General features: G+C 41.7%; 6 non-coding genes across 6 annotated transcripts; 2 read left to right on the top strand and 4 right to left on the bottom strand.

Annotated features, from left to right (window-relative positions):
- Positions 1 to 2415: 2415 nt before the first annotated feature.
- On the bottom strand, positions 2416 to 2522 carry LOC120252144. Its single transcript, XR_005533690.1, has one exon. It is a non-coding gene; the product is annotated as a small nucleolar RNA R71 (small nucleolar RNA).
- Positions 2523 to 26221: 23699 nt separating this feature from the next.
- Positions 26222 to 26328, bottom strand: LOC120252245. The gene has a single exon (XR_005533791.1). It is a non-coding gene; the product is annotated as a small nucleolar RNA R71 (small nucleolar RNA).
- Positions 26329 to 47104: 20776 nt separating this feature from the next.
- LOC120252180 lies at positions 47105 to 47211 on the top strand. Its single transcript, XR_005533723.1, has one exon. It is a non-coding gene; the product is annotated as a small nucleolar RNA R71 (small nucleolar RNA).
- Positions 47212 to 50926: 3715 nt separating this feature from the next.
- LOC120252430 lies at positions 50927 to 51033 on the top strand. Its single transcript, XR_005533960.1, has one exon. It is a non-coding gene; the product is annotated as a small nucleolar RNA R71 (small nucleolar RNA).
- A 13198-nt stretch (positions 51034 to 64231) lies between these two features.
- On the bottom strand, positions 64232 to 64338 carry LOC120252297. The gene has a single exon (XR_005533838.1). It is a non-coding gene; the product is annotated as a small nucleolar RNA R71 (small nucleolar RNA).
- A 61285-nt stretch (positions 64339 to 125623) lies between these two features.
- LOC120252263 lies at positions 125624 to 125730 on the bottom strand. Its single transcript, XR_005533807.1, has one exon. It is a non-coding gene; the product is annotated as a small nucleolar RNA R71 (small nucleolar RNA).
- Positions 125731 to 144179: the final 18449 nt, after the last annotated feature.

Genomic DNA, 144179 nt, shown 5'->3' with positions numbered 1-144179 from the left:
CGATTTCTCCTCTGGGACATGTATAGAGTTAGTCATGGTTAACCTTAGATTTGGGACTATGCAATTAAGGATTTCCATGACTCACTATTGCATTAATTAGGAAGCATAATAGAGGTTTCCATGACTCACTAGGCGGAACAATATCCGAGTACCCCATCTTTATCGATTGCCTTACCTTCTCCTTTACTTGTGCTCTCTTTCTTGTTGCTTTTACTCTTGAGAATTGAATCTTGTCACACTTATCACTATTCATCTTCCACATTAGTTAAGAAACAATTGAAGTGTCTTTATTCCCTACTCTCTGTGGATACGATACCCACTCATCTGAGATTATTACTTCGACACCCGTGCACTTGCTGTGTACACGCATATTCGGACGTGTCAAGTTTTTGGCGCCATTACCGGGGAGTAGGCGTTTAGAGATACTTTGCACTTTGTTTATCTTAGCTATTAATTTATTCATTCTATTTCATATTTCCTTATTCTATCATCATTCTGATTTTGTTTCCTTTCTTTTGGTGCAGCTCCAGGTTATGACCCGAGGGAACTGATTGATTGCCCGCAAGTGTACGGGATCGCTAAGTAATACCTTGTGAGTGACACAGGGGTCATAGTATTCCACGGGGCCAAGGATGTATTATTACTCACTCTTCATCTATTATCTAGCATATGACTCTTAGTAGGAAGAACAAATAAAATAAAATAAACTAAACTAAGCTAATCCAATGGTCGGGTAACTAACACACATAAATAAATAAACAAGGGAGTGCCAAGCAAGAGAAGGTGTTGTGTGGACAAAGAATCCCACTAGGATTGTCATTAAGTCCCAAACTTGGATGGTTAAAAGTGTATTAACGGCATTTAAGACCTAGAGATCTCATAAATAGGTTAACCCCAAGTTCTTGGCAGTTAACCGCTAATCCCATACGAGTGTTAATCGGAATCTCTTCCGGATTAACCCACCTACGATTGCAATGAGTTTAAGGAAATCTCTAATAGGAGTAGACCTACTATTCTTTGGCTTAAACCTAGCACTGGAGGGCAACCAATACCCAATCTCTCGGCATGTCGGCATAAGAAATTCCTTTCAACCTTCCCTAGATCTAGTATACGTGAGTAGGTCACATCTACACATACAACTCATAGTAGAATTACGGATCTCTCCATACATGTAATTCTAGACATGAAAGCATGAAAGATTCAATCTCAAACAACCATCAAATTCAATGAAGAACAACATCCCAAGTTCATACACAAGAATACACCCTAGGGTTCATCCACATCCAAACACCAAAATAAGTTAATCCCTCATGACAAGGGATACTTATACAACATACAAGGAAAGAAAGACAATAAAGAAGCAAGAAAACTCCCTCTACGGTCTTGATCTCCTTGGATCGATGAAGCCTTGAATGGTGATGCATTGGTGGCTTAAAACTTCACTCCAACTCCTTCTCCTATGCTCCTCTCCCTCTTGGTGATGATGTGTGCTCGTTTCCCACAAGGATCATCACCGAAAGATGGCCGGAAGGCCTCAAGGATGTGTGGTTGCGGTTGCCCAAGAGGCCAAGAAGAAGTCTCCCAAAAGTCCTCCAAAAGTCCCTCATATACCCCCGACAATCACTCTCCAAAAATGGGCTCAATGAGGACCTCATTGAGGTGGTATACTGGCTCAATGAGGACCTCATTGAGCCCCTCATTGACACTGTTTGGGGCAGGCAAACTCCACAAATGCTCTAGGAATAGTATCCATACTGGCTCAATGAGCACCTCATTGAGCCAGTATGCATTGAAACAAACATCTTCTTTTATAGCTACAATGATCATCACTGGCTCCATATCGGGCAGCATTAAGGCCGTATGCCATGATTCAATTCCTGACTTGAAACTCTCCAGGTGCTACAGTGGCAGCTACAGTGACCTTGGTATTGTGTTGATGCTACAGTGCCACTTAGAAAAAAAGGGAAAAAATCTGTGCATGAACAGTCTAATCTAGCTGATTTGGAAGTTGAAGAATCTGAAAACATGGGAAAACAGAATGAGAAGTAGCAGACATTATACAAATATGCTAGACCTTCAGTATTGGGGATATAATCGAGCATTGTGCGTCCCCCGATTACAGCTCAGAACTTCGAGCTGAAGCCGGTGTTCGTCCACATGTTGCAGTAATCCACGGAGTTCAATTATTTGGCCAATGAGGATCCAAAGAGTCATATAGAGAACTTTCTCGAGGTGTGTGATATGCTGAAGATAAATGGGGTAACGGATGATGCCATCAAGTTGAGGGCCTTCCCATTTTCCTCGAAAGGGAGAGCGAAGCAGTGGCTACACTCATTACCTAAAGCATCAATTACCACATGGGAGGAGATGGTAGAAGCTTTTCTTGGCCGTTATTTCCCTCCCGGAAAATTTGCAAAGCTTAGGAATATGATCTCATCCTTTGTGCAATTGGAATTGGAGTCTCTATTTGAGACATGGGAAAGGTTCAAGGAGCTCCTGAGAAAGTGCCCGCAACACGGATTCCCGGAGTGGATGATTGTTCAGACCTTTTACAACGGTCTGAATCCGAGTACAAGATAACTCTTGGATGCTGCAATAGGAGGTATCTTTGGTAGTAAGACCCCCTGTGAGGCCAGTCAATTAATTGAAGAAATGGGGTTAAACCGCTACCAATGGATGCCAAGGAGAAGAAAAAGATGGCTGGTCTCCATGAGATAGATGCAGTGACTTCGTTGGCGGCTCAAGTGGAATCATTGAGTAAGATGTTAGATCTTCTTACTTCGAACAGAGTAGCAGCCGTGATTACTTGCACCGGGTGTAGTGGAGGACATGCTCCCTCCGATTGCCCAATATTTATTAGTGATGCATCTTCGATTGAGAACGTCGATTTTGTAGGTAATAGCATGAGAACTCAATGGAACCCATACAACAACAACTACAATACGGGTTGGAAGAATCATTCCAATTTCTCGTGGAGCAAACAAGGTCCACAAAAGGCCATGGGTCACCGGGTTTCCAACAACAAGGCCCAAATGTGGAAAACAAAGTTTCAGGTTTGGAAACCTCAATGACCGATTTGGAAAAGGCCTTAACTAGGATTGTGCAATCGTCAAATACAAGGTTTGAATCAGTTGAGGCTACACTTCGCAACCATACCTTCTCCTTACATAATCTTGAAAATCAAGTGGGTCAGATTGTGAAGTCCTTATCGGAAAGGCCACATGGAAGTTTACCGAGCAATACTGAGACCAACCCTAGAGAGCATGTGAAGGCGATCACTTTGAGAAGTGGTTGAGAGGTCGATGCTAGGCTTCTAGGTGAGAAGCCAAATGAACACGCACCCGAGGTTATAGTGGTTGAAGAGGGAACACGCAAAGAGAAGGAGGTGGCACCTCCACCTTTCAAGCCAAGGATCCCTTATCCCCCTAGATTGAATAATGACAAAGGGGATGAACAGTACAAGAAGTTCATGAGTTTGTTCAAGCAACTCCACATCAATATTCCTTTTGTTGAGGCATTGGCCCAAATGCCTAAGTATGCCAAATTCTTGAAGGACTTGTTGACCAACAAGAGGAAGTTAGAGGAGAGTGCTTCAGTGATCTTAGATGCATCTTGGGTTACCTCCCATTTAGCGCTTGTTTTACGTCACTAAGCTTGACGTACCTATTCCTTATGTTATGGAGGCTTAAAAAGAGTGTGTTCCTCCCAACTAGACATTGCATAGCTACTTCCTTTAAACCAAAAATCTAGTTGTTGGTGTGGAATATTCATTGGAGAGTACAACCATCTTACTTTTGCCCTCCAAGGAAAAAATTTGGGTTGGGAATTGTCCAAGCTTAGCATAGGTGGGTCATTGGAAGGGTTCAATCTCCTATCCACATCTTCCTCCCTTCCCAAAATATCTTTCTTGCATTGTATGAGTTGATTAATCCCAAAGAGAGATGTTTGTTCCATTACCTTAGGGTTTACTTCTTCTTGTGTATTTTCAAATTGAAAGGAACATGACACTAGCAAATCCCCTTGAAATTTTTCTCGCTCACAAGCACAATCTTTATTCACACAATTCAAATTTTCAAAATGGTGTTCATCATCTTTCTTTTCATTTTCCGCACCAATGTACTTAATTTGCCCAACTTCTTCATTGTTGTTCATGGCCTCATCATGTCCGGAAGACACTTGCCTTGTTCAAATCCTTCTTTTTACTTAGCAAGCATGTCCAAGATCTCTCTGACACGACCAAATATGCGTGTAAACCGCAAGTGCATGGGTGTCAAAGTAATAAATCCCGGGTGAGTTGGTATCATATCCATAGGGAATAGTGAATAGAAACACAACGATTGCTATCTAACTATAATGAGAATAAATCGATGGTATGATGAATAAGATTGATATAAAAAGAGATAAAAGAAATATGAATGAGAGGCACAATAAAATTGAGAAGAAATGCAATCGATAGAAGTGGGGTACTCGGACAATGCTCCCCCTAGGGTTAAATATTTCAAGTGCAAAACCACCTATTATGCTTACTAACTGATGCTTAATGAGTCGTGGAAATCCTAAAACACACGGTCCCAAACCTAAGGTCAACCGTGACTAACTCTACACTATGTCCCAGCAGAGAAATCACTCAGTCTCAACACCTCACATTTTGTAAAGTTGCATGGAGATCTAGGAATTCCATGTGATAGACCATATTCCTATGTGTAGATCTAACCCTTTGGTCCAGATGAAAGACCCCTAGTCACAATTAAGGCAAGATACTAAAGTCACTTCAACCCTTCACTCTGTTGCTCGCGCAACTAAGCCCCAGCGGAGTTCATCCTTTAGCACTTCACTCTATTATGACCACAAATAACTTTAGGAAATGAAGGTAGGATTAATCACACCGGAGGGGAAAGTACACGATCCACTTTTGGCTTCTTTTCTTAATACTTAGCTTCACAACCCTACATGCGCAAAAGAACACAAATGCACATGTATTAGTGCTTAAACCTAATAAAACTAATGCTCATCATAAGGAAATATGACAAGGTCCCCTTGCGTATATCCCGCAAGTGCACGGGTTTGTCGAAGTAATAATCCCGGGTGAGCGGGTATCAAATCCACAGGGAGTAAGGAATAAAAATACTTAATCCAATTCTTAGCTATGTGAAAGATCAATAATGATGAGTGTGACAGTGATTCAATTCTCCACAATAAAATCAACAAATAAGAGAGCAAAAGTAAAGAAGGGGATAAGGCAATCGATAAAGATGGGGCACCCGGATAATGCTCCGCCTAGGATAATTGTTTCAAGTGCAAGAACCCTCTATTATGCTTCCTAATCAATGCAATGGTGAGTCGTGGAAATCCTTAATTACATAATCCCAAATCTAAGGTCAACTATGCCTAACTCTATACATGTCCCGGAGGAGAAATCGAACAATCTCAACACCTCGCACTCGTATAGAGTTGCAATGAGCTCTAGGGATTCCAAGTGATAAATCTCTTCCTAATTATAGACCTAACCCTTTGGTCCAGGTGGAAGGTCCCTAACCCCAATTGAGGCCCTAGATACTAAGATCACCTCAACGCTTCACTCCGTTGCACGCGCAACTAAGCCCCAGCGGAAGTTCATCCCTTAGACTATTCACTCGATTATGACCGTAAAGAACTCGAGGAACGGAGGTAGAATCTATCACGTCGGAGGGGAAAGGGGACGCTCCTATACCTCTCGACTCACCCTCTCAACCCTCTCCAACCTAGCTTTGTCTAACACTCGTGGTGTGTCACTCACTCATAAGGTTACCAACAAGAACTCTCAACCCTAGTGTCACTCTAGGGGAAATGTTCATACAATCAAGCATTCAAGGTTGGAACTCACAATAAACATTAATTTATTGAAAGCATAATAAAGAGATTCAAAGAAACGAATACATCCTAGGGTTCACAAATACCCGAGTACCCACTAGGGGTTTAGCTCTCCATGGAGCTAAGTACAATCAAAGAAATAGAATGTAAAAGTAATAAATCCATAAAGAAACCCCCTCGATAGTCATGTCGATGATCTTGTGGAAAGTCCTCTACTCGTCGTCAAAGGATTCCCTCGTCCGGTATAGGATGCGCCTCGACAGAAGCACCCCTACCAACCTTCTTCCTGAGGAATGACGATGTCGGAGCCATAGAACCTCCCCAAAACCTTGGCCAATACCGCTCAAAACCCTAGCCGAAGCCCTCTCTCAAGTTGGGGAAAAGATGTAGCAAAGAATACTAAAATCGGTGCTGATTCGGCTTTAAATAGGGCTGGAATCGGGCGACTACACGGGCGTGGATGCTTCACGCGCCCGTGTGGATACTCTGAACTCCTGTTTTCTCGGCCGGCTGTGAACATTGCTGCTACAGTATTTTCTAATGTGTTGCTACAGTACTCTGCTACAGTACCAAACTTTCATCAGAGTAATGCAAACGGGCACACGTTCACGTCCTGGATCACTTGCTTCTTCAATGATAGGCAAGTTGGTGGAGCTCTTGTTCTACGTGCATAAGTCGGAATGCTCGAGTGTGACTGCCTTTGTGCCCCTCCAAATGGATGTGCCAACTAGAATACGAGGAGGTTGGCACACACTCTAGCATCTCACACCTGACCTATGTCTTCGCGTTTGAACCTTAGCATGATTTCCTTCAAAATCAGTGCATTGTGCTCTACATTGGCTTCTTTCCTTCATACTCGGCCTCACAACCCTGCCTGCACGAAAGTAACATAAAAACACACATATTAGTGTAAAAACCTGAGAAAAGTAATGCTCAACATAAGGAATGAATGCTTCGCATTCATATCGCACAAGCACTTATCAAAACAACACTTCGCATTGGTAACACACAAGCACTTATCAAACTCCCCCACATTTAATCCTTTGCTTATCCTCAAGCAAAAATAAACATTGAAGCATAGAAGAAGGAAAAATTGAAAGTGCTTGGCCTTAGGTTCACCAAAGCATGCAAGGAGAGCATTATACAACAAAGGGAACTTTCAACAATAAATACGAAAAATCAATGCTCTAGCTAAAAACTTGAATAAAAAAGGAAAACAAACCCGACATCGTATAAGTGTGTGTGAACTCACTGAATTAAACCCAAGGTATACTCCTCAAAGTTCCAAGTACAAGGGACTTATTTATCTACAAGCATAACAAAAGAAAAGGATGGTAGTAGCTTCACATATCCTCTAACTTAGCCCTTTCCGAAGCGGCCGCTAAGGTGGCTTTCACACTTTCAAGGTGGTAGCTCTTTCTACCAGGGTGTTAGTTTTCACTCATCCCATGAGATAGCTCTTTCTCTTATTAGGGCATAACTAGTATCCCACTTATGAAGTATCACACTTTCTACCACTTTCTTTTTCCATTTTTTTTACTTTGAATTTGCATTTGTTTTAGCAAAATAACACAAGAAACAAAACTAATTAGTCCCTTAAACATCAAACTTGAGTTTCCAAAAGAATTTCATGAGCGAGTGGTGCAACAAGTGTCAATCGGGCAAAAATTCTTAGAAATTCAAGAACAAACTTAAGCATGAGAACATTCAATGTTAAAATTCTCCTAAACTCAAGAATACAATCATTACAACTAAGGTAAATCGCCATTGTCTACGTGAGCATGTATGTCAATCAAAATTTACATAAAGGACATGTGCAAAGTGAACTCAAACCCCCCCCCTCCCACACACACACACTTAAGATGTACATTGCCCTCAATATACACATGCAAGCACAATGGAAAGTATAGCAATCAAGCAAATATGTGGGAATGGGCAATTGAAACAATACTCCCCTGACTCCTAGTGTTACATTTCATGGAGCTAAATCCTTGGGAGTAAAGTTCCAATGAGTTGTGAAGCATACACGGCCCACATTGCCCGTGTCCATGACTAGTTCTCAAGTCCGATACTGACAAGACTATCTGCACTCATATACAAGGGCTTCAGTGAAGCTCAATAAAAACAAAAACAGCTCGAGTATATAAAAGATAAGGCAATGAAATACAGCTCGAGATAAAAATAAAAGATAAACTCAGAAGGAAGATCCTTTATGAGTATACAAGTTCAAAATAAATTTCAAAAATAGAATGCGAAAAATAGGAACAAAGAAGGTAAAGACAACTCAAGTGTCGGTGTCAATTGTTGGTGCATCTGTTGCCGCTGCTTGTGAAAATGATGCTGGTGCTACAAAATAAATGAAGATTGGGTGAACAAAGGAGAAAGAGAAGCTTACAGACGAAATGCGAATGAAAGACTAGAAACTGGCTAGAAAACTCAAGTAACAACCCTCTATATGAAGGTAAAAGGTCGAAAGAGTGCAAGGATACGTTCTCAGAATGTTTGGGAGTGAAAAGATGAAAAGGCAAAATAAATTTATAAAGAGAAAACACAGCCTTTTGAGTTCTATACATCCACACAGGCGTGTGGAAATTACCCACGCCCGTGTGACTCCACAGGAGAGCTCACAGGGACAGACACACGCCCCTGTGTGCTCTCGGGATAGCCTCCGCACACATCTACATGGGCATGTGGAAGGTCCCCACACCCTTGTGCCCGACCCACAGGGGCATCTCTACGCCCCTGTGGTTTCTCTGTCCATCCTAGAAAATTCTCTAAGTGTTTCCCACGCTAGTGCGGAAATTCCACACGGGCGTGGAACTTCACAGGGCCAGTTCACAGCGGCACTCTCACGCCCCTGTATATTCTCGAGATAGAGGAGATCTTCTCTATAGAGATCCACACGGGCGTGCAGAAATTACCCACACCCGTATGTTTGTTATAGGATCATCCACAAGAGCGAGTCCACACCTCTGTGGTTTCTCGAGAAAAATTTCTAAGCCTCTGTAGGAAGACACACGCCCGTGCAGAAATTACCCACGGGTATGTGACCATCGCTAGGTCGCTCACAAGGGCGAGTCTATGCCCCTGTACCTTATCTGGTTGAGCTCCCAGTAGAGACACACAGGCATGCGGAAATTCGACACGCCCGTGTATTTTCGCCGGATGCCCTAGAAAAACTGCAGGCTCTACAGAAAATTCTTGAGCATATAAATACACTTAGAGCCCACTTCTATCATGCAAGATATACCAGAGAAAAATCCACAACATACTCAAACGACCAGAAACTTCACCATACACATTTAAAGCACACATATTCACCAAAGATCCATGATTAAATCACAGCAATAGCATCTAAAAATTGAGACACCAACACTTCAAACCTTATTCATGCAAACACTAAACTTAAAACTAGAAAAACAGTAAAAACTTACGTTACCTCCCAAGAAGTTCTTGTTTTATGTCACTTAGCTTGACGTATCTCTTCCTTACCTTATGGGGGCTTGAAAAGACTGTGTTCCCCCCAACTAGACATTGCATAGCTACTTGTTTTAAACCAAAAATCTACTTGCCGGGGCAGAATATTTGTTGGAGAGTCCAACCATCTTACTTTGGCCTCCAAGGAAACAATTTGGGTTGGGAATTGTCCAAGCTTAGCACAGGTGGGTCATTGGATGGCTTCAATCTCTTTCTTGCAATTTATGAATTGATCAATTCAAAAGATAGGTGCTTGTTCTATTACCTTTGGATTTACTTCTTCTTGTGTATTTTCAGCTTGAAAGGAACATGACACTGGCAAATCCCCTTGAAAATTTTCTCGCTCACAAGCACAATCTTCATTCACACAATCCAAAATCTCAAAATGGTATTCAACTTCTTTCTTTTCATTATCTGCACCAATGTACTCAATTTGCCCAACTTCTTCATTGTCGTTCACTACCACATCATTTCTATAAGGAACTTGAATTGCTTGCTCAAATACTTGTTGTTCCTTAGAGAGTGTGTCAAGTATCTCTCCTAAGTGATGCTCAAGGTTTTTAAAGGAGACTTCATGACATCTTAGAGTGGTCTCAATATTTTGGACATGGACATCGGTTGCTTCAACAAAATTAGCTAATACTTTTTGAAACTTCAGTGCATCCTCTCCAAGTATCTCACCCTTTTGACATTCCTCTTGAGGTGCTTCCCAATGTTGTCCATCATTTTTCCATAATAAGTTTGGGTAGCCCACTTCAATTGGATAATGTGTGCTGCAACATGGATTGCTCTATTGTTGTGAAGTACCAATTCTATCAACTTTTATACTGAGAGCTTCGACCTGAAAATATAGAGCAACGCCTGGGTCAATCATCATTTAAGCTCCTTGCAAGAAAAAGTAAGACACGACAAAAGAAAACAAATGAGAATAATGGAAGAATAAGAAAGTGTGAAATAGAATGAATGGTAAATAGCTAAAATAGCAAAGTTCAAAGTGTCTCTAACCACCTTGACAACGCCCCTTGCGTATGTCTCGCAAGTGCACGTGTTTGTCGAGTAAAAAAATCCCAGGTGAGTGGGTATCGTATCCACAGGGAATAGGGAGTAAAAATACTTAAGTTGTTTCTTAACTAAGTGTTATATGAATAGTGATCTGTGTGGTAAGATGTAATGAAAACAAAAGTAAAAGAGACAAGAGATAGAGCGCAAGTAAAGGGGAGGTAAGGCAATCGATATAAATGGAGTACTCGGATATTGATCCGCCTAGGATGATCATTTCAAGTGCAATAACCCTTTATTATGCTTCCTAACTAATGCAATAATGAGTCATGGAGATTCTTTAATACATGGTCCCAAATCTAAGGTCAACCATGCCTAACCCTATACATGTCCCGAAGGAGAAATTGAACAATCTCTCAACCTCACACTCGTATAGAATTGCAATGAGTTCTAGGGTTTCCAAGTGATAAATCCTCTTCCTATATGTAGACCATACCCTTTGGTCCAGGTGGAAGGTCCCTAGCCATAATTAAGCCCTAGATGCTAAAATCACTTCAACGCTTCACTCCCTTGCACTCGCAACTAAGCCCCAGGAGAAGGTCATCCCTTATCCCATTCACTCTATTATAACCGCAAAGAACTCAAGGAATTGAAAGGTAGAATAAATCACACCAGAAGAGAAAGGAGACGCTCCGCTACCTCTCGGCTCACCCTCTCAACCCTCTCCAATCTAGCTTTGTCTAACTCTCGTGGTGTGGCACTCACTCACAAGGGTTACTGATTGCTTGCCTGCAAGTGTATAGGATCGCCAAGTAATACCCTGTGAGTGACAGAGGGGTTATATTCCATGGGGCCAAGGAAGTATTATTACTCACTCTTCATCTATTATCTAGCCTACAATCCTTAGTATGAAGAACAAATAAAACAAAATAAACCAACCTAAGCTAATTCTATGGCTGGGTAAATAGCATACGGATGTAAACAAACAAGGGAGTATCAGCATGAGAAGGGAGTGTTTAGACAAGGAATCCACCTAGGGTTGTCAGTAAGTCCCTAACTAGGATGGTTTAAAGATGCATTGACGATAGTTGAGACCTAGAGACCTTGTGAGTAGATTAGCCCCAATCTCTCAGTGACTAACCCTTGATCCCATACGAATGTCAATCGAAATCTCTCCCGGATCAACACACCTATGATCGTATTAAGTTCTAGGAGTTCTCTAATAGGAGTAGACCTACTATCCTTCGGCTTAAACCTAGCAATGGAGGGCTACCAACACCCGATCTCTCGGCATATAGGCACAAGTACCCCTTTTGAATCTCTCCTAGATCTAGTACACGTGAGTGGGTCACATCTACGCATACAACTCACAATAGAATTTCGGATTTCTCCATACACGTAATTCTAAGCATCAAAGCATGAAAGATTGAATCTCAAACAACCATCAAATTAAATGAAGAACAACATCCCGAGTTCATACACAAGATTAACCCTAGGGTTCATCCAAATCCAAACACAACAATAAGTTAATCCCTCATGATAAGGGACACTTATACAATATACAAGGAAGACAAAAACATAAAAGAAGTAATGAAAACCCGCTCTATGTCATGATCTCCTTGAATAGATGAAGCTTTGAATGGTGATGCAATGGTGGCTAAGATCTTCACTCCAACTCCTTCTTCTTTGCTTCTCTCCTTCTTGGTGTTGATGTGCACTCGTTTCCCACAAGGCTCATCACTGGAATATGGCTGGAAGGCCTCAAGGAGGTATGGTGGCGGTGGCCCAAATGGCCAAGAAGAAGTCCCTCTCATTTGCCCAATAAATGTTCTTTTATATCCCTCTAATTGGCCTCCATACGGGTGGTATACTCGGCTCAATGAGGACCCCATTGAGGCCATTTGGGGTAGGCAAAAGTGCATAAAAGCTCTCGTAACAGTATCCATACTGGCTCAATAAGCACTTCATTAAGCCAGTATGCCCTCAAGCAAACTGTCCTCTTCTATGGCTATAGTAATCATTCCCAAGCTCAATCATGGGTAGCATTGAGGCCGTATGCCATGATTAAATTCCTAACTTGAAAACTCTCCAGGTACTACAGTGCAGCTACAGTAATATTGCTACAGTGTTGATGCTATAGTACCACTGCTATAGTATTTTGCTTCAGTGAATACGCTACAGTCTCCGTGGCCTTTCTGTGCCCTGCAAAGCAAATAACAGACGATTAAGCACAAAACAGGCATCAATTCTTATAAAAATACATGCTGGAAGGATGGAATACATATACTAAAATACGTACATTTAGACACTTATCAAATATCTTGACGCCTAAGCATTTGCTTGTCCCCAAGCAAACACATCATGAAAAACAAAGATAATGATAAGTGGCTAAATGTATTATCTTCGGCTCAAATAAATACAAGACTCTACAAGAATTGGAAAATGATAACTAGATAATGAGTTACAAAACATTAAGCACAACAAAGAGATCCTGTCTCACCTCCTATATGTCTGTGCCATGTCAGTAAACCTTGTATTTCATCTGCCCTGACTTGGTCTAGCCTACTGACTTCAATCAGTATAGCTCTAGATGCTAATCACTCCACATGCAAGAGTACTAAGTCTTAAAATGCTAAGTGCTGCTTTAATGAGCAAGTAGGATCTTTCTAAGCCCTAAACTTGAACTAACTCCCTCTTCTTTTTCAGAATCTCTAGTAGGTAGTCAACAAGATCACCAGGGTTTTTATTTTCAATTCATTTTATTTTATTCTTTTTTGAGTTCGACTAACATAGACTGCACCAAAAAATCTCTTTTTGGAGGATGCACATGCTGGTTAGACACAAGAGCCACCCAACTACTCGATTACAGTCTACATAGACGCATTCATGCTTCACTAGCAGAGGAATACTAACATAGACTCATTTTTTCTTTTTCTCTTTTTTTTTTTCTTTTTTTCACATTCACCCTAGATCACGTCTTCAGACTACTCTAAATGTCATAAAACTACGGGCCAACTCAACAAGACTTAGAAGTTCTTAAGAGTTCATTGAATGAAAGAACTTAATACTCTAAGACCAAATATTCAAAGTTGTGTGTTAAGCATACAAGAGAGATAGAGTAGTCAAGTTGGCTATTCCCAGGGCATCAACACAAGATTCAGTGCACAAAACAATACTAGAGGTGAAACATGATTCAATAGAGCATAACAACAAATATGTAACTCACATCAATCATTAAACCATGCTAGAAGAGTCTTACAAGAATGAGCAAGCCATCATGGGTATACTAGCATGTAGATAATAACCCTAATATAAGAAATACACCCATCCCCACACCTAGTATTGTACATTGTCCCCAATGTACACTAATCATGAAGAACACGGTAATATATGCAATGAAAACAATGGAGGAGGGTGAAAACGAACTTCCCCAGTTATTCTTGTGCACACGGCGAGATGTGACCCGGACATAAGGTATGGTGAGCTATACATGTCGGGTCCGGGTTCCACTAAATGTGAGGAGGGTTCACCAAGCTCCCTTAATGCCCTGCAAGGCATAAAGGGGACATCATCATTGCACAAAAATTTACAAGGAAGAGATTTGGAGTAATCATGCAAAAACTAACACAAAAACTAGAAAATAAAGTCTAAACAACAAAACATAGTGTTCATGCTAGTCTTTGTCCATAGAATTAGGTTTCTCATCACAAAAAATGGCATCTTGCTCTATGGTATTATTGTCCAAAAATGTTGTCACTCATATAGTGTAAACATATCTCCATTGTTGTTTGCCCATTCTTCATCCTCATAATTCCTATAAACCATGAAAACCCGAATCAAGCATAGAGGAATCCAATATAATTCAAAATGTGGTGTATGAGATGAAGAAACAATGAAAAATATGATGTATAGTGTCCATACGGCCGTATGGGTACTGTTCACTCTGAAAGAACCTCCCCAAAAACATGAAAATCGAAAATATTTCACATAAATTCAAGGGAGATATCATCCACAACAAGCACACCATAAAAACCAAGCCAAATACTTGATAAATTCCACAAATAAGCTCCATGAATGCAAGAAAAATCAAGAAGATAAAACTAGAGCATCAAAGAGCTCACCGACAAAACCTTGAGAAAACTCGAGTTAAAACTTAAACAATTTGATCAAAGTCTCAAAGAGTTTAGGAGGTGATCTAGGAGAAGAAATGAGAGTTTTTTACCCAGGGATGAGTGGAGAAAGGAGAAAATCGGGTGAAGAAGGTGGAGAAAGAAGAGTGAGAAAAGGTGGACAAAAACCTAAGACATAGCTCTTGCTACAGTGCGTACGGCCTCAATGAGGATCTCATTGAGGTTGTATAGGCTAGTTAAAACATTCTAGATGGGGCAAACGGCCTCAATGAGGTTCTCATTGATGCCGTATGTACCGAGGAAACATTTTTGACCCAAAATTTGCTTCTCCAAGTGAATAAGAAAGGCTTTAAAGGGATTTAGAACACCTCCACCATTGAAAGAAAGTTTAAAAACTCGATCTAATACATGAAATAACATCAAAAACATGAGTTTCTCAAAAACATAAATGATTAAACCACAAGAAGGATGATGAGAAAAACACACAAGGCATGTGAGCACGGACTTATTCACACAACTAAAACATAAAAGAAACACAAATACACTTAACTAAAACACAATCTACACTTAACTAAAAATACGAAAAGAAGAAAATGAAGAAAATAAAGCTTGGATTGCCTCCCAAGAAGCGCTTGTTTAACATCGTTAGCTCGACGTACCTCTTTCTTACCTTAAGGAGGCTTGAAGAGGGTGTGTTCATCCCGGCAACATGTAGCATAGCTACTTCCATGAAAGAAAATAATTACCTTCCAAGATGAAGAGCTTGTGGAGACCAAGAACATCGTACATTTATTGGTTTGAACCTCCAAGGGAAAAGTTTAGGCCAAGAGTTGTGCAATTTAAACTTGGGCGGATCCATAGATGGTTTGAACCTCCTTCCTGCTTCTACTTTGGTAAGGGAATAGGTAAGGTTGAAATTTTTTCAAACTCGGCATTGTTGGGTCCTTGGATGGTGTAAACCTCCTACCCGCATCTCCTTCTTCAACCATTGTCAATCTTCCATTAATTACCCACAAAAATCATTTGGGCCTCCAAGGAAAAAGTTTTGGTTGGGATGTGTCTAACATTAGCATCTGTGGGTCATTGGATGGCTTCAACCTCCTACCCATGTCTTCAATCGTCCATAATAATTCTCTTTTGTGCTTGGTGTTTTGAGTTACTTCCATGCTAAGGGCCAGCTCAAGCGATATTTGTGCCACTTCTTCTACCTGTTTCACCACTAATACACCAAAGTTCTCATCCACCTCCCTTCCATTATATCTCTTTTCAATTTCATTTTTGGTTTATGGTTGGGAGTTCAATTGCCTGCTCTTGAATTAATTGTTCAACAGGACTCTCTAATTTATGAAGAGAAGCTTGCACCAACAAAAGTGTGGCATCGATGGCCTCAAATCGAGCATTACATTTGGCGTCAAGGGCATGAAGTTCGGTGGTGAGGGCATCAAATTTGGTGTTGATGTCTCGAAATCTTTGTTCAGTATTTATCATGAATTTTGCCAACACATCCTCTATAGTGAATCTTTTTACTTGTGGTTGTTGTTGTCCTTGATACAATGAAGAATATGGGTGGTATTTCCACTGTGGATCATAAGTTGTGCTACATGGATTTCCTTGAGTTCTTTTGCCCTCCAATAAAATCAACTTGGCCATCAACTTTAGTTTCTGGAATTGAGTTAGAATCATTCAAATTGCAAGCCCATTACATTTGCCAAGAAAAATGTACCTTGCACAGAAGAGTAAATAAAGAACAAAATTATATAAAATAAGCAAAATATGTACAAAGATTAATATGTACATGATAAGTGCTTGTGCGATAAGAATACGAAGTGTTCTTTCCTTGTGATGAGCATTACTTTTCTCGGGTTTTAACGCTAATATGTGTGCAGTTATGTTACTTTCATGCAGGTAGAGTTGTGAAGCTGAATATGAAAGAAAGAAGCCAATGTGGTTCGTAAATGCACCAATTTGGAGGAAATCTTGCTAAGGTTCAAACGTGAAGACACAGGTCGGGTTCGAGATGCGGGAATGTGTGCCAACCTGATAACTGCTTGAGTAGACATATTTTTATATATGTTTTACATGCATTGAGTATCATTTTTACCATGGTTTATGTCTCATATTGTGTATTTGGTGTTCTTTTATGCATATAGGTTGTGAATGCCTTGAAGAGTAAAAAGGAAGCAAAGATAGGCTATAAAGACACGATGTTGGGAGTTCTTTTTCAATTCAAGGACCAAGACACGAGAGGAGTTCATAAACGTGGAGATGTGTGCCAACTTGCAAGAAGATTCAAGTCAATTCACTAGTTGGAAGGGCATAAAGGCAGTCACATCTTCATGTTCCTTCTCTTTTGTGAAGATTGCAATACCTCTCAAAGATACGTCGATGAAGAAAAGTTGTATAGCCTACCACATGGACGTGTGCTCGGACATGTGGCCTCAAGAGAAAAGTGTTTGGACTGTATTTTGTGGAAAGTACTGTAGGAGTTCCATTGTAGCAGTACTGTAGCAAAATTAATGTTCACACGCCCGCGTGGAAATTCCTGCAGCCACGCGGCCGCGTGGAAAATCGACACAGGCCCGTGAAGGGCACGTGACAGGCGTGGTTTTGGGCTTTAAATAGGCCATTTGCCCTATTTTTGGTGGACTTTTGGCGAGGGTTTCACGAGCACTTTGAAGGCAAGGCGGCCAGGGTTTTGGAGGAGGTCTTTGGTGATATTGGGGGGCGTCCATCACCAACTTTGATCGATCTTCTCTCCGTCATAGCAAAGAGGGAACCTTTGGCGACCTAGCTTTGGAGAAGGATTTTTAAAGATGTTGGGCGACCCATCAAGGCCATCATCACGAATTTCAAGGGGTTTTACTTCATGGTTTTCATTGCTTTTCATTGTAATAATCATTGTTTTGTAACTTGCTCCATGGAGGGCTAAACCTTAGTAGGTATTTGGGCATGTGAACCCTAGGATTTATGTTTTTGTAATGATTTGCTTTATGTTTCTATTAATTCGAGTTGATTTGAGTTTTAACCTTGTATTCCCATTGCTTGCTTGTTTAATTAATCCTTGAGGTTGATTGGATTTGCATGATTTGTTACTTTGATGTGAGAGAGGTCTCCATTAGAGTTAGAATGTCAAGGTTAAAGAGGGTTGAGAGGGTGCGTCATGAGATAGTGGAGTGTCCCCTCTCCTTTCCGATTGAGTGTTTCCTATCTCTGTATTCCCTAAACTCTATGATACCATATTTGGTGTGAGGCGTGAGATTGAGAGATTTCTCCGCCGGGACCTTGTAAGGGGTTAGAGATCCTTCGCCGGGAATTAGGGTTGGATCTTTCCTTAGGAATCGGTTTCACTCTTGATGTCCCTAGAGCGTATTGCAGTCATATGGGGTGTGAGGTGTTGAGATTGAGCGATTTCTCCGCCGGGACCTTGTAGGGGACCAGTACCGGTGGCTTGGAAGCAAGGACCGATTGTTCTTAGATTACCTCGACTCATTAGACTCGGTTTAGAAGCATTTAGTGAATCATGAGCTTCATGTTAGATCCTAGGGGGAGCATTGCCCGGTACTCATCTTTATTGATTGAGATCTCCTTTACTTGTTTTCTTGCTCGTTTGCTTGCCTATTAATTCCCTTGCAATTAGTTCATTTCATAATATCCATTGATTTCGACTAGATAACTAAGAATTGGTTAGTACTAATACTTTCGTTGCCTGTGGATTCGACTACCCACTCACCGGGGTAATTATTACTTCGACACCCGTGCACTTGCGGTTTACACACATATTCGGACATGTCACAACCTCCTCGTATTCAAGTTAGTATAACCATTTCGAGGGCTACAAGGGCAGTCACATTCAAGCATTCTGACTTGTGCATATAGAACAAGATCTCCACTAACATGTCCGTTATTGAAGAAGCAAAGCTATCCACGATGTAAACGTGTGCCCATTTAAGTTAGCTCAATGAAAGCATGGATTCTGGAGTATTTCAGGCCGGTATTGTAGTAGAGTACTGTAGAAAAATTATAGCAAGAATACTGTACCAGCACTATTCACAGCCGGCGGAGAATACAGAAAAACAGAGAATCCACACAGGCATGTGGAAAATCCACATGGGCGCTCACACGGGCGTGTGGATTCCCGATTCCAGCCCTTTAAAAGTCGATTTCAGCCCTGATTTCAGCATTCTTTTCTCCATCTTTTCCCCAAATTGAGAGTTGGCTGCGGCTAGGGTTTTGAGAGGTATTTTCCAGGGCTTTGGTGAGGTTCTACGGCTTTGACATCACGCACCATTTGGAAGAAGGTTAGTGGGAGAGCTTTCATCATCACTGATTTGGCGAGGTGTATCCTAGGCCGGATAAAGGGATACTTGCGATGAGTAGAGGACTCTCCACAAAACCATCGCCACGACTAACGAGTGGGTTTTCTATGGATGCTTTGTTTTTACACTCGATTTCATTGATTGTATCTAGCTCCATGGAGAGCTAAACCCCTAGTGGGTACTTGGGTATTTGTGAACCCTAGGATGTATTCGTGTCATTGAATCTATTTATTATGATTTCAATTAAATGATGTTCATTATGAGTTCCAATCTTGTATGCTTGATTGTATGAATACTCCCCTAGAGTGACACTAGGGTTGAGAGTTCTTCTTGGTAACTCTTGTGAGTTAGTGACACACCATGAGTGTTAGACAAAGCTAGATTGAAGAAGGTTGAGAGGGTGAGTCGAGAGGTAGCGGAGCGTCCCCTTTCTCCTCCGTTATGATCTATCCTACCACCACATTCCAAGAGTTTTTTGCGGTCATAGTAGAGTGAATTGGGTAAGGGATGACCTTCCGCTGGGGCTTAGTTGCGAGTGTAACGGAGTGAAGCGTTGAAGTGATTTTAGCATATAGGGCTTAATTGTGGCTAGGGATCTTTCACCTGGACCAAAGGGTTAGGTCTATACATAGGAATAGGATTTATCATTTGGAGTCCCTAAAGCTTATTGCAATTCTATACGAGTGCGAGGTGTTGAGATTGTTGGATTTCTCCTCTGGGACATGTATAGAGTTAGGCATGGTTGACCTTAGATCTAGGACAATGCAATTAAGGATTTCCACGACTCAGTATTGCATTAATTTGGAAGCATAATAGAGGTTTCTTGCACTTGAAACGATTGTCCTAGGCGGAACAATACCCGTGTACCCCGTCTTTATCGATTGCCTTACTTTCTCCTTTACTTGTGCTCTCTTTCGCATTAAGTTCTAGGAGTTCTCTAATAGGAGTAGACCTACTATCCTTCAGCTTAAACCTAGCAATGGAGGCCTACTAACACCCGATCTCTCGGCATATACGCACAAGTATCCCCTTTCAATCTCTCCTAGATCTAGTACACGTGAGTAGGTCACATCTACGCATACAACTCACAATAGAATTTTGGATTTCTCCATACATGCAATTCTAAGCATCAAAGCATGAAAGATTGAATCTCAAACAACCATCAAATTAAATGAAGAACAACATCCCAAGTTAATACACAAGATTAACCCTAGGGTTCATCCAAATCCAAACACAACAATAAGTTAATCCCTCATGATAAGGGACACTTATACAATATACAAGGAAGACAAAAACATAAAAGAAGTAATGAAAACCCCCTCTATGTCATGATCTCCTTGAATGGATGAAGCTTTGAATGGTGATGCAATGGTGGCTAAGATCTTCACTCCAACTCCTTCTCCTTTGCTCCTCTCCCTCTTGGTGATGATGTGCACTCATTTCCCACAAGGCTCATCCCCGAAATATGGTTGGAAGGCCTCAATGAGTTATGGTGGCGGCGGCCCAAATGGCCAAGAAAAAGTCCCACTCATTTGCCCAACAAATGTTCTTTAATATCCCTCAAATTGGCCTCCATATGGGTGGTATACTGGCTCAATGAGGAACTCATTGAGGCCACTTGGAGTAGGCAAAAGTGCATAAAAGCTCTCGTAATAATATCCATACTGGCTCAATGAGCACCTCATTGAGCCAGTATGCCTTCAAGCAAACTGTCCTCTTCTATGGCTATAGTAATCATCCCGAGCTCAATCCTGGGCAGCATTGAGGCCATATGCCATGATTCAATTCCTAACTTGAAAACTCTCCAGGCGCTATAGTGGTAGCTATAGTGATCTTGCTACAGTATTGATGCTACATGGCATCAATTCTTATAAAAATATATGCCAAAAATATGGAATACATATACTAAAATATATACATTTAGACACTTATCAGTTAACAATAAGAACTCTCAACCCTAGTGTCACTCTAAGGGAGTATTCATACAATCAATGCATTCAATATTGAAAACTCAATAAAAACATCAATTAATGAAAGCATAATGACAAGGTTCAATGAAATTAATACATCCTAGGGTTCGCAATCCAAGTACCCAGTAGGGGGTTTAGCTCACCATGGAGCTAAGTACAATCAATGAAATCGAATGTAAAAGCAATGAATCCATTGAAAACCCTCTTGATAATCGTAACGATGGTCTTGTGGAAAAATCCTCTACTCATCCAAAGGTCCTTTTGTCCAGCCTAGGATGCACCTCGCCGGATCGGTACCGACAAAAGCTCTCCCACTAACCTTCTTCCAAATGGAGTGCGATGTCAGAGCCGTAGAACCTCTCCCAATCCCTAGACAAAATCTCTCAAAACTAGCCACAGCCCTCTCTCGAGTTTAGGAAAAGATGGAGAAAAGGATGCTGAAATCGATGCTAAAATCGGCCTTAAATAGGGCTGGAATTGGGAATCCACACGCCAATGTGAATATTTCACACGGTCCATGTGGAATTAACGCACGGGTGTGTGGAATTTTCACACGCCCGTGTGGCTTCTCTGGATAACTCCTTCTTCAGCCGGCCGTGAACAGTACCTGCTATAGTATTTCCTATAGTGTTACTACAATGCCCTACAACAATACCTGTCCGAAACACTCCTGAAACCATGCTTTCATCAAGGTAACATAAACTGGCACACGTTTATATCGTAGATCGCTTTGCTTCTTCAATGAACGGCCGTGTTGGTGGAGATCTTGTTACACATGCATAAGCCGGAATACTTAGAATGTGATTGCCTCTATTCCCTTCCAAATAATTGTGCTAGCTTGAATACAAGGAGGTTGGCACACATTCTAGCATCTTGAACCCGACTTATGTATTCGCGTTTGAACCTTCTCAAGATTTCCTCCAAATTGTGCACTCACGATCTACATTGGCTTCTTTCTTTAACATTCGGCTTCACACATATTAGCATTAAACGTTGATAAAAGTAATGCTCATCATAAGGAAAGAACACTTCATATTCTTATCACGCAAGCACATATCACACCAATTCCCTGGTAATGGCGCCAAAAAAATGACACAACCGAATATGCGTGTAAACCGCAAGTGGAAGGGTGTCGAAATAATAAATCCCAGGTGAGTGGGTATCGTATCCATAGGGAATAGTAAATAGAAACACAATGATTGCTATCTAACTATGATGAGAATAAATCGATGCTATGTTGAATGAGATTGATATAAAAAGAGATAAAAGAAATAAGAATGAGAGGCACAATAAAATTGTGAGGAAAGGCAATCGACAGAAGTGGGGTAGTCGAACAATGTTCCCCCTAGGGTTAATATTTCAAGTGCAAGACCACCTATTATGCTTCCTAACTGATGCTTAATGAGTCATGGAAATCCACAAACACACAGTCCCAAACCTAAGGTCAATCATGACTAACTCTACACTATATCCCGAAGGAGAAATTGCTAAGTCTCAACACTAGGGGAAGGGTATCGCAAGTGGAAGGGTTTGTCAAAATAATAATACCCCGGTGAGTGGGTAGTCGAATCTATATGGAATAGTAATTAGAAACACTAGAATTGCTACTTAACTAAGATAATGATGATTTGAAAATGATGTGGACAATCTCGATGCAAATAGAAATAAAGAAAAAGATAGGAGAGGTAATTGAGAATAAATGGGGTACCCGGACATTGCACACCCTAGGACTGTGGCTTCAAGTGTAGGACTAATCATTATATCTCTTAACTAATGTCTAATGAGTTGTGGAGATCCTTAAATACACGGTCCAAAAACTTAATGTCAACTGTGACTAACCCTACACTATGCCCTAGTGGAGAAATTGCTCAGTCTCGACACCTCATACTGTACTAGGTTGCTTAAACCTCTAGGGATTCAATATGATAAACCATATTCCAGAAAATAGATCTAATCCTTTGGTCCAGGCGAAAGACCTCTAATCAAAATTAAGCCCCAGATACTAAGGATTACTTCAACGCTTCACTCTGTTGCTTGTGCAAGTAAGCCCCAGTGGAGTTTGTCTCTTAACACAATGTGGAGGTAGGATAAATCACATCGAAGGGGAAAAGGGACGTTACGCTACCTCTCGACTCACCCTCTCAATCCTCTCCTATCTAGCATTGTCTAACACTCATGGGTGTGTCACTCACCCACAAGGATTACCAAAAAGGATTCTCAACCATAGTGTCCCTCTAAGTGAAAATCAACTCAACAAGCATTGAAGATTGGAACTCAAGCAAAAACATTAATTAAAGAAAGCATAAAAAAAGGTCAAAGAAACAACATCATCTTAGGGTTAACAAGTCCAAGCACTCACTAGGGGTTTAGTTCTCCATGCAGAATAATATAATCAATAATGAAATCAAAAGTAAAGAGATGCAATCCATGAATAAAACCCCTTGGTGTTCGTTTCGATGGTCTTATAGAATGGCCGCGTCTTCATTAAGGGTTCCCTTGTCAAGCCTAAGGCACACCTTGTTGGATCGGTGCCGATAAACGATCCCCCAATAACTCTCTTCCAAAGGAACGTGGTGTCAAAGGTTGTCAAAGCTCTCCAAAAACCTAACCCAAGACTCTCCAAACCCTTGCCGTGATCACCTCCAAAGATGAGAGAAAGATGGAAAAGAGGATGCTGAAATCGGGCTGATTCGTGACTTAAATAGAGCTGGAATCGGGAATCCACATCCCCGTGTGAATATTTGGAAACTCAATTTTCTGCTGGCTGTGAACAGTAACTGCTACAGTAAATTGCTGCTTGTGACTGCCTTTGTGCCCTCCAATTTGTGTATTCCTTTGATCATAACAAAGGTTGGCACACTCACTTGTCTTTGACCACAACTTGTGTCTTCGCGTTTGTTCACTCCAAGATTTAATCAACAAATGTGCACTTGCAATCTACTTTGGCTTCTTTATTCTCTATTTATCTCCACAACCCTACATGCACCAAAGGACACAAATGCACATGTATTAACGATGAAATCTAAGAAAACTAATGCTCATCGTAAGATAATAATACTTCATATTACTAATACACAAGCACTTATCAAATCCCCCCTCCCCCCACACTTAAGTTTTTGCTTGTCCTCAAGAAAAATAAAACATTGAAGCTCATACAAAGAAAAATTTTAAATTGCTTGGCCTTAGGTTCATGATAAGTGTCTAAATGTACATATTTTAGTGCATATATTTAATGTATTTAGCATGTAAGGATTGACGCCCATTTTTTTCTTAGTCATGTGTTATTTGCTTTGCAAGGCACAGAAACGCCACGGAAGACACGAAGATACAATTTGGACGAAAAAGAGAAGAAAACCAGGTCACGGTACTGTAGCATATTCACAGTAGCAGTGGTACTGTAGAGTCACAATTGTAGCAAAATCACTTTAGCTGCCACTATAGCACCTGGAGAGTTTTGAAGTCAGAAATTGACATAGGTTATACGGCCTCAATGCTGCCTGGGATGGAGCCTGGGATGATTACTGTAGCCATGTAAGAGGATGAGTTGTTTGAAAGCATACTGGCTCAATGAGGTGCTCATTGAGCCAGTATGGTTACTGTTTGAGAGCTTTTGTGCACCGTTGCCTACCCAAAATGGGCTCAATGAGGTCCTCATTGAGCCAGTATACCACCTCAATGAGGTCCTCATTAAGCCGGTATACCACCCATGTAGAGGCCAATTTGTGAGAGAGGTGAGGGGGTATATGAGGGGATCTTGAAGGCCATTTGAAGGACTTTTTGGGAGGACTCTTGGCAGCCATTACTTGAGAGAGAAAAGGAGAACGAAGACATCATTCTTGGGTGTGTTTTGGCTTGAGGCTTGGAGAGATCAAGTGCTCGAAATTTAATGGGAGAGCTTCATCATCAAAGGAGGAGAAGCATTCGGCCTTCCTTGGGTTAGAGGAATCGTCATTCGGCCGGCATTCTCCATCCTCATCATCATTCAGACTAGGGAGTGTCATTTATGCATTTACATCTTATTTTTGTTGAGTTTGAGATACTTGTTTGTATGATGGCACACTAGACCCCCAAGGCCACCGGATGTAGGTGAACCTTGGGGGGTTCATCATGTATTTTGGATGCTACACTTATATTTGGAATGCATTGGTGTGATTTATGGTTTAGCTCATTGTGTTTCATGCCTAGAACTATTAGTTGGAGAGATCCTTAGTTCTTGTTTGAGTTGTACACGTAGACGTGACCTACTCGCGTGTACTAGATCATTAATGAGCTAAAAGGGGTAATTTTTTTACCAACATACAGAGAAATTGGATGTATGTAGCCCCTCCGAATCATGAGGATAAACTTAGGTTAAGTGCGTCCTTATTGCATGATCTCCATGTACTTAATGCAATTGTAGGAATATGATTAGGGAGAGATCCTTATCATCATTTGTATGGGATTAGGGTTTAACCGCCGAGAAATTGGGATTGAACTATTGTTGAGATCCGTCGGTCTAAATCACCCTTGCTATTTTATTCTTATGCATCCATACATCATGATGACCCCTCTTGGGAATCCTCATCCCTAGGCCTATTCTTATCATCATTGCTCTTGTGATTTTCTTGCTCGCCTTGGAATTGTTATACTTGTGTTTTATTTACATTGTTCCATGTATTAGAGTAGTATACCATGCTTAAGTGCTAAGGTTAGAAAATAAGTGACGGAGGAGTAATAGGAGCTTCTTAGCCCCGTGGAATATGATCCTTGGGCTTTTGCACAAGATATTACTTGGCGACCCCGTACACTTGTGGGCAATCAATCAAGTTTTTGGCGCCATTTCCGGGGACTTTAAGTAATTCTAGGAAACTTCTAGTTTATTGCTCTAACCATTTTCTTGTTCTTTTATTTTTTCTTTTCATTTGTTTTCCTTCTTTTTGGGCTTAACTTTCTTTATCTTTCTTGACTTTGCAAGATACTGTGCATGACATGAGCAAATCCATCAAATTTAGTGGCACAAGACAGTGAAATTAAGAGAACCTTGCATCGAAGACTTAGAGAAGTGGATGAAAGCACTAGTGAAAGAAACATCAAAATTGATGACATAGAATCTATACTCATGGCAGAAGAAAGAGGCACTTTATCCAAATATGAAAGGCCACAATTCACGTGCGAAGAATTTAGTGTGCAAGCGCCATCCATCGGCACAAATAATTTTGAGATCAAGGCAAGCACCATCGGCATGGTCCAAAACTCAGTCCAATTTAATGGTCTTGCAAATGAAGATGCCCATGATCATCTTTCCCATTTCCTTCAAATCTGTTATACCTTCAAGATAAACGGGGTGACTGACGATGTGATCCGGCTAAGATTATTCTCTTTCAGTTTGAGAGATGGAGCATACTGGTGGCTCACATCCTTACCGTCGGGGTTGATCAAAACATGGAAAGATATGGTGGAAAATTTTTTGGGAATGTATTTTCCTCCTAGCAAAGAGGTGAAGCTAAGGCAAGAAATTTCGGCATTCAAACAAGGAGAGTCGGAGACACTATTTGAAGCTTATAAGAGATTCAAAGACCTCCTTTGAAGATGCCCCCATCATGGCTTTGCTTCTTGGATACGGGTTCAGATCATCTACAATGGGTTGAATTATGCAACTCGTCAATTAATTGATGCCGCAGCGGGTGGATTTCTTAGGAACAAGTACCCCGATGAGGCCGAGCAACTCCTTGAATCAATGGTAAGCAATGAGTCTCATTGGGCCTAAAGAGGTGCTCCACAAAAAGGGGTCGGAATTTATGAAGTCAATGCTAATGATGCTCTTGCCGCATAGGTTGATGTGTTATCTCAAAAGCTAGACATGCTCATGGGTAGTAGCTCGAAGTCAAAGTCGGTGATGAGTTGTAGTACTTGTGGTTGAGGGCATGGAGTTGCCCAATCTCCTATTGCTAGTTCCTCTATCGCCCCAATTGAGAATGCTGATTATATTAGGGGACAAAGGCCACAAGGGAATCCTTACAGCTCGACTTATAATCCGGGGTGGAAATACCACCCAAACTTTTCATGGAATCAAGGGCAACAACAAAAAGTTGCACCACCTCCACAAGGTCCCCAAATGCAACAACCAGTGCTAGAGAAGAGGTTCACTACTGAAGATGTACTTGCCAAGTTCATGATTAACACTGAATCAAGATTCAATAGCATAACCAGTAGTATGGATACTCAGTACAGTAAGGTGAATGCTCAGCTTACTCAACATGCCGGACAGTTCAATGAAATTGGCTCCATTTTACGGAACCTTCAAGCTTCTATATAGTCCCTCAAGCACCAAGTGGGGTAGCTTGCTAAAGCAAATTCTGAGCGACCTTCAGGCAGTTTTCCTAGCAGCACTGAGGAGAACCCAAGAGAGCACTTGAAGGCCATTACCCTTAGAAACAGGAAACAGGTTGAGAAAAGGGTCGGTGTTGACCCAAGTGTCAAGGAGACTAGGGTAGCTGAAGTGTAAGACCCTAACATAGTGGAGAAAGTTATCGAGAAAAACAAGCAAAGTGAAGATAAGGAAAGTCCAAAAAAGGGTTCATCAAAGCCGTCTAAATACAAACCTCTAATTCCCTATTCATCTAGATTGAAGCAAGATAAGAAGGATGCTCAATTAAGAAAATTTATCAACATCTTCAAGCAACAACACGTAAACATCCTGATTGTGGAAGCTTTAACTCAAATGCCCAAGTATGCTAAGTTTTTGAAGGAATTGCTAACAAACATGAGAAAATTGGAAGAAGAGGGCACAATTGCATTCACGGGAAATTGCTCGGCCATTTTGGAGAAGAAGCTCCCACAAAAATTGAAAGATCTGGGAAGCTTCATAATTCCATGTGTACTTGAGGGTGGAGTTCAACAAAATGCACTAGCGGACTCGGGGGCAAGCATTAATGTTATGCCCTATACCGTGTATGTGAAGCTTGGTCTTGATGAACTAAGACCCACGAGAATGATTTTATAATTGGGGATCGATCAACAAGGAAGCCTCGTGGGATTGTAGAAGATGTGATTGTCTGGGTGGACAAAATTGTGTTTCATGTGGATTTTGTCATCATGGATATTGATGAAGATGTGGAGACACCGTTGATTCTTGGTCGGCCATTCCTCACTACCTCCGGTGCCCTAATTGACCTTAAAGGAGGAAAATTAACATTAAGAGTTGGTGAGGAAGAAGCAATGTACACTCTACTGGCGGCCATGAAATACTCTTTAGACCATGATGACATGCTTTATTTTGTTGATGAAACTGAAGTTTAATTTCTGATTATGTGCAGGAGGTGCTATCAATAAACCCATTGGATGAGTACTTGGGAGAGCTAGGAAATGAAGATCAAGAAGAACCTCACTCTCCTCTTTCAAGTCCTAATTTGAAGAAACAAAAGGAGAAGGTTATTTGTACCAATGCCAAAGAAAAAGAAAAGAAAGATTCAATGTTGAAAAAAACATGGAAGATGGTCAGGGGAAAGAAGAAGAAAGGTATCATTCACTCCCATCCAACACCTCAAGAAAAGAAGGCACAATCTCCACCTCCTTTCACTCATGAAAAATGTGAAGTTTACTCATTGATGTCCTTGAATTTACCGGGAAGAAACACCAACAATTTGAAGATCACCGGGGGAAATTTCAAATTATTCGAAACCCCCATGAGGTAAGTGAAAAGGTATATCAGGCTCGTGATGTTCAACAAGTGCTTCTTGGGAGGCAACCCAAGCATTCGGGTGTTTATTTTCATGTTTGTGTGTTCTTTGTGTTCATGTTATTGTTATTTTTCATATTTTCTTAGAGTTGTTAATTTGAATAAGTCCATGCTCTCATCACTTTGCTTATCATGATTATTGTCCATGTGGTTGTTTAGTTGATTTTATTGTGGAGTAGCACTTGTTTGTGCTATCATTTCATGCATTAGATCGAAATTTTGAACCATTATTTCATGGTGGAGATGATCTTAGAACACTTTGTAACCATGGTCATGTGTTTGGAGAAGCAACCACAGCTTTAGCTCATGTTTTTAAAGTCATACGGCCTCAATGAGCTACTCATTGAGGCCATCAAGGAAATTCAAAAAGTTTGAACTAGCCTATACGGCCTCAATGACCTGCTCATTGAGGCCATCAAGACAATCCAGAAACTTTGAACTAACCTATGCGGCCTCAAATGAGCTGCTCATTGAGGTCATCAAGAAATTCCAGCAACTTTACACTAGCTTATACGACCTCAATGAGCTACTCATTGAGGTCATCAAGAAATTCCAGCAACTTTACACTAGCTTATACGGCCTCAATGAGCTGCTCATTGAGGCCGTATGGAGCTTTATTTTTCATGTAAATTTTGCCAACTTCTCTCTCTCCTCATTCTTCTTCTTCTCCAACCAAGCCCTAGCATCTATTATCCATCTTTCCATGGCCGGATCTCACTAAATATTGTTCTAAATCATCTCCACACCTCCTTGGGAAGTAGATCTAGTGTTTATCTTCAAGCTCCACTCAAGTGTTTTCAAATTTTTGTTGGTAAGAAGCTTGTTGTGATGAAAATTTTCTTTTATTTTCTTCTTGCTTTCTTGAGCTTTTGTATGGATTGTTTCAAGCTTTTAGCTTGTATTGTGTGGTATGAACATCATGTCCTTGAATTATCTCGAATTTATGTACAAATGTTTTTTCAAATTCATGAAGAGGGGAAGCTTTTGCAAATTGATTAGTATCCATACGGGCTCCATATGCCCATATGGATCCTATTCACTTCAATTTCTTCGTGTTTTATCCATTTTCATGCCACATTATGCATTATCTTGGATTCCTTTCATTCTTATTTGAATTATTATTCATGTAGGAATGCCACACGCCAAGATTCTTGCCTCTAAACGTCCAAGAAACACAATGGCAACACCGAAGAACCCCACTTTAAGCATTCTCATAATACGGCGAAGTGTGAAGTTTCGAAGACTAAACCACGTGGCACACTTCATCACATAGAATGGGGTATTTTGGAAACATTTGGGATGAATGAACATTTTAAGGAATTACTTTCACATGGTGCCTGGTGAATCTATTCTCAATTGATGATCCTACCTTTTGCCAACTTATTTTGGAGGTTTTGAGCATTTTTGAAGCACACCAAGACTACCACATCTACAACATCTTGTGATGACTAGTTGGACATTTGAGCATGGACATTTGCTTTACTTTTATACAGGTAGGGTTGTGAGTCCGAGTATGAAGGAAATAGGCCAATGTGGATCATAATGCACCTATTTTGGAGGAAATCTTGCAAAGGTTCAAACGAGAAGACATAGGTCAGGTGTGAGATGCTAGAGTGTGTGCCAACCTCCTTGCATTCGAGTGAGCACATCCATTTGGGGGGGCACAAAGGCAGTCACATCGAGCATTCCAATTTTTGCACATAAGAACGAGAGCTTCACCCACATGTATATCATTGAAGAGCACTGTAGCATGTACTGTAGCAGAACTGTTCACAGCCGGCCAAGAAATTAGAGAAACAGAGAATCCACACGGGCGTGTGGAAATGATCCACGGCCGGGTGGAAATTCTGCACGGGCGCGTGTACCGTCCACACCCGTGGAGTCGTCCGATTCAGCCTCTATTTAAAGCCAATTCAACCCCGATTTTGGTATTCTTTTCTTCATCTTTTCCCCAACTTGAGAGAGGGCTTCGGCTAGGGTTTTGAGGGGTATTGGCTAGGGTTTTGGAGAGGTTCTACGGCTCCGACATCGCGCGTCATTTGGAAGAAGGTTATTGGGAGAGCTTTGGTCGGCATCGATCCGGCGAGATGTATCCTAGGCCGGACAAAGGATCCCTTGCGACGAGTAGAGGACTCTCCACAAGACCATCGACATGACCATCGAGGGGGTTTCTTTATGGATTCATTGCTTTTACATTCAATTTCTTTGATAGTACTTAGCTCCATGGAGAGCTAAACCCCTAGTGGGTACTTGGGTGATTGTGAACCCTAGGATGTATTCGTTTCATTGAACTTCTTTATTATGCTTTTAATAAATTGATATTTATTGTGAGTTCTAACCTTAAATACTTGATTGTATGAACATTTCCCTAGAGTGACACTAGGGTTGAGAGTTCTTGTTGGTAACCTTGTGAGTGAGTGACACACCACGAGGGTTAGACAAAGCTAGGTTGGAGAGGGTTGAGAGGGTGAGTCGAGAGGTACAGGAGCGTCCCCTTTCCCCTCCGACGTGATAGATTCTACCTCCGTTCCTCGAGTTCTTTGCGGCCATAATAGAGTGAATGATCTAAGGGATGAATCTCCGCTGGGGCTTAGTTGCGCGTGCAACGGAGTGAAGCGTTGAGGGAATCTTAGTATCTAGGGCTTAATTGTGGTTAGGGACCTTCCGCCTGGACCAAAGGGTTAGGTCTATAATTAGAGAGAGATTTATCACCTGGAATCCCTAGAGCTCATTGCAACTTTATTCGACTGCGAGGTTGAGAGGTTATTTAATCTCTCCTCCGGGATATGAATAGAGTTAGGCATAGTTGACCTTAGATTTGGGACTATGTATGTAAGGATTTCCACGACTCACCATTGCATTGATTAGGAAGCATAATAGAGAGTTCTTGCATTTGAAGCGATTATCCTAGGTGAAGCATCATCCGAGTACCCCATCTTTATCGATTACCTTACCTCCTCCTTACTTTTGTTCTCTTACTTGTTGCTTTTAATTGTTGAGAATTGAATCATTGTCACACTTATCATTGTTGATATTCCATATAGCTAAGAATCGAATTAAGTGTCTTTACTCCCTACTCCCTGTGGATTCGATACCCGCTCACCCGGGATTATTACTTCGACAAACCCGTGCACTTGCTGGATATACGCAAGGGGATCTTGTCATTTAGTTTGTTTCTTTGTTTTACTTTTGATGCAAGTGTGTTTGTTTGGTTTTAATAAGTTGGGGAGGGGATGCCCTACCAACATTGTGTAGAACTTTGCTACTCTTTGTCTTGTATTTGTGTGTTTTGACTACTCCCTAGTATTTATTTTTGAAATCTTAATTTTTGTTTGGAATGATGATGCCTCTTTATACCTTGCAGGGCATTAAGGGGGTTTGGTGAGGCTCTCGATATTCCATTGAAGACGGAGCCGACATGAAAAGCTTGTAACACCTTTTGTTCGGGTCACTCCACGCTGTGTGCACAAGATTAACCCGGGAAGTTTGTTCCACCATCCTCCATTGTCTTCATTGCATATATCACCATGCTTTTCATGATTAGTGTACATTGGGGACAATGTACAACACTAGGTTGGGGATGGGTATATTGTATGTATTAGGGTTATTGTCTGCATGCTAGTGTTACCCATGATGGCTTGTTCATTATTGTAAGACTCTTATAGCATGGATTAATGATTGATTTGAGTTACATATTTGTTGTTGTACTCTATTGAATCATGTTTCACCTCTAGTATTGTTTTGTGCACTGAATCTTGGGTTAATGCCCTGGGAATAGCCAACATGACTACTCTATCTCTCTTGATTGCTGACACGACCGAATATGCGTGTAAACTGCAAGTGCACGGGTGTCGAAGTAATAATACCCCGGTGAGAAGGTAGTTGAATCCATAGGGAATAGTGCTTAGAACCACCAAGATTGCTATTTAACTAGAATAAAAATATATTAAAAGTGATGTGAAAACAAACTCAATGCAAATGAAAATAAGAAAAGATAAAGGAGGCGCAAGTAAAAGACAGGGGAGGCAATCGACGATAAATGGGTTACCCAAATATTCATCTGCCTAGGACAATCACTTCAAGTGCAAAAACCCTCTATTATACTTCCTAATTGATTCAACAATGAGTCGTGGAAATCCTTTATTACATGATCCCAAATCTAAGGTCAACCATGCCTAACTCTATACATGTCCCGGAGGAGAGATTGAATAACCTCTCAACCTCGCACTCGCATAGAATTGCAATGAGCTCTAAGGATTCCAAGTGAGAAATCTTATTCCTATGTATAGACCTAAATCTTTGGTCTAAGTGGAAGATCCCTAGCCACAATTAAGCCCTAGGTGCTAAAATCACTTCAACGCTTCACTCTGTTGCACTTGCAAGTAAGCCCCAGCGGAAGGTCATCCCTTAGCCCATTCACTCTACTATAGCCGCAAAGAACTCATGCAACTTGGAGGTAGGATAGATCACACCGAAGGGAAAAGTGGACGCTCTGCTACCTCTCGACTCACCCTCTCAACCCTCTCCAATCTAGCTTTATCTAACTCTCATGGCGTGTCACTCACTCATAAGAGTTACCAATAAGAACTCTCAACCCTAGTATCACTCTAGGGGAGTATTCATACAATCAAGTCTCCAAGATTGGAACTCACAATAAACATTAATTAATTGAAAGCATAATAAAGAGATTCAATAAAACGAATACATCCTAGGGTTCACAAATACCCAAGTACCCACTATGGGTTTAGCTCTACATTAAGAAAAATAAAATAGATAATGAAATCAAAAGTAAAAAGATGCAATCCATGAATGAAAACACCCTTGTGTTCGTGTCAAACGTCTTATGGATCGGCCGCATCTTCTTCAAAGGTCCCCTCGTCAAACCTAGGGCACACCTCGCCGGATTGCTGCCGACGAAAGCTCCCCCAATAGCTCTCTTGCCAAGGAAACGTGGTGTCGAAGGCTGTCAATTCTCTCTAAAGCCTTGCCAAAGCCTCTCCAAACCCTAGCCGCCGGCGCCTCCAAAGATGGGAAAATGTGGAAGAAAAGATAGGGGAAAAGATAGAGAAATCGGGGTTGAATCGCGGCTTTTAAAGGGCTGGAATCGGGCATCCACACGCCCAGTGGAATAGTAAATTGCTACAGTGTTTTTACTACAATGATCTGCTACAACACTCCCCACCAAAAACACTCCTGAATCCACTTTTCATTGAGGCAACATAAACGGGCACACGTTTATGCCGTACATCGCATCGCTTCTTCAATTAACGGTTTCATTAGTAAAGATCCTGCAATCATTGCACAAGTTGGGATACGCATATGTGACTGTCTTCGTGCCCTTCCAACTCATGGTAATGGCTTGAAAACATGTAAGTTGGCACACATTCACGTATCTTAGAGCCCCACTTGTGTCTTCCCGTTGTTGCTTCTAAGATTCCACCAAATAGTACGTACACGATTTACTTTTGGCTTCTTTTCTTAAAACATAGCTTCACAACCCTACATGCGCAAAATAACACAAATGCACATGTATTAGCGCTTAAACCTGATAAAAGTAATGCTCATTATAAGGAAAGAACAGTTCGCATTCTTATCACACAAACACTTATCAAACTCCCCCACACTTAAGCTTTTGCTTGTCCTCAAGCAAAAATTAAAACATTAAAGCATAGACAAAGGAAACATTGGAAGTGCTTTTCCTTAGGTTCACCAAAGCATACAAAGAGAGCATTCTACAAGTAAGGGAAATTTCAGCACTAAATATGAAAAATCAATGCTCTAGCTAAAAACTTAAATAAAAAGGACAACAAACCCGAAATCGTGTAAGTATGTGAACTCACTCAAGTCAACCCAAGGTATATTCCTCAAAGTTCAAAGTATGAGGGACTTATTTAACTACAAACAGTAACAAAATTTCAAAGGTGGTAGTAGCTTCACACATCCTTTAAGGTAGCCCTTTCCAAAGTGGCCGCTAAGGTGGCTTCCACACTTTCGAGGTGGTAGCTCTTTCTACCGGAGTGGTAGCTTTCACACATCCTATGAGATAGTTTTTCTCTCATTAGGGCATAACTAGTATCCGACTTATGAGAGTAGCACCATACTTCATAGGTGGTAGCTTTTTTCACCCAACAAGTACAACTAAACAATAAAACTTTTTTTGTCTTTCTTTTCATATTTCCAATTTTTTTGGTTTTTTGTTTTTTTGTGTTTTTGTTTTTTTTTCAGCAAAATAACATAAGAAACAAAACTAAAACTATTCCCTTTAACATCAAACTTGAGTTTCCAAAAGAGTTTAATGAGTGAGTTGTGGGCAAGCGTCAATCGGGCAAAAATTCCTAAAAAGTCAAGGAAGAACTAGAGCATGAGAATATTCAATGTTAAAAATTCTCCTATACTCAAGAATATAATCATTGCAACTAAGGTGAATCGCCATTGGTTACGTGAGCATGTATGTTAATCAAAACTTGTGTAAATGCCATGTGCAATGTAACTTCCCCTCCCCTCCCCCACACTTAAGATGTACATTGCCCTCAATGTACACATGCAAGCACAATAAAAGTAATACAATTTAGAACACATGTATGAGTAGGCAATTTAAACAATACTCCCCTGACTCCTAGTGGTGCGTTTGATGGAGCTAAATCGTTGGGAGTTGACTTCCAATGGGTTGTGAAGCACACACGGCCAAGTGTAAAACACACTGACCGTGTCTATGACTAACCCTCAATTTCCATACTGACAAGACCATCTGCACGCATACACAAGGGGGTTTAGCGAAAGCTTAATAAACAAAAACAACTCCAGTATATAAAAAATAGAGCAATGAAATATGACTCGAGACAAAACTAAAAGATAAACTAAGAAGGAAGATCCTTTATGAGCATACAAGTCCAAAATAAAATGCAAAAAAAATAAAATGCAAAAAATAAGAACAGAGAAGGTAAAGACGCCTCAAATGTAGGTGTCAATTGCTGGTACATCTGTTGCCACTGCTGGTGAAGATAATGCTGGTGCTGCAAAATAAATGACGATTGGGCGAAGAAAAGAGAAAGAGAACTTACCTACAAAATGAGAATGAGAGACTAGAAAACGGTGGGAAAACTCAAATGACAACCCTTTAAAATGACGGTGAGAGGTCAGGAAAGTGCAAGGGTGTTCTCTGAGTAATTAGGAGTGTAAAGATGAAGAAAACCGAAAAGATGTTAAAGAAAACCCATGGCTCTTGAGTCTCTGTGCATCCACACGGGCGTGTGGAAATTACCCACGCCCGTGTGACTCCCCAGGGGAGACCCAAACGGGCAGATGCACGCCCTTGTGGCTTTTCTGTCCAATCAAGAAAATTCTATCTGTTTAACACACCCGTGTGACAATTCCACACGGGCGTGGATCCTTACTAGGCAATTCACAGCGGCAGGCACACGCCCTTGTTTCTTCCTGGGGATGGAGGAGAAATTCTCTGCAGAGAAACACACGCCCGTGTGGAAATTCGACACGGGTGTGGACCATCGCAAGGTCGCTCACAGGTGTGAGTCCATGCCCCTGTGCCATCTCTGGATGAACTCTGAATGAAAACGTACACTCGTGCAAAAATTCCACACGGGCGTGTGTTTTCTCTGGACACTTAGAAAACTTTGCAGGCTCTGCAAAAAATTCCTGAACACAAATATACACTCAGAGGCTGCCTAATGACAAGGTCCCCTTGCGTATATCCCGTAAGTGCACGAGTTTGTCGAAGTAATAATCCCGGGTGAGCGGGTATCGAATCCACAGGGAGTAGGGAATAAAAGCACTTAATTCCCTTCTTAGCTATGTGAAAGATAAGTAGTGATAATTGTGACAATGATTCAATTCTCAAAAGTAAAAACAACAAGTAAGAGAGCACGAGTAAAGGAGAAGGTAAGGCAATCGATAAAGATGGGGTACTCGGATAATGCTCTGCCTAGGACGATCGCTTCAAGTGCAAGAACCCTCTATTATGCTTCTTAATTAATGCAATAGTGAGTCTTGGAAATCCTTCATTACATAGTCCCAAATCTAAGGTCAACTATGCCTAACTCTATACATGTCCCGGAGGAGAAATCGAACAATCTCAACACCTCGCACTGTCATAGAGTTGCAATGAGCTCTAGGGATTCCAAGTGATAAATCTCTTCCTAATTATAGACCTAACCCTTTGGTCTAAGTGGAAGGTCCCTAACCACGATTAAGCCCTAGATACTAAGATCACCTCAACGCTTCACTCCGTTGCACGCGCAACTAAGCCCCAGCGAAAGTTCATCCCTTAGACCATTCACTCTATTATGGAAGCAAAGAACTCGAGGAATGGAGGTAGAATCTATCAGGTCGGAGGGGAAAGGGGACGCTCTTGTACCTCTCGACTCACCCTCTTAACCCTCTCCAACCTAGCTTTGTCTAACGCTCGTGGTGTGTCACTCACTCACAAGGTTACCAACGAGAACTCTCAACCCTAGTGTCAGTCTAGGGGAAATTTTCATACAATCAAGCATTCAAGGTTGGAACTCACAATAAACATCAATTAATTAAAAGCATAATAAAGAGATTCAATGAAACAAATACATCCTAGGGTTCACAAATACCCAAGTACCCACTAGAGGTTTTGCTCTCCATGGAGCTAAGTACAATCAAAGAAATAGAATGCAAAAGCAATGAATCCATAGAGAAACCCCCTCGATGGTCATGTCGATGGTCTTGTGGAGAGTCCTCTACTCGTCATCCAAGGATTCCCTCGTCCGGTATAGGATACGCCTCGACGGAAGCTCCCCTACCAACCTTCTTCCTAAGGAATGACGATGTCAGAGCCGTAGAACCTCTCCAAAACCCTAACCAATACCCCTCAAAACCCTAGCTGAATCCCTCTCTCAAGTAGGGGAAAAGATGGAGAAAAAATACTAAAATCGGGGCTGAATCGGATTTAAATAAGGCTAGAATCGGGCAACTACACGGGCGTGGATACTTCACACACCCATGTGGAATTTCCACATGGGCGTGGATAATTTCCACACGCCCGTGTGGATACTCTGAACTCCTGTTTTTTCGGCTGGCTATGAACAGTATCCTGCTACAGTACCCTGCCTGAATAGCTTCCCGAATCCATACTTTCATCGGGGTAACGCAAACGGGCACACGTTCACGTCGTGGATCACTTGCTTCTTCAATGATAGGCAAGTTGGTGGAGTTCTTGTTCTACGTGCATAAGTCGGAATGCTCGAGTGTGACTGCCTTTGTGCCCCTCCAAATGGATGTGCCAACTAGAATACGAGGAGGTTGGCACACACTCTAGCATCTCACACCTGACCTATGTCTTCGCGTTTGAACCTTAGCATGATTTCCTTCAAAATCAGTGTATTGTGCTCTACATTGGCTTCTTTTCTTCATACTCGGCCTCACAACCCTGCCTGCACAAAAGTAACATAAAAACACACATATTAGTGTAAAAACCCGAGAAAAGTAATACTCAACATAAGGAATGAACGCTTTGCATTCATATTGCACAACCACTTATCACCTAACTATGCAATTTTAACCAAAGAAAACACGAAAAACATGCTTAAACGACCAAGATTCTTCGCCACACACGATTAGGGACATGATAACACCGCAATGTCCACAAGAAAATCACAGCGAAAGCATCTAAGAATCAAGATACCAACACTCAAGGCCTTATTCATGCAAAAACTAACTAAAAACTAGAAAAACATTAAAAACTTGGGTTGCCTCTCAAGAAGCGCTTGTTTTACGTCACTTAGCTTGACGTACCTCTTCGTTACCTTATGGAGGCTTAAAAAGAGTGTATTCCTCCCGACTAGACATTGCATAGATACTTCCTTTAAACCAAAAATCTACTTGTCGGGGTGGAATATTTGTTGGAGAGTCCAACCATCTTACCTTTGGCATCGAAGGAAACAATTTTGGTTGGGAATTGTCCAAGCTTAACACAGTTGGGTCATTAGATGGCTTTAATCTCCTACCCACTTCGTCTTCCAAACCCAAAATCTCTTTCTTGCAATTTATGAATTGATCAATCCCAAAGAGTGGTGCTTGTTCCATTACCTTAGGATTTACTTCTTGTGTATTTTCAGCTTGAAAGGAACATAACTCTAGGAAATCCCCTTGTAAAGTTTCTCGCTCACAAGCACAATCTTCATTGACACGGTCCAAAATCTCAAATAGGTATTCAGCTTCTCCCTTTTCATTTTCTGCACCAATGTACTCAATTTTCCCAACTTCTTCATTGTCATTCACTACCACATCATCTCTATAAGGAACTTGAATTGCTTACTCAAATGCTTGTTGTTCCTTGGAGAGTGTGTCAAGTATCCCTCCTAATTGATGCTCAAGGTTTTTATAGGAGGCTTCATGACATCTTAGTATGGTCTCCATATTTTGGATGCAGACATCGGATGCTTCAATGAAGTTAGCTAATACTCTTTGCAACTAAAGTGCATCCTCTCTAATACTCTTTGCAACTAAAGTGCATCCTCTCTGAGTATCACACCCTTTTGACATTCCTCTTGGTGTGCTTCCCAATATTGTCCATCACTATTCCACAAGAAGTTTGCGTAGCCCTTTTCACTTAGATGATATGTGTTGCAACAAGGAATGCCTTGTTGTTGTGAAGCAATAATTCTATCAACTTTTCCACTCAGAGCTTCAACTCGAGAATACAGAGCGATGAGCGGATCAATCATCATTTAAACACCTTGCAAGAAAAAGTAAGACATGACAAAAGAAAATAAATGAGAATGATGGAAGAATAAGAAAGTGTGAAATAGAATGAATGATAAATAGTTAAAATAGCAAAGTGCAAAGTGTCTCTAAACGCCTATTCCCCGGCAACGGTGCCAAAAACTTGACACGACCGAATATGCGTGTAAACCGCAAGTGCACGGGTGTCGAAGTAATAATACGCCGGTGAGAGGGTAGTCGAATACACAGAGAATAGTGCTTAGAACCACCAAGATTGATATTTAACTAGAATGAAAATATGTTGAAAGTGATGTGAAAATAAACTCAATGCAAATGAAAATAAGAAAAGATAAAGGTGGCGCAAGTAAAATGACAGGGGAGGCAATCGACGATAAATGGGGTACCCAAATATTCATCCGCCTAGGACAATCACTTCAAGTGCAAAAACCCTCTATTATACTTCCTAATTGATGCAACAATGAGTCATGGAAATTATTTATTACATGATCCCAAATCTAAGGTCAACCATGCCTATTTCTATACATGTCCCGGAGAAGAGATTGAATAACCTCTCAACCTCGCACTCGTATGGAATTGCAATGAGCTCTAGGGATTCCAAGTGATAAACCCTATTCCTATGTATAGACCTACCCATTTGGTCCAGGTGGAAGATCCCTAGCCACATTTAAGCCCTAGGTGCTAAAATCACTTCAACACTTCACTCTGTTGCACTCGCAACTAAGCCCCAGCGAAAGGTCATCCCTTAGCCCATTCATTCTACTATAGCCACAAAGAAATCTTGGAATGTGGAGGTAGGATAGATCACAGCAAAGGGGAAAGGGGACGCTCTGCTACCTCTCGACTCACCCTCTCAACCCTCTCCAATCTAGCTTTGTCTAACTCTCATGGTGTGTCACTCACTCACAAGAGTTACCAACAAGAACTCTCAACCCTAGTGTCACTCTAGGGGAGTATTCATACAATCAAGTCTCCAAGATTGGAACTCACAATAAACATCAATTAATTGAATGTATAATAAAGAGATTCAATGAAACGAATACATCCTAGGGTTCTGATAAGTGCTTGTGTGATATGAATGCGAAGCATTCTTTCCTTATGTTGAGCATTACTTTTCTCGGGTTTTTACATTAATATGTGTGTTTTTATGTTACTTTTATGCCCGTAGGGTTGTGAAACCAATAATGAAGGAAAGAAGCCAATGCGGATCACAATGCACCGATTTTGGAGGAAATCTTGCTAAGGTTCAAACGCGAAGATATAAGTCGGGTGCGAGATGTTAGAGTGTGTGCCAACCTCCCCGTATTTGAGTTTGCACAAGCATTTGGAGGGGCACAAGGGCAGTCACACTCAAGCATTCCGACTTATGGACATAGAATAAGATCTCCATCAACTTATCCATCATTGAAGAAGCAAAGCGATCCATGGCGTAAACGTGTGCCCATTTATGTTACCTCGATGAAAAGTGGATTCGGGAGTATTTTTTTGGCAGAGTACTGTAGGAGGTTACTGTTCACAGCCAGCCAAAAATGATAGTTTCAGAGAATCCACACGGGCGTGTGGAAATTACCCACGCCCGTGAGGAAATTCCATAGGGGCGTGTGAAAATACATAGGACCATGTGGATGCCCGATTCCAGCCCTTTTTAAAGCCGATTTCAACATTCTTTTCTCCATCTTTTCCCCAACTTGAGAGAGGGCTTTGACTAGGGTTTTGAGGGGTATTGGCCAAAGTTTTGGAGAGGTTCTATGGCTCCGACATCATCATTCCTTAGGAAGAAGGTTGGTAGGGGAACTTCTGTCGAGGCGTATCCTATACCGGATGAGGGAATCCTTGGACGACGAGTAGAGGACTTTCCACAAGACCATCAACACCACTATCGAGGGGGTTTCTTTATAGATTCATTACTTTTACATTCTATTTCTTTGATTGTACTTAGCTCCATGGAGAGCTAAACCCCTAGTGGGTACTTGAGTATTATAAACCCTAGGATGTATTTGTTTCATTGAATCTCTTTATTATGCTTTCAATTAATTGATGTTTATTGTGAGTTTCAACCTTGATGCTAGCTTGATTGTATGAACATTTCCCCTAGAGTTACACTAGGGTTGAGAGTTCTCATTGGTAACCTTGTGAGTGAATGACACACCACGAGCGTTAGACACAGCTAGGTTGGAGAGGGTGAGTCGAGAGGTACAGGAGCGTCCCCTTTCCCCTCGACGTGATAGATTCTACATCCGTTCCTTGTGTTCTTTGTGGCCATAATAGAGTGAATGGTCTAAGGGATGAACTTCCGCTGGGGCTTAGTTGCACGTGCAACGGAGTGAAGCGTTGAGGTGATCTTAGTATCTAGGGCTCAATTATGGTTAGGGACCTTCCACCTGGACCAAAGGGTTAGGCCTATAATTAGAAAGAGATTTATCACTTGGAATCCCTAGAGCTCATTGCAACTCTATGCGAGTGCGAGGTGTTGAGATTGTTCGATTTGTCATCCGGGACATGTATAAAGTTAGGCATAGTTGACCTTAGATTTGGGACTATGTAATTAAGGATTTCCACGACTCACCATTGCATTGATTAGGAAGCATAATAGAGGGTTCTTGCAGTTGAAACAATTATCCTAGGCGGAGCATTATTCGAGTACCCCATCTTTATCGATTGCCTTATACCCTTTCTTTACTTTGCTCTCTAACTTGTTGTTTTTATTGTTGAGAATTGAATCATTGTCACACTTATCATCATTGATTTTTCACATAACTAAGAATCGAATTAAGTATTTTTATTCCCTATTCCGTGTGGATTCGATACCCGCTCACCCAGGATTATTACTTCGACAAACCCGTGCACTTGCGGGATATACGCAAGAGGATCATGTCAGGTTCACAAATACCCAAGTACCCAATATTGTTTAGCTCTCCATGGAGCAAAATACAATAGATAATGAAATTAAAAGTAAAAAGATGCAATCCATGAATGAAAACACCCTTGTGTTCGTGTCGAAGGTCTTGTGGATTGGCCGCATCTTCTTCAAAGGTCCCCTCGTCAAACCTAGGGCACACCTCACCGGATTGGTTCGGACGAAAGCTCCCCCAATAGCGCTCTTGCCTAGGAAACATGGTGTTGAAGGCTATCAAACCTCTCCAAAGTCTTGCCAAAGCCTCTCCAAAACCTAACCTCCTGTGCCTTCAAAGATGGGGAAAGGTGGAAGAAAAGATAGGGGAAAAGATAGAGAAATTGGGGCTGAATCACGGCTTTTAAATGGCTGGAATCGGGTATCCACATGGGTTGTGCGGAATTTCCACACGCCCGTATGAATTCTCTGGAATTCTGATTTTCGGCCGACTGTGAATAGTAACTACTACAATCAATTAACGGTTTCATTAGTAAAGATCCTGCTATCATTGCACAAGTTGGGATACGCATATGTGACTGCCTTCGTGCCCCTCCAACTCATGGTAATGCTTGAATACATGTAAGTTGGCACACATTCACGTATCTTAGAGCCCCACTTGTGTCTTCCCGTTGTTGCTTCTAAGATTCCACCAAATAGTGCGTACACGATTTACTTTTGGCTCTTTTCTTAAAACACAGCTTCATAACCCTACATGCGCAAAAGAACACAAATGCACATGTATTAGCGCTTAAACCTGATAAAAGTAATTCTCATTATAAGGAAAGAACAGTTCGCATTCTTATCACACAAGCACTTATCAATCGCTTTAACACACAACTTTGAGTACTTAGTCTTAGAATTCTAAGTTCTTTCTTTCAATGAACTCTTAAGAACTTATGAGTCTTGTTGAGCTAGCCCTAGTTTTGTGGCATGTAGAGTAGTCTGAAGACATGATTTAGGATGAATGTGAAAAAGAAAATGATAAAAAAATGATGAATGAATGAAAAGAGAAAAATGAGTCTATGTCAGTATTCCTCAGCTAATGAAGGATGAATGCGTCTATGTAGACTGTAATCGAGTAGTTGGGTAGCTCTTGTGCCTAACCAGCATGTGCACCCTCCAGAAAGATTTTTTGGTGCAGTCTATGTTAGTCGGACTCGAAAAAAAAAAAAGAAATGAAAATAAAAACCCTAGTGATCTTTTTGGCTACCTACTAGAGGTTTTGAGAGGAAAAGTGGGAGTTAGTTCTAGTTTAGGACCAAGAAGGATCTTACTTGTTCATTGGAGTAGCACTTAGCATTTTAAGACTGAGTACTCTTGCATGTGGAGTGATTAGCATCTAGAGTTGTACTGATTGAAGTCAGTAGGCTAGACCAGGTGAGGGCAGATGAAATACAAGGTTCACACACATGGCACAAGCCATCAGTGATGTTAAAATTCTCATACTGCGCGCAAACTCAAAAGATGGCAGCAACTCCAGTGTCAGTGACCAGAAAACTGTCTTCTGTATAGGCAATAATCTTTCGCCAGCTTCCCACGGTCATCAGCGTATCAAGTCCCTGACTAACTCATCACCCCGCTGGACCCCAGTTAGCATGCTCAAGGGTATTAACTGGAATTGGCCAAACCTAAGTCCCGATAACCATTTGAAATGAGCCCGATGCTCGGGATTCGAGAACTCAATATGTGCCAACTCGGGTGAAGGTTCTCTACGGTGCATCTCTTCTTGCCTCCTCGAGTGCGGTGTTATTCCTGCGATAAATGAGGAAAAAATCATCAAATAAACTCAGAAACAACATACTGTAGAATTCCACACGGGCCTGTGGAAATTACCCACCCCTGTTTGGATCTGCGGGGTTTGAAAACCGCACGGTTGTGCACCAATTCTCCAAAAATTCAATTTAAAACCACCCCTAAGGGCTTGCTAAACATGCATAAGACATTATATTATGAAAATTGGCACAACTCAAGATCTTCAATCTACTAAAATCCCTGGATTTGCGAAGAAAAGAGGATAAAAAGGGTTACCGATGAAATAGATGATAATACTTTGAAAATCAGCACGAAATGTGAAGAAAAATCCTCCAAAACAATGGTGAAGGGCTAGGAAGTTGATCACTAGTGATTTTCGGGTGATTGGAGATGAAGAAGAAGAGAATCCACAAAGATTTTAAAGAAAACTCGCGTCTCTTGGAATTCTGCGCATCCACACGGGCGTGAGGAAATTACCCACACCCGTGCGCCTCCACAGGAAAGCTTCAAAGGGGCAGGTGCACACCCCTGTGTGCTCTCGGGAAAACACTCACTACCTCTGAACGCAAAAACATGGGCGTGTGAGAAATACCCACGCCCATGTGCCCGACCCACAGGGGCAGCCGCACGCCCCTATGGCTGCTCTGGACATCCGAGAAAAATTTCTAAGTGTTCCGCACGCCCGTGTGGAAATTCCGCACGGGCATGGGCATTCACAAGCCCAACTCACAGGGGCAAAGAGCATGCCCCTGTGACTTCTCAGGATGAAGAGCGCTCCTCTGCTGAGATTCGCACGGGCGTGCGAAAATTACCCACACCCGTGTGATTTTCACAAGGTCGCCCACAGGGGCGAGTCCACGCCCCTATGTGCCTTCGGAAAAATCTGCCAATCTCTGCAGGAATTCACACGCCCGTGCTGAAATTACCCACGGGCATATGAGAATCGCATGGTCATTCAATGGGGCAAGTCCACACCCCTTTGCCTTCTCTGGATGAGATCACAATACAAAACCACGGGCGTGTGTTAATTCCACACGCCCGTGTCTTTTCTCTGGATGCTTTAAAAAATTCTACAGGCTCTACTGAAAAATTTATGAACATGTTTACACACTCAGAGCCTGCCCCAAAATGCAATTTATAAAAGTGAAAAGCATGAGAAATAGCTCAAATTACCAAAACTTCGCCAAATTCACATGAAAACACATGATGGACTTGAAAACCAACGATAATATCACAGCAGAAATATAAAACATTAGGACACCAACACTCAACAATTTATTCAAGCAACACTAAATTACCACATTAAGAAAACAACAAACACTTAGGTTGCCAAGAAGCGCTTGTTTAACGTCACTTAGCTTGACGTACCTTGTTTTACCTCATGGGGGCTCATAGATGAAAGTTGCCCTTTTACCCATGGCTTGGGAACATGATGAGCAAAATCTCTTGAGGGTAGAGGGTGAATTGTCGGGCTTGGGACCGGCTAGCAATGATTCACCCTGTTTTTTCGGTTCACGCACGTCTCCAACAGCCTTGGAGCATTTCAGGTGGCGTCTCCTAGCCCTCTTCAATTTCCAGAGCACCTTCTTTAAGATCCCCGGGATAGATGGTACTTCTTCCGTCGAACCAAGCATCATTACTTCTTCATTGTCCTCCTCTTGGTCGAACAAGCCTTTGTATGGATCCGGATTAAACATTTTCTGCATGTATTCATCAACAATCTCATCAGTAGCATTTAGAAAATACAAAGTATCATCAAAATCCAGAGAATGCCGCATGGCTTCAGTAAGGCGGTATGTGAGCTTGTCATCTCCAACTCTCAAAGTTAGCTCTCCGCCGTCCATGTCAATCAATCCCTTGGAAGTCCGCAAAAACAGCCTCCCAAGTATCAAGGGTACATCCGCATCCTCTTCAACGTCTAGCACTACGAAGTCTACAGGAAATATATACTTGTCCACCTTAACAAGCACATCTTTGATGATACCCCTCAGATGTCTCACCGTTCAATCCGCTAATTGCAAAGTCATTCGAGTAGGCCTAGGCTCGCCCAAGCCTAGCTTTTGAAAAAAGGTGTATGCCATTTCTTCACCTAGATTGCCAATATTACACGGAATGATGAAGCTTCCTGGGTCTTTCTTCTTGTTCGGCATGTTCTTTTGCAAAACTACTGAGCAAGATGCATCTAAAATCACTGAAACACTCTCCTCTAACTTCCTTTTGTTGGTCAACAAGTCTTTCAAGAATTTTGCATACTTAGGCATTTGGGCTAATGGCTCAACAAAAGGAATATTAATGTGGAGTTGTTTGAACAAACTCAAGAACTTCTTGTACTGTTTATCCCCTTGGTCATTCTTCAATCTAGAGGGATAAGGGATTCTTGGCTTCAAAGGTGGGGGTGCCACCTCCTTCTCTTTGCTTACTCCTTTCTCAACCTCTATAACCTGTGGTGCATGTTCATTTGGCTTCTCACTCCGAAATTTACCCTCAACCTCATGACCACTTCTCAAAGTGATCACCTTCACATACTCTCTAGGATTGGTTTTGGTATTACTCGGAAAGCTTCCATGTGGACTTTCCGATAGAGACTTCACAATCTGCCCCACTTGATTTTCAAGATTATGCAAAGAGCCGGTATGGTTGAGAAGTGTAGCCTTAACTGATTGAAATCTTGTATCTGATGATTGCACTAAACCTAGTTAAGGCCTTCTCCAAATCATTCATTCAGGTCTCTAAACCCGAAACTCTGTTTTCCATGTTTGGGACTTGCTGTTGTTGTTGGAAACCCGGTGGCCCCATAGCCTTTTATGGACCTTGGTTGCTCCACGAGAAATTGGGATGACTCTTCCAACCCGGATTGTAAGTATTACTGTATGGATTTCCTTGATTCCTCATGTCATTACCCACAAAATTGACATTCTCAATTGAAGATGCATCACCAATAGATATCGGGCAATCAGAGGGAGCATGTCCTCCACCAAACCCGGTGCAAGTAGTCACGACTGCTACTCTATTCGAAGTTAAATAGATCTAACTTCTTACTCAATGATTCCACTTGAGCCGCCAACAAAGTCACTGCATCTATCTCATGGAGACCGGCCACCTTTTTCTTCTCCCTAGCATTCCACTGGTAGCTGTTTAAACCCATTTCTTTAATTAATTGACGAGCCTCACCGGGGGTCTTGCTACCTAAGGTACCTCCTGCTACCGCATCCAAGAGTTACCTTGTACTCGGATTAAGACCGTTGTAAAAGGTCTGAACAATCACCAACTCATGGAATCCGTGTTGCGGGCACTTTCTCAGGAGCTCCTTGAACCTTTCCCACGTCTTAAATAGAGACTCCAATTCCAATTGTACAAAGGATGAGATCTTATTCCTAAGCTTTGCAGATTTTCCGGGAGCGAAATAACGGCCAAGAAAAGCTACTACCATCTCCTCCCATGTGGTAATTGATGCTCTAGGTAATGAGTGTAGCCATTGCTTCACTCTTCCTTTCAAGGAAAATGAGAAGGCTCTCAACTTGATGGCATCATCCGTTACCCCATTTATCGTCAGCATATCACACAGCTCAAGAAAGTTCTCTATATGACTGTTCGGATCCTCAAGGAAAATGACGAGCCTCACCATTAAACTATGCGGATTGCTGCAACATGTGGATGAACGCCGGCTTTAGCTCGATGTTCTGAGCTGTAATCGGGGGACGCACAATGCTCGATTGTGTCCCCAATACTGAAGGTCTGGCATATTTGGATAATGTCCGCTACTACTCATTCTGTTTTTCCATGTTTTTAGATTCATCAACTTCCAAATCAGCTAGATTAGACTTTTCTTGCACAAGTTCTTTCCCTTTTCTTCTCAGTATACGTTCAAGCTCGGGATCTTCTTCAATCAGTATGGAGGGGTTCCCTCTAGTTATAACCTAGAGCTGCACCCAAAAAGAAAGAAAAAGAAATCAGATCAATGATAGAATAAGAAAATATAAAATAGAATGAATAAATGAATACCTAAGAAAACAAAGTACAAAGTATCTCTAAATGCCTACTCCCGGGCAACGGCACCAAAAACTTGACACGTTCGTATATGCGTATAAACCGTAAATACACGGGTCTCAAAGTAATAATCCCAGTTGAGTGGGTATCATATCCACAGAGAGTAGGGATAAAGACAATTGAGTTGTTTTTTAACTAATGTGGAAGATGAATAGTGATAAGTGTGATTAAATATGAAATAATGAAAATAAAAACAACAAGATAGAACTCACAAGTAAAGTAGAAGGTAAGGCAATCGATAAAGATGAGGTACTCGGATATTGATCTGCCTAGGACAATCGTTTCAAGTGCAAGAACCCTCTATTATACTTCCTAATTGATGCAACAATGAGTCGTGGAATCCTTAATTAGATGATCCCAAATCTAAGGTCAACTATGCCTAACTCTATACATGTCCTGGAGGAACGATTAGATAACTTCTCAACCTTGCACTTGCATAGAATTGCAATGAACTCTAGGGATTCCAAGTGATAAACCCTATTCCTATGTATAGACCTAACCTTTTGGTCCAGGTGAAAGATTCCTAGCCAAAATTAAGCCCTAGATGCTAAAATCACTTCAACTTTTCACTCCGTTGCACTCACAACTAAGCCCCATTCACTCTACTATAGCTGCAAAGAACTCTTAGAATATGGAGGTAGGATAGATCACACCAGAGGGGAAAGGGGATGCTCCGCTACCTCTCGACTCACCCTCTCAACCCTCTCCAATCAAGCTTTGTCTAACTCTCATGGTGTGTCACTCACTCACAAGAGTTGCCTAGAAGAACTCTCAACCCTAGTGTCAATCTAGTGGAGCATTCATACAATCAAATCTCCAAGATTGGAACTCACAATAAACATCAATTAATTAAAAGCATAATAAAGAGGTTCAATGAAACGAATACATCCCAGGGTTCACAAATACCCAAGTACCCACTAGGCGTTTAGCTCTCCATAGAACTAGATACAATCAATGAAATCGAATGTAAAAACAAAGCATCCATAGAAAACACCCTCGTTAGTTGTGGTGGTGGTCTTGTAGAGAGTCCTTTACTCGTCACAAGGGTCACTGTGTCCGGTCTAGGATATACCTCGCTGGATCAGTGCCGACGAAAGCTCTCCCACTAACCTTTTCCAAATGGCGCGCGATGTCGGAGCCGTAGAACCTCTCCAAAGCCCTAGCTAATACCTCTCAAAACCCTAGCCACTCTCTTCTCTCAAGTTGGGGAAAAGTTAGAGAAAAGAATGCTGAAATTGTGGCTTAAATCGGCTTTTAAAGGGCTGGAATCGGGAATCCACACGCCCGTGTGAGTGTCCCTATGGATTTTTCACACGGGCGTGTGGAATTTCCACACGCCTGTGTGGATTCTTTGTTTCTCTGTTTTCTCGGTCGACTGTGAACAGTGCTAGTACAGTATTTTTGCTACAGTTTTTGCTACATTACTCTACTACAGTGCCGACCCGAAATACTCCTGAATCCATACTTTCATCGAGGTAACGCAAATGGACACACGTTTACATCATGGATCACCTTGCTTCTACAATAACGGACATGTTGGTGGAGATCTTATTCTATATGCACAAGTCAGAATGCTTGAATGCAACTGCCCTTGTGCCCCTCCAAATAGTTGTGTTAACTCGAATACGAGGAGGTTGGCACACATTCCCACATCTCGAAACCTGATCTATGTCTTCGCGTTTGAACCTTAGCAAGATTTCCTCCAAATTAGTGCATCATGACACACATTGGCTTCTTTCTATCATATTCCGTCTCACAACTGTACCTGCATGAAAGTAATATAAATACACACATATTAGCATTAAAACACGAGAAAAGTAATGCTCAACACAAGGAAAGAACACTTCATATTCTTATCGCACAAGCACTTATCACATCTCTTCACCCAAATTGCCAATCTTGTATGGAATCACAAAGCTTTCGGGGTCTATTTTTCTTGTTTCGGCATATTCTTTTGCAATACCGCCCAATAAGAGGTATCTAAAATCACCGATGCACTCTTCTCCAACTTCCTCTTGTTGGTTAAAAGATCTTTCAAGAATTTGGCATACTGAGGCATTTGAGACAACGCCTCCCCAAAAAGAATGTTGATGTGCAATTGCTTGAATAGACCGAAGAATTTCTTGTATTACTCACCATTTTGGTTGTTCTTCAATCTTAAAGGATACGGGATTCTTGGCTTGTAAGGTGGGAGTACCACCTCCTTCTCTTTGTTAGCTTTCTCCTCAACCTCCATAAACTTGGGTGCTTCAACATTGGTCTTCTCACTTGGAAACCTACCCTCAACCTCATGACCATTTCTCAAAGTATCCGCCTTTATATGTTCTCTCATATTAGTCTTAGTATTACTCGGTAGGCTTCCTTGTGGTCTCTCCGATAGAGACTTCACAATTTGCCACACTTGATTTTCTAAATTGTGCAATGAAGCGGTGTGGTTGCGAAGTGTGGCCTTGACCAATTGGAACCGTGTATCCGATGATTGCACAAACCTAGTAAAGGCTTTCTCTAAGTCGGTCATATGGGTTTTCAAGCCTGAAACTCTATTCTCCGTGTTCGGGGCTTGTTGTTGTTGAAAACCCGGTGATGTTATGGCCTTTTGCTGCCCTTGGTTACTCCATGAGAAATTGGGGTGGTTCCTCCGCCTTGGTTGTAGGTGTTGCTATAAGGATTACCTTGTACCCTTCCCGAATTGCCCACAAAGTATACTTGTTCATTCGAAATAGGATAATCACACTGCATATGTGAACCCTCATAACCATCACAACTCATGATAGCGGGTACCCTCGGTGAAGTCAATGTATCCAATTTCTTCCTCAATACCTCAACTTGGGCTGCTAAAGATGTAACCGCATCAATTTTATGTAGTCCGGTCACTTTTCTTCTTTTCCCTTGCATTATATTAGTAGCTATTCATGGCCATTTCCTCTACCAACTATCGGGCTTTTTTAAGGGTCTTGTTCCCCATTGTACCTCCTATGGCGGCATCTAGAAGCTGTCTTGTACTTGGATTCAACCCGTTATAAAAAGTCTGAATGATCATCCACTCGGGGAATCCATGTTGTGGACACTTCCACAATAGGTCCTTGAATCACTCCTATGTCTCAAACAAGGACTTGAGCTCCATCTAAATAATCCACGATATCTCATTACGAAGCTTTGCTGATTTCCCCGGAGGAAAGTATCTTGCAAGAAAGGCTTCAACCATTTCATTCTATGTCGTGATGGATGCTAATGGTAAAGAATGTAGCCACTGCTTTGCTCTTCCTTTTAGAGAAAATAGGAAAGCTCTCAATCTTATAGCATCATTCATAACACTGTTGATCTTCAGCATGTCACAAACTTCCAAGAAGTTTTCAATATGGTTGTTTAGATCCTCATCAGCCAAACCATTGAATAGCGCCGACTGCTATATCATTTGGATGAATGTTGGCTTTAGCTCAAAGTTTGGAGTTTTAATTGGGGGCCGAACAATGCTAGATTGTGTCCCCAATACTGACGGTCATGCATAATCAGAAAGTTTTCTCTATTGTTCATTGTGTCCTGCCATGTTGTCGGACCTTTCAACTTCCACTTCAACTAGACTTGATGGTTCTTGCACAGGTTCTTTACCCTTTCTTCTGAGTGTACGTTCAAGTTCAGGATCATCTTCAATTAATATCGAAGGGTTCCCTTGGGTCAAAACCAAGGAGCTATACCAAAATAAAGAAAACAAAGTGCAAAGTATCTCTAAACGCCTACTCCCCGGCATCGGTGCCAAAAACTTAACAATGCCCGCTTGCGTGTGATCTGCAAGTGCATGGGTTTGTCGAAGTAATAAATCCCAAGTGAGTGGGGTATCATATGCACAGGGAGTTGGGAATAAAAATTCCAAAGTTGCTACTTAACAAAGTGAAGATGAATAACGATTGTGTTGATAAGATGTGATATAAACAGAAATAAAAGAAACAAGAATGCGAGGTACAAGTAAGAGAGAGGAAAGGCAATTGATAAAAGTGGGGTACTTGGACAATGCTTCCCCTAGGACTAATATTTCAAGTGCAAGATCTACTATTATACTTCCTAACTAATACTTAATGAGTCGTTGACATCCTAAAGCACACGGTCCCAAACCTAATGTCAACCATGACTAACTCTACACTATAAAAAGTTGCATGAAGTTCTAGGGATTCCAAGTGATAAACCCTATTCCTATGTGTAGATCTTGCCCTTTAGTCAAGGCGAAAGACCCCAAGTTACAATCAAGCCCCAGATACTAAAGTCACTTTCAACGCTTCACTCTGTTGCTCGCACAATTAAGCCCCAATGGAGTTCATCCTTTAGTACTCCACTCTATTGCACCTGCAAAGAACTCTAGAAAATGGAGGTCGGACAAATCACACCGAAGGTGAAAGGGGATGCTTTGCTACCTCTCGACTCACCCTGTCAACCCTCTCTAATCTAGTATTGTCTAACCCTCATAGTGTGTCACTCATCCACAAAGGTTGTCAAAAAGAACTCTCAATCTTAGTGTCTCTCTAAGGGAGAAATCATTCAACAAGAATTGAAGATTGGAACTCAATTAAAACATCAATTAAGGAAAGCATAATAAAAGGTCAAAAGAACAATAACATCTTAGGGTTTACAAAATCCAAGTACCCATTAAGGGGTTTAGCTCTCCATGGAGCAAGATACAATAAAGAATGAAATTGAAAGTAAAAAACAAGTAATCTATAAGAAAACACCTCAGTATTCATGTTGATGGCATTGTGGAGTAGCCTCGTCTTCTCCAAAGGTCCCATTTTCCGGCCTAGGGCATATCTCACCAGATCGATGCCGATGAAAGCTCCCCCAATAACCTTCTTCCAAGCGGAGCGCGGTGTCGAATCCATAGAACCACTCCAAAGAATTGCCAAAAACCTCTCAAAACCCTAGCCGACGGCCTCCAAAAAGATAGAAAAAATTTGGAGAGAAGGGTGAAAATATTCCCCCAAAATCGGGCTGAATCGCGGCTTAAATAGGGTTGCAATCGGGCATCCACACGCCCCTGTGGATTTTTCACATGGGCCTTTGGAATATCCACATCCCCGTTTGGATTCTCTTGAAACCTGATTTTCAACTGGCTGTGAACAGTAACTGCAACAGTGTATTGCTGCAGTGATTTACTACAATAACCTGCTGCAGTGCTCCGCTAAAACACTGCCAATTCCGCACTTTTCATCAAGGCAACATAAACAGGCACACGTTTATGCCATAGATCACAACTCTTCTTTGATCAAAGTCCTCATGAGTAAAAATCTTGCTATCAATGCACATATCGAGATATGCAAATGTGACTGCATTCATGCCCCTCCAACTCATTGTAATGCCCTGACTACATGGAGGTTGGCACACATTCACGTATCTTAGAGCCCCACTTGTGTCTTCAAGTTTGTTCCTTCCAAGACTCAACCAAAGAGTGTGTTCATGATCTACTTTTGGCTTCTTTTCTTAATACTCAGCTTCACCACCCTAAATGCGCAAAAGCACACAAATATACATGTATTAGGGCTTAAACCTGATAAAATTAATGCTCATCATAAAGAAAGAACACTTCACATTCTTAACATACAAGCACTTATCAGAATGCAATTAAAAGCATCAATTAAAGAAACATAATAAAAGGTCAATGGAACAAAATCATCTTAGGGTTTACGAGTTTAAGCATCCACTAGGGGTTTAGCACTCCATGGAGCAAGATACAATCAATAATGAAATCAAATATAGAAGCATCCAATCCATAAGTAAAACCCCCCTTGTAGTCCGTATTGATGGGCTTGTGGGGTAGTCTCGTCTTCTCCAACAGTTCCCTCATCAAGCCTAGGGCACACCTCGTCGAATCAATGCCGATGAAAGCTCCCCAATAACTATCTTCCAAAGGAATGCAGTGGGGAAGGCCGTAGGACCACTCCCAAGACCGAGCAAAAGCCTCTCCAAACCCTAGTAGCAAGCGTCTCCAAAGGTGGGGAAAAGATGAGAAAAAGATTCTTCAAACTGCCTCAAGTTGCGGCTTAAATAGGGCTAGAATCAGGCATCCACACAGGCATGTGGAATTTCCACACAGCTATTTGAATCTCCAGAAATTGAATTTCTGCGGGCTGTGAACATTAACAGCTATAGTAATTTTTCTATAGTGATTTGTTATAATAAACTGCTACAGTACTTCGGCAAAATACTTCTGAATCCACACTTATCATCGAGGCCACTTGAATGGGCACATATCCATGCGTTAGATCATGTTGCATCTTCAATAAAATCATATTGAGGAAGATCTTGCTTGCATAACACAGATCGAAACACATGAGTGTGACAACCTTTGTGCCCCTCAAAATTATATATTCACTTGATCCCAATGGATGTTGGCACACACTCATATGTCTTTGAACACAACTTGTGTCTTCACGGTTGTTCACTCCAAGATTTCATCAACAAAATGCATCCACAATCTACTTTTGGTTCCTATCTTCCATATTTGTCTTCACAACCCTAAATGCACAGAAGAACATAAATACACATGCATAGTGATAAAATCTGAGCAAAGTAAATCTCAATGTAAGAAAAGAATACTTCATATTGCTAATACACAAGTACTTATCAAACTCCCCCACACTTAAGCTTTTGCTTGTCCTCAAGCAAAAATAAAACATTAAAGCATATATGAAGGAAAATTGGAAGTTCTTTGCCTTAGGTTCACTAAAAGCATACAAGGGAAGCATTCTACAAGTAAGGAAAAATTTCAACACCAAACAAGAAAAATCAATGCACTAGATAAAAACTCAAATTGAAAAGGACAACAAACCCAAAAATCGTGTAAGTTTGTGTAAACTCACTCAAGTCAACCCAAAATATACTCCTTAAAGCTCTAAGTAAGAAGGACTTATTTACATACAAAAGAAAGAAAAGAGACTGTAGTAGCTTTACACATCCTCTAAAGTTGCCCTTTCCTAAGTGACTGCAAAGGTGGCTTTCACACTTTCAAGGTTGTAGCTCTTTCACTTGGGGTAGTAGCTATCACTCATCCCATGAGATAGCTCTTTCTCTCATTAGGGCATAACTAGTATCCGACTTATGAGAGTAGCTTCAAACTTCATAGGTGGTACCTCTTTCCACTCCCAATGCACAAACAAAACATATCTACTTTTTTTCTTTTTCATTCAACAAAAAAATTTTATTTCAAAGAAATTAAAACAAGAAACAACTAACTAGTCCCTTAAATGTCAAACTTGAGTTTCCACAAGGTTTAATGAGTGAGTAGTGCAACAAGTGTCAATCGGGCAAAAATTCCTAAAAATTCAAATAAAAACTAGAGCATGAGAACATTCAATGTTAAAAATTCCCTAAATTTAATAATATAACCATTGCACCAAAGGTGAACTGCCATTGGCTACATGAGCATGAACAATGAAAGTATAAGTATAGAACATGTTTAATGTGAACTCCCCCCCCCCATCCCCACACTTAAGATGTATATTGTGCTCAATGTATGCATGCAAGCACAATAAAATATAAAGCAACCAAAAAAATATGTGCCAGGAGGTGATTGAAACAATACTCCCATAAATAACCTAATGTTTCATTTGATGGAGCTATATTCATTGAGAGTTGAGTTCCAATGGGTTGTGGAGTACACATGGCCATGTTAATAACACATTGACTATATCCATGACTATTCCTCAAATTCCAGACTCACAAGGCCATCTGCAAGTACACACAAGGAGATTTAGTGAAGCTCAACAAAAAAAAAAAAATAACTCGAGTATATAAAGTACAAAAATGAAATATAACTTGAAGCAACTAGAAATAAAAGATAAAGTCAGAAGGAAGATCCTTTCTGAGTAATACAAGTCTAAAATGAAATGCAGGAATAAAATACAAAAACAAGTAAAGTAAAAGATGCTTCAAGTGTCAGGGTCAGGCGCTGGTATCTCTGCTGCTGCTACTGATGATGATGGTGCCTCTGGTAGTGATGGTGGTGCTGGTGATGCTCGAGGAGCCGGTGGAGCCCTAGGTCTCATAATAAACGGCGAGGTCATGTCTCTCCCAAGTAACTACTGTAGACTATATAGACGTGCCATCATCTCAACATGGTTCGTGGCCTATATCACGTGAACCTCTGCCAAGTCACTCTGTAGCAACCCCACGACACTCTCGAGCCTCTCAAAATGATCATGGGCTCAAGTTGAAGAAAATATACACACTGGAGGTGGCTCTTGTGCTGCAGGAGGTGCCTTGGTCTCCTTCGGCTCCTGCTGCGGCTCAATGGCTGGCTGGGATCCCTCTGCTATGTTCTCCTCAGCTTAAGCTATCTCTGCGGCAGGCGTAACTAACACATACACTCCCTAGCCTATACCGGTGACAACGCCACTTGCGTATGACCCGCAAGTGCACACGTTTGTCGAAGTAATAAATCCCAGGTGACTGGGTATGGTATCCACAAGGAATAGTGAATAGAAACACAATGATTGCTATTTAACTAAGATGAGAATGAATCAATGATGGTGTAAATAAGATTGATATGAAAAGACTAAAAGAACTAAGAAAGAGAGGCACAATAAAATGAGAGGAAAGACAATCGATAGAAGTGGGGTACTCAAACAATGCTTGCCCTAGGACTAATGTTTCAATTGTATGACCAAATATTATATCTCCTAATTGATGCTTAATGAGTCGTGGACATCCTTGGATACACGGTCCCAAACCTAAGGTCAATCATGACTAACTCTTCACTATGCCCAGTGGAGAAATCAAACAGTCTCGACACCTCACACTGTATAAAGTTGCAAGATGCTCTAGGGATTCCAAGTGATAAACCCTATTCCTATATGTAGATCTAACCCTTTGGTTCAGCCTAAAGATCCCTAGTCACAATTAAGCCCCAGTTGCTAAACTTACTTCAATGCTTCACTCTTTTGCTCGCACAACTAAGACCCAACAGAGTTTATCCCTTAGCCCTTCACTCTACTATGACCGCAAAGAACACTTCGAACATGGAGGTAGGATAAATCACATCAGAAGGGAAAGGGGATGCTCCGCTACCTCTCAACTCACCCTCTCAACCCTCTCCAATCTAGTGTTGTCTAACCCTCATGGTGTGTCACTCATCCACAAAAGTTGCCAAGAAGAACTCTCAACCCTAGTGTCGCTCTAAAGGAGAAATCATTCAACAAGCATTCAAGACTGGAACTCAATTAAAACATCAATTAATGAAAGCATAATAAAAGGTCAAAGAAACAACAACATCCTATGGTTTACAAAATCCAAGTATCCACTAGGGAGTTTGGCTCTCCGTGGAGCAAGATACAATCAATAATGAAATTGAAAGTACAAACAAGTAATCCATAGGAAAATCCCCTCAGTATTCTTGTCAATGATCTTGTGGAGTGGCCTCATCCTCTCAAAATGTACACTTGCCGAATCGGTGATGATGAAAGCCCATCCAATAACTATTTTCCAAAAGAATCGCGGTGTCAAAGCTAGAGATCCACTCTAAAAGCCTTGCCAAAACCCTGTAAACCCTAACCTCCGGCCTCTCCAAAGTTGGAGAAAAGATGAGAAAAAGGATGCTGAAATCGGGGTAAATCACGACTTTAAAATGGCTGGAATCGGGCATCTACATGGGCGTGGGGAATTTCCACACGCCCGTGTAGATTCTCTGGAAATCTCATTTTCAGCCGTTTGTAAACAATACTGCTACAGTAAATTGCTACAGTGTTTCGCTACGCCAACCTGCTACAATGCTGGCCAGAAACACTCCCAAATCCATGTTTTTCATTAAGGTAACATAAACGGACACACGTTTACGCCATAGATCGCGTCGCTTCTTTAATAAACGACCTCATTGGGGAAGATCTTGCTATTAATGCACAAATCAGGAAACTCAAATATGACTGCCTCTGTGCCCCTCCACAATATTATACTCTCTTGAATACTTGGAGGTTGGCACACATTATCGTATCTTGAGCTAGACTTGTGTCTTCGTGTTTGTTCCTTCCCAAGATTTCATCAAATAGTGCATTCGTGATTTACATTGGCTTCTTTTCTCAATATTTAGCTTCGCAATCCTACATGCGCAAAAGAACACGAATATACATGTATTAGCGCTTAAACCTGATAAAAGTAATGCTCATCATAAGGAAAGAACACTTTGCATTCTTATCGCACAAACACTTATCAAACTCCCCACACTTAAGCTTTTGCTTGCCCTTAAGCAAAGAAATAAAACATTGAAGCATAGAAGAAGGAAAGATTGAAAGCGCTCGGCCTTAGGTTCACCAAAGCATGCAAGAAGAGCATTCTACAAGTAAGGGAAGTTTTAAGACTAAATACGAAAATCAATGCTCTATCTCAAAACTTGAATAAAAAATGACAACAACCCGAAATCATGTAAGTGTGTGTAAACTCACTCAATTCAATCCAAAGTATACTCCTCAAAGTTGTAAGTAAAAGGGACTTATTTATCTACAAAACATAACAAAACAACAAGATAGTAGTAACTTCACACATCCTCTAAGGTAGCCTTTTCCAAAGCAGCCGTTAAGGTGGCTTTCACACTTTTGAGGTGGTAGCTCTTTCACCATGGTGGTAGCTTTCACTCATCCTATGAGATAGCTCTTTCTCTCATTAGGGCATAACTAGTATCCAACTTATGAGAGTAGCTTCATACTTCATAGGTAGTATCTCTTTCCACCTAGAACGCACAACTAAATGATATATCCATTTTTTTCAGCAAAATAAAACAAGAGCCAAAATTAATTAGTCCCTTGAAACAACGAACATGAGTTTCCAAAAGAGTTTCAAGAGTGAGTGGTGCAACAAGTATCAATCAGGCAAAAATTACTACAAATTCAAGTAAAAACTAAAGATGAGAACATTCAATGTTAAAACATCTCCTAAACTCAAGAATACAAAGATTACAACTAAGGTGAACCACCATTGACTATGTGAGCATGTATGTCAATCAAAACTTATGTAAAAGACATGTGCAACATGAACTCCCCCCACACTTAAGATGCACATTGCCCTCAATGTACCATGCAAGCACAATAGAAAGTAATTAATCAAATATATGTGGGAGTGGCAATTGAAACAATACTCCCCTAACTCCTAGTATTGCGTTTGTTAGAGCTAAATCTTTGGGAGTAAAGTTCCAGCAGGTTGTGTCCATGACTAGTTCTCAATTCCCATACTGACAAGACCATCTGCACGCATACACAAGGGGTTTAGCAAAGCTCAATAAACAAAAATGACTTGAGTATATAAAAGATAACGTAATGAATACAACTTGAGACAAAATAACAAAAATAAAAGACATACTCATAAGGAAAATCCTTTTTGAGTAGTACAAGTCCAAAATAAAATGCAAAAATAAAATATGAAAAATATGAACACAAAAGGTAAAGACGCCTCAAGTGTCGGTATTAATTGCTGGTGCATTTGTTGCCGCTACTGGTGAAGATGATGCTGGTGCTACAAAATAAATGAAGATTGGGCGAAGAAAAGAGAAATAGAATCTTACCAACAAAATGAGAATGAAAGAATAGAAAACGGCCAAAAAACTCAAGTAACAACCCTCTAAAATGACGGGGAGAGGTCAGGAGAGTGCAAGGATGCGTTCTCAGAATGTTTGGGAGTGAAAAGATGAAAAGGCAAAATAAAATTTTAAATAGAAAATGTAGCGTTTTGAGTTTTGTACATCCACATGGGCGTGTGGAAATTACCCTCGCCTGTGTAACTAGACAAGAGAGACCCACAGGCGCAGACGCACGCCTTTGTGGTTTCTCGAGATGACACCTTATGCTTCTGAACTCATCCACACGGGTGTGTAAAAAATTCCCACGCCAATGTGCTCGACCCACAAGGGTAGACGCACACCCTTGTGGCTTCTCTGTCCAACCGAGAAAATTCTCTAAGTGTTTCACACACTAGTGCGGAAATTTCCCACGAGTGCGGATATTCACATGGCCAGCTCACAGGGGCACCCACATACCCTGTGTATTCTCGGGAGAGGAGAGCTCTTGATAAGTGCTTGTGTGATAAGAATGTGAAGTGTTCCTTCCTTATGGTTAGCATTACTTTTATCAGGTTTTAGCCCTAATACTTGTGCATTTGTGTTACTTTTATGCATGTAGAGTTATGAAGCTAAGTATTGAGAAAAGAAGCCAAAAGTAGATAGTGAGCACACTAATTGGTGGAATCTTGGAAAGAACAAACATGAAGACACAAGTGGGGTCTTATGATACGTGAATGTGTGCCAACCTCTGTATACTCAAGCCATTACAATGAGTCAGAGGGGTACAAAGGCAGTCACATTTGCGTATCCCGATATGTGCATTGATGACAAGATCTTCACCAATGAAGCCCTTGATTGAAGAAGAGTTACAATCTACAGCATAAGCGTGTGCCCGTTTATGTTACCTCAATGAAAAGTGTGGGAATGGGAGTGTTTTGGCCGAGTATTGTAGCAGGGTACTGTAGCAATTACTGTTTACAGCGGGCCGAAAACATGATTTCCAGAGAATCGACACTGGCATGTGGAAATTCCTCACGCCTATGTGGAAATTTCACAGGCCCGTGTGGCAGATCCACAAGGGCGTATGGATTCCCGATTCTAGCCCTATTTAAGCCACGATTCAGCCCCAATTTTGGAGATATTTTTCCCCTTTTCTCTTCCACTTTCTCCATCATTTGGGAAGCCGTCGGCTAGAGTTTGGAGAGGCTTTTGTCAAGTCTATGGAGTGGTTTAAGTGATTCGACACTACGATCCACTTGGAAGAAGGTTATTGGAGGAGCTTTCGTCGGTCTAGATCCGGCGAGGTGTACCCTAGGCCTGACAAAGGGACCTTTGGAGAAGACTTGGCTACTCCACGAGACGTTTGACACAACTACCAGGGGGGTTTTGTTATGGAACACTTGTTTTTACTCTCGATTTCATTATTGATTGTATTGTGCTCCATGGAGAGCTAAAGCTCCTGGTGGGTACTTTGCTTTAGTAAACCCTAGAATGTTATTGTTTCATTGATCTTTTATTATGCTTTCCTTAATTGATGTTTCAATTGAGTTCCAATCTTGAGTGCTTGTGGAATGATTTCTCCCCTAGAGTGATACTAGGGTTGAGAGTCCATCTTGGTAACCATTGTAGATGAGTGACACACTACGAGTGTTAGACATTGCTTGATTGGAGAGGATTGAGAGGGTGAGTCGAGAGGTAGCGGAGCGTCCCCTTTCCACTCCAATGTGATTTATCCTACCTCCATTTCCTTGAGTTCTTAGCGGTCATAATAGAGTGAAATTCTAGAGGATGAACTCCGCTGGGGCTTAGTTACGCGAGCAACAGAGTGAAGCGTTGAAGGGACTATAGTATTTGGGGCTTAGATGTGACTAGGGGCCTTTCCCCTGGACCAAAGGGTTAGGTCTATACATAGGAAGAGGGTTTATCACTTGGATTCCCTAGAACTCCATGCAACTTTACGTTGTGTGAGCTTTTGAGATTGAGCGATTTCTCCACCGGGACATAGTGTAGAGTTAGTCATGGTTGACCTTAGATTTGGGACAGTGTGCTTAAGGATTTTGATAAGTGCTTGAGTGAACATGTTTTTATGCATGTTTTACATACATTGAGCATCATATTTTATATGGTTTATGTCTCATTTTGTGTATTGGCTGTTCTTTTATGCATATAGGTTGTGAAGGCATTGGGAATTCAAAAGGGAGCGAAGATAGGCTATCATGGCATAATATTGGGAGTTCTTGTACAAATCAAGTTGGAAGACACAAGAGGAGTTCGTGTATGAGGAGATGTGTGCCAACTTCCATAGTTTTGCAAGCCAATTTATTAATGGAAGGGCACAAAGGCAGCCATGTCTCCACATTCCTCCTTTTTGTAAAGATTTCAAGACCTTTCAAGACGCATTGATGAAGGAAAAGCCGTATAGCCTACCATATGATCGTGTGCCCGATCGTGTGGCCTGAAGAGGAGAATGTTTACCATATGATCGTGTGCCTGATCGTGTGCCTGCATTGAAGCAAAAGTACTGTAATAATTTTACTGTAGCAATACTGTTCACGCGCCCCACGTGGAAATTCTGCGTGCCCACGTGGAAATTCCTGCAGCCCACGCGGGCGCGTGGAAAATCCACATGGGCGCGTGGGGGCACGTGACAGACGCGATGTGAGGCTATAAATACACCTTTTGGCCGATTCTAAAGGAATTTTTGGCTGAGCTTTGAGCATAAACATTGAGGGAGAGGCGGCTAAGGTTTGAGGAAAAGGTCTTCGCCGATTGAGAGGGAGTTCTTCACCAACTTTGATAGGTTCCTTCGATGTCATAGCATTTTGGGGAGCCATTGGCGACCTAGCTTCGGAGAGGAACCCTTCAAGACGTAGAACTACCAATCAAGGCCAATCCACGCGAATTCGAGGGGGTTTTCTCTATGGGTTTTATTGCTTTTCATTGTATCCATTATTGTTTTGTAACTAGGCCCATGGAGGGCTAAACCCTAGTGGGTATTTGGGCATGTGAACCCTAAGATTTATATGTTGGATTGATTCTCTTATTGCTTCTAGTTAATCCGAGTTGTCTTGAGTTTTAATCTTGTGATTTAATTGCTTGCTAGTGTTGTTAATCCTTGTGGTTGATTTACATTGCATGATTTAATACTTTGATGTGAGAGGTCTCCATTAGAGTTAGATTTCCAAGATTAAAGAGGGTTGAGAGGGTGAGCCTTGAGATGGAGGAGTGTCCCCTTTCCACTTCGATTGAGTGTTTCCTATCTCCGTATTCCATATTCTCTTTGCAACCATATTTGGTGTGAGGCGTGAGATTGCTCGATTTCTCCGCTGGGACCTTGTAGGGGGTTAGGATCCTTCGCCGGGAATCAGGGTTGGATCTACATTTAGGAATCGGTTTCACTCTTAGGTTTCCTTATAGCATATTGCGGTCATATAGGGTATGAAGTGTTGAGATTGGTCGATTTCTCCACCAGGACCTTGTAGGGGACTAGTGCCTTTTGCTTGGAGACAAGGATTGGTTATCGTTGGACTACCTCGACTCATTAGACTCAATTCTAGAGCATTTAGTGAATCTTGAGCTTCAAGGAAGATCTTAGGGGGATCATTGCCCGAATACCTCATCCTTAGTGATTGAGACTCTTCTACTTTATTTCTTGCATACTTGTTTGCTTTGCTTGCAATTAGTTCACTTCATCATATTCATTGATTCCGACTAGATAATTGAGAAGTGGTTATTACTAATACTTCCATTCCCTGTGGATTCGACTACCCGACTCACCGGGTAATTATTACTTCGACACCCGTGCACTTGCGGTTTATACGCATATTCGGACGTGTCAGATTTCCACGACTCATTGAGCTTTGATTGGGAAGTATAATAGTTGGTCTTGCACTTGAAACATTAATCCTAGTGGGAGCATTGCCCGAGTACCCCACTTCTATCTATTGCCTTACCTCTTACTTACTTTTGCCTTTCATTCTTGTTTCTTTTTATCTTTGATTTCATTACATTTTATGAACACTATCAATTTTCACTTTCACGTGGTTAAGTAGAAATTTAAGTATTTTTACTCCTTACTCCCTCTGGATATGTTACCCCACTCACCTGGGATTTATTACTCAACAAACCCGTACACTTGCGAGTCACACGTAAGCGGCGTTGTCAAGTTTTTGGTACCATTGCTGGGGATTAGGCATTTAGAGACACTTTCCACTTTGCTACCTTAGCTATTCATTCATTCTCTTTCATATCTTCTTATCCTATCTTCGTTCTAATTTTTTTTTCTTTCTTTTGGTGTAGCTCTAGGTTATGACCTGAGGGAACCCTTCGATACTAATTGAAGATGATCCTGAATTGGAACATACACTCAGAAAAAGGGGTAAAGAACCTGTACAAGAACCACTAAATCTAGCTCAAGTGGAGGTTGAAGGATCTGACAACATGGTAGAACAGAATAAACAATAGAGAACACTCTCTGATTATGCCAGATCGTCGGTACTGGGGACACAATCTAGCACTATACGATCCCCGATTACAGCTCTGAACTTCGAACTAAAGCCGAAATTCATCCAGATGATACAGCAGTCAGCGTAGTTCAATTTTTTAGCCAATGAGGATCCAAACAATCACATTGAGAACTTCTTGGAAGTTTGTGACATGTTGAAGATCAATGGTGTTACAGGATGATGCTTTTAGCTTGAGGGCTTTCCCATTCTATCTAAAAGGAAGAGCTAAGCAGTGGTTATATTCTTTACCACGAGCATCCATCACGACATGGAATGAAATGGTCGAAGCTTTTCTTGCAAGGTACTTTCCTCCGGGGAAATTGGCAATGCTTCACAATGAGGTATCATTGTTTGTTCCGATGGAGTTCGAGTCCTTGTTTGAGACATGGGAGTGATTCAAGGATCTTTTACAGAAGTGCCCACAGCATGGATTCCCCAAATGTATAATCATTCAGAACTTTTACAACAGGTTGAATCTAAGTACAAGACAACTTCTAGAAGCCGCTGCAGGAGGTACAATTGGGAATAAGACCCCTGATGAAGCCCAACCATTAGTAGAATAAATGGCCATGAATAGCTACCAATGGAATTCAAGGGAAAGGAAGAAAGTGGTTGGACTCCATGAGATCGATGTGGTTACATCGTTGGCGGCCCAAGTGAAGGCATTGAGTAAGAAGTTAGACACTTTGACTTCTCCTAGATTGGTGGGCGTAACGAATTGTGATGGATGCGGGGAAGGACATGCACAATCCGATTGCCAGATAGCCATTGGTGGTGCTTCATTCGTTGAGCAAGTTGACTTTATGGGTAATGCAGTGAGAAACCAAGGTAATCCTTATAGCAACACCTATAACCAGGTGAGGAGGAATCACCCAAATTTCTCATACAGTAACCAAGGACAGCAAAAGGCCATAGCACGATCAGGTTTCCAACAACAACAACAACAAGCCCCAAACAAGGAAAATAGAGTTTCAGGTTTGGAGACCCAGATGACCGACTTAGAGAAAGCCTTGACCCTGATTTGTACAATCATAGGATACACAGTTCCAATCAGTCGAGGCTACACTTCGCAACCACACCGCTTCATTATACAACCTTGAAAATCAAGTAGGGCAAATCGTGAAGTCTTAATTGGAGAGACCACAAGGAAGCTTATCGAATAACTCTGAAACCAACACATGAGAGCATGTGAAGGCGATCACTTTTTGAGAAGTGGTCGTGAGGTTGAAGGTAGGCTTCCAAGAGAGAAGACTTATGTTGAAGCACCGGAGGTCATAGAGGTTGAGAAGGGAGCAACTAAGAAGAAGGAGGTGGCACCCCCACCTTACAAGCCAAGAATCCCTTATCCATCTAGATTGAAGAAAGACCAAAATGATGAGCAATAGAAAAAGTTCTTAGGTTTATTCAAGCAATTACACATCAACATTCCTTTTGTGGAGGTATTGTCTCAAATACCTTGGTATGCTAAGTTCTTAAAAGATCTATTGACCAATAAGAGGAAGTTGGAAGAGAGTGCATCGGTGATCTTAGATATCTCTTGTTCGGCATTCTTGCAAAAGAATATGCTAAACAAGAAGAAAAACCTAGGAAGCTTCATTGTTCCGTGCAACATTGGCAACTTGGGTGAAGAGATGGCATTAGCAGACTCAGGGGCCAGTATCAATGTCATGCCATACTCTTTCTTTCGAAAGTTAGGCTTGGGAGAGCCTAGGCCCACTCAGATGACTTTGCAATTGGCGGACCGAGCGGTGAGACATCCAAGGGCTTCATTGAAGATGTGCTTGTCAAGGTGGACAAGTATATATTTCCTGTAGATTTCATAGTGTTAGATGTTGATGAGGATATAGATGTTCCATTGATAATTGGGAGGTCATTCTTGCGCACTTCCAAGGCATTGATCGATATAGAGAGTGGGGAGTTGACACTGAGGGTTGGAGATGACAAGCTCACATACCACCTCGTCGAAGCCATGTCACATTCTCTTTACTTTGATGATACTTTATATTTTATTGACACTACTGATGAACTAATCGATGAATATGTGCAGGAAATATTGAATCCAGATCCATACGAGGGGTTACTAGACCAAGATAAGGAGAATGAGGAATTGATGATGCTTGGTCTAGAGGAGGAAGTACTACCTACTCCGGGGATCGTGAAAAATATGCTTCGGAAGATAAAGCAGGCGAGAAAATGCCACAAGAAATGCCCCAAGGCTGTTGGGGATGTGCATGAATGGAACAAGGGTAACAAGCCTTTAAGTGGTAACAAGCTCAAAAACTCTTCCTCTACCTTCAAGAGGCTTTGCTCATCATGCTTTCAAGTGAAAGGTAAAAGGAAAACCTTCATCTATGAACCCCCATGAGATAAGATAAGGTACATCAAGCTAAGTGATATGATAAGTGCTTGTGTGATAAGATTGCAAAGTGTTCTTTCCTTTTGATGAGCATTACTTTCATCAGGTTTTAGAGCTAATATGTGTGCATTTATGTTACTTTCATGCATACAGGGTTGTGAAGCTTAATGTTAGAGAAAGAAGCCAATGAGGATCGTGAATGCACCATTTGCCGGAAATCTTGAGAAGTATCAAACGGGAAGACATAAGTCAGGCTCAAGATGCAAGAATTTGTGCCAACCTTCGTGTATTCAAGTTAGCATAATGATTTGGAGGGGCACAAAGGCAGTCACATGATTAATAGCAAGATCTTCACTAGTTAAGCTGTTATTGAATAAGCAAAGTGACTTATGATGTAAATATGTGCCCATTTACGTTACCTCAATGAAAACATGGATTCGGGAGTGTTTTGGTCTGGTACTGTAGTAGGACACTATAGCAAACATTGTAGCAATTTATTGGAGCAGGTACTGTTCACAATTGGCCAAAAAAGAAAATTCTAGAGAATCCACATGAGCGTGTGGATATTATCATTGCCCGTGTGGAAATTCCACACAGGCCATGTGGACAATCCATAGGGGCGTGTGGATTCCTGATTCCAGCCCTGTTTAAGTCCGATTTCAGCCCTGATTTCAGCATTCTTTTATCCATCTTTTTCCCAACTTGAGCGAGGGCGACGGCTAGGGTTTAGAGAGGTATTGGCTAGGGATTGGGAGAGGTTCTACCGCTCTGATATTGTGCTCCATTTGTAAGAAGGTTAGTGGGAGAGCTTTCGTCAGCACCGATCCGGTGAGATGTATCCCAAGCCGAACAAAGGGACCCTTAGATGAGTAGAGGCTTCTCCATAAGACCATCGTCATGACTACCGAGGGGGTTTTTTATGGATTACTTGTTTTTACATTTGACTTCATTGATTGTAACTAGCTCCATGGAGAGCTAAACCCCCTAGTGGGTACTTGGATTTGTGAACCCTAGGATGTAATTGTTTCATTAAACCTTGTTATATTGCTTTCATTAATTGATGTATTAATTGAGTTTCAATCTTGAATACTTGATTGTTTGAATACTCCCTTAGAGTGACATTAGGGTTGAGAGTTCTTTTTGGCAACCCTTGCGAGTGAGTGACACACCACGAGAGTTAGACAAAGCTAGATTGGAAAGGGTTGAGAGGGTGAGTCGAGAGCTAGTAGTGCGTCTCCTTTCCCCTCCGGTGTGATTCATCCTACCTCCATTTACTCAAGTTCTTTGCGATCATAGTAGATTGAATGGGCTAAGGGATGACCTTCGACTGGGGCTTAGTTGTAGAGGCAACGTAGTGAAATGTTGAAGTGATTTTAGCACCAAGGGCTTAATTGTGACCAGGGACCTTTCACCTGGATCCAAAAAGGGTTAGGTCTACATCTAGGAAGAGAATTTATCACTTGGAATTCCTAGAACTTATTGTGATTATATATAACTGTGAGGTTTAGAGATTGTTCAATTTCTCCTCCGGGACATGTATAGAGTTAGGCATGGTTGACCTTAGATTTGGTATCATGTATTAAAGGATCTCCACGACTCATTAATGTATTTGTTAGGAAGCATATTAGAGGGTTTTTGCACTTGAAACAATTGTCCTAGGCAGAACAATATCCGGGTACCCGATTTATATTGATTGTCTTACCTCCCCCTTTACTTGTGCTTTCTCTCTTGTCTCTTTTACTTTTGTTTACATTACATCTTGTTACACAATTATTATTCACTTTTTGCTTAGTTAAGAAACAATTCAAGTACTTTTATTTCCTACTGCCTGTGGATACGATACCCACTCATTTGGGATTTATTGCTTCAACAAAGCCGTGCACTTGCAGGGACATACGTAAGGGGCGTTGCCAAGTTTTTGGCGCCATTGCCGGGGAGTAGGTGTATAGAAATACTTTGCACTTTGTTTTCTTAGCTATTCATTCATTCATTCATTATATTTCACATTTTCTACTTCTATCATCATTTTGATTTATTCTTTTTCTTTGAGTACAGAAAAATGATTAACATGCCTGAGTTATTCGACACTACCACCAGAATGATTGAAAATGTAGAACAAAAACTCCAGATTTTTGCAATACAGGATATACCGTGTCATTTCTTACAAGAGTCATATACTATTCAATAGCCTATGGAAGAATCAGTTGAAGATTACATTGCCAGAATTCAAGAGCAAAACTGTGAATTAGATAATGTGTTCGATCAGTTTGAGAGATCTACACTAGCATCGATGAGTGATCACTTAGAAGAAAGTTTGGAGAGAGTCCTTGCTCAGTTTGACTCGTCCTATCATGAACAAAGGCAGGAAGTCTTCTCTATGGGTGTGTTGATGTTAGGAAGGGAAGATTTGTGGAATGGAAGTGACAACGCCCCTTGCGTATGTCCCGCAAGTGAATGGGTTTGTCGAAGTAATAAAATCCCAGGTGGATGGGTATCGTATCCATAGGGAGTAGGGAGTAAAAATACTTAAATTGATTCTTAACTAAGTGAAATATGAATAGTGATTTGTGTGACAAGATGTAATGCAAACAACAGTAAAAGAGACAAGAAAGAGAGCACAAGTAAAAGAGGGGTAAGGCAATCGATATAAATGGGGTACTCGGATATTGATCCGCCTAGGACAATCGTTTCAAATGCAAAAACCCTCTATAATGCTTCCTAACTAATGCATTAATGAGTCATGGCATGGTCCCAAATCTAAGGTCAACCATGCCTAACCCTATACATGTCCCGGAGGAGAAATTGAACAATCTCTCAACCTCGCACTCGTATAGAATTGCAATGAGTTCTAGAGATTCCAAGTGATAAATCCTTTTCCTATATATGGACCTAACCCTTTTGTCCAGGCGGAAGGTCCCTAGCTACAATTACACTCTCGACGCTAAAATCACTTCAACACTTCACTCCATTGCACTCGCAACTAAGCCCCAGCGGAAGATCATCCCTTAGCCCATTCACTCTACTATGACTGTAAAGAACTCGAGGAATTGGAGGTGGAATTCACCGTAGGGGAAAGGGGACGCTCTGCTACCTCTGGACTCACCCTCTCAACCCTCTCCAATCAAGCTTTGTCTAACTCTCGTGGTGTGTCACTCACTCATAAGGGTTACCAACAAGAACTCTCAACCCTAGTGTCACTCTAAGGGAGTATTCATACAATCAATGCATTCAAGATTGGAACTCAATAAAAACATCAATTAATTAAAGCATAATAACAAGGTTCAATGAAACGAATATATCCTAGGGTTCACAATCCATGTACCCACTATAGGGTTTAGCTCTCCATGGAGCTAATTACAATCAATAAAATCGAATGTAAAAGCAATAAATCCATAGAAAACCCCCTCGATAGTCAAGACGATGGTCTTATGGAGAGTCCTCTACTCGTCCAAAGGTCTCTGGCCTACTCCTTCTTCGGGCGGTTGTGAACAGTACCTGCTTTAGTATTTTGCTACAGTATCTTACTATAGTACCTGCCCAAAACACTCCGAAACCATGCTTTCATCGAGGTAACGAAAAACGGGCACACGTTTACGTCGTAGATCGCTTTGCTTCTTCAATAAATGGCTGCGTTGGTGGAGATCTTCTTACACTTGCACAAGCCGGAATACTTAGAATGTGACTGCCTTTGTGCCCCTCCAAATCATTGTGCTAGCTTGAATACAAGGAGGTTGGCACACATTCTAGCATCTTGAACCCGATTTATATCTTTGCATTTGAACCTTCTCAAGATTTCATCCAAATGGTGCACTCACGATCTACATTGCCTTCTTTCTCTAAGATTCGGCTTCACAACTCTATATGTATGAAAGTAACATAAATACACACATATTAGTGTTAAAACCCAATAAAAGTAATGCTCATCATAAGGAAATAACACTTCGCATTCTTATCACACAAGCACTTATCAGGAAACATTGATAGCCGTTAAAGACCATACAGAAATACATGCACAAGTGGAAGAAGATGAGAATTATTGTGAATATGAGGTGAGTAATTTTGGGGAGATTGACAGATTGATGGAGAGCAGGTTGCGCGCATCAATTGATGAATCACCAGATCTTATGCTTAAAACCCTGCCAGCACATTTGAAGTATGCTTTCTTAATGGAAGAATCTAAACTCCCGTTGATTGTGGCTTCAAACTTGTTTGTAGATCAAAAGGGTAAGCTTGTTAGCATGTTAAAAAGGCATAAATCAACTATTGCATGGAAGATTTCTGGCATTAAGGACATAAATCCATCATTCTGTACTCACAAAATCCTAATGGAAGATGACTACAAATCTGTGATCCAACCTAAGCAAAGATTAAATCCAAACATTAAGGAAGTCGTCAAGGCAGAGGTGGTGAAGCTCCTAGATGCAGGGATCATTTATCCCATATCTGATAGTGCATGGTGAGTCCAACACAAGTGGTTCCAAAAAAAATGGGGATAACAGTTGTGAGAAATGAGAGTCATGAATTAATTCCAAGTAGGACAGTGACAAGATGGCGAGTTTGCATTGATTATAGAAAACTAAACGATGCCACTCGAAAAGATCATTTCCCATTGCCATTTATTGTTCAAATGTTGGAACGATTGGCAGGACATCAATTTTATTGTTTCCTTGATGGCATGTAGGGATACTTTCAAATCCCCATTGCTCCAAAAGATTAGTAGAAAACCACATTTACTTGCCCTTATGGTACTTTTTCTTAGAGATTAATGCCTTTCAAATTGTGTAATTGACAAGGTCCCCTTGCGTATATCCCGCAAGAGTACGGGTTTGTCGAAGTAATAATCCAGGATGAGCGGGTATCGAATCCACATGGAGTAGGGAATAAAAACACTTAATTGGCTTCTTAGCTATGTGAAAGATCAATAGTGATAAGTGTGACAATGATTCAATTCTCAAAAGTAAAAGCAACAAGTAAGAGAGCACGAGTAAGGGAGGAGGTAAGGCAATCGATAAAGATGGGGTGCTCGGATAATGCTCCGCCTAGGATAATTGTTTCAAGTGCAAGAATCCTCTATTATGCTTCCTAATCAATGCAATGGTGAGTCTTGGAAATCCTTAATTACATAGTCCCAAATCTAAGGTCAACTATGCCTAACTCTATACATGTCCCGGAGGAGAGATTAGATAACCTCTCAACCTCGCACTCGAATAGAGTTGCAAAGAGCTCTAGGGATTCCAAGTGATAAATCTCTTCCTAATTATAGACCTAACCCTTTGGTCCAGGTGGAAGGTCCCTAACCACGATTAAGCCCTATATACTAAGATCACCTCAATGCTTCACTCTGTTGCACGCGCAACTAAGCCCCAGCGGAGGGTCATCCCCTAGACCATTCGTTCTATTATGGCCGCAAAGGACTCGAGGAACGGAGGTAGAATCTATCACGTCGGAGGGGAAATAGGACGCTTCTGTACCTCTCGACTCACCCTCTCAACCCTCTCCAACCTAGCTTTGTCTAACGCTCGTGGTGTGTCACTCACTCACAAGGTTACCAACAAGAACTCTCAACCGTACTCTAGGGAAAATGTTCATCCAATCAAGCATTCAAGGTTGGAACTCACAACAAACATCAATTAATTGAAAGCATAATAAAGAGATTCAATGAAACAAATACATCCTAGGGTTCACAAATACCTAAGTACCCACTAGGGGTTTAGCTCTCCATGGAGCTAAGTACAATTAAAGAAATAGAATGTAAAAGCAATGAATCCATAGAGAAACCTCCTCGATAGTCGTGTCGATGGTCTTGTGGAGAGTACTCTACTCGTCGCAAGGGATCCTTTGTCCGGCCAAGGATACACATCCCCAGATCGGTGCCGATGAAAGCTCTCCCAATAACCTTCTTCCAAATGACGCGCGATGTCAGAGGCGTAGAACCTCTCCAAAACTGACACGCGTCCGAATATGCGTGTAAACCGCAAGTGCACGGGTGTCGAAGTATTATCCCGGTGAGTGGGTAGTCGAATCAACAGGGAATAGGGCTACTAGTACTAACTTCTTCTCTGCTTTCTAACCTAATGATAAATGGAAAGGTGTGGTGATCTAATGTGCGAAGAAATGAATACCGGAGACAAATATGTAAGGGTAAAATGGATGGAGATCTCAATCAATAAAAGTGGGGTATTCGGGCAATGCTCCCCTAGGATTCGGTATTAGGTAAAATCGAATAAGCAAAAGTGTTTCTATGATGAGTAAGTTAAGTCGTGGAAATCCAAATATAATCGGATCCGGCCTCCCGATCACCGATACTAGTCCCCTCACGAGGTCCCGTGGAGAAATCGCTCAATCTCAACACCTCACACCACATATGATTGCAAAGCACTCTAGGGATTCCAAGAGTTGTATCCGATTAATAAAGATTGATCCAACCCTAATTCCCGTCGAAGGATCCTAACCCCCTACAAGGTCCCGGCGGAGAAATCTCTCAATCTCACGCCTCACACCAAATATGGTTGCATAGAGCTTAAGGAATGGAGATAGAATACACTCAATCTGAAGGGAGAGGGGACACTCCACTATCTCATGACTCACCCTCTCAACCCTCTTTAACCTTGAAGTTCTAACTCTAATGGAGACCTCTCTCACATCAAAGTAACAAATCATGCAAATCCAATCAACCACAAGGATTAATTAAACAAACAAGCAATGAGAATACAAGATTAAAACTTAATCAAACTCGGATTAAATAGAAACACTAAGAAAATCCACAAAAGATGAGAATCCTAGGGTTCACAAGCCCAAATACCCTCTAGGGGTTTAGCTCTCCATGGAGCAACATACAAAACACACCATCAATGAATGAAAGTACATTAAAACCATAGAAATAAACCCCTTTATATATGAACTGATGGCCTTGATGGAGAGCTTCGACGTCTTGAAAGACCCAATCCGAAGCTAGGTTCACCGGTGGCTTCATTGATGCTATGACAGAGGAGGAATCGATCAAAGTTTGTGACGAAGCACCTCGAAAGCCGCAAAGACCTCCTCTCCAAACCCTAGCTGTCTCACCCCTCAAGAGCCGCACAAAAGATGAGAAATAATAGGGCAAAACGGCTTTTTATAGGCCTTAGATCGCGCCTGTCACGTGCCCTCACGCGCTCGTGTGTATTTTCCATGCAGCCGCGTGGGCTGTAGAAATTTTCACACGGGCGAGTGGAATTTTGCTCTAGTAATTTTGATACAGTGCTGCTACAGTATTTTTTGCTGCAGTATTTTCACAAAACGCTGTCCAATCACTCTTCTCTTGAGACCACATGTCCGGGCACACGTCCATGTTGTAGGCTATAAAACTTTTCTTCATCGATGTATCTTTGAGAGGTCTTGTAATCTTCACAAAGAGAAGAAACATGAAGATTGGCTACCTTTGTGCCCTTCCAACTAGTGAATTGACTTGAATCTTCTTGGAAATTGGCACACATCTCCACGTTTATAAACTACTCTCGTGTCTTGGTCCTTGAATTGAACAAGAACTCCCAACATTATGTCTTTATAGCCCATCTTTGCTTCCTTTTTACTCTTCAAGGCATTCAAAACCTATATGCATAAAAGAACACCAAATACACAATATGAGACATAAACCATAGTAAAAATGATGCTCAATGTATGTAAAACATATATAAAAATATGTCTACTCAAGCATTTATCAAAAACCCTAGCCGAAGCCCTCTTTCAAGTTGGGGAAAAGATGGAGAAAATAATGCTGAAATCGGGGCTCAATCGCCTTTAAATAGGGCTGGAATCGGGCGACCACACGGGCATGTGAATTACTCACACGCCCATGTGGAATTTCCACACGGGTGTGGATAATTTCCACATGCCCGTGTGGGTTCTCTGAATTCCTGTTTTCTCGGCCGACTGTGAACAGTGCTCTTCTACATTGCTCTGCTACAGTATCCAGCCTGAATAGCTTCCCGAATCCATGCTTTCATCGGGGTAACGCAAACGGGCACACGTTCACGTCGTGGATCACTTGCTTCTTCAATGATAGACAAGTTGGTGGAGCTCTTGTTCTATGTGCATAAGTTGGAATGCTCGAGTGTGACTGCCCTTGTACCCCTCCAAATGGATGTGCCAACTCGAATACGAGGAGGTTGGCACACACTCTAGCATCTCACACCCGACCTATGTCTTTGCGTTTGAACTTTAGCAAGATTTCCCCCAAAATCGGTGCATTATGATCCACATTGGCTTCTTTCCTTCATAATCGGCCTCATAACCTTGCCTGCACGAAAACAACATAAAAACACACATATTAGTGTAAAAACCCGAGAAGAGCAATGCTCAACATAAGGAATGAACGCTTCGCATTCATATCGCACAAGCACATATCAAACTCCCCCACACTTAAGCTATTGCTTGTCCTCAAGCAAAAATTAAACATTCGGTGCATAGATGAAGGACATTTTGGAAGTGCATGGCCTTAGGTTCACCAAAGTGTACAGAGAGAGCATTCTACAAGTAAGGGAAATTTCAACAATAAATACAAAAAAAATCAAAGCTCTAGCTAAAAACTTGAATCAAAAAGGACAATAAACCCGAAATCGTGTACGTGTGTGAACTCACTCAAAACAACCCAAGGTATACTCTTCAAAGTTTAAGTACAAGGGACTTATTTATCTACAAAAGTGACAACTATTTCAAAGATGGTAGTAGCTTCACACATCCTCTAAGGTAGCCCTTTCCAAAGCGGCCGCTAAGGTAGATTTCACACTTTCGAGCTGGTAGCTCTTTCTACCGGAGTGGTCGCTTTCACTAATCCTATGAGATAGCTCTTTCTCTCATTAGGGTATAGCTAGTACCCGACTTATGAGAGTAGCTTCATACTTCATAGGTGGTAGATCTTTCTACCCAACAAGCACAAATAAACAATAAAACTATTTTGTTCCTTCTTTTCATTTTTTTCAATTTTTTTTTTCAGAATTTAACACAAGAAACAACTATAACTAGTCCCTTTAACATCAAACTTGAGTTTCCAAAATAGACTCTAATAAGTGAGTAGTGTAACAAGTATAAATCGGGTAAAAATTCATAGACATTCAAGCAAAACTAGAGCATGAAAATATTCAATGTTAAAAATTCTCCTAAACTCAAGAATACAATCAATGCAAGTAGGGTGAACCGCCATTGGCTATGTGAGCATATATCAATCAAGAACAATAGAAAAGATGTGTGCACTATGAAACTCCCCCCCACACTTAAGTTATATATTGTCCGCAATGTACACATGCAAGCTCACTTATAGTGTATATCAATGAAGAATATATGTGGGAGAAGCAATCCAAACAATAATCCCCTGACTCCTAGTGTCGCGTTTGATGGAGCTAAGTCCTTGGGAGTGATGTTTCGATGGGTTGTGAAGCTCACATGGGCAAGTGCCAAAGCACCTTGGCCGTGCCAATGACAAAGTCTCAATTCCTAAGATGACAAGACCATCTGTACGCATACACGAGGGGGTTCAGTGAAGCTCAATAAAAATAAAATTAACTCGAGTATATAAAAGATAAAGCAATGAATACAACTCAAGATGCAAAATGAAAATAAACTCAGAAGGATAATCCTTTCTGAGTGAACAAGTCTAAAATAAAATGCAAAATAAAGAAAATGTAGAAAAAATAAAGTCAAAAGTTGGTGTCACGCTCTGTCGGCTCCTCTGCTACTGCTGGTGGTGGGGAAACATAAGGCAGATACACCGGTGCTGGAATAGAGGATGGGGGTGTAGGAGATGCCGAGGGGGACAGAGAAGTCCTCGGTCGCAAGACAAATGAGGAGGCGAAGTCTCGCTCTAAGATCTGCTGTAATACGTCAAAACGTGCCATGAACCCTGTGTACTGAGTGGCCTGCATAGCCCTAATCTCGGCAATCTCTACTCGAGCCACTCCTAAAGCATTCTCGAGCCTCTCAAAGCGATCATGGGCTCGAGATAGTGTAAACAAACGTACGGGAGGTACGTTCTCCGCCGCTGGAGGTACCTCGGTCTCTATTGGTACTGACTGAGGCTCATCACCTTTATCCTCGAATGGTGTATTCAGCACATAAACACCATTTGGATATTTACTGACCAAACCCATGAGCCTCATTGTCTCTAACCCAAGTGGTGTTGGTATTATCGTCTTCTCGGCTCTGCTGATTGTGTCTCGTAGACCCATCCTCAAAATGAGTCTAGTAATGTATGGACCCGAGAAAATGACACCTAGTCTGGGATACAGTCCTTGATGCTTCAAATACTCCGCTAAATTGTGCCCCAGATGGACCGGCTCATTCCGAACCATGGAGTATAAGTATAGAAGTTCTTGCTTGTTTATGACTCCCGTGCTATCACCGCGACCATTCACTGACCTGCTTATGATGGCGTGAAGATATTTGTAACTTGGTCGAGATAAACATGAGGCCTTAGACACTCCTGGTTCATATTGCCCCTTACCACATTATATTTTATACGCCTCCTTGGGAGATAAACCCGATATGTCAATTGGAAGACTCTCATAATCCTCAGTCTCAGTATACTCCTCATCATATAGACCAAGTCTAGAGGAGAACTGTGTGAGGCTCATACTATGATGTTGCCCAAAAGCTCTGAACTCAATATCGCCAACACTATCAAAATGAGCATAAAAGCGGTCAAACTCAAATGAAGCAAGCACTTCTAGAGTGAGTGAGCAGATAGCAGGGTCATGAATATTCAATAACTTGTGCCAACTACTCGACCAATAATAGTTTCTCGAACTCATCAGCCATGTCATATGCTAGTTGCATCTTCCTGAGTGACCCAACATCCGGAATTCATGTTTGACCAAACTTAAGCTTCGCTAACCGCTCAAACCGAGTTCGATGCGCTGGAAGTGTGAATTCCATGACTTCCGGCTCAGGGGCAGGCCCTCTAGGATGTTTACCAACTGCCTTCTTCGATCTGGTAGCCATACCTGCATGTATTAGAAAAAGAAAATCAATCAGTTTCATTCAGATTGCAGGAAAATAACAACGCATAACCGTGTGGAAATTCCACACGCCCGTGTACTTTCACAGGGCGTTGAAAACGCACGGTCCTTGTAGCCATTCTTCCAGCTACACCCCTATCTCACTTCCAGATCTTCTCAAAAACAAATCATAACCATTTTAGTAAGAAACCGATGTGCATTATCCATTTTAATCGCAAGTAATCAGGACTCAAAGGAAATCGGTGATGAGAGAAAATAAAGGCTTACCGACGAGTTGAAGCTAAACACCCCTACAATCCGCACAATGCACAATTAATCGATTCAAAGACAACAATAGGAGGACAAGAGAATGTCGGAAAATGTTCTTTAGAAGGTTTATGGTCAGCTGAGGAACAATGATTGACCAATGTATTGGGAGAGCAGAAAGTCTTTTAATTACTAGAGATCCACACGGGCGTATGGGAATCACCCAAGTGCTCCACACGCCCGCGCAGAAATTCCGCACGGGCGTGGACATTCACATGCCCAACTCACAGGGGCAGCCACACACCCCTGTGTCTTCTCGGGATGGAGAGAACTCCTCTGCAGAGTTTCGCATGGGCGTGTGAAAATTACCCACGCCCGTGTGTGGTTCACAAGGTCAGCCCCAGGGGCGAGTCCACGCCCCTGTATGCTCTCGGTATAATCCGTCCAACTCTGCAGGAATTCACACGCCTGTATACTTTGCTACGGTGTTGCTACATTGCTCTGCTACAGTATCCAGCCTGAATAGCTTCCCGAATCCATGCTTTTATCGGGGTAACACAAACGGGCACACGTTCACATAGTGGATCACTTGCTTCTTCAATGATAGACAAGTTGGTGGAGTTCTTGTTCTATGTGCATAAGTCGGAATGCTCCAGTGTGACTGCCCTTGTGCCCCTCCAAATGGATGTGCCAACTCGAATACGAGGAGGTTGGCACACACTCTAGCATCTCACACCCGACCTATGTCTTCACGTTTGAACTTTTGCAAGATTTTCCCCAAAATCGGTGCATTATGATCCACATTGGCTTCTTTCCTTCATAATCGGCCTCACAACCCTACCTGCACAAAAGTAACATAAAAACACATATATTAGTGTAAAATCCTGAGAAGAGCAATGCTCAACATAAGGAAAGAATGCTTCGCATTAATATCACACAAGCACTTATCAGTAATGCACCAGCAACATTCCAGCACTCCATGACAACTATTTTTGATGATCTTTTGGAAGACATTATGGAGTTGTTCATGGATGATTTTTCAGTATTTTGGGATTCTTTCGATATATGCTTAAAGAATTTGGAGAGAGTACTAGTGAGATGTGAAGAAATGAACCTAGTCCACAATTGGGAGAAGTGTCACTTTATGGTCCAAGAGGGCATTGTCCTTGGATTTAAGATTTCCCAAGCAGGGATGGAGGTGGACAAGGCAAAGATTGAGGTCATCGAAAGCTTCCCCTACCTACAAATGTAAAAGGGATTCGTAGTTTCTTGGGGCATGCAAGTTTTTACAGAAGGTTTATCGAGGACTTTTCGAAGATCACACAACCATTAACCAAACTCCTAGAAAAAGATGCTCTTTTTTTATTTTGGGGATGACTGTCTTAGTGCATTCAAATTGTTAAAGGAGAGATTAGTGCGAGCACCAATTTTGGCAATACCGGATTGGAACGAACCCTTTGAGCTCATGTGTGACGCAAGTGATTATGCGGTGGGAGCAGTTTTGGGACAAAGAAACGATAAGCAGTTTTCACCGATTTATTGTGGTAGCAAGACTCTCACAAGTGCTCAAGAAAATTATACAACCATCGAAAAGGATTTGTTAGCAGTGGTGTTTGCTTTTGACAAGTTCAGGCCATACCTCATTTTATCTAGGGTCAGAGTATTTACATATCACTCAGCACTCCGTTACCTCATGAACAAGGCTGACGCAAAGTCAAGATTGATTCGCTGGATCTTATTGTTACAAGAATTCGATATGGAAATAAAAGATAAGAGGGGAACTGAAAATGTGGTTGCGGATCATCTTTCATGGTTAGAAGGTTATGAGGGGCAAGAACCGGCAAGCAAGGAAATCAATGGTGTCTTCCCTGAAGAACATTTGTATGAAGTACAGGAGTCAGAGTTAGAGGATACTCCATAGTTCACGGACTTTGCAAACTATTTGTCTAGAAAGCTACTAAAGCAGGGTCTCAGTTTTCAATAGAAGAAAAAGTTTTTCAGTGACTTGAAGAACTATTTTTGGGATGATCCCTACCTGTTTTGTATTTGTGCCAACAATGTGGTTCGAAGATGTGTGTCTAGGGAGAAAGGTTGGAGCATTATTGCACAATGTTATTCAGGTCGCGTTGGGGGGTATTATGCGTCGAGCAGAACTACTGAGAAAGTTCTGGCTACCGGGTTCTATTGGCTGACTTTATTCAAGGATGTCCATCAGTTTGTTCTTCGATGTGACTGACATGATCGAATATGCGTGAAAACCAGAAGTGCAAGGCTGTCGAAGTAATAATACCCATGTGAGAGGGTAGTTGAATCCGCAGGGAATAATGCTTAGAAGCACCAAGATTGCTATTTAATTAGAATGAAGATATATTGATAGTGATGTGAAAACAAACTCAATGCAAATAAAAATAAAAAAATATAAAGGAGGCGCAAGTAAAAGATAGGAGAGGCAACCGACGATAAATGGGGTACTCGGATATTGATCCGCCTAGGACAATCGTTTCAAGTGCAAAAATCCTCTATTATGCTTCCTAACTAATGCATTAATGAGTCGTGGAGATCCTTTAATACATGGTACCAAATCTAAGGTCAACCATGCCTAACCCTATACATGTCCCGGAGGAGAAATTGAACAATCTAACAACATCGCACTCGTGTAGAATTGTAATGAGTTCTAGGGATTCCAAGTGATAAATCATCTTCCTATATGTAGACCTAACCCATTTGGTCCAGGCGGAAGGTCCCCTAGCCATAATTAAGCGCTAGATGCTAAAATCAGTTCAACACTTCACTCCATTGCACTTGCAACTAAGCTCCCAGCGGAAGGTCATCCCTTAGCCCATTCACTCTACTATGACCGCAAAGAACTCAAGGAATTGGTGGTAGAATAAATCACACCGGACGGGGAAAGGGGATGCTCCGCTACCTCTCGACTCACCCTCTCAACTCTCCCCAATCTAGCTTTGTCTAATTCTCGTGGTGTGTCACTCACTCACAAGGGTTACCAACAAGAACTCTCAACCCTAGTGTCACTCTAAGGGTATTATTCACTCAATCAAGCATACAAGATTGGAACTCAATTAAAACATCAATTAATTGAAACCATAATAAAAAGGTTCAATGACATGAATACATCCTACGGGTTCACAAATATCCAAGTACCCACTAGGGTTTAGGTCTCCATGGAGCAAAATACAATAGATAATGAAATCAAAAGAAAATATATGCAATCCATGAATGAAAACCCCCTTGTGTTCATGTCAAATGTCTTGTGGATCGGCCGCGTCTTCTTCAAAGGTCCCCTCGTCAAATTGATAAGTGCTTGTGCAATAAGAATGCGAAGCGTTCTTTCCTTATGATGGGCATTACTTATGCCAGGTTTTAGCGCTAATACATGTGTATTTGTGTACTTTTATGCAGATTGGGTTGTGAGGCTGATTATTTGTGAAAGAAGCCATTGTAAATCGTTTTACGCATTATTTGGAGGAGATTTTGAGAAGGCTCAAACGCGGAGACATGAGTCGAGTTTAGAACGCTAGAATGTTTGCCAACCTCCTTGTACTCGAGCTAAGGCAATGATTCAGAGGGGCACGAAGGCAGTTACATCCCATTATTCTGGCTTGTGCATATTTAGCAAGATCTCCACCAACGTGACTGTTTATTGAAGAACCAAGATGATCTACGACGGGAACGTGTGCCCGTTTACATTACCTCAATGAAAGCATGGATTCGGGAGTATTTCAGGCCGTCACTGTAGTAGGTACTGTTCACAACAGGCTGAACAAGGAGCAAAACAGAGGAGCCACACGGGCGTGTGGAATTTCCACACGCCCGTGCGTTTATTCCACAGGCCCGTGTGGAATATCCACAGGGGTGTGTGGAATCCCGATTCTAAGGTCGATTTCAGCCCCTGATTTCAACATTCTTTTCTCCATCTTTTTCCGAACTTGAGAGAGGGTTGCGCTAGGGTTTTGAGAGGTATTGGCTAGGGATTTGGAGAGGTTCTATGGCTCTGACATCGTCATCTCTTTGGAAAAAGGTTGGTAAGGGAGCCTCCGTTGCATTGATTCGGCGAGGCGTATATTATACCAGACAAGGGGATCTTACGATGAGTAGAGAACTCTCCACAAGACCATTGCCACGACTATAGAGGGGGTTTTTCCTATGGATTGCTTTCTTTTACATTTGATTTCATTATCGTTTGTATTATTCTCCATGGAAAGCTAAACCCCTAGTGGGTACTTGGATATTTGTGAAGCCTAGGATGTATTTGTTTCATTGAATCTCTTTATTATGCTTTCAATTAATTGATGTTTTTGTGAGTTCCAATCTTGAATGTTTGATTGTTGAATACTCCCTTAGAATGCCACTAAGGTTGAGAGTTCATGTGGTAACCCTTGTGAGTGAGTCACACACTACGAGAGTTAGGCAAAGCTTGATTGGAGAGGGTTGAGAGTGTGAGTCGAGAGGTACAGGAGCGTTCCCTTTCCCCTCCAGTGTGATAGATTGTACCTCCGTTCCTCGAGTTCTTTGCGGCCATAATAGAGTGAATAAGCTAAGGGATGACCCTCCGCTGCGGCTTAGTTGCGAGTGCAACGGAGTGAAGCGTTGAGTTGATTTTAGCATCTAGGGCTTAATTGTGGTTAGGGACCTTTCTTCTGGACCAAAGGGTTAGGTCTACAATTAGGAAGAGATTTATCACTTGGAATCCCCAAAGCTCAATGCAATCCTTCTTACGAGTGCGAGGTTGAGAGGTTGTTGAACCTCTCCTCCGGGACATGTAGAGGATTAGGCTTGGTTAACCCTAGATTCTGGACCATGCATTAAAAGGATGTCCCTGACTCACCATTGAATTAGTTAAGAAGCATAATAGAGAGTTCTTGTACTTGAAACGATTTTCCTAGGTGGATCGATACCCGGGTACCCCATCTTTATCGATTGCCTTATCTTCTCCTTTACTTTTGCTCTCTTTCGGGTTGATTTACTTTTGAAAATTAAATCTTGTCACACATATTACTATTTATCTTTCATATAGTTAAGAAACTAAGAAACAAATTAAGTATTTTTATTCCATATTCCCTATGGATACCATACCCCACTCACCTGGGATTTATTACTTTGACAACCGCGTGCACTTGCGGGGAGCATTGTCACAAACCAAGGGCACACCTCGCCGGATTGTCACTGATGAAAGCTCCTCCAATAGCTCTCTTCAGAAGGAAAAGCGGTGTCGAAGGCCGTCAAACCTCTCCAACACCTTGCCAAACGGTAGCCGTGGGTACCTCCAAAGATGGGGAAAGGTGAAAGAAAAGATAGGGGAAAGATAGAGAAATCAGGGCTAAATCGCGGCTTTTAAAGGGCTGGAATCGGGTATCCACATGGCCCTGTGGATGTTCCACATGCCCCTATGGAATTTCGACATGGCATATAGAATTTCCACATGCCCGTGTGGATTCTCTGAATCTCTGATTTTTTTGCGAGCTGTGAACAATAACTACTACAGTAAATTGCTACATTAAATTACTACAATACTCCGCCAAAAACATTCTCGAATCCACTTTTCATCGAGGCATAAAATACGGGCACACGTTTATGCCGTAGATCGCGTCGCTTCTTCAATAAACATTTTCATTGGTGAAGATCTTGCTATCAATGCACAAGTCGGGATACGCAAATGTGACTGCCCTTGTGCCTCTCCAAATCATTGTAATTGCTTGAATATATGGAGGTTGGCACACATTCATGTATCTTTGAGCCCAATTTGTGTCTTTGCATTTGTTTCTTCCAAGATTTCATCAAATAGTGCATTCACGATCTACTTTTGGCTTCTTTTCTTAAAACATAGCTTCACAACCCTACCTGCACAAAAGAACATAAATACACATTTATTAGCTCTTAAACCTGATAAAAGTAATGCTCATTGTAAGGAAAGAACACTTCGCATTCTTAACACACAAGCACTTATCAGTGACAGTTGTCAGAGGCCTAGACACCTATCGTGAAAAAATGAGATACCTCAGAATCCGATGCAGTTTTGTGAGTTGTTGGATGTGTTGGTAATTGACATCATGGGACCATTTCTGAAGTCTAATAGTAATCAATATATTCTGGTAGTAGTTGACTATGTTTCGAAATGGGTGGAAACTCAAGCTCTTCCAACTAATGATGCAAGAATTGTGGTGAAGTTTCTGAAGAGGTTGTTTACTTGATTTGGGACTCCACGAATAATCCTTAGCGATCGAGGGACCTATTTTTGCAATACACAGCTTGCAAAAGTGCTGAAGCGCTATGGAGTACATCATCGTCTTGCTTCCCCTTACCACCCGCAGACGAGTGGACAAGTAGAAGTCACAAACAGGGAGCTTAAGAGGATCTTAACCAAGTCCGTAGAACAAGGAAAACGGGATTGGTCAGAATAGTTAGTTGACACACTTTGGGCTCATAGAACAGCGTACAAAACTCCAATATGAACCGCCCCCTATAATTTTGTGTATGGAAAATCTTATCATTTGCCTGTCAAATTAGAGCATAAAGCATATTGGGTAATCAAGATGAAGAATTTTGACTTTAGCAAATCCGGAGAATAAAGAATGTTACACCTCAACGAGCTAGATGAATGGAGAAGGAAAACATATGAGAATGCAAGGATTTATAAGGAAAGAATTCAGAACTTGCATGACAAGCATATTAGGAATCCAAAAGAGTTCAAAGTGGGCGATCAGGTGTTACTATTCAATTCTTATCTACGGTTATTTCCGGGGAAGCTCAAGTCTAGATGATTTGGCACTTATACAATAACCGAAGTTTCACCACATGGAGCTGTTGAGATTACTCATTCAGAGAAGGGTACATTCAAGGTGAATGGACATAGGCGGAAACCATACTATTGAAGGGAGGTTGGTGATGACGACAAGGAGGTATTCTTCTTTCATAGGCCCCCCTGAGGTAAGACGAGGTACATCAAGCTTAGTGACATTAAACAAGCGCTTCTTGGGAAGCAACCCAAGCATTTATTGTTGTCTAGTGTTTACTGTTTTCTTAGTTTTTAGTTTAGCAGTTGCATGAATAAGACTTTGAGTTTTGGTGTCTATATATTTTAATGCATTACTATGATTTTCTCATGGATTTTTGGTCCAATCATGCACGTTAATGTATATGGCAAAGATTTGGTTGTTTGAATGAGTTTTTTATGTTTTATCTGGTGAATTTTGCATAATAGGGCAGGCTCTAAGTGAGTATACATGTTCAAGAAATTTTTTACAGAGCCTACAGAGTTTTCTAAGGCATCCAGAGAAAATACACGGGCGTGGGTATTTTCGAAACGCCCATGGGTATACACTCCGAGCTCATCCAGAGAAGGCACAGGAGCGTGGACTTGCCCCTGTGAACGACCTTGTCAGTTTTGTATGCTCGTGGATAATTTTCGTAGGGGGGTATGACTTTCTGTAGAGACTTAGCAATTTTTTCCGAGAGCACATAGGAACGTGGACTCGTCCCTATGGGCGAACCTGTGACAAACGCTCGGGTGTGAGTATTTTCCACACGCCCGTGTGGATCTCTGCAGAAGAACTCTCATCCATCTAGAGAATACATAGGGACGTGTGTCTGCCCCTGTGGGTCGGATGCACGGGCGTGGGTATTTTTCGTACGCCCGTGTGGTTGCATTCAGAATACCTTGAGTGTTTTCCCGAGAGTGCACAAGGGCGTGCGTCTGCTCATGTGGGTTCTCCTGTGATGGCACATCGGCGTGGGTAAGTGTCACACGCCCATGTGGATGTGCAGACATTATAAGGGCTGCTTTTTTTCTTTATATATCTTTTGAGCTTTCTCATTTTCACATGTTCAAACACTCAGAGAACACTATCTCATGCTCTCCCACCTTTCCATTGCTGGTTTAGAGAAGTTTTATTTAAGTGTTCCCGTCAGATTTAAAGATTTTGAACTTCATCTTGTCTGTAAACCTACTTTTCTATCTTATCTTCATCATTACTCGATTTTTTGTGATTTCTTTGATTAAATGGATGAATACAACTCGTTTTTACACTAAAATGGTTGACATGTTTTCATAATGAGTTTAAAAGCAATTTGGGTTGTATTTGTGGATTCTTAACAAGGGGGCCGTACAATTTTTGTGCCCTGTGGATCCACATGAGCATGTGAAAATTTTACACGACCGTGTGGATTTCTGCAACACTGATTTTCTGAAGTAAACTGAATAAATTCTTTTCCAAATTGTGCAGAAATGGCCTCTAGTATGCGAACAAAGAAAGTAGTTAATAAGCGTCGATGAGAGTGCTTTCCCGAACCCGGACATATAGAGTTTGACATTCCCGAACATCAGGTTCAATTTGAGAATTTATCCAAAATGATGTTTGGTCAAACAAGGTTCCAAGTCTCAAGTGCTGTGCAGGAGATATAGAGGCTGATGAGATGGCCGATGAGATTGAGGAAATGCTAGCTGTGGGCAATTGGCATAGATATCTCACCATTTGTGATCCTGCCATCTGTATGCCGATACTAGAGGTATTGGCATCGTTTGAATTTGACAGATCGTGCCCCAGTTTTGATAGTTGTGACGCCATACAATTTAGAGTATTTGGCCGTTATTATAGTATGAGCGTTACACTGTTCTCAATCTCGTTGGGGTTATATGATGAAGACTTTACTACCACAGAGGAGTATGAGCAGCTCCCTATAGATTACCCAGTTAGCTTAACTCCTCAACATGCATATCATCGATTATGTGGCTGTGGTTAGTATGGACCAGGGGTGTCGAAGGCTACCTATTTGTCTCAACCAAGTTACAGATATATGCATACCGTCCTGAGCCGTTGAGTAAATTGACGTGGTGATAGCACTGGCGTTTTGGGCCGATAGGAGCTTCTCTACTTGTATTCCATGGTCCAATGCCAGTCGATCCATCTTGGCCACATACTAGCAGAATATCTGAGACATTAGGGTCAGTATACTAGGATCGGTGTCCTTTTCTCTGGCGCATACATCACTAGACTCATCATTGGTATGGGCCTATGAGACGCTATTAGAGGAATTGAGAAGACAATCATGCCGACCCCCTTGGGTGTAGAGACAATTTGACAGATGGGGATGCTTCTAAGGTATGGGGGCGTAGTGCATGTATTGATCATACCCGATCTGGAGATGGCTGATGGGAGCAGTGACGCAATAGAGGGATCTCGGTTGGCATAGGATCTTCCGCTTATGCAGACTGAGACTGAGGCACCACTGGTTGAAGAGGATCCATCCCCAATGTGCATATTTTCACCATCTCTAGCTTATGATTGTTTTGAAAGATTCGAGAGTACTGTGGGGGTGATACGAACAGAGATTACTGAGGTCTGAGCGATGCAGGCCATGCAGTACATAGAGTTGATGGCGCGTTTCGACATTTTACAGCAGTTGCTAGACCGAGACGTGAGATCATCATTGATGCTTTGATCGAGTACTACTCCAGCCCCTCCAGCATCAACATCACCACCACCACCGACACCCTTTGATCTAGCACTAGCATCAGGAGTAGAGCAGAGTCATGATGACAGTGATGCTTGACTTTATTTTTTATTTCTTTACTTTTGCATTTTATTTTGGACTTATATACTCAGAAAATACTTTATATACTCAGAAAATACTTTCCTTCTGAGTTTATTTTCATTTTGTTGTCTCGAGTTGTATTCATTACCTTATCTTTTATATTACTTGAGTTGTTTTATTTTTATTGAGCTTTATTGAACCCCCTCGTGTATGTGTGCAGATGGTCTTGTCAGTATGGGAATTGAGAACTAGTCATGGACACGGCTAATGTGGGTCGTATGTAGTTCATGACCCGTTGGAACTTTACTCCTAAGGATTTATCTTCATCAAACGCAACACTCAGAGTCAGGGGAGTATTGTTTCAAATGCCACTATCACATCTATACTTGAATGCTTTATTTTCTATTGTGTTTGCATGGTACATTGGGGACAATGTACAACTTAATTGTGGGGGGGAGTTTCATAGTGCACATATCTTTTATATTAATTTGATTGTTATACATGCTCACATAGCCAATGGCGGTTCACCTTAGTTGCAATGTTTGTATTCTTGAGTTTAAGAGAGTTTTTAACATTGAATGTTCTAATGCGCTAGTTTTTACTTGAATTTCTAGGAATTTTTGCTCGATTCACACTTGATTGCACTACTCACTCTTTGAACTCTTTTGAAAACTCAAGTTTGGTGTTAAAGGGACTAGTTATAGTTGTTTCTTTTGTTAATTTCATTAAAAAAAAGTTTCATTGTTTAGTTGTGCTTGTTAGGTGGAAAGAGCTACCACCTATGAAGTATGAAGCTACTCTCATAAGTCGGATACTAGTTATGCGCTAATGCAAGAAAGAGCTATCTCATTGGATGAGTGAAAGCTACCACCCCAGTAAAAAGAGCTACCACCTCGAAAGTGTGAAAGCTACCTTAGAGGCTGCTTTGGAAAGGGCTACATTAGAGGATGTGTGAAGCTACTACCATCTTTTCAAATTTTTGTTACTTTTTTGTAGATAAAAAAAAGTTCCTTTTTACTTAAAACTTTGAGGAGTATATCTTGGGTAGACTTGAGTGAGTTTACACACATTTACATGATTTCGGGTTTGTTGTCCTTTTTTATTCATGTTTTTAGCTAGAGCATTGATTTTTGTATTTAATGTTGAAATTTTCCTTACTTGTAGAATGCTCTCTTTGTATGTTTTAGTAAACCCATGGCCAAGCACATCCAATATTTTCCTTCATTTATGCCTTAATGTTTTAATTTTTGTGCAAGCAAAAGCTTAAGAGTGGGGGAGTTTGATAAGTACTTGTGTGATAAGAATGGAAAGTGTTCTTTCCTTATAATGAGTATTTCTTTTATCAGGTTCTAGTGCTAATATGTGTGCATTAATATTACTTTCATGCATATAGGGTTAAGAAGCCGAATGTTAAAGAAAGAAGCCAATGTAGATCATGAATGCACCATTTTGGAGAAATCTTGAGAAGGATCAAACACGAAGACATAAATTGGGCTCAAGATGTGAGAATGTGTGCCAAGCTCCATGTATTCAAGTTAGCACAATGATTTGGAGGGGTACAAAGGCAGTCACATTCGAGTATCCCAGTTTGTGCATTAATAGTAAGATCTTCACCGATGAAGCCGTTGTTGAAGAAGCAAAGTGACCTATGACGTAAATATGCACCCGTTTACGTTACCTCGATGAAAACATGGATTCGGGAGTGTTTCGGCCGGTTACTGTAGCAGGGCACTATAGTAGTCTATTGGAGCTGGTAGTGTTCACAACTGGCCGAAAAAGAGAATTCCAGAGAATCCACATGGGCGTGTTGATATTATCCACGCCCGTGTGATAATTCCACACAGGCCGTGTGGAGAATCGATAGGGGCATGTGGATTCCTGATTCCAGCCCTATTTAAGGCCGATTTCAGCATTCTTTTATCCATCTTTTCCTTAACTTGAGAGAGGACGACTGCTAGTGTTTGTAGAGGTATTAGCTAGGGATTGGGAGAGGTTCTATGGCTCTGACATCACGCTTGTTGGAAGAAGGTTAGTGGGAGAGATTTCATTGGCACCTATCCGGCAAGGTGTATCCTAGGACGGACAAAGGAACCCTTGGATGAGTAAAGGCTTATCCACAAGACCATCGTCACGACTACCGAGGGGGTTTTCTATGGATTACTTGTTTTTATATTCGATTTCATTGATTCTAACAAGCCCCAAGAGAGCTAAACCCCTTAGTGGGTACTTGGATTTGTGAATCCTAGGATGTATTTGTTTCATTAAACCTTGTTATATTACTTTCATTAATTGATGTGTTAATTGAGTTCCAATCATGTATGCTTGGTTGTTTGAATACTCCCTCAGAGTGACACTAGGGTTGAGAGTTCTTTTTGGCAACCCTTGCGAGTGAGTGACACACTACGAGAGTTAGATAAATTAGATTAGAGAGGGTTGAGAGGGTGAGTCGAGAGATAGTGGACCGTCCCCTTTCTCCTCTGGTGTGATTCATCCTACCTCCATTTCCTCAAGTTCTTTGTGGTCATAGTAGAGTGAATGGGCTAAGGGATGACCTTCTACTGGGGTTTAGTTATAGAGGTAACGGAGTGAAGTGTTGAAGTGATTTAGCACCTAGGGCTTATTTGTGACTAGGGACCTTTCACCTGTACCAAAGGGTTTGGTCTAGATCTAGGAAGAAGATTTATCACTTGGAATCCCTAGAACTTATTGCGATTCTATACGAGTGTGTGGTTGAGAGATTGTTCAATTTCTTCTCGAGGACATTTATAGATGATAAGTGCTTGAGTAAACATATTTTTATATATGTTTTACATGCATTGAGCATCATTTTTACCATGTTTTATGTCTCATATTGTGTATTTGGTGTTCTTTTATGCATATAGGTTGTGAATGCCTTGAAGAGTAAAAAGGAAGCAAAGATAGGCTATAAAGACATAATGTTGGGAGTTCTTGTTCAATTCAAGGACCAAGACACGAGAGCAGTTCATAAACATGGAGATGTGTGCCAACTTCTAAGAAGATTCAAGTCAATTCACTAGTTGGAAGGGCACAAAGGCAGCCACATCTTCATTTCCTTCTCTTTGTGAAGATTGCAAGATCTTTCAAAGATACATCGATGAAGAGAAGTTTTATAGCCTACCACATGCACGTGTGCCCGGATATGTGGCCTCAAGAGAAGAGTGTTTGGACCGTGTTTTGTGAGAAGTACTGTAGCAAAATTACTGTTCACGCGCCAGCATGGAAATTCCACGCGCCCGCGTTGAAATTCCTGCAACCCACATGGGCGCGTGGAAAATCCACATGGGCGCGTGGGGGCATTTGACAGGCGTGGTTTTGGGCTTTAAATATGCCGTTTGCCCTATTCTTTGATGACTTTTTGGCGATGCTTTTGGCGAGCACTTTGAAGGCAAGGCGGCTAGGGTTTTGGAGGAGGTCTTTGGCGATATTGGGGGTGTCCATCACCAACTTTGATCGATCCTCTCTCCGTCATAGCATTGAGGGTTTCAGAGGTTTTACTTCATGGTTTTCATTGCTTTTCATTGTATTCATCATTGTTTTGTAACTTGCTCCATGGAGGGCTAAACCCTAGTAGGTATTTGGGCATGTGAACCCTAGGATCTATGTTTTTGTATTGATTTGCTTTATGTTTCTATTAAATCCGAGTTGATTTGAGTTTTAATCTTGTATTCCGATTGCTTGCTTGTTTTATTAATCCTTGTGGTTAATTAGATTTGCATGATTTGCTACTTTGATGAGAGAGAGGTCTCCATTAGAGTTAGAACTTAAAGGTTAAAGAGGGTTGAGAGGGTGAGTTATGAGATAGTGGAGTGTCCCCTTTCCTTTCCGATTGAGTGTTTCCTATCTCCGTATTCCCTAGACTCTTTGCAACCATATTTGGTGTGAGTTGTGAGATTGAGAGATTTCTCCCTTGGGACCTTGTAGGGGGTTAGGGATCCTTCGTTGGGAATTAGGGTTGGATCTATCTTCACGAATCAGTTTCACTCTTAGGTGTCCCTAGAGCGTATTGCGGTCATATGGGGTGTGAGGTGTTGAGATTGAGCGATTTCTCCGCCGGGACCTTGTAGGGGACTAAATCCGGTGGCTTGGAGGTAAGGGCCGGTTGTTCTTGGATTACCTCGACTCATTAGACTCGGTTTAGAAGCATTTAGGGAATCTTGAGCTTCATGTTAGATCCTAGGGTGAGTATTGTCCGGGTACCTCATCATTATTGATTGAGATCTCCTTTACTTGTTTTTCTTGCCCGTTTGCTTGCTTATTAATTCTCTTGCAATTAGTCCATTTCATCACATCCATTGATTTCAACTAGATAACTAAGAATTGGTTAATACTAATACTTCCGTTCCCTGTGGATTTGACTACCCACTCACCGGGGTAATTATTACTTCGACACCCGTGCACTAGAGGTTCACACACATATTCGGACACGTGTCAATAGAGTTAGGCTTGGTTGACCTTAGATTTGGGATCATGTATTGAAGGATCACCATGACTCATTAATGCATTAGTAAGGAAGCATATTTTAGGGTTTTTGCACTTGAAACAATTGTCCTAGGCCGAACAATATCTGGGTGCACCATTTATATCGATTGCCTTACCTTCCCCTTTACTTGTGCTTTCTCTCTTGTCTCTTTTACTTTTGTTTACATTTCATCTTGTTACACAACTTTTATTCATTTTTCACTTAGTTAAGAAAAAATTGAAGTATTTTTATTCTCTACTCCCTGTGGGTACGATACCCACTCATTTGGGACATATTACTATGATAAACCCGTGCACTTGCGGGACATACACAAGTGGCATTGTCATGACGTTAAATAAGCACTTCTTGGGAGGCAACCCAAGCACTTACTGTTTTGTTAGTTGTTAGTTTAGTGTTTGCATGAATAAGACATTGAGTGTTGGTGTCTATATATTTTGATGCATCGCTGTTATTCTCTTGTGGATGAGTGGTGTACAATCAGATTACGCACCAATGAAGATCTTTATTCTGGAGCTCTTTTTCTATTATGTCTTTCTACTATATCTTTAATAGGAGGTTGGTTACACCTACGACCCAAATGGAAACCCAACCTATCGTGGTTTAAAAATGCTGAATCTCACCTCAATCATCAGTTGCCAGGACTTTTCAGAGTAAGTCCCTTAGCTTGGGCAGGACATTTAGTTCATGTTTCTATCCCCATATCCCGGGGGGAGTACGTCAGATGGAATAATTTCTTGAACGTATTACCGCATCCCCAAGGGTTGGAACCCCTTCTTACGGGGTTGTCGTGTGCTTAAATGTCTATGGCGAAATCGTTGGTTGTTTGAGTTTGTTTCATGTTTTTCTCTGGTATGTTTTGCATACAAGAAGTAGGATCTGAGTGTTTTTATATGTGTAGGAATTTTTTGCAGAGCCTGCAGTTCACCTAAGGTATCCAGAGAAAATGTACAGGCGTGTGAAATTTTCACACGCCCGTGGGTCTCTACTGAGAGCTCATCTAGAGAAGGCACAGGGCTGTAGATTCGCCCTTGTGAATGAGTTTGTGAGATACACACGCCTGTGGGTAATTTCCATATGAGCGTGTGTCTTCCTGCAGAGATTCAGAGATTTTTCCAAAGAAGACACAGGGGCGTGGACTCGCCCCTTTGTATGACCCTGTGATTAACACACGGGCGAGGGTGAATTTCCCACGCCTGTGTGGATCTCTGCAGAGGAGCTCTCTTCCATCCCAAGAATACACATAGGCGTGTGAGTGCCCATGTGAATTGCCCTTGTATATATCCACGCCAGTGGGGAATTTTCGTTCGAGCGTGTGAAACACTTAGAGTTTTCTCGGGTTGGACAGAGAAGGCACAAGGGTGTGGGGATGCCCCTATGGGTCGGGCACACAGGTGTCGGTATTTTCCTCACGGCCGTGTGTATGTATTCATAGTCTTAGAGTGTTTTTCCGAGAGTGCACAAGGGCGTCTGTCTGTCCCTGTGAAGATCTCCTGTAAAGCCACACGGGCGTGGGTAATTTCCACATGCCCGTGTGGATGTACAGAAACTTTAGAGTCGCATGTTTACTTTAAAATCTATTTGAGTTTCTCTATCTTCACACTCCAAATTGTTCAAAAAAATAAAACACTCACTCGCCTGACCTTGCATCCCCATTTTAGAATGATTATACTTGATTTTTCCGGCTAATTTTAGGCTCTACATCTCCAATTCATTGGTAAACCCTTTTTCCTTCTATTCTTCATAAATTTTTTATTTAATTGTTAAACTGATAAATATTGCTTCATTTCTACAATTAGAAGGGCTATGCATGCTTAGAAAGAAGTTAGAGGCATTTTGATTATGTATTTGTGACTTTTAGCATGCAGCCATCTGTTTTTCACGCCCGTGGATCCACACGGGCGTGTGGAAATTCCAAACGACCGTGTGAATTTCTGCAACATTAACTTGTGAGTATTCTTGATCAAATTTCTTCTTAAACCTTGCAGGAATGGCTCCCTGGTCAAAGAAGCAAGCTAACAAGTATCCACGTAAGCATTCCCCTGAGTCGGATCACATCGAGTTTCCTATTCCCGAGCATCAGGCTTGCTTTGAGGGGTGATAAGTGCTTGTGTGATAAGAATGCGAAGTATTCTTTCCTTATGTTGAGCATTACTTTTATCAAGATTTAGCACTAATACTTGTGCATTTGTGTTTCTTTCATGCATATAGGATTGTGAAGCCAAATGTTAAAGAAAAAAGCCAATGTGGATCTTGAATGAACTATATGGAGGAAATCTTGAGAAGGATCAAACGCGAAGACATAAGTCAGGTTCGACATGCGAGAATGTGTGCCAACCTTCTTGTATTCAAGCTAGCACAATGATTTGGAGGGGCACAAAGGTAGTTACATTCGAGTATCCCAATTTGTGCATTGATAGAAAGAGTGACAAGGTACCCTTGCGTATATCCCGCAAGTGCACGGGTTTGTCGAAGTAATAATCCCGGGTGAGCGGGGTCGAATCCACAGGGAGTAGGGAGTAAAAACACTTAATTTGATTCTTAGCTATGTGAAAAATCAATGATAAGGAGTGTGATAATGATTTAATTCTCAACAATAAAAGCAACAAGAAAGAGAGCAAAAGTAAAGAAGGGGGTAATGCAGTCGATAAAGATGGGGTACCCGGATAATGCTCCACCTAGGATAATTGTTTTAAGTGCAAGAACCCTCTATTATGCTTCCAAATCAATGCAATGGTGAGTCGTGGAAATCCTTAATTACATAGTCCCAAATCTAAGGTCAACTATGCCGAACTCTACACATGTCCCGGAGGAGAAATCGAACATTCTCAACACCTCGCACTCGCATAGAGTTGCAATGAGCTCTAGGGATTCCAAGTCATAAATCTCTTCATTATAATAGACCTAACCCTTTGGTCCAGGTGGAAGGTCCCTAACCACAATTGAGCCCTAGATACTAAGATCAGCTCAACGCTTCACTCCGTTGCACTCGCAACTAAGCCCCAGCGGAAGTTCATCCCTTAGACCATTCACTCTATTATAACCGCAAAGAACTCGAGGAACGGAGGTAGAATCTATCACGCCGGAGGGAAAAGGGGACGCTCCTGTACCTCTCGACTCACCCTCTCAACCCTTTCCAACCTAGCTTTGTCTAACGCTCATGGTGTGTCACTCACTCACAAGGTTACCAACAAGAACTCTCAACCCTAGTGTCACTCTAGGGGAAATGTTCATACAATCAAGCATTCAAGGTTGGAAATCACAATAAACATCAATTTATTGAAAGCATAATAAAGACGTTCAAACAAACAAATACATCCTAGGGTTCCCAATACCCGAGTACCCACTAGGGGTTTAGCTCTCCATGGATCTAAGTACAATCAAAGAAATAGAATGTAAAAGCAATGAATCCATAAAGAAACCCCCTCGATAGTCTTGTCGATGGTCTTGTGGAGAGTCCTCCACTCGTCGCAAGGGATCCTTTGTCAGGCCTAGGATACACCTCACCGGATCGGTGCCGACGAAAGCCCTCCCAATAACCTTCTTCCAAATAATGCGCGATGTCGGAGCCATAGAACCTCTCCAAAAACCTAGCTAATACCCCTTGAAACCCTAGCCGAAGCCCTCTCACAAGTTGGGGAACAGATGGAGAAAAGAATACCAAAATTGTGGCTGAATCGGCTTTAAATAGTGCTGGAATCGGGCGACTCCACGGGCGTGGATGCTCCACGTGCCCGTGTGGAATTTTCACACGGCCGTGGATAATTCCATACTTTCATCAGGGTAACGCAAACGGGCACACGTTCACGTCGTGGATCACTTGCTTCTTCAATGGTGTACACATTGGTGGAACTCTTGTTCTATGTGCATAAGTCGGAATGCTCGAGTGTGAGTGCCTCTGTGCCCCTCCAAATGGATGTGCCAACTCGAATACGAGGAGGTTGGCACACATTCTAGCATCTCACATCGACCTATGTCTTCGCGTTTGATCCTTAGCAAGATTTCCTACAAAATCGGTGCATTGTGATCCACATTAGCCTATTTCCTTCATACTCGGCCTCACAACCCTACCTGCATAAAAGTAACATAAAAACACACATATTAGTGTAAAAACCCGAGAAAAGTAATGCTCAACATAAGGAAAGAATGCTTCGCACTCATATCACAGAAGCACTTATCAAAGAGCTTCACCAATGAGGCCGTTTATTGAAGAAGCAAAATGATTTACCACATAAGTGTCTGCCCGTTTATGTTACTGATGAGTTCGCAAGTGCGCGGGTCATCAAGTAATACCCTGTGCGTGACACAGGGGTCGTATTCCCTAGTGTCCCAAGAGCTTCTTTTACTTCCCCCCAGACGGCAATGTCTAGTCTACCAAATATAGGACTAAAATAAGATAAGGAAAATAACAAGGAGAAAACTATAAACACATGGACTAAGGCTCACCACATAAACATACTAAGGAAGCAAGTAACAATGAAAGTGCGAGGTCCCCGGGCGAGGATCTCCTCGGGACTACTAAAGCTAGATGGATGTTAGAATTACAAAGGCATCGGTGGTTGGACCAAGAGACATCCAAAAATAGATGACCCCGATGGTCACGGCGGTAATTGCTAATCTAATAAGAGTATTGGCTCGGAATCTCTTCCAACTAAATCCTCCTACCATCGCATTACAAGTAGGGATATCTCAAATTAAGGCCGAAACTCAACCTAGGTACAACCCTAATAGTTGGAGGGGTATGAAATACCCAATGGTCATGGTGTATTGATACATGTATCCCTTCCAAGCAAGGTGTGTCGAGTACAAGGGTGATGGTCTCGCACCAAATACAACCTAGAAGTTGGATCACAGAGTTCTTATGCAAAACAACACATCAAAGAGCACCAAGCAAGGATAATAAACCACACAAATACCATAAATGTAAATCAAGCATCCATACAAGCAAGTTCGTCCCAAGGTTCACCGGATTCCCGGTAACCTTGGGAGTCTAGTTCATCATCAACAAAGGAGCAAGTGTAGGAGATAAGAGATACAAAGAAAAGCTCATAACAAACTCACCTAAGATGAAGACTAGAAGGTGGTGATGATAACTAGTTGGATCCGAGCCGGCGAGCTCCTAGATCATTTTCCTTGAGTGTAATCTTCTTCCCCTTTGATTTACCCCTCAGATCTATCTTCTCCCACAGCCTTGAAGCTCTAGAAAATGATGGTGGAGAGTGGTGGCCAAAAGTCCCCCAAATGATGCCCTAATAAATCTTTTATATGCCCAGATCCCGATGGGTAAATGGGTCAATATATCGGCCGTAAGCTGACCCCTCGAGATATCCAGTTTTCTGTCGAGAAGCTCGTGATGGGCTACAGTAATTGCTACAGTGAAAGTGCCACTGTACCTTGCTACATTATTGTGCTATAGTAATTCCGCCCCTGAAACACCATTTTGATACCGAATTCATCCCAAATCGCGCCGCCCGAGTTCCCCTGGCTTCTATTATGCCTGAAATGCAAAAATAAGACAATTTAGACCAAAAGGGCATCGGTTCAACAAATAAATGTAATGAATAATACCAAACAAATACATGCAAAATATGTACTTTTAGATGTTTATCAAACATCCCCACACCTAAGTGTTTGCTTGTCCCCAAGCAAACAAACATGAAGAACTAAGGGAAACAAGATAAATGGCTAAAAGTGCGACCTCAAGCTCAAAAGTAATGGACTCCACAAGCACAAATGGACAGAAATCAAGATGTGAGTTGTTCAATAAATAGTGAAGTAATAATAGTTCTATGTCATCTAGAGTTCTCCTGTGAGTGTGTGCTAACCCCCACCTTGACCTCCACACCCTGGATTACCCCAGGATGGCCATTCACCCCACACAAAATGAAAATGCCATTAAAATGATAAAGACATCCTTAGTACTGAATTAAGAGTCCTCTGGTTCCTAGATAAACTCTAACTTTCAAGTAACTATGCAGCAAACCTTAAGGGAACAAGAGAGATACTATATTTCTTTCACACATATATACAAGCATACACACTTTTTTTTTCTGAGTCCGACTAACATAGACTGCACAAAAAAATTTTACAATCTTTCTGAAGGATGCACATGCTGATTAGGTACAAGAGCCACCCAACGTACTGGAATACAGTCTACATAGACGCATTCATGCTATACAAGTAGAGGAATACTATCATAGACTCATTTTTTTTCACATGTACAAACTATCTCATATCCCTTGTATAGACTTGCTACAATAGTACATTATAAGCTAGAGAAAACAATAAAGGAACAGAAAAGCTCTTAAAAGTGCATTGAAAATAGAATTTAACAAATTAATGCCAAAATCATAATCATGGGTTGGTTGGAGTGTACAAGGTAGAATTAATCGTGAACATGTATATAGGTGCATTAGAGATGATACAGAACTACATTCAAGCATAAATAAAGTACAACTCACAACTATCATTCTAACAAGCTAGGAAGTCCTTAACAATAAAATCATAGCTATCATAGGTAATCAAGAATACAAATGCAAACATTTTCAAAGTTCACAGAACTCCACCCACCATTTAAAGATGCACATTGCCCTCAATGTGCCTAATCAATAGAATGCAACAAGATAGATAATAAACATAGTAAGAGGGTTTTCGTGAACTTCCCTGAGTCACAAAGCATGAGTCGTGAAGTCCATGAGATCGAGGTGACCACCAAAGATCATGGTAGATGATGGAGGAAGAAAGTGTGCTTGATGTCCTAATTCCACCCTGCAAGGCAGAAAGGAACATCACCTCGAGGCATCTATTCACACACCCATCAACACAAACACAATAAACAACTACAACACAAAAAGCAATCAAAACATAGAAATAAAAGAAAACAGAAAATAGACCAATGTCCATGTGATTTGAGCCAAGTGTCCTTGTCCTTGAGTCGGTACCAATGGAGGCCCAAAACTTGTCACTTGTCATCGGGTAAGGAAGGGAGGAAGAGAACCATCCCTCCTGGCTCTCTTGAAAGCTAATTTCTTGATGGGCATTCCCGCAAAAACACAGTAGAGATCATCCAACCAAGTTACAAGCAAAGTGGGCATCGAAAGAATGAAGAAAATCAAGAAAATGCCTAGTGCTACAGAAATTTCGGAAAAAAATTTTCAAGAACTTTGCTTGTAAAAGTAGCCAAAAATTTTACAAGACACGGAAAACACTTTGATCATCACTAAGCATTCACTAACCAAAAAAAATTCCAGAAATTCCACCCTCAAAAACAATAAGAACTCAAGGTTTTGAGTGAGAGGTCAAACCCTTGCCCTAGAGTTAGACGAGTGAATCTAAGGGTTAAATCTGGCCAAAGGCTTGCTCAAACTCCAAATTTTCATCGCTGAAATGGAAAAGAGGAGGAGGAGACCAAACTAGACAAAAAAAATGATGAAAAACGGTGGAGAAATGAGGGAGAAAAGGTTAGAAGAATGGGGAAGAAGGATGAATAGTAAAGTGCCCCAAAACCTCACTTTAATAGGCCTCACTCGGGTGGTCTTGAGGGGCATGCTTGTGGGCGCAAGGATGGTCCTCAAGACTCTCTGGATGAGTCCCGAGGGGCATTCTTGCGGGCGCAAGGATGGTCCTCGGGATTTTCCTGACACAACTTTTGTTCTCTACACAATGCACACTTCGTTTATGATTAAAACCTTGAAAAATAAAGCCGGAAACATCGATAAAACACTCAAAACATCATCAACCTTGCATCAAAAACAAGAATTTTCTCAAAGACAACATGACAAACAAGAAAACACAAAGGCTAAAGAACTAAGAAAAATGATGAAAATGCAATTACAACCAAACCACACAAAGAGTTCAAGTTAAGCACAACAACACAAATGAGAAAAAGAATACGAGAAATGAAAAGAACTTGGGTTGCCTCCCAAGAAGCGCTTGTTTAACGTCATTACCTCGACGTACCTCTTTCTTACATAAGGAGGCTTGAAAATGGTGTGTTCATCCCGGCTAAGAGTTGCATAAGAACTACCTAGAAATACGAAACTTATCCTTCGGGATGATGCAAATTTGGAGGTCAAGCCTGAGTCACCTTTTGGCCTCCATGGAAAAAACTTGTGCCGGGAGTTGTTTAAGCTCGGCATTGGTGGGTCCTTGGAAGGTTTAATCTCCTACCCACAAGTGCTTCCTCAACCCATGTCAAAATGCCTTGAAGTACCCATAAGTGTTGTTTGGGTGTCCAAGGGAACAAATTTGGTTGAGAGCTTGTTAAGCCATGCATAGGTGGATCAATTGGTGGCTTCAACATCCTATCCACAATGTTTTTCCCAACCATGGTGTGATGAACTTCAATTGCCCATAACATTTGCTTGGGCCGCCAAGGAAAAATCTTTGGTGGGGAATTGTCCAAGCCCGGCATAGGTGGGTTCAAGGATGACCTTGGCTTCTTACCCACATCTTCAAATACAATTCTCGGAATTTCTTCTTTGCACTTGAAAATTATTGATTGGTTGATGGAATGGTCGAAGTTGAGGCAAGTAGTGTCTTCAAATGTGGTCAATGGAATATCTTCAACTTCCTCAAATGTCTCGATGTCTATGATCTCATCTTTCGCCTTATCTTCTTTAGTTTCAAATTGAGGTGGAACATCAATTATTTGCTCAAAAGGTATTGGTGGTACATCAATTACTTCTTCAACCTCCAACACCTCAATACCAACTTCCACCACAATTTCACCCTTATTCTTTTCCTTTCTAATGTCATTCTCATATATGTCTTTAATAGTTCGTGGCAGCTTGGTCGATATATTGGAAGACTCTCCCATCTTGTTTTCCATACTTTGAAGAGATTGTTGGGTATTAAAAATTACAGTATTTATGGCTTCAAGCTCCGCATCTGCATTCATCATGAATCTTGCCAACACATCTTGTGCACTGAGACCGGTATTCATGGCTTCAAGTTCCTGGTAAGTGCTTGTGTGATATGAATGCGAAGCATTCTTTCCTTATGTAGAGCATTACTTTTCTCGGGTTTTTACATTAATATGTGTGTTTTTATGTTACTTTTATGCAGGTAGGGTTGTAAAACCAATTATGAAGGAAAGAAGCCAATGTAGATCACAATGCACCGATTTTGGAGGAAATTTTGCTAAGGTTCAAACGCGAAGATATAAGTCGGGTGCGAGATGCTAGAGTGTGTGCCAACCTCCCCGTATTTGAGTTTGCACAACCATTTGGAGGTACACAAGGGCAGTCACACTCAAGCATTCTGACTTATGCACATAGAACAAGATCTCCATCAACTTATCCGTCATTGAAGAAGCAAAGCGATCCACAGCATAAACGTGTGCCCGTTTATGTTACCTCGATGAAAAGTGGATTCAGGAGTATTTTTGGAAGAGTATTGTAGGAGGTTTTACTGTAGCAAATCATTGTATCAATCACTGTAGCAGTTACTTTTCACAGCCGGCCGAAAATGACAGTTTCAGAGAATCCACATGGGCGTGTGGAAATTACCCATACCCATGTGGAAATTCCGCACGGGCATGTGAAGCATCCACGGCCGTGTAGTCGCCCGATTCTAACCCTATTTAAAGCCGAATCAGCCCCGATTTTTGTATTCTTTTCTCCATCTTTTCCCCAACTTGAGAGATGGCTTCGGCTAGGGTTTTGAGGGGTATTGGCTACGTTTTTGGAGAGGTTCTACGGCTCCAACATCACGCGTCGTTTGGAAGAAGGTTATTGGGAGAGCTTTCGTTGGCATCAATCCGGCGAGGTGTATCCTAGGCCGGACAAAGGACCCCTTGCGACGAGTAAAGGACTCTCCACAAGACCATTGATAAGTGCTTGAGTAGATATATTTTTATATATGTTTTACATGCATTGAGCATCATTTTTACTGTGGTTTATTTCTCATATTGTGTATTTGGTGTTCTTTTATGCATATAGGTTGTGAATGCCTTGAAGAGTAAAAAGGAAGCAAAGATAGGCTATAAAGACACAATGTTGGGAGTTCTTGTTGAATTCAAGGACCAAGACACGAGAGCAGTTCATAAACATGGAGATGTGTGCCAAATTCCAAGAAGATTCAAGTCAATTCACTATTTGGAAGGGCACAAAGGCAGCCACATCTTCATATATCTTCTCTTTGTGAAGATTGCAAGACCTCTCAAAAATATGTCGATGAAGAAAAGTTTTATAGCCTACCACATGGGTGTGTGCCCGGACATGTGGCCTTAAGAGAAGAGTGTTCGGATCGCGTTTTGTGAAAAGTACTGCATCAATTTCACTATAGCAGTACTGTAGCAAAATTACTGTTCACGCGGCGGGTGGAAATTCCGCGTGCCCGCGTGGAAATTCTTGCAGCCCACGCGGGAGCGTGGAAAATCCACACGGGTGCGTGAGGGCACGTGACAGACGCGATCTAAGGCCTATAAATGGCAATTTTGCCCTATTATTTCTCATCTTTTGTGCGGCTCTTGAGGGGTGAGACGGCTAGGGTTTGGAGAGGAGGTCTTTGCGGCTTTGGAGGCGCTTCGTCACCAACTTTGATCGATTCCTCCTCCGTCATAGCATCAAGGAAGCCACCGGTGAACCTAGCTTCGGAGTGGGTCCTTCAAGACGTCGAAGCTCTCCATCAAGGCCATCAGTTCATTTATAAGGGGGTTTATTTCTATAGTTTTAATGTACTTTCATTCATTGATGGTGTGTTTTGTATGTTGCTCCATGGAGAGCTAAAAACCCTAGAGGGTATTTGAGGCTTGTGAACCCTAGGATTCTCATCTTTTTGTGGATTTGCTTAGTGTTTCTATTTAATCCGAGTTTGATTAAGTTTTTAATCTTGTATTCTCATTGCTTGCTTGTTTAATTAATCCTTGTGGTTGATTGGATTTGCATGATTTGTTACTTTGATGTGAGAGAGGTCTCTATTAGAGTTAGAACTTCAAGGTTAAAGAGGGTTGAGAGGGTGAGTCATGAGATAGTGGAGTGTCCCCTCTCCCTTCCGATTGAGTGTATTCTATCTCCGTTCCCTAATCTCTATGCAACCATATTTGGTGTGAGGCATGAGATTGAGAGATTTCTCCGCCGGGACCTTGTAGGGGGTTAGGATCCTTCGCCGGGAATTAGGGTTGTATCAATCTTTAGGAATCGGATACACCTCTTGGAATCCCTAGAGTGCTTTGCAGTCATATGTGGTGTGAGGTGTTGAGATTGAGCGATTTCTCCACCAGGACCTCGTAGGGGACTAGTATCAGTGATCGGGAGGCCGGATCTGATTATATTTGGATTTCCACGACTTAACTTACTCATCATAGAAACACTTTGCTTATTCGGTACCTAATACCTGAATCCTAGGGGGAGCATTGCCCGAATACCCCACTTTTACTGATTGAGATCTCCATCCATTTTACCCTTGCATATTTGTCTCCGGTATTCATTTCTTCGCACATTAGATCACCACACCTTTCCATTTATCATTTGGTTAGAAAGCAGAGAAGAAGTTAGTACTAGTAGCCCTGTTCCCTGTGGATTCGACTACCCACTCACCGGGGTAATTATTACTTCGACACCCGTGCACTTGCGGTTTACACGCATATTCGGACACGTGTCAACCATCGACACAACCATCGAGGGGGTTTCTTTATGGATTCATTGCTTTTACATTCGATTTCTTTAATTGTACTTAGCTCCATGGAGAGCTAAACCCCAAGTGGCTACTTGGGTGATTGTGAACCCTAGGATGTATTCGTTTCATTGAACTTCTTTATTATGCTTTTAATAAATTGATGTTTATTGTGAGTTCCAACCTTGAATGCTTGATTATATGAACATTTCCCCTAGAGTGACACTAGGGTTGAGAGTTCTTGTTGGTAACCTTGTGAGTGAGTGATACACCACGAGCGTTAGACAAATCTAGGTTGGAGAGGGTTGAGAGGGTGAGTCGAGAGGTACAGGAGCGTCCCCTTTCCCCTCCGACGTGATAGATTCTACCTCCGTTCCTCGAGTTCTTTGCGATCATAATAGAGTGAATGCTCTAAGGGATGAATCTCCGCTGGGGCTTAGTTGCGCGTGCAACGGAGTGAAGCATTGAGGGGTTCTTAGTATCTAGGGCTTAATTGTGGTTAGGGACCTTCCGCCTGGACCAAAGGGTTAGGTCTATAATTAGGAAGAGATTTATCACCTGGAATCCCTAGAGCTCATTGCAACTTTATTCGAGTGCGAGGTTGAGAGGTTATTTAATCTCTCCTCCGGGACATGAATAGAGTTAGGCATAGTTGACCTTAGATTTGGGACTATGTATGTAAGGATTTCCACGACTCACCATTGCATTGATTAGGAAGCATAATAGAGAGTTCTTGCACTTGAAGCGATTATCCTAGGTGGAGCATCATCCGAGTACCCCATCTTTATCAATTGCCTTACCTCCTCCTTACTTTTGCTCTCTTACTTGTTGCTTTTAATTGTTGAGAATTGAATCATTGTCACACTTATCATTGTTGATATTCCACATAGCTAAGAATCAAATTAAGTGTCTTTACTCCCTACTCCCTGTGGATTCGGTACCCGCTCACCCGGGATTATTACTTCGACAAACCCATGCACTTGCGGGATATACGCAAGGTAATCTTGTCAGTTCCGCACCCACATTCATCATGAATCTTCCAAACACATCTTGTGCACTGAGACCCCGTTGATTGAGTTGCTTACTATGGTCTACAGGAGGTTGGTAGTACCAGGGTTCTTGAAATGAGGGTAATTGTAGCAATCCATCAAGAGGGTACTCCCATTGTTCGGTATGATGAGGTACCGAAGAGTGTGGGTGCCCTCCCCAATATGGATTGTAAACATCAGGATATGGATTGCTAAGGCGTGCTCTCTTGGCATCAAGTTCTTCCATTTCTTTCTCAAGTGCATACATTTTAGCGGCCAATAATCTTTCTTGAAAATCCAGGGCCAGATCATATTGGCGTGCTCTCATGGCATCTAATTCTTCCATCTATTTCTCAAGTGCATACATTTTAGCGCCAAGCAATTTTTCTTCAAAGTCCATGGCCCTGTGTAAATAAACAAAACTAGCAAGAATAAGCTATCAAAGAAAACACAAAAGAAACAAAATAAGTAAATATGCAGAAAATGGTAAAAGACACATACAAATACAAATATTTACAACGACAAAGATAAATAACTAGAGCAGTGAGCTAAAGGTTTTCCTAGCATTCTTGGAGATTCCCCGTCAACGGTGCCAAAAACTTGATGAGTCTGCAAGTGCACAGGTCGTCAAGTAATACCCTGTGCATGACACAGGGGTCATATTCCCTAGGGTCCCAAGAGCTGTTATTACTTCCACCTAGACGGCACTGTCTAGTCTACCAAATAAAGGACTAAAACAAGATAAGGAAAATAATAAGGAGAAAACTATAAACACATGGGACTAAGGCTCACCACATAAATATACTAAGGAAGCAAGTAACAATGAAAGTGCAAGGTCCCCGGGCGATGATCTCCTTGGGACTACTAAAGCTAGATGGATATTAGAATTACAAAGGCAGCGGTGGTTGGACCAAGAGACATCCAAAAATAGATCACCCCGATGGTCACGGTAGTAATCCCTAATCCAATAAGAGTATCAGCTCAGAATCTCTTCCGACCAAATCCTTCTACGATCACAATACAGGTAGGGATATCTCAAATTAAGGACTAAACTCAACTTAGGTACAGCCCTAATAGTTGGAGGGGTATGAAATATCCAATGGTCATGGTGTATTCATACATGTATCCCTTCTAAGCAAGGTGTGTCAAGTACAAGGGTGATGGTCTCGCACCAAATACAACCTAGAAGTTGGATCAAAGAGTTCCCATGCAAAACAACACATCAAAGAGCACCAAGCAAGGATCAAAAACCACACAAATACCATAAATGTAAATCAAGCATCCATACAAGCAAGTTCATCCCATGGTTCACCGGATGCCTGGTAACCTTGGGAGTCTAGTTCATCATCAAGAAAGGAGCAAGTGTAGGAGATAAGAGATACAAAGAAATGCTCATAACAAACTCCCCTAAGATGAAGACTAGAAGGTGGTGATGAGAACTTGTTGGATATGCTCCGGCAAGCTCCTAGAACGTTTTCCTTAAGTGTAACCTTCTTCCCCCTTTGATTTTCCCCTAAGATCTGCCTTTTCCCACAGCCTTGAAGCTCTAGAAAATGATGGTGGAGAGTGGTGGGCAAAAGTCCCCCAAATGATGCCCTAACAAAGCTTTTATATGCCCAAATCCCGATGTGTAAACGGGTCAATATACCGGCCGTATGCCGACCCCTCGGGATATCCAGTTTTCTGCCGAGAAGGCCGTGATGAGCTACAGTAACTGCTACAGTGACGTTGCTATAGTACTGTGCTACAATAATTCGCCCCCCCTCGGAAACACTGTTTTGATACCGAATTCATCCCCAATCGCGTTGGCCGAGTTCCCCAGGCTTCTATTAGGTCGGAAATGCAAAAATAACACAATTTAGACCAAAAGGGCATTGGTTCAACAAATAAATGTTAAGAATAATACCAAACAAATACATGCAAAATACATACTTTTAGATGTTTATCAGTTAAATCGATGAAAACATATATTCGGGAGTGTTTCGGGCAGGTACTACAACAAGGTACTATAGCAAAATAATGTAGCAATGTACTGTAGTAGGTACTATTCACAGCCTGCCGAGAAATTGAATTTCATAGAATCCACATGGGCGTGTGAAAATTACCCACGCACATGCGAAAAATCCACATGCATGTAAACTAACCTAAGCTAAGCTAATCCTAAGCTAATCCTTAGTAAGAAGAACAAATAAAACAAAATAAACTAACCTAAGCTAATCCTATGGCCGGGTAACTAGCACACGAATGTAAACAAACATGGGAGTATCAAGCATGAGAAGGTAGTGTTTGGACCAGGAATCCACCTAGGGTTGTCAGTAAGTCCCAAACTAGGATGGTTTAAAGATGCATTGATGATAGTTGAGACCTAGAGACCTCGTGAGTAGATTAGCCCCGATCTCTCAGTGACTAACCCCTGATCCCATACGAATGTCAACCGAAATCTCTCCCGGATCAACACACCTATGATCGCATTAAGTTCTAGGAGTTTTCTAATAGGAGTATACCTACTATCCTTCGGCTTAAACCTAGCAATAGAGGGCTACGAACACCCGATCGCTCGGCATATAGGCACAAGTATCCCTTTTCAATTTCTCCTAGATCTAGTACACGTGAGTAAGTCACATCTACGCGTACAACTCATAATAGAATTATGGATTTCTCCATACATGTAATTCTAAGTATCAAAGCATGAAAGATTGAATCTCAAACAACCATCAAATTAAATGAAGAACAACATCCCAAGTTCATACACAACTTTAATCCTAGGGTTCATCCAAATCCAAACACAATAATAAGTTAATCCCTCATGATAAGGGGCACTTATACAATATACAAGGAAGACAAAAACATAAAAGAAGTGATGAAAACCCCCTCTAGGTCATGATCTCCTTGAATGGATGAAGCTTTGAATGGTGATGCGATGGTGGCTTAGATCTTCACTCCAACTCCTTCTCCTTTGCTCGTCTCCCTCTTGGTGATGATGTGAACTCATTTCCCATAAGGAACATCACCGGAAGATGGTCGGAAAGCCTCAAGAATGTGTGGTGGTGGTTGCCCAAGAGGTCAAAAAGAAGTCCGTCTCATTTGCCCAAGAAATGATCATTTATACCAACTAAAATGGCCTCCATACTGGCGGTATACTGGCTCAATGAGGACCTCTATACTGGAGGTATACTAGCTCAATGAGGACCTCATTGAGGCTGTTTGGGGTAGGCAAAAGTGCATTCTAGCACTCATAATAATATCCATACTGGCTTAATAAGCACCTCATTGAGCCATTATGCCTTCCAGCAAACTACTCTCTTCTTTGGCTACAGTATTCATCCCGGGGTCAATCTAGGGCATCATTGAGTCTGTATGGCATGCTTCAATTTCTGACTTGAAAACTCTCCATGTGCTACAGTGACAGCTACATCGATCTTACTGCAGTGTTGATGCTACAGTACCTCTGATACAGTACTTCGTCTATAGTATTTTTGCTACAGTGAATATGACACAGTACCACGGCCTAGTTTTCTTCTCTTTTTCACCCAAAAGGAATCTTCGTGTCCTCTGTGCCATTTTCATGCCCTTCAAAGCAAATAACACACGATTAAGCACAAAACGGGCATCAATTCTTATAAAAACACATGCTAGAAGTATAGAATACATATACTAAAATACATTCATTTAGACACTTATCAGACTTGAAGAACTATTTTTTGGATGATCCCTATCTATTCCATGTTTGTGCAGACCATGTGGTTTGAAGATGTGTATCTAGGGAGGAAGGTTGGAGCATTATCGCACATTGTCACTCGGGGCCCGTTGGGGGGCATTATGCTTTGAGCAGAACTGCTGAGAAAGTTTTGGCCGCCGGTTTCTATTGGCCGACTTTATTCCAAGATGCCGATCAGTTTGTTCATCTATGTGACAGTTGTCAGAAGGCAGGAAACCTATTGCGGAGGGACGAGTTGCCTCAGAATCCGATGCAATTTTTTGAGGTGTTTGATGTGTGGGGAATTGACTTCATGGGACCATTTCCGAAGTCCAATGGTAATCAATATATCCAGATAACAGTTGACTATGTTTCCAAATGGGTGGAAGCTCAAGCTCTTCCGACCAATGATGCTAGAATTGTGGTGAAATATCTGAAGAGGTTATTTACTCGATTTGGGACCCCACGAATTATCATTAGTGATCGAGGGACCCATTTTTGCGACACACAACTTGCGAAAGTGTTGAAGCGGTATGGAGTGTATCATCATCTTGCTACTCTTTTCCACCCACAAATGAGTGGACAAGTGGAAGTCACAAACAGATAGCTTAAGAGGATCTTAACTAAGTCCGTGGAACAAGGAAAGCTGGACTGGTCAGAATGTTTGGATGACACGCTTTGGGCTTATAAAATGGCATATGACAAGATCCCCTTGCGTATATCCCGCAAGTGCACGGGTTTGTCGAAGTAATAATCCCGGGTGAGCGGGGTCGAATCCACAGGGAGTAGGGAGTAAAGACACTTAATTCGATTCTTAGCTATGTGGAGTATCAACAATGATAAGTGTGATAATGATTCAATTCTCAACAATTAAAAGCAACAAGTAAGAGAGCAAAAGTAAGGAGGAGGCAAGGCAATCGATAAAGATGGGGTACTCGGATGATGCTTCACCTAGGAAAATCGTTTCAAGTACAAGAACTCTCTATTATGCTTCCTAATCAATGCAATGATGAGTCTTGGAAATCCTTACATACATAGTCCCAAATCTAAGGTCAACTATGCCTAACTCTATTCATGTCTCGGAGGAGAGATTAAATAACCTCTCAACCACGCACTCGAATAAAGTTGCAATGAGCTCTAGGGATTCCAAGTGATAAATCGCTTCCTAATTATAGACCTAACCCTTTGGTCTAGGCGGAAGGTCCCTAGCCACAATTAAGACATAGATAATAAGATCCCCTCAACGCTTCACTCCATTGCACGCGCAACTAGGACCCAACGGAGGTTCATCCCTTAGACCATTCACTCTATTATGGCCGCAAAGAACTCAAGGAACAGAGGTAGAATCTATCACGTCGGAGGGGAAAGGGGACGCTCCTGTACCTCTTGACTCACCCTCTTAACCCTCTCCAACCTAGCTTTGTCTAACTCTCATGGTGTGTCACTCACTCACAAGGTTACCAACAAGAACTCTCAACCCTAGTGTCACTCTAGGGGAAATGTTCATACAATCAAGCATTCAATGTTGGAACACACAATAAACATCAATTTATTAAAAGCATAATAAAGAAGTTCAATGAAACGAATACATCCTAGGGTTCACAATACCCGAGTACCTACTAGGGGTTTAGCTCTCCATGGAGCTAAGTACAATCAAAGAAATCGAATGTAAAAGCAATAAATCCATAAAGAAACCCCGTCGATTGTCATGTCGATGGTCTTGTGGAAAGTCCTCTACTCGGGGAAACCCCCTCGGGGGAAACCCCTCGATTGTCATATCATGTCGATTGTCATGTCGATGGTCTTGTGGAAACCCCCTCGTCCAAGGATTCCTTCGTCTGGTATAGGATACGCCTCAATCGAAGCTCCCCTACCAACCTTCTTCCTAATGGAATCACGATGTCGGAGCCGTAGAACCTCTCCAAAACCTTGGCCAATACCCCTCGAAACCCTAGCCGAAGCCATCTCGTAAGTTGGGGAAAAGATGGAGAAAACAATGCCAAAATCGGGGCTGAATCGGCTTTAAATAGGGTTGGAATCAGGTGACTACATGGGCGTGGACGGTACATGCGCCCGTGTGGAATTTCCGCACGACCGTGGGTAATTTCCACACGCCTGTGTGGATTCTCTGTTTCTGTGATTTTCGGCCGGTTGTGAACAGTAAAGAAGGGGGTAAGGCAATCGATAAAGATGGGGTACCCGGATAATGCTCCACCTAGGATAATTGTTTCAAGTGCAAGAACCCTCTATTATGCTTCCTAATCAATGCAGTGGTGAGTCGTGGAAATCCTTAATTACATAGTCCCAAATCTAAGGTCAACTATGCCTAACTCTATTCATGTCCCGGAGGAGAGATTAAATAACCTCTCAACCTCGCACTCGAATAAAGTTGCAATGAGCTCTAGGGATTCCAAGTGATAAATCGCTTCCTAATTATAGACCTAACCCTTTGGTCCAGGCGGAAGGTCACTAGCCACAATTAAGCCCTAGATACTAAGATCCCCTCAACGCTTCACTCCATTGCACGCGTAACTAAGCCCCAGCGGATGTTCATCCCTTAGACCATTCACTCTATTATGACCGCAAAGAACTCGAGGAATGCAGGTAGAATCTATCACTCCAGAGGGGAAAAAGGGGACGCTCCTGTACCTCTCGACTCACCCTCTCAACCCTCTTCAATCTAGCTTTGTCTAACGCTCGTGGTGTGTCACTCACTCACAAGGTTACCAACAAGAACTCTAAACCCTATTGTCACTCTAGGGGAAATGTTCATACAATCAAGCATTCAAGGTTGGAACTCACAATAAACATCAATTTATTGAAAGCATAATAAAGAGGTTCGAAGAAACAAATACATCCTAGGGTTAACAATACCCGAGTACCTACTAGGGGTTTAGCTCTCCATGGAGCTAAGTACAATCAAAGAAATAGAATGTAAAAGCAATGAATCCATAAAGAAACCCCCTCGATTGTCATGTCGATGGTCTTGTGCAAAGTCCTCTACTCGTCGTCCAAGGATTCCCTCGTCCGGTATAGGATACGCCTCAATGGAAGCTCCCCTACCAACCTTCTTCCTAAGGAATGACGATGTCGGAGCCATAGAACCTCTCCAAAACCTTGGCCAATACCCCTCGAAACCCTAGCCAAAGCCCTCTCTAAAGTTGGGGAAAAGATGGAGAAAAGAATACCAAAATCGGGGCTGATTCGGCTTTAAATAGGGCTGGAATCGGGCGACTACACGGGTGTGGATGCTTCACGCGCGTGTGCGGAATTTCCACACGGGCATGGGTAATTTCCACACGCCCGTGTGGATTCTCTGAAACTGTGATTTGCTACAGTGATTTGCTACAGTACTTAGCTAGAAATACTCCCGAATCCACTTTTCATCGAGGTAAGATAAACGGGCACACGTTGATACCCTGGATCGCTTTGTTTCTTCAATGATGGATAAGTTGATGGCGATCTTCTTCTATGTGCATAAGTCGGAATGCTTGAGTGTGACTGCCCTTGTGCCTCTCCAAATGGTTGTGTAAACTCAAATACGGGGAGGTTGGCACACACTCTAGCATCTCGCACCCGACTTATATCTTCACGTTTGAACTTTAGCAAGATTTCCTCCAAAATTGGTGCATTGTGATCCACATTGGCTTCTTTCCTTCATAATTGGTTTCACAACCCTACATGCACGAAAGTAACATAAAAACACACATATTAGTGTAAAAACCCGAGGAATGTAATGCTCAATATAAGGAAATAATGCTTCGCATTCATATCGCACAAGCACTTATCAAAAGCATATTGGGCAATCAATGCTATGAATTTTGACTTGAGTAAGTTAGGGGGGCAAAGATTGCTTCATCTCAACGAGCTAGATGAGTGGGGAATGAAAGCTTACAAAAATGTAAGGATTTATAAGGAAAGAATTCAGAAGTAGCATGATAAGCATATTAAGAATCCAAAAGAGTTCAAAGTTGCCGATCAAGTTTTATTGTTCAATTTTCATCTATGGTTATTTCCGGGGAAGCTCAAGTCTAGATGGTTTGGACCGTATATGGCAACCGAAGTTTCACCTCATGGTGCTGTTGAAATTACCCATCCGGAGAAGTGGAGGAGAGGTTGGTAATGATGAGAAGGAAGTATTTTTTCCTTCATAAGCCCCTGTGAGGTAAGACAAGATACGTCAAGCTTAGTGATGTTAAACAAGCGCTTCTTCGGAGGTAACCCAAGCATTTACTGTTTTGATAGTTGTTAGTTTAGTGTTTGCAAGAATAAGTTGTTGAGTGTCCATGTCGATATTTTTTGTTGCATTGATGTGAATTTTTCTTGTGGACTTTTGATGCCATCGTGTGCTTTAATGTATTTTGGCGAAGTTTTTGGTCGTGCGAGTTAGTTCTCAAGTTTTCAGTAGTATATTCTGCATAATGTCAGACTCTGAGTGTGTATACATGTTCAGGAATTTTATGCAGAGCTTGCAGAGTTTTCTAAGCCATCCAGAGAAAACGCACGGGCGTGTAGAATTTCCATACACCCATGGTTCTACACTGGCAGCTCGTTTAGAAAATCTACAGGGTCGTGGAGTCGCCCTTGTGAACAACCTTGTGACGATCCAAGCCCGTGTGGAATTTCCTCACAGGCATGCGTTTTCCTGTAGAGACTTACAAATTTATCCCCAGAAGACATAGGGGTACGGGCTAGCCCCTGTGGGTGACCTACTGACATCCGCAAGGGCGTGCGTAATTTCCGCACGGGTGTGCGTCTTCCTACAGAGATTTAGAAATTTTTCCCGAGAGCGCACAAGGCCGTGGATTCGCCTCTGTGGGGAATCCTGTGACTAATGCACACGCGTGGATATTTTCTGGACGCCCGTGTGGATTTCTGCAGAAGAGCTCGTTTCCATCCAGAGAATAGATAGGGCCGTGTGCTTGCCCCTGTGAGTTGGACCGGTGAACGTCCACGCATGTGTGGAATTTCCACACGGGCGTGGGGCATACTTAGAAAATTTTTCTTAAACGGACAGAGAGCGCACAGGAGCGTGTGTCTGCCCTTGTGATGCTCTCTTGTGGAGGCACACGGGAGTGGGTAATTTTTGCACATTTGGCTGCATTTCTTCTTTATAATTCTATCGAGCCCTTTTCATTATTATACCTCAAAACATTTAGGGAACACTCTCTCACTCCCCTGACCTCCCATTGTTAATTTTGAGTAGGGTATTTGAGTTTCTCATCGATTTCAAGGTTTTTAACTTCATCTCATCGGTAACCCTTGGTTTTTTCTCTTGTCTTCACTCTTGTTTGATTCACGGTGATTTTCTTTGTTTAAACTGGTGAATGTACTTCGGTTTCATGCTGAAATTGTTGTGGTATTCTTTGGATGAGTTTTACAAGTGATTTGGAGGAGATATTATAAAGCGAGCCAATTCATTTAGGGCATGTTATGGCAGAGTATCTAAGGTATCAGGGACATTACGCAAGGATCGGTGTTCTTTTTTCGGGATCCTACATTATGATGCTAATCGTGGGTATGGGCCTACTTCATGCTATTAGAGGAGCTGAGAAGGTGATCAATATGCACCTATGGGTATAGAGATGATTAGATAGATGGGTATGTTACATAGGTATGGGCGGGGAGTAAATGTATTATTTGTACCGCACTCGGCGATAGAAGGAGAAGAAGCGGATGATGCTGAAGGATCACAGCATGCCTCTGTGCCTCAGCCTGAGCAGATTAGGCCTAATGCACCACCTACCGCATATGAGCCTCCACTAGTGCAGATATTTTCTCTGACTCGATCTCATGATCGATTTGAGAGGCTCGAGAGTGCTGTAGGGATATTGCGGGCAGAGATGGCTGAGGTTCACCTACGCGGGTCGCGAACCACACCGAGTTCATGGCACGTTTTGACAACATTCAACAGCTACTCGAGCGAGACACGAGATCATTATTTGCGATGCGATCTCCGGCACCCCCATCACCTACTCCGGCAAAAGTTGATCCACCTTGTACCTTATCACCACCATCAATAGTAGTAGAAGAGCCGACAGTAGCTGACACCGACATTTGATGCATTCTTTATTTTCTTGTTACTTTACTTTATTTTGTATTGTTGTTAGACTTGCACTACACAGAAAGGATTTTCCTTCTAAATATGTCTTTTATTTTTGTTTTGTTGTTTTGAGTTGTATTCATTTCTTTATCTTTTATATACTCGAGTTGTTTTTGTTTATTGAGCTTCACTGAACCACCTTGTGTATGCATACAGATGGTCTATCAGTATGGGAATTGAGCACTAGTCATGGACACGACCAAGGTGCTTTGCACTTGGTCATGTGTGCTTCATAACCCGTTATTAGTGAATATTGTTTTGATTGCTTCTCCCACATATATTCTTGATTGATATACATTATTAGTGAGTTTGCATGGTTCATTGGGGACAATGTACAATTTAAGTGTGGGGGGAGTTTCATAGTGCACATGTCTTTCATATTAGTTTTGATTGATATACATGCTCACATAGCCAATGCCGGTTCACCTTAGTTGCAATGATTGTATTCTTGAGTTTTAGGAGAATTTTTAACATTGAATGTTCTCATGCTCTACTTTTTACTTGTATTTCTAGGAATTTTTGTCCGATTGACACTTGTTGCACTAATTTCTCAATAAACTCTTTTGGAAACTCACATTTGATGTTAAAGGGACTAGTTATAGTTGTTTCTTTTGTTAATTGTGAAAAAAAATGGAAAAATGAAAAGAAAGAACAAAATAGTTTTATTGTTTAGTTGTCTTTGTTGGGTGGAAAGATCTACCACCTATGAAGTATGAAACTACTCTCATAAGTCAGATATTAGTTTTGCCCCAATGAGAGAAAGAGCTATCTCATAGGATGAGTGAAAGCTACCACCCCCGTAGAAAGAGCTACTACCTGGAAAGTGTGAAAGCCACCTTAGCGGTCGCTTTGGAAAGGGATACTTTAGAGGATGTGTGAAGCTACTACCATCTTTTCTTTTTCTTGTTACTTTGTGTAGATAAATAGGTCTCTAGTACTTAGAACTTTGAGGAGTATACTTTGTGTTGACTTGAGTGAGTTTACACACACTTACATGATTTCGGGTTTATTGTCCTTTTTGATTCAAGCTTTTAGCTAGAGCATTGATTTTTCGTATTTAGTGTTGGAATTTCCCATACTTGTAGAATGCCCTCTTTGCATGCTTTGGTGAATCTAAAGCCAAACACTTTCAATATTTCCTTTATCTATGCTTCAATGTTTTATTTTTGCTTGAGGACAAGGAAAAGCTTAAGTGTGGGGGAGTTTGATAAGTGCTTGTGTGATAAGGATGCCAAGTATTCTTTATTTATGTTAAGCATTACTTTTATCAGGTTTTAGCACTAATACTTGTGCATTTGTATTACTTTCAAGCATATAGGGTTGTGAAGCCGAATGTTAAAGAAAGAAAGCCAATGTAGATCGTGAACGCACTATTTGGAGGAAATCTTGAGAAGGATCAAACACAAAGATATATGTCAGGTTCAAGATGCGAGAATGTGTGCCAACCTCCTTGTATTCAAGCTAGCACAATGGTTTGGAGGGAAATAAAGGTAGTCACATTCGAGTATCCCGATTTGTGCATTGGTAGCAAAAGTTTCACCAATGTGGCCGTTTATTGAAGAAGAAAAATGATCTACGATGTAAACGTGTGTCCATTTATGTTACCTCGATGAAAACATGGATTCGGGAGTATTTCGGGTCGGTACTGCAATAGGTACGGTAGGAAAACAATATAGCAATTTACTGTAGCAGGTACTATTCACAGCCACCCGAGCAATTGAATTTCAGAGAATCCACATGGGCGTGTAGAAATTACCCACGCCCATGCGAAAAATCCACAGGGGCGCCCAGAGGGGCATGTGGATGCTCGATTCCAGCACTTTAAAAGCCGATTTTTAGCTCGATTTCAGCATGCTTTTCTCTATCTTTTTCCAAACTTTCAAGAGGGCTGTGCCTAGGGTTTTGGGAGTTATTGGCAAGGGTTTTGGAGTGATTTTATGGCTTTGAGATCGCGCTCCACTTGGAAGAGGTTTATTAGGGAGGCTTTCGTCGACACCGATCCGGCGAGTTGTGCCCTAGGCCTGACAACGGGACCTTTGGAGGAAACGAGGCCACTCCAATTTACTATCGACACGATTATCGAGGGGTTTTTCTATGGATTACTTGTTTTTACATTCAATTTTATTGGTTATTGTAATAAGCTCCATGGAGAGCTAAACCCCCTAGTTGGTACTTAGATTTGTGAACCCTAGGATGTATTTGTTTCATTAAACCTTTTATTACGCTTTCCTTAATTGATGTTTTAATCGAGTTCTGATAAGTGCTTGTGCGATATGAATGCGAAGCGTTCATTCCTTATGTTGAGCATTACTTTTCTCAGGGTTTTACATTAATATGTGTGTTTTTATGTTACTTTTATGCAGGTAGGGTTGTGAGGCCGAGTTTGAAGGAAATAGGCCAATGTGGATCATAATGCACCAATTTTGGAGGAGATCTTGTTAAGGTTCAAACGTGAAGACATAGGTCAGGTGTGAGATGCTAGAGTGTGTGCCAACCTCGTCGTATTCGAGTGAGCACATTCATTTGTAGGGGCACAAAGGCAGTCACACTCGAGTATTCTGACTTATGCATATAAGAACAAGAGATCCACCAACATGTACATCATTGAAGAAGCAAGTGATACACGATGTAAACGTGTGCCCGTTTGCGTTACCCCAATGAAAGTATGGAATTCGGGAGTATTTCCGGCAGAGTACTACAGTATGGCACTGTAGCAGCACTGTTCACAGCCGCCGAGAAATCAGAGAAACAGAGAATCCACATGGGCGTGTGGAAATTATCCACGCCAGTGTGGAAATTCCACAGGGGCGTGTGACATCATACACGCCCATGTAGTCGCCCGATTCCAGCCCTATTTAAAGCCGATTTCAGCCCCGATTTCAGTATTCTTTTCTCCATCTTTTCCCCAACTTGCAAGAGGGCTTCAGCTAGGGTTTCGAGGGGTATTAGCCAAGATTTTTGAGAGGTTCTACGGCTCTGACATCGTGATTCCATTTGGAAGAAGGTTGGTAGGGGAGCTTCGATTGAGGCGTATCCTATACCGGACGAAGGAATCCTTGGACGACGAGTAGAGGACTTCCCACAAGACAATCGACACGACCATCGAGCGGGTTTCTTTATGGATTTATTGCTTTTACATTCGATTTCTTTGATTTTACTTAGCTCCATGGAGAGCTAAACCCCTAGTGGGTACTTGGGTGATTGTGAACCCTAGGATGTATTCATTTCATTGAACTTCTTTATTATCCTTTCAATAAATTGATGTTTATTGTGAGTTCCAACCTTGAATGCTTGATTGTATGAACAATTCCCCTAGAGTGACACTAGGGTTGAGAGTTCTTGTTGGTAACCTTGTGAGTGAGTGACACACCACGAGCGTTAGATAAAGCTAGGTTGGAAAGGGTTGAGAGGGTGAGTGGAGAGGTACAGGAGCGTCCCCTTTCCCCTCCGACGTGATTGATTCTACCTCCGTTCCTTGAGTTCTTTGCGGCCATAATAGAGTGAATGGTCTAAGGGATGAACCTCCGCTGGAGCCTAGTTGCGCGTGCAATGGAGTGAAGCGTTGAGGGGATCTTAGTATCTAGGGCTTAATTGTGGCTAGGGACCTTCCGCCTGGACCAAAGGGTTAGGTCTATAATTAGGAAGCGATTTATCACTTGGAATCCCTAAAGCTCATTGCAACTTTATTCGAGTGTGAGGTTGAGAGGTTATTTAATCTCTCCTCCGGGACATGAATAGAGTTAGGCATAGTTGACCTTAGATTTGGGACTATGTATGTAAGGATTTCCACGACTCACCATTGCATTGATTAGGAAGCATAATAGAGAGTTCTTGCACTTGAAACGATTTTCCTAGGTGAAGCATCATCCGAGTACCCCATCTTTATCGATTGCCTTGCCTCGTCCTTACTTTTGCTCTCTTACTTGTTGCTTTTAATTACTGAGAATTGAATCATTATCACACTTATCATTGTTGATACTCCACATATTTAAGAATCGAATTAAGTGTCTTTACTCCCTACTCCCTGTGGATTCGATCCCGCTCACCCGGGATTATTACTTCGACAAACCCGTGCACTTGCGGGATATACGCAAGGGGACCTTGTCAAGTTCCAATCTTGAATGTTTGATTAATTGAATGCTCCGTTAGAGTGACACTAGGGTTGAGAGTTCACCTTCGTAACCCTTGTAAGTGAGTGACACACCACGAGAGTTAGACAAAGCTAGATTGGAGAAGGTTGAGAGGGTGAGTCGAGAGGTAGCTGAGCGTCCCCTTTTCCCTTTGACATGATTTATCCTACCTCCATTTCCTTGATTTCTTTCTGCTTATAGTAGAGTGAACAGGCTAAGGGATGACCTTCCACTGGGGCTTAGTTGCAAAGGCAACGGAGTGAAGCATTGATGTGATTTTAGCACCTAGGGCTTATTTATGACTAGTGACCTCTCACCTGGACCAAAGGGTTAGGTCTACATCTAGGAACATGGTTTATCACTTAGAATCCCAAGAACTCCATGCAATTCTATACAAGTGGGAGGTGTTGAGATTGTTCGATTTCTCCACCGGGACATCGTATCACTAAACCTTAGATTTGAGACCGTGTATTGAAGGATTTCCATGACTAATTAATTCATTAATTAGGAAGCATAATAGTTGGTTCTGCACTTGAAACGATTGTCCTAGGTGTAACAATATCTAAGTACCCTATTTATATCGATTGCCTTATCTCTCATTTACTTGTGCTTCTCTTTTTGTTTCTTTTATTCTTGTTTACACTATATCTTATCAACACAATCATTGTTTATTTTCACTTGGTTAAGTAGAAATTTAAGTATTTTTATTACCTACTCCCTGTGGACATGATACCCCACTCACCTGGGATTATTACTTTGACAAACCCATGCACTTGCGGGGATCCATGTCAGCGGTTGTCTAAGCTCGGGTTCAGTCAAACCAGATTCCCGGACATGAGCATTCTTGGGGAAGTTCAGTCAGTGGAAGATATGGTAGATGAGGTTGAAGAGATGTTGTCTGTGGGTAGCTGGAGGCGTCTATGGTCTATCCGAGAGCCAGTTATTCGTCAGCTCACTTTGGAGGTGCTTTCATTCTTTGAGTTTGACCGATCTTACTCGAGCTTCGACATTGTTGATGTTATACAAATCAGAGCACTCGACCATCATCACAGCTTGAGTGTTACACAGTTCTTCGTCTATCTGGGCTTGTATGATGAGGTTTACATAGATACAGAGAGTATGATCGATTACCCACAGATTATCCCGGTAATCTGACTCCCCAGAAGGCATATAGGACACTTTGTGGGGAGGGGCAGTATTAGCCATGAGTGTCAAAGGCTATGTGCCTTTCTCGGCCAGCATACAGAGACATCCACGCCGTTCTTAGCCGATCAGTGAATGGGCGTGGTGATAGCACAGGGGTACTGAGCAGGCAGGAGCTACTATACCTATACTCCATGGTGTAGAGAGAGCCGATTTATTTGGGGCACATTCTGGCTGAGTAAATACGCCACCAGAGCCAGTATGTCAGAGTAGGAGTCATTTTCTCAGGCCCATATATCACGATACTAATCATAGGTATAGGTCTTGTGGATGCGATTCGAGGGGCCGAGAAGGCGAGTATACCTGCTCCCCTGGGCATAGAGATGTTGAGGCTGATGGGGATAATTCGCATAGTCCAGTCCGGAGTATATACTCTGATTACACCTACCCCAAAAGTAGCAGAGTGAGATGATGATATTGTCAAGAGTTCTTAGCCTGCTCCCGAGACTCGGCCGACTACAGTTGAGACCGAGGCACCTCCTGTGGTAGAGGAGCCACCCCAAGTATGCATGTTTTCACTGTCTCAAGCCTATGATCATTTTGAGAGACTTGAGAGTACGGTGCGGATGCTATAGATAGAGATCACTGAGGTCTGTGCTATACAAGCCGTGCAGTATACCGAGTTTATGGCACATTTGGATACATTACAGCAGTAAGAGAAGCACGAATAAGTGAGAGGAAAGTCAATCGATATAAAGTGGGGTACTCAGATACTATTCTGCCTAGGATAATCATTTCAAGTGCAAAACTGACTATTATGCTTCCTAACTAATGCATTAATGAGTCGTGGAGACCCTACAATACATGGTCCCAAATCTAAGGTTAACCGTGACTAACTGTATACTATGCCCTAGCGGAGAAATTGAACAGTCTCAACACCTCGCACTATATAAAGTTGCATGGAGTTCTAGGGATTCCAAGTGATAAACCCTATTCCTATGTGTAGACCTAACCCTTTGGTCCAGGTGAAAGGGCCCTAGTCACAATTAAGCCCCAGATACTAGAGTTCACTTCAACGCTTCACTCTGTCACTTGCGCAACTAAGCCCCGATAGAGTTCATCCTCTGGCACTTCACTCTATTGTGAACGCAAAGAACTCGAGGAAATAGAGGTAGGATAAATCACACCAGAGGGGAAAGGGGATGCTCCTCTATCTCTCAACTCACCCTCTCAACCCTCTCCAATCTAGCTTTGGCTAACCTTCATGGTGTGTCACTCACTCACAAGGGTTACTAAGGTGAACTCTCAACCCTAGTGTCACTCTAAGGGATTATTCAAATAATCAAGCATTCAAGATTGGAACTCAATTAAAACATCAATTAACGAAAGCATAATAAAAGGTTTAATGAAACAAATACATCCTAGGGTTACCAATCCAAGTACCCACAAGGGGTTTAACTCTCCATTGAGCAAGATACAATCAATTATAAAATGAAAAGTCAAAACAAATAGTCCATAGAAAAACCCCCTTGATAGTCATGTCGATGGTCATGTGGAGTGGCCGCGCCTTCTTTAAAGGCACCCTTGTCAAGCCTAGGGCACAGCTCGCCAGATCGGTGCCGACGAAAGATCCCCCAATAGCTATCTTCCAAGAGAATTGCGGTGTCGAAGGCATAGAACTTCTCCAAAAGCCTTGCCAATAACTCTCTAAAACCTAGGCGCAAGCCTCTCTAAAGTTGGAGAAAAGATGGAAAAGAATATGCCGAAATCGGGCTGAATCACGGTTTTGAAAGGGCTAGAATCGGGCGTCCACACGCCAGTGTGGATTCTCTGGAAATCTCATTTTTATCTGGTTATCAACAATATTGCTATAATAAATTGCCACAGTGTTTTACTACATCAACAAGCTACAATACCGGCCAGAAACACTCCTGAATCCATGTTTTTCATCGAGGTAACATAAACGGGCACACATTTATATCGTAGATCGCATCGCTTCTTTAATAAACGGCCTCATTGGTGAAGATCTTGCTATCTATGCACAAATCAGGATACTCGAACGTGACTGCCTCTGTGCCCCTCCACATCATTGTACTCGCTTGAATACCTGGAGGTTGGCACACATTCTCCTATCTTGAGCTTGACTTGTGTCTTCACGTTTGTTCATTCCCAAGATTTCATCAAATAGTGAATTCACTATCTACATTGGCTTCTTTTCTCAATATTTAGCTTCGCAACCCTACATGTGCAAAAGAACACAAATACACATGTATTAGCACTTAATCCTGATAAAAGTAATTGATATGTGCTTGTGTGATAAGAATGTGAAGTATTCTTTCCGTATGATGAGCATTACTTTTATTAGGTTTTAGCGCTAATACATGTGCATTTATGTTACTTTCATGCATATAGGGTTGTGAAGCCGAATGTCTGAGAAAGAAGCCAATGTAGATCGTGAATGCACCATTTGGAAGAAATCATGAGAAGGATCAAACACAAAGACATAGGTTGGGCTCAAGATGGGAGAATATGTGCCAACCTCAGTGTATTCAAGTTAGCACATTCGAGTATCCCAGCCTGTACATTAATATCAAGATCTTCAGCGATGAAGCCATTGTTGAAGAACCAAAGCGACCTACGACATAAATGTGTGCCCGTTTATGTTACCTCAATGGAAACTTGGATTCGGTAGTGTTTCAGGCCGGTACTATAGTAGGGCATTATAGCAACACTACAGCAATCTACTGGAGTAGGTACTATTCACAACCTGCTGAAAAAGAGAATTCTAGAGAATCCACACGGGCGTGTGGATATTGTCCATGCCCGTGTGGAAATTCCACATGGGCCATGTGGAAAATCCACAGGGGCATGTGGATTCCCGATTCCAGGCCTATTTAAGGCCTATTTCCGCCCCAATTTCAACATTCTTTTCTCCATCTTTTCCCCAACTTGAGAGAGGGTGGCAACTAAGGTTTACAGAGGTATTGGCTAGGGATTAGGAGAGGTTCTACGGCTCCTACATCCCGCTCCATTAGGAAGAAGGTTAGTGAGAGAGCTTTCATCGGCACTGATCAAGCGAGGTGTATCCTAGGCAGGACAAAGAGACCCTTAGACGAGTAAAGGCTTCTCCACAAGACCATTGTCATGACTGCTGAGGGGGTTTTCTATGGATTGCTTGTTTTTACATTCGATTTCATTGATTGTAACTAGTTCCATGGAGAGCTAAACCCCCTAGTGGGTACTTGGATTTGTGAACCCTAGGATGTATTTGTTTCATTAAACCTTCAATTATGCTTTCGTTAATTGATGTTTTAATTGAGTTCCAATCTTGAATGTTTGATTGTGTGAATACTCCCTTAGAGTGACACTAGGGTTGAGGATTCTTATTGGTAACCCTTGTGAGTGAGTGACACACCATGAGAGTTAGACAAAGCTAGATTGAAGAGGGTTGAGAGGGTGAGTCGAGAGGTAGCGGACCGTCTGATAAGTGCTTGAGTAGACATATTTTTTATATATGTTTTACACGCATTGGGCATCATTTTTACTATGGTTATTGTCTCATATTGTGTATTTGGTGTTCTTTTATGCATATAGGTTGTGAATGCATTGAAGAGTAAAAAGGAAGCAAAGATAGGCTATAAAGACACAATGTTATTAGTTCTTATTCAATTCAAGGACCAAGACACGAGAGGAGTTCATAAACGTGGAGATGTGTGCCAACTTCCAAGAAGATTGAAGTCAATTCACTATTTGAAAGGGCACAAAGGCAGCCACATCTTCATATTCCTTCTCTTTGTGAAGATTACAAGACCTCTCAAAGATACGTCGATGAAGAAAAGTTTTATAGCCTACCACATGGATGTGTGGCCGAACATGTGGCCTCAAGAGAAGAGTGTTTGGACCGCGTTTTGTGAAAAGTACTATAGTAATTTTACTATAACAATTTCATTGTAGCAGTAATGTAGCAACATTACTGTTTGCGCCGCCCACGTGGAAATTCCTGCAGCCCACGCGGGCGCGTGGAAAATCCACATGGGCGCGTGGTGCCACGTGACAGATGCGGTGTAGGGTTTGGAGAGGAGGTCTTTGCGGCTTTGGAGGCGCTTCGTCACCAACTTTGATCGATTCCTCCTCCGTCATAGCATCAAGGAAGCTACCGGTGAACCTAGCTTCAGAGTGGGTCCTTCAAGACGTCGAAGCTCTCCATCAAGGCCATCAGTTCATATATAAAGGGGTCCTTCAAGATGTCGAACATAACTTTGATCGATTCCTCCTCCATCATATCATTGATGGTGTGTTTTGTATGTTGCTCCATTGAGAGCTAAAACCCTAGAGGGTATTTGGGCTTGTGAACCCTAGGATTCTCATCTTTTGTGGATTTGCTTAGTGTTTCTATTTAATCCGAGTTTGATTAAATTTTAATCTTGATTGTCTAATGCTTGCTTGCCTTATTGATGTTTTGGTTATTTGGTTTGCATGATTTGTTACCTTGGTGAGAGAGAGGTCTCCATTAGGGTTAGAATCTCAAGATTGAAGAGGGTTGAGAGGGTGAGTCATGAGATAGTGAGCATCCCCTTTCCCCTCCTATTGGTGTATTCTATCTCCGTTCCCTAAGCTCTATGCAACCATATTTGGTGTGAGGTATGAGATTGAGTGATTTCTCCACCGGGACCTTGTAGGGGGTTAGGATCCTTCACTGGGGATTAGGGTTGCATAAATCTTTAGGAATCATATACACCTCTTGGAATCCCTAGAGTGCTTTGCGGTCATATGTGGTATGAGGTGTTGAGATTGAGCGATTTCTCCATCGGGACCACATAGGGGACTAGTATCGGTGGATTCATTTCTTCGTACATTAGATCACCACGCCTTTCCATTTATCATTAGGCTAGAAAGCAGAGAAGAAGTTAGTACTAGTAGCCCTGTTCCCTGTGGATTCGACTACCTGACTCACCGGGTATTTTATTACTTCGACACACGTGCACTTGCGGTTTACACGCATATCCGGACGTGTCATCATCCCCTTTCCCCTCTGATGTGATTTATCCTACCTCAATTTCCTCGAGTTCTTTGCAGTCAATGTAGAGTGAATGGGCCAAGGGATGACCTTCTGTTGGGGCTTAGTTGCAGAGGCAACGGAGTGAAGCGTTGAAGTGAATTTAGCACCTAAGGCTTAATTATGAATAGGGAACTTCCACCTAGACCAAAGGGTTTGGTCTACATTTAGGAAGAGGATTTATCACTTGGAATCCCTCGAACTCATTGCGATTCTATCCAAGGGCGAGGTGGAGAGATTGTTCAATTTCTCATCCTGGACATGTATAGAGTTAGACATGGTTGACCTTAGATTTGGGACCCTGCATTGAAGGATCTCCATAACTCTTTAATGCATTAGTTAGAAAGCATAATAGAGGGTTTTGCACTTGAAATGATTGTCTTAGGCGAAACAATATCCGGGTATCCCATTTTTATCGATTGCCTTACCTCCCCTTTACATGTGCTCTTTTCTTGTCTATTTTACTTTTGTTGCGTTATATCTTGTCACACAACTATTATTCACTTTACGCTTAGTTAAGAAACAATTTTTGTGTTTTTATTCCCTACTCCCTGTGGATACGATACCCACTCATCTGGGATTTATTACTTCAACAAACCCATGTACTTATAGGACATAGGCAAGAGGCGTTTGTCAAGTTTTTGGTGCCGTTGCCGTCGAGTAGGCATTTAGAGTTACTTTAAACTTTGTTTTCTTAGCTATTCATTCATTCATTCTATTACATATTTTCTTTTTCTATCATCGTTCTGATTTGTTTTCTTTCTTTGGGTCCAGCTCCAGGTTATGAACCGAGGGAACCCTTCGATATTGATTGAAGGAGATCCTCAACTTGAACATACACTCAGAAGAAGGGGAAAAAAACCTGTTCAAGAACCGTCTAATCAAGCTGAAATAGAAGTTGAAGGGTCAAATAATATGGCGGAACAGAATGAGCAACAGAGGACACTTTCTGATTATGCTAGACCCTCAGTTTTAGGCACACAATCGAGTATTGTGCGACCCCCGATTATAGCTCTGAACTTCGAGTTGAAGCCAGCATTTATCCAAATGATTCAGCAATCAGTGCAGTTCAATGGTTTGGGCGATGAGGATCCAAACAACCATATAGAGAACTTCTTGGAAGTTCATGATATGCTAAAGATTAACGGTGTATCGGATGATGCTATTAGATTGAGGGCTTCCCCATTCTCTCTCAAGGGAAGAGCCAAGCAGTGGATACATTCTTTGCCAAATTCCTCCATCACGACTTGGAATGAGATGTTCGAAGTATTTCTTGCTAGATACTTTCCTCCAGGGAAGTTGGCCAAGCTTGGCAATGAGTTATCGTTGTTTGTGTAGATGGAGCTAGAGTTATTGTTTGAGACATGGGAGCGCTTCAAGGATCTTTTGCAGAAGTACCCACAGCACAGATTTCCCGAATTGATGATTATTCGGACTTTCTATAATGGGTTGAATCTGAGCACAAGGCAATTGCTAGATGCCACCGTAGGAGGTACAATGGGGAGTAAAATCCCAGAAGAAGCCCGACAGTTTTTAGAAGACATGCCCATGAACAGTTATCAGTGGAATGGTCGGGAAAGGTAAAAGGTGGCTGGGCTTCATGAAATAAATGTAGTAACTTCATTGGTAGCTCAAGTGGAATCATTGAGTAAGAAGTTAGGCCTTCTAACTTCTAATAAAGTGGCGGCCGTGACAACTTGAACCGGATGTGGTGGACAACATGCTCCCTCTGATTGCCCGATCTCGATTGGTGATGTAACTTCAGTGGAGAAAGTGGATTTTGTGGGTAATGCAATGAGGAACCAAGGGAATCCATATAGCAACACCTACAATCCGGGTTGGAATAATCATCCCAATTTTTCGTGGAGCAACCAAGGACCACAAAAGGCCATGGCACCAATGGGTTTCCAACAACAACAAGCCCCAAACATGGAGAACCGAGTTTCAAGCTTGGAAATCCGAATGACCGATTTAGAGATGGCCTTGACTAGGTTTGTGCAATCATCAGATACAAGGTTTCAATCAGTCGAGCCTACACTTCACAACCACACCGCTTCTTTGCACAATCTTGAGAATCAAGTAGGGCAAATTTTGAAGTCTCTATCGGTGAGACCACAAGGAAGCTTACCGAGTAATACCGAGACTAATCCTAGAGAGCATCTGAAGGCGATCACTTTGAGAAGTGGTCTTGAGGTTGAGGGTAGGCTTTTGAGTGAGAAGCCCAATGTAGACCCACCCGAGGTCATAGAGGTTAAGGAGGGAGCAAGCAAAGAGAAAGAGGTGGCATCTCCACCTTTCATGCCAAGAATCCCTCATCCCTCTAGATTTAAGAATGACCATGGGGATGAAAAGTACAACAAGTTCCTGAGTTTATTCAAGCAACTCCACATCAACATTCCCTTTGTTGAGGCATTATCCAAAATGCCTAAGTATGCAAAGTTCTTGAAAGACTTGTTAACCAACAAAAGGAAATTGGAGGAGAGTGCCTCTGTGATTCTAGATGCTTCTTGCTCGGTTGTCTTGTAAAAGAATATGCCGAACAAGAAGAAAAATCTGTGAAGCTTCATCATTCCATGCAACATTAGCAATTTAGGAGAAGAAATGGCATTGGCAGACTCAGGGGCTAGTATTAACGTCATGCCGTATACTTTCTTTCCGAAGCTAGGCTTGGGAGAGCCTATGCCTACTCGGATGACATTGTAATTGACAGACCGAACAGTGAGACATCCAAGGGGCATCATTGAAGACTTGCTTGTTAAGGTAGACAAGTACATTTTTCCTGTACAATTTGTAGTGTTGGACGTCGATGAGGATGCAGATGTACCTTTGATACTTGGGAGGCCGTTCTTGCACACTTCCAAGGCATTGATTGACATGGACGGCGGAGAGCTGACAGTGAGGATTGGAGATGATAAGCTCATAAACCGCCTCGCCAAAGCCATGCGGCATTCTCTGGACTTCGATGATACTTTGTATTTTCTAGACACTACTGATGAGATTGTTGATGATATATGTAGGAAATGTTCAACACGGACCCGTATGAAGGTTTGTTAGACCAAGAGGTGGACACTGAAGAAGTAATGATGTTTGGTCCAATGGAAGAAGTGCCCTCTACTCAGGGGATCATGAAGAAGGTTCTTCGGAAGATGAAAAAGACAAGAAGATGCCACCGGAAATGCCCCAAGGCTGTTGGGGAGGTGTGTGAACCGAACAAGTTGGATGAACTTCTGCTAGGTGGTACCAAGCCCGATAATTCCCCCGCTACCTTCAAGAGACTTTGCTCATCATGCTTTCAAGCTATGGGCAAGAAGGCAACCTTCATCTATGAACCCCCGTGAAGTAAGGCAAGGTATATCAAGCTCAGTGACATTAAACAAGCACTTCTTGGGAGACAACCCAAGTGTTTACTATTTTCTTAGTTGTTAGTATAGTGTTTGTATAAATAAAGTGTTGAGTGTTGGTGTCTTGATTTTTAGTTGCTTTTGCTGTGATTTTATTGTGGACTCTTAATGTCATTGTGTGTTTTCATGTGGATTTGGTGAAGTTTGGTCACTCGAGCTAGTTTCTCATGTTTTTCGCTGGCATATTTGGCATAACAGGACAAGCTCTGAGTGTGTATACATGTTCAGAAATTTTCTATAGAGCCTGCAGAGTTTTCTAAGGCAACAAGGGAAAATGTACAGGCATGTGGAAATTCAACACACCCAAAGATTTGTACTGTGAGCTCGTCCAGAGAAGACATAGGGGTGTGGGCGTGCCCCTGTGAGCGACCTTGTGACTTCCGCACGCCCGTGGGTAATTTCCAAATGGGTGTGCTTCTTCCTGCAGGGACTTAGCAATTTATCCCGATATCACACAGAGGCGTGGAATCGCCCCTTTGGGCAAACTTATGACAACTACACGGGCGTGGGTATTTCCCACACGCCCGTGTGGATCTCTGCACAGAGCTCTCCTCCATCCCGAGAAGAAACAGGGGTGTATGCTTGCCCCTATGAGTTAGACCTGTGAATGTCCACTGCTATGCGGAATTTTCGCACTGGTGTGTGAAACCACTGAGTGATTCTTCTCGGTTGGATAGAGAAGCCACAGGGACATGCGTCTGCTCCTGTGGGTCAGGCATATAAGCATGGATATTTTTTGTGCACCCGTGCGGTTGTATTCAGAGACAAAGGAGTGTTTTCTCGAGAGTGCACAAGGGCGTGTGTCTACCATGTGGCTCTCTCCCTTGGAGGCGCACGGGCGTGGGTAATTTTCAAACACCCGTACGGATGAACAGAATGTCAAGAGGCGCGAATTCTTTTTAAAGTCTTGTCATTTCTCTTCAATTTTACACTCCTCACTCTTCCCCGACTTCGTATTATCCATTTGGAGGGATTTTCACTTGGTTGTCTGGCCGAATCAAAGTTTTCAAATTCAACTGGTCGCTAAGCCCTAATTCTTGTTTTTCTTTATCAATTCTTGATTTTAATTGATGAAACTGGTTAATGTTTCTTCGTTTCTATAATTCGAATGGTATTGCATGCTTAGAACAAAGTAAGAAACAAATAAATGGTGTCTTCTTGTATTTTTAAAGCAAGGCTGTGTAGTTTTCAAGCCCTGTGGATCCACACACCGTATGGAATTTCCACAAGACCCTGTGGATTTCTGCAGCATTTGTCCTTTGAGCCAATTTGAATGATTTCTTTTATAATTCTTGTTGATATGGCACCTAGGACTAAGATCACGGCCGGTAAACATCCCAGGGAGTAGTCCCCAGAGATAGAACACACTGAGTTCGCTATTCCCGAGCATCATGCTCGTTTCGAGTGTCTGTCAAGACTTCGATTTAGATAGACTCGATTCTTGGACATGAGCATATTACGAGACATACAGCAGGGAGGAGAGTTAGCGGATAAGGTAGAGGACTTAATGTCGGTTGGAGTGTGGAGACGGTTATTGGAGATCAGAGAGCCTGTTATCCATACACTTACACTCGAGATGTTATCCTCATTCGAGTTCGACTATTCTAATGATAGATTTGACAGCGACGATGCTATACAGTTCCGAGCACTGGGGTATCACTACAGCATGAGTATAACATAGTTTTTGATTAGACTGGGGTTTTATGAGGCAGCATTCACGGACACTGAGGAGTATGCTCAGTTACCGACAAATTATCCGGGCACGTTGACTCCGCAGAGGGTGTATAGAGTGCTATGCGTTCAGGGCCAGTATTAGCCAGGGGTGTCTAGGGCCACGTGCCTTGCCCCGACCTATGTATCGATATTTGCATGCCATTATAAGCAGGTCGGTGAATGTTCGTGGTGACAATACCGGCGTCCCAAGTAGGCAGGAGCTCTGGTATCTTCATTTGATGGTTCAGAGCGCACCGATCCATTAGGGACATATCATCGCGGAGTATTAACGACATTCGGGGTAGTACGCTAGATTAGCGAGTGATCTTCTCGGGTCCCTACATCACGAGATTGGTTATGGGTATGGATCTTTTGACCGTGATTCGGGGGATCGAGAAGGCGAGTATACCTGCTCCGTCGGGCATAGAGACATTGAGACTAATGGGGATGGTGTGCAGAGTTTGGTCCAGAGTGTACACCCTCATTTCATTTACCCCAGAGGCAGTAGAGGAATTCGACAATGACGTTGAGGCTTCTCAGCCTACTCCCGAGCCTCAGCCAACACAGATGGAAACCGACGCACCTTCTACAGCACAGGACCCGCCCTAAGTGTGCATGTTTTCACCATCTCGAGCCTATGATAATTTTGAGAGGCTCGAGAGTGTTGTAGGTATACTACAGACCGAGATTGCTGAGGTACGGACAAAGATAGCAGAGGTCCGGGTGACATAGGTTGCGCAACACGTGGAGTTCATGGCACATTTTGATATGTTACAGCAAATTCTTGAGCGAGATGCTGCCTCATCGTTTGTTCTGTAACCACAGACTCCTCAGGATCCTCCAGCATCACCATCACCATCTTCACCGGCACCCTTTGATCTAGAACAAGCATCAGCATCAAACCAGAGACATGATGACACTAATACTTGACTTTGTTTTTCATTTCTTTACTTTTGCATGTTATTTTAGACTTGTATACTCAGAAAGGACTTTTCTTCTGAGTTTTTACTTGAATTCCTAGAAATTTTTGCCCGATCCACACTTGTTGCACTGCTCACTCTTTAAAATATTTTGGAAACTCAAGTTTGATGTTAAATGGACTAGTTATAGTTGTTTCTTTTGTAATTTAAAAAAAAAGTTTCATAGTTTAGTTGTGCTTGTTGGGTGGAAAGAGCTACCACCTATGAAGTATGAAGCTACTCTCATAAGTCGGATACTAGTTATGCCCTAATGAGAGAAAGAGCTATCTCATGGGATGAGTGAAAGCTACCACCCCGGTAGAAAGAGCTACCACCTCGAAAGTGTGAAAGCCACCTTAGAGGCCGCTTTGGAAAGGGCTACCTTAGAGGATGTGTGAAGCTACTACCATCTTTTCAAATTTTCGTTACTTTTTGTAGATAAATAAGTCCCTTTTACTTAGACCTATGAGGAGTATACCTTGGGTTGATTTGAGTGAGTTTACACACACTTACACAATTTTGGGTTTGTTATCCTTTTTTATTCATGTTTTTGGCTAGAGCATTGATTTTTTTGTATTCAATGTTGAAACTTCCCTTACTTGTAGAATGCTCTCTTTGTATGTTTTGGTGAACCTAAGGCCAAGCACTTCAAATATTTCCATCATCTATGCCTTAATGTTTTAATTTTTGCTTGTGGACAAGCAAAAGCTTAAGTGTGGGGGAGTTTGATCAGTGCTTGTGTCATAAGAATGCGAAGTGTTCTTTCCTTATGATGAGCATTACTTTTATTAGGTTTTAGCTCTAATATGTGTGCATTTATGTTACTTTCATGCATATAGGGTTGTGAAGCTGAATGTTTGGGAAAGAAGCCAATGTATATTGTGAATGCACCATTTGGAGTAAATCTTGAGAAGGATCAAACGCGAAGACATAAGTAGGGCTCAAGATGCGAGAATGTGTGCCAACCTCCGTGTATTCAAGTTAGCACAATAATTTGGAGTGGCGCAAAGGCAGTCACATTCGAGAATCCCAGCTTGTGCATTAATAGCAAGATCTTAACCGATGAAGCCGTTGTTAAAGAAGAAAAGTGACCTACGATGTAAATGTGTGCCCGTTTACGTTACATCGATGAAAACATGGATTCGGGAGTGTTTCAGGCCGGTACTGCAGTAGGGCACTGTAGTAAACATACTAGCAATCTACTTGAGCAGGTACTATTCACAGTAGGCCGAAGAAAAGAATTCCAAAGAATCCACACGGGCATGTGGATATTATCCATACCCATGTAGAAATTCCATACGGGCCGTGTGGAGAATCCACAGGGGCGTGTGGATTCCCGATTCCAGCCCTATTTAAGGCCGATTTCAGCCCTGATTTCTACATTCTTTTCTCCATCTTTTCCCTAACTTGAGAGAGAGTGGCGGCTAAGGTTTGGAGAGGTATTGGCTAGGGATTGGAAGAGGTTCTACAACTCTGACATCGCGCTCCGTTTGGAAGAAGGTTAGTGGGAGAGTTTTCATCGGCACTGATCTGGCGAGGTGTATCCTAGGCCAAACCAAGGGACCCTTGGACGATTAGAGGCTTCTCTACAAAACCATCACCATGACTACCGAGGGGGTTTTCTATGGCTTGCTTTTTTTTACATTCGATTTCATTGATTGTAACTAGTTCCATGGATTTGTGAACCCTAGGATGTATTTGTTTCATTAAACATTTCATTATGCTTTCATTAATTGATGTTTTAATTGAGTTCCAATCTTGAATGCTTGATTATATGAATACTCCCTTAGAGTGACACTAGGGTTGAGGATTCTTATTGGTAACCCTTGTGAGTGAGTGACACACCACGAGAGTTAGACAAAGCTAGATTGGAGAGGGTTGAGAGGGTGAGTCGAGAGATAGCGGAGCGTCCCGTTTCCCTTCCGATGTGATTTATCCTGCCTCCATTTCCTCGAGTTCTTTGTGGTCATAGTAGAGTGAATGGGCTAAGGGATAACCTTAAACTGGGGCTTTGTTGCAGACGCAACGGAGTGAAGCGTTGAAGTGATTTTCTCACCTGGGGCTTAATTGTGACTAGTGACCTTCCACCTGGACCAAAGGGTTAGGTCTACATTTAGGAAGAGGATTTATCACTTGGAATCCCTAGAACTCATTATGATTCTATGCGAGTGTGAAGTTGAGAGATTGTTCAATTTCTCCTACGAGACATGTATAGAGTTAGGCATGGTTGACCTTAGATTTGGGACCATGTATTGAAGGATCTGCACGACTAGTTAATGCATTAGTTAGAAAGCATAATAGAGCATTTTGCACTTGAAACGATTGTCCTAGGCGGAACAATCTCCGGGTACCCCATTTTTATCGATTGCCTTACCTCCCATTTACGTGTGCTCTCTTTCTTATCTCTTTTACTTTTGTTATGTTATATCTTGTCACAGAACTATTATTCACTTTATGCTTAGTTAAGAAATAATTTAAGTGTTTTTATTCCCTACCCCCTGTGGATACGATACCCACTCATCTGGGATTTATTACTTCGACATACCCGTGCACTTGCGGGACATACGCAAGAGCCGTTTGTCAGTAATGCTCATCATAAGGAAAGAACACTTCGCATTCTTATCGCACAAGCACTTATCAAACTCCCCCCACACTTAAGCTTTTGCTAGCTCTCAAGCAAAGAAATAAAACATTGAAGCATAGAAGAAGAAAAGATTGAAAGCACTCAGCCTTAGGTTCACCAAAGCATGCAAGGAGAGCATTCTATAAGTAAGGGACATTTCAACATTAAATACGAAAAATCAATGCTCTAGCTAAAAACTTGAATTAAAAAGGACAATTACCAAAAATCGTGTAAGTGTGTGTAAACTCACTCAATTCAACCCAAAGTATACTCCTCAAAGTTCTAAGTAAAAGGGACTTATTTATCTACAAAACATAACAAAACAACAAGATGGTAGTAGATTTACACATCCTCTAAGGTAGCCCTTTCCAAAGCAGCCGCTAAGGTGGCTTTCACACTTTTGAGGTGGTAGCTCTTTCCACTAGGGTGGTAGCTCTTTCTCATTAGGGCATAACTAGTATCCGACTTATGAGAGTAGCTTCACATTTCATAAGTGGTAGCTCTTTCCACCGAGAATACACAACTAAACGATATATCTATATATATATATATATTTTTTTCAGTAAAACAAAACAAGAAACAAAACTAATTAGTCCCTTAGACAATGAACTTGAGTTTCCAACGAGTTTTAAGAGTGAGTGATGCAACAAGTATCAATCGGGCAAAAATTCCTACAAATTTAAGTAAAAATTAGAGCATGAGAACATTCAATGTTAAAACATCTCCTAAACTGAAGAATACAAACATTGAAACTAAGGTGAACCGTCATTGACTATGCGAGCATGTATGTCAATCAAAACTTGTGTAAAAGGCATGTGCAACATGAACTCCCCTCCCCCCACACACACACACACACTTATGATGTACATTGCCCTCAATGTACCATGCAAGCACAATAGAAAGTAAATCAATCAAGTATATATGTGGGAGTGGCAATTGAAACAATACTCCCCTGACTCCTAATTTTGCGTTTGTTGGAGCTAAATCTTTGGGTGTAAAGTTCCAACAGGTTGTGAAGCACACACACCCATATTGACCGTATCCATGACTAGTTCTCAATTCCCATACTTAGAAGACCATCTACACGCATACACAAGGGGGTTTAGTGAAGCTCAATAAAAATGATTGCTTCCCCGCAAGTGTACGGGATCGCCAAGTAATACCTCGCGTGAAGACACGAGGATCGTATTCCACGGGGCTAAGGATCTCCTATTACTCCTTCTCGAGCTATTATCTAGCCTAAGATCTCAAATGATGGATTTTTTTACTCTACTAAAGCAATTAAAACTAAAAATGAGATTATGACCAAATTAGAGAGAACAAGCAATGGGCAAGCAAGAAATACAATATAATGCAAAAGGCCTATGGATGTGGATCCCCTTGAGGGGTTATCATGCAACATGGATGATGATTTAAAGATGCAAGGGTAAAAATGGACCATGAGATTCCAAGTTTAGAACAACCCCAATTTCTCGTGATTGAACCCTAATCCCATACGAACATAGATAGGAATTTCTCCCAAATCTACATCCCTACGATTGCATTAAGTATGAGAAAATCTCGCTTAGGAATAAACCTACTCTTCTTCGGATTAAACCTACATGGAGGGCTACCAAACACCCAATTTCTCGCGTGATGATACAAGTATCCCCTTCTAATCCATTCATGATCTAATACATGCGAGCAAGTCACATCTACATGCATCACTCATAAAAAGAGCTACGGATTTCTCCTTAATGTAGCACTTAGCATGAAAAACAATGGATTAGATCTCAAAATTACCCAAAGCAAAAGAATTAACAAGTAATCATCCAAAAATACATGATAAAACCCCCCCAAGGTTCACCAACATCCCGGTGGCCTTGAGGGGTCTAGTATGTCATCATCCCACAACAAGTAATATAATCAAGCAAAAACACACAAGAAAAAGCATGAGTGACACTCCCTAGATGAAATGGTGGAGGAGGAGGTAGAATGTATGCCGAATGATGCTTCCCTCGCCAAAGGAATGCCGAATGACGCTTCCTCTAGCCGCAGGGTCTCCTTCCTTGAAAAGCGTGGTAGATCTCCCCTTTGAATGATGTTGCTTCTTGCCTTGAGAGTCTTGGACCTTGGGCTTGGATGATCTTCTAGCTTCCTTTCCCTTCTTCTCCTACCCAAGGTCGCCCAAAAACCTCTTTAGTGTCTCCCCAAAAATCGGCCAAGAAAAGGTCTAGAAAAAAAGCCTAGCTGAAAAAAAGTCCCACTTTTTACGCCCTAAAGTTGGTATTTATACCCCCGAGGTATCATGGGGTCATATGGGAGGGTCGTATGGCACCCAAAAACCCTAGATTCGTGATCCATACGGGGTGCATACTGCCCCCCATCTTGGGTAGTATGGAAATCAGGGCAGACACTCCAAAACAATCCACTTTTGCTACGAGTGCATACGGCCCCCATCTTGGGTAGTATGAAATTCTGTTTTCTTCTCTTTTTTTGCCCAAATGATATCTTCTTGTTCTCCATGGCTTCCTTATGCCCTACAAAGCAAATAGAAGACGATTAAGCATAAAAGCGGGCATCAAACCTCACAAAAATACATGCAAAGTGAATACGATAAATATATGAAAAACACCTACATTTAGACACTTATCAAATATCCCCACACTTAAGCGTTGCTTGTCCCCAAAGCAAACAACTCATGAAAAAAACAAAGAGGCGAGAAGTGGCTAAATGCATTACCTCAGCTTAAGGAAATATAAGATTCCAATAGCAATGGACAATGATACATAGATGTTGAGTCAAAGTCAATAAGCATAATAAAAATATCCTGTTTCACCACTTATATATGCATGCGGTGTAAGTGAATCTTATGTCTCATTTGCCCCGATCCGGTCTAGCCTAAGGACTTCAATCAGTACATCTCTAGATGCTAATCACTCCACTTACAAAGAATACTAAGTCTTAAACTACTAAATGCTACTTTAATTGCCAAGTAAGATCCTTCTAATTCTATAGCTCGAAACTAAATCCACTTTCATCTCAAAACCTTTGGTAGGTACTCACAAAGATCAGTAGAGTTTTTATTTTCATTTCATCATTCATTTCTTTTTTTCGAGTCCGACTAACGTAGACTGCACAAACATCATTTTTAAATCTTTCTGGAGGGTGCACATGCTGGTTATGCACAAGAGCCACCCAACTACTCGATTCATTCTACATAGACGCATTCATGCTTCGATGTGAGAGGAATCTTGACATAGACTCTTTTTTTTTCTTTCTTTTTCTCTTTTTCTTCTTTTCATTCATTTCATTGTCATTTCATTTTTTTTTTTTTTTCACATTCACCCTAGATCACATCTTCAGAGTACTCTACATGACACAGAACGAGGATTAGCTCAACAAGACTTAGAAGTTCTTAAGAGTCCATTGATGGATAGAACTTACTGTTCTAAGGCCAAGTACTCAAAGTAGTGTGTTAAGCATACAAGAGAGTTAGAGTAGTCACATTGGCTATTCCTAGGGCATCGACAAAAAAATTCGAGTGCACATGACAATACTAGGGGTAAAAGCGAGATTCAATAAAGCATAGAAATAAGTAACTCACATCAATCATTAGTCCAAGCTAAAAGAATCTTACAAGAATGAACAAAGCCATCATAGGTAACACTAGCATGTAAACAATGGTCCTAATACATGAAATACACCCATCCCCACACTTAGTGTTGTACATTGCCCTCAATGTACACTAATCATGAAAAACATGGAAGATGGAGCAATGAAAAATAATTGAGGAGGGTGAAAAAAACAAAAACTTCCCGGTTTATCTTGTGTTCATCGTGAGGTATGACTCGACAAAAGGTGTGGTGAGCAACACATGTCTCGTCCGACCTCCATTAAAAAAACTAGGAAAGCTCACCAAATTCCCTCAATGCCCCTGCAAAGGCAAAAAGGGGGCATCATCATTCCATAAAGATTTTTAAAAAAATACAAGCACAAAGGGAAAAAAACTAGGGAGTAGTCAACAAAAACACAAAGATTAAAAATAACATAGAGTTCGACAACACAAGTCGGTAGGGTAGAACCATGCCAACTCAACAAAAATACAACAAAAAAATACAAAAACAAAGCAAACTAAAAGTAAATGCTAGGTGTCCATGCTCATCCTTGTCCTTAGAATTAAGTCTCTCATAACAAAATGACATCTTGTTCCATGTGGTCACCCGTGTGGTGTAAATATCACTCCATGGTTTTCTTGTTAATTTCTTCATCCCCAAAATTCCTACAAACCATGAAAAAAACTCAATCAAGCATAGAGGAATCCAATAGAATTCAAAATTGTAGTGTAAGAGATGAAGAAACAATGAAAAACATGATGTATAGTGTCCATACGGCCTTATGGGGGCCGTATGGGTACTGTTCATTTCGACAGAATCCCCAAAAACATGAAAATCGAAAATTTTTTTTACATAATTTCAAGGGATACTTCATCCATAACAATCACACCATCCAAACCAAGCAAAATGCTAAAGAAATTCCACACAAAAACTCCAAGAATGCCCAAGAAATGAAAAAAAGATAAAAACTAGGGCATTGAAAAAGCATACCGACGAAATCTTGAGAAAACTAGCATTAAACTCGAGGAAAACTACTAGATCGATGTCTCAAATGTTTGAGGAGAAGATTTAGGAGAAAAAATGAGGACATTCGGCCAAGAAATGAGTGAGAAAGAAGAGAAAAAGTCGGTGGAAAAAGAGAGAAAAGAAGAGAATGGAAGAAAGAGAAGAGAGATGAGGGTTAAATGGGCAAGAACCGGGCCATACGGCCCCCATACGGCCCATATGGGGGCTGTATGGCCTGAGAAGGCTTCTCGGGCATTCTGGATGGCATCCCAGACGGCCCAGTATGGGGGGCCGTATGGGGGGCCGTCTGAGATGGCACAGAGCCTCGGAATTGCTCTGTGTTCATCTCAGACGACATCCATACGGTCTAGTAATGTCCTAAACCTTTTAAACTCACTCAAAACTTCGAAAACCTGCTCCAAATGATGTAAACATCGTATGGCAAGGTCGAAGGCTTCTCCAAAAATGAATGAAATGAATAAAATGACGATCTAGTGCATGAACTAACACCTAAACATGAGTTTCTCAAGAAGTTGCACAAATATAGCACAATTAAAACGATAGAGCATTGTGCCAAGTGTGTGAGCATGAACTTATTCAAAAACAAACAAGTCTAAGAAATACGAGAATTGAAATGAACTAAGAACTAAAATACGAAAAATGCAAGCAAACGCCACCGAACACTTGGGTTGCCTCCCAAGAAGCGCTTGTTTAACGTCAAGAGCCTGACGTACCTTTTTCTTACCTAAGGAGGCTTGAAAATGGTGTGTTCATCCCGGCTAGAAGTTGCATAAGAACTACCAAGAAATACGAAACATACCTTCCGGGATGGTGTTAAATTGAAGGCCAAGCATGAGTTACCTTTTGGCCTCCAAGAAAAATGCTTGGGCCGGGAATTGTGCAATTTAAACTTGGGCGGATCCTTAGATGGTTTGAACCTCCTCCCCGCTTCTTGTTTGGTCCCGACAAGAATTCCTTTGAGTTCCCCACCACAAAGTTGCTTGGGCTTCCAAGGGAACAAGTTTGGTTGAGATCTCGTGAAGCTTTACATAGGTGGACCAATCCACAATTTTTTTCTCAACCATGGTGTGATGAACTTCAAGTGCCCATAACATTTGCTTGGGCCGCCAAGGAAAAAGTTTTGGTTGGGAATTGTCCAAGCCCGGCATTGGTGGGTTAAAGGATGACATTGGTTTCCTCCCCACATCTTCAAATACAATTCCTGGAATTTTGTTTTTGCACTTGACTAAAATTGATGGATGGATGGAAAAATCTATGTTAAGGCAAGTAGCATCTTCACATGTGGTCGATTGAGTTTCTTCTACTTCCTTACATGTTTTCATGACCATGATGCCCTCCTCCCCCTTTTCTTCTTCAATTTCACATTGAGGTGAAACCTCTAACATTTGCTCAAAAAGTATTGATGCTACATCATTTGCTTCTTCCACCTTCAACACCTCAATATGAGCATCCACCACAATCTCATTGATTTTCTCTTCATCTCTTGTGCCATTTTCAGTTAGGGCTTCTATAGATGGTGGCAATTTGACTGATTCTTTGGAATACTCTCCCATCTTGTTTTCCACACTTTGAAGAGATTGTTGAGCATTAAAATTTTTGGCATTCCTAGCTTCAAGTTCGGCATCCGCATACCTCATGAAACTTGCAAAAACATCTTGTGTATTGAATCCCCAACGATTAAGTTGCTTGTCGACTGGAGGTTGGTAATGCCACGGTTTTTAAAAAGTGGGTTCCTGTAGCAATCCTTGGTGAGGGTAAACCCATTGTTGAGAATCCATGGCCCTGTGTCAACATGTAAAACTAATTAGTCCCTTAGACAATGAACTTGAGTTTGCAACGAGTTTTAAGAGTGAGTGATGCAACAAGTATCAATCGGGCAAAAATTCCTACAAATTTAAGTAAAAATTAGAGCATGAGAACATTCAATGTTAAAACATCTCCTAAACTGAAGAATACAAACATTGAAACTAAGGTGAACCGTCATTGACTATGTGAGCATGTATGTCAATCAAAACTTGTGTAAAAGACATGTGCAACATGAACTCCACTCCCCCCCCCCACACACACACACACTTATGATGTACATTGCCCTCAATGTACCATGCAAGCACAATAGAAAGTAAATCAATCAAGTATATATGTGGGAGTGGCAATTGAAACAATACTCCCCTGACTCCTAATTTTGCGTTTGTTGGAGCTAAATCTTTGGGTGTAAAGTTCCAACAGGTTGTGAAGCACACACGCCCATATTGACCATATCCATGACTAGTTCTCAATTCCCATACTGAGAAGACCATCTACATGCATACACAAGGGGGTTTAGTGAAGCTCAATAAAAATGATTGCTTCCCCGCAAGTGTACGGGATCACCAAGTAATACCTCGCGTGAAGACACGAGGATCGTATTCCACGGGGCTAAGGATCTCCTATTACTCCTTCTCGAGCTATTATCTAGCCTAAGATCTCAAATGATGGATTTTTTTACTCTACTAAAGCAATTAAAAACTAAAAATGATATTATGACCAAATTAGAGAGAACAAGCAATGGGCAAGCAAGAAATACAATATAATGCAAAGGCCTATGGATGTGGATCCCCTTGAGGGGTTATCATGCAACATGGATGATGATTTAAAAGATGCAAGGGTAAAATGGACCATGAGATTCCAAGTTTAGAACAACCCCAATTTCTCGGTGATTGAACCCTAATCCCATACGAACATAGATAGGAATTTCTCCCAAATCTACATCCCTACGATTGCATTAAGTATGAGAAAATCTCGCTTAGGAATAAACCTACTCTTCTTCGGATTAAACCTACATGGAGGGCTACCAAACACCCAATTTCTCGGCGTGATGATACAAGTATCCCCTTCTAATCCATTCATGATCTAATACATGCGAGCAAGTCACATCTATACGCATCACTCATAAAAGAGCTACGGATTTCTCCTTAATGTAGCACTTAGCATGAAAACAATGGATTAGATCTCAAAATTACCCAAGCAAAGAATTAACAAGTAATCATCCAAAATACATGATAAAACCCCCCCAAGGTTCACCAACATCCGGTGGCCTTGAGGGTCTAGTGTGTCATCATCCCACAACAAGTAATATAATCAAGCAAAACACACAAGAAAAGCATGAGTGACACTCCCTAGATGAAATGGTGGAGGAGGAGGTAGAATGTATGCCGAATGATGCTTCCCTCGCCAAAGGAATGCCGAATGACGCTTCCTCTAGCCACGGGTCTCCTTCCTTCAAAGCGTGGTAGATCTCCCCTTTGAATGATGTTGCTTCTTGCCTTGAGAGTCTTGGACCTTGGGCTTGGATGATCTTCTAGCTTCCTGCCCTTCTTCTCCTACCCAAGGTCGCCCAAAAACCTCTTTAGTGTCTCCCCAAAATCGGCCAAGAAAAGGTCTAGAAAAAGCCTAGCTGAAAAAGTCCCACTTCTCTGCCCTAAAGTTGGTATTTATACCCCCCCCCCGAGGTATACGGGTCATATGGGGGTCGTATGGGGGTCGTATGGCACCCAAAAACCCTAGATTCACGATCCATACGGGGTGCATACAGCCCCCATATTGGGTAGTATGGAAATCTGGGCAGACACTCCAAAAACAATCCTGCCCTACAGATGCATACGGCCCCCATCTTGGGTAGTATGAAATTCCTGTTTTTCTTCTCTTTTTGCCCAAATGATATCTTCTTGTTCTCCATGGCTTCCTTATGCCCGTACAAAGCAAATAGAAGACGATTAAGCATAAAAGCGGGCATCAAACCTCACAAAAATACATGCAAAGTGAATACGATAAATATATGAAAAACACCTACATTTAGACACTTATCAAATATCCCCACACTTAAGCGTTGCTTGTCCCCAAAGCAAACAACTCATGAAAAAAACAAAGAGACGAGAAGTGGCTAAATGCATTACCTCGGCTTAAGGAAATATAAGATTCCAATAGCAATGGACAATGATACATAGATGTTGAGTCAAAGTCAATAAGCATAATAAAAATATCCTGTTTCACCACTTATATATATGTGTGCGTGTAAGTGAATCTTATGTCTCATTTGCCCTGATCTGGTCTAGCCTAAGGACTTCAATCAGTACATCTCTAGATGCTAATCACTCCACTTACAAAGAATACTAAGTCTTAAACTACTAAATGTTACTTCAATGGCCAAGTAAGATCCTTCTAATTCTATAGCTCAAAACCTATGTAGCCAACTAAATGTACTGTGCAACCTATGTAGCCCGAACCTCTGCGATCTTAGTCTGAAGCACACCCATAACACTCTCAAGCTTCTCAAAATGATCATGGGCTCGAAAAGGAGTATGAATGTGTACTGTACGCCAAGGTGTCTCCTGTGCTGTAAAGGGTGCCTTAGTCTCCATCGGTGTTAACTGAGGCTCGGGAACCTACCATTAGCCCTCTGCTATGTCTCCTCTGCCCTCAGCGGTCTTTTTGATAGGCATAGCCAGAATGTATGCTCCAAGCCCATATCTGCGCACTAATCCCATTATCCTGATTGTATCAAGTCCAAGAGGGGAGGGGACACAACTATCCTTTCGGTACCTCGAATAGCATATAAAAGGCCCATCCCTGAGATGCGCCTAGTGACGTAGGGGCTAATGAATAATACTCCAACTCTCAAATAATGGCCTTGTTGCCTCAGGAAGTCTACCACTTTGTGCCCTAGGTGAGTCGGTACGTTCTGGGCTATGGAATATAAATAAAGTAAGTCTTGCCGGCTCAAAACACCTGTGTTATCACTTTGTCCATTCACAGATCTACTAATGACTGAGTGTAAGTATCTGTAACTTGGCCGGGACAAACAAAATTCCTTGGACACTCCCGGTTCATACTCTCCCTGTCTACATAAGGCTCAGTATGCTTTCTACGGGGTCAGGGTGCTGGGGTGATCTGTCGGCAAGTGTCCGTACTCCTCTGTATATCTGTATGTCTCATTATACAAGCCTATACAAACTGAAAACTTAGTGACACTCATGCTAAAATGGCGTCCAAATGCTTTGAACTGCATGACATGAATGATATCGAATCTCCCATATGGCTGGTCAAACTCAAAAGACGCCAATACCTCCATTGTCAATATGCAGAACACTGGTTCTCGAATCGTCAATAACCTCCTCAAGCTCCCCACAGCTAATAGTCATCTATCTCATCTGCCAGCTCATCTCCTCGCTGAACCTCTCTTAGTGGATTCAAGTCCACGAGACGAGATTGTCCAAACCTGAGTCACAATAACCGCTCAAGTCAAGTCTGGTGCTCGGGATTCGAAAACTCAATATGGTCCAACTCAGGTGAAGACTCCCTAGGATGCTTACCCTCTTGCTTCTTCGAATAAGGTGCCGTATCTGTAAAAATTAAAGAAAGAACAATGAAAAAGCTCACGAAATAATACTGCAGGAATCCACATGGCCGTGTGATAATTCTCCACGACTGTGTCTATTCACGGGGCCTGAAAACCACACGACTACTCATCCAAATTTGAACAATACACCGAAAAATTTGTTTCTAAACTCACTCTAAGCATGCATAGATCATTTTATCATAGGAACAAAACGACATTCATCATTTTTAACCATTTACTTCAAGTATAGTGAAGAGAAAAGAGAAAGAAGATTTACCGATGAGGAAAAGATGAAAACTTCGAAAATCATCCGGGAAACTTGTGTAAAACCTTGTTAGATCGATGGTAAGAGGTCAGAGAAGTGATTAAAGGTGTTCTTGGAGAGATTGAAGGTGTAATAAAGGAGAAACGCAAAGAGTTTTTTAAGGAAAACCTGCGTCTGCTGGAATTCTACGCATCCACACAGGCATGTGGAAATTAACCACGCCCCGTGTGACTCCATTGGAGAGCTCCATAGGGGTAGACACACGCCACTGTGCACTCTTGGGAAAACACTTTATGCTTCTGAATGCATTCACACGGAAGTGTGGAAATTCCCCATGCCTGTGTGCATGACCTAAAGGGGCGTCTCCATGCCCCTGTGGCTCCTCTGTCCAACCAAGAAAATTCTATAAGTGTTTCCCAGGCCCGTGCGGAAATTCCTCACGGCCATGGAACTTCACAGGACCAGTTCATAGGGGCAGACACATACCTGATAAACGTCTAAAAGTATGTATTTTGCATGTATTTGTTCTGTATTATTCTTTATATTTATTTGTTGAATCGATGCCCTTTTGGTTTAAATTGTGGTATTTTTACATTTCAGGCCCATTTGAAGCCTTGGGGCCTCGGCGACGCGATTAGGGATGGATTCAGCAACAAAGCGGCGTTTCCGGGCAGGGATCACTGTAGCACGTCACTGTAGCTCATCGCGGGCTTCTCAGCAGAAACTGAAATTCCCGAGGGGTCGGCATACGGCCGGTATACTAACCCATTTACCGATTGGGATCTGGGCATATATAAGGCTTGTTAGGGCATGAATTAAGGGACTTTTGGCCACCACTCTCCACCATCATCCTCTAGAGCTTCAAGGCTGCGGGAGAAGGCAGATCTAAGGGGAAAATCGAAAG

The sequence above is a fragment of the Dioscorea cayenensis genome, chromosome 20 (assembly GCF_009730915.1).
Source record: "Dioscorea cayenensis subsp. rotundata cultivar TDr96_F1 chromosome 20, TDr96_F1_v2_PseudoChromosome.rev07_lg8_w22 25.fasta, whole genome shotgun sequence".
Classification (NCBI taxonomy): Eukaryota; Viridiplantae; Streptophyta; class Magnoliopsida; order Dioscoreales; family Dioscoreaceae; genus Dioscorea; species Dioscorea cayenensis.
Note: the sequence above shows the minus strand (reverse complement) of the source record. Positions and strands in the feature narration are given on the sequence as shown.